The sequence below is a fragment of the Polyodon spathula genome, chromosome 2 (genome assembly GCF_017654505.1).
Source record: "Polyodon spathula isolate WHYD16114869_AA chromosome 2, ASM1765450v1, whole genome shotgun sequence".
In the NCBI taxonomy this organism is placed as follows: domain Eukaryota; kingdom Metazoa; phylum Chordata; class Actinopteri; order Acipenseriformes; family Polyodontidae; genus Polyodon; species Polyodon spathula.
The window spans coordinates 21,345,516-21,489,694 of NC_054535.1; the positions used below are offsets into that span (position 1 = coordinate 21,345,516).

A 144,179-nucleotide genomic window follows, 5' to 3' on the forward strand; every position below is an offset into this window, starting at 1 on the left:
CCCTTTTTGTGGATTGGTATTACGTTTGCAATTTTCCAGTCTGTCGGTACAACCTATGTCAAGAGACTGTTGCATGATATTGGTTAGCGGTTTGTAAATAACTTCTTTCAATTCTTTTAGTACTATTGGGAGGATCTAATCTGGCCAATGGGAAATGTTTATTTTAAGAGCTCCTAGTCCCTTTAACACTTCTGCCTCGGTTATGCTAAAGTTATGCGACCTATCCCGACTACACAAATATCAACAATTAAGTGAGGTATGCATGAATGGTTAGTTTACCATTGCTAAAAACTGTTTCATGATTTTGTCCTGTCTATATATATTTATATATAATATATATATATCTATATATATATATATATATATATATATCTATATATATATATTATAATATATATATATATATATATATATATATATATATATATTATATCTATATATATATATATATATATATATATATATATATATATATATATATATATATATATATATATATATATATATATATATATATATATATATATATATATATATATATATATATATATATATATATATATATATATATATATCCACGAGAAAGTCAATCATCTCATGCCTGGTTGATGGAGGTGGAAAACGCTGTCTCAGGCGTTGTTCCAGAATATCCCATAAATGCTCAATTGGATTCAGATCTGGTGACTGAGAAGGCCATGACATATGGATAACATTAGTGTCATGCTCATCAAACCATTGGGCAACCATACATGCTCTGTGGATGGGGGCATTGTCATCCTAGAATACCCCCCCGGGCAGGAAAGAAATGCTGCAACATATCACTTTCTCCACTCCACTTGGTAGTCCATTGCCTGTGCTGTTTGCACCACTGGACTCACAAACGTGCATTGCCAGGTGTGATGAGCAGTCTATGGGCTATGTTGAGTTCTCGATGGACCGCTTTTGATGAAACTGCCTGCTGTCGCTCCAGTTTGAAATTTGCAGTCAATTGATCTGCAGTTGCTCATCTATTTTGCCTTACACTTCGAATTAATGCACGGATATCATGATCCTGGAGTATGCACTTCCACTGACTGTTGCCCTTTGCTGATGATGACTTTCCCTCAGAGTTCCTTGCCAACATCACTTTAGACACTGTTGCTCATGAAATATAAAAAAGTTGAGCTGTCTTGATCACTGAAGCTCCTGCCAAACGAGCCCCAACAATCACCCCTCTTTCAAAGTCAGTGAGGTCTCCTCTTGCAGCCATGTTAGCCATAACTATAGGCAGCCAGGCTTGTCCAGCATTTTTATACATGACCCTAAGCATACTGGGATGTTATTTGCTTAATTAACGCATGAGCAACACCTGTGTGGAAGACCCTACTTTCAATATACTTGCTGTCCCTCATTTACCCAGGTGTTTCCATTTATTTGTCCACTAACTATATATATATATATATATATATATATATATATATATATATATATATATATATATATATATATATATATATATATACACACATACAGTACTGTGCAAAAATTTTAGGCAGGTGTGAAAAAATGCTGTAAAGTAAGAATGCTTTCAAAAATAGACATGTTAATAGATTATATTTATCAATTAACTAAATGCAAAGTGAGTGAACAGAAGAAAAATCTACATCAAATGACTATTTGCTGTGACCACCCTTTGCCTTCAAAACAGCATCAGTTCTTCTAGTTACACTTGCACAAAGTCATACACCATGGCAAGACTGAGCACAGCAACAAGACACAAGGTAGTTATACTGCATCAGCAAGGTCTCTCCCAGGCAGAAATTTCAAGACAGACAGGGGTTTCCAGATGTGCTGTCCAAGCTCTTTTGAAGAAGCACAAAGAAATGGGCAATGTTAAGGACCATTGACGCAGTGGTCGGCCAAGGAAACTTACTGCAGCAGATGAAAGACACATCATGCTTACTTCCCTTCACAATCGGAAGATGTCCAGCAATGCCATCAGCTCAGAATTGGCAGAAAACAGTGGGACCCTGGTACATCCATCTACTGTCCGGAGAAGTCTGGTCAGAAGTGGCCTTCATGGAAGACTTGTGGCCAAAAAGCCATACCTCCGACGCGGAAACAAGGCCAAGCGACTCAACTATGCACGAAAGCACAGGAACTGGGGTGCAGAAAAATGGCAGCAGGTGCTCTGGACTGATAAGTCAATATTTGAAATATCTGGCTGTAGTAGAAGGCAGTTTGTTCACCGAAGGGCTGGACAGTGGTACATGAATGAATGTCTGCAGGCAACAGTGAAGCATAGTGAAGGTTCCTTGCAAGTTTGTGGCTGCATTTCTACAAATGGAGTTGGGGATTTAGTCAGAATTAATGGTCTCCTCAATGCTGAGAAGTACAGGCAGATACTTGTCCATCATGCAATACCATCAGGTAGGTATTTGATTGGCCCCAAATTTATTCTGCAGCATGACAACGACCTCAAACATACAGCGAAAGTCATTAAGAACCATCTTCAGCGTAAAGAAGAACAAGGAGTCCTGGAAGTGATGGTATGGCCTCCACAGAGCCCTGATCTCAACATTATCAAGTCTGTCTGGGATTACATGAAGAGAGAGAAGCAACTGAGGCTGCCTAAATCCACAGAAGAACTGTGGTTAGTTCTCCAAGATGTTTGGGCCAACCTACCTGCCGAGTTCCTTCAAAAACTGAGTGCAAGTGTACCTAGAAGAATTGATGCTGTTTTGAAGGGAAAGAGTGGTCACACCAAATTTTGATTTGATGTAGATTTTTCTTCTGTTCACTCACTTTGCATTTTGTTAATTCATAAATATAAACTATTAACATGTCTATTTTTGAAAGCATTCTTACTTTACAGCATTTTTTCACACCTGCCTAAAACTTTTGCACAGCACTGTATATATATATATATATATATATATATATATATATATATATATATATATATATATATAGAAGACTCCAATACCAGGGCTAAAGCATCTAATGCAAGGTGTTTTTTTAAAAAGTAAAACAAACTGAATTACTTAAACCTAAAACATATTGAATATGCAAATACTTACTATATAAAAATAAGAAAGTTTTATATTCAGATTTAATATGGTGAACTAGCCAACTGCATTTGGTAACATGATCTGAAAATGCCTGAGTTAGAAGAGTCAAAAATCGGCAACTAACAATTTTTAACGCCATTTAGTCTGCAAGCATTTTCTCTAATGAGGACAGTAAAAGAATACTGCCATACACAAGCAACGCTAAATAAATACTTCAAATAAATATTTAATTTTGTTTTATTTCTGTAACTGCTGCAGCACACACATATTATTTTGATAAACATTGGTGCATAACTTCCTTAATAAATGTTTTTTTAAACTGATTTTCTAGCTCAGTAAGAAATATTGAAATATTTTAGTTTGAATAAATTTGCTAAATTAATTTATATGGAAATTAATATAATATATGATAATCCCATTATTATTATTATTATTATTATTATTATTATTATTATTATTATTTATTATTATTATTATTATTATTAGTTCATCATCATAGTAGTGTGTGTGTGTGTGTGTGTGTGTGTGTGTGTGTGTGTGTGTGTGTGTGTGTGTGTGTGTGTGTGTGTGTGTGTGTGTGTAAGAATAGTATATGAGAATAAACACTGATGATGGGCTATTTGAGGCTTTTCTGTAGAATACATGGTATTTGTACATAGAACATACCGGGATTAGGGCTATGTTCTTGCTCATTGATCAATCGGTCCTTGTGTCTTCCATAGAAATGTTGTCCAAATTACCATCTTGTGGAGGGCTACAGACTGTAACATTGGTGTGGTTTAGTAGAATGCAGCTGCATCACTAAAGCAAGCAGACAACCAGCATCAAATACCATGCCTGATTTTGGCAGTATCTTCGATTTATTACTTGTGTCTCTCAGCTTGAGCCCTATCTCAATATGTCATATTTTATTAAACCAAGAAGTTCTCAATCTATATAAGCTCAATCTTCTTGTGTATAGGTTTGACCCACACAAGGTTTGCACAAGGCATTCCTTCGGTTAAAATTCTAACATAGCATAAGCTGCCAGATATCATTACCTTTTTCTAATCTGTAGCCCCGCAAGACAACCATGTGCATGAAACAAGAAAATCCATATTTCACATTTAGAGTAATTACTCACAAAGAGCAAAGTAAGTAATAGCACGGACCCTTTCATACAGTAAATGCACGTCAAACAATGGTAATGCATTTGCAAAATTACAAAAGCTTTGCAACGCTAAAGGTTTCCACAAGAATGTTGTATTTGATGTTCAAGTACTAAGCCTTTGATTCGCTGTAATTGTTAACATTTTTTTTACTAGCATGTTGATAAATGAGCATAATGATTTTTTTTCTTCTTCGATAATTACCTTAAAGAGTAACTTAATTCCACAAGCACTAATGATCATTCTGCAGCCACAATACTGTTAGCTTACATTCGTCATAGTGAGGAATTTATTTAGAAAACTTTGCTGTCCACATTCCAACCTACACCAAATTTGACAGATCAGCTCAGTGGCATCCACATCATTTTGCATTGTTTTAAAATCCCCACCTTAACTTTAGGAATGCCCATGTGTCAGAGCCTGCATATGTCAAAGCCTTGGACTCCAGATATATTTTTGATGTAACTTGAGATATGCTGAGGCTGGTTCCTTCACCATCGGCATCAGTTAAAATAAAGACTTATTTTAAGGGGTGTAACTGAATAAGGTATAAACAAACAATGTATCCACATTCAGAGTGTCCAAAATGTTAGTTTTTGCTTTCATGCTTGATCTCCACCCTGTTGTTGAGAACTTGATGACATGAGTTTGGAAGTTTAGTCACCAGATTATTAGTTGTTTTTTCAAGGAATATTTACATGCCTTCACTGTCTATATGCTGCCACTATACAGCTTGTTTTTATGAACTTTGCCCACAATTAATGTATACCAGTAGACTGGTCTCCCTCAAAAGATCTTAAGAGAGGGGCTCCCAAGTGGCGCATCCGGTAAAGGCACTCCACATGGAGTGCAGAATGCGCCCTCTAGCATGGAGGTCTCCAGTACAAATTCAGTCACAATGTCACTGATGACCGTGGCCGGTAGTTACCAGGGGTCGGCGCACAATTGGCCAAGCGCTGCCCGGACAGGGAGGGCTTAAGTCGGCTGGGGAACCATTGGCTCACCATGTATCAGAGACCCATGTGGTTCCCCAGGCGCCTGCAGGCTTGTCTGTGTGCAACTCAGAACTGTGTGGTTCTCCAGCGCTGTAGTTCTGTAGTGGCTTCACAGTGAGCTTGCAGTGCGAAAAAAAAAGTGGGTGGCTGACAGAACATATTTTGAAAGACACGAGTGCTCATCCTCGTCTCTTCTGAGTTAACGTGGGGGTTGCAGCGGTGGACCAGGTTAAATAATTGGGCATTCCAAATTTGTGGAAAAATAATTGGCTATTCCATATTAAAAAAATAAAAAAATCTCAAGAGAAGTAGCGCAACTCATACAATCCTGTTGCATCCTGTTTTGTTCACATGCACACTTTGGTTGGATATGGTAGTAGAGGTACCTGTCTGGTATTGAAAAGATATGTGAAATGTCAAACCTGTGATTGCAAAACCAATGTGTTACACATCAGACTAAAAGAGCTGCTCTGTTGATTTGAGAGGTATTACAGTTTTTTATCATGGAGAGGTCTCACTTCCACCCCACATTAAAAGAGCATCCTGTCTCCAGATAGATACAAAAGCAGTCAAGCGTCACAGGTTGTTCAGAGGCCTTTTTTTAAATTATTAAATTTGGCTCCACAGTGCTCCTGAGAGACTGACAGTCACTGATTTGGCATAAAGAAGGTACCACTTAGGTACTGTTTAGTTTGATACCTGTCTATTCCATTGCTCCACTGCACTTCAAATACCCACCCCCACCTTGTTCTCATATTTGGGCTGGTTACTTTCTGTCCAAGTGTTATGTACCACCTATTGTCCACAAATGCCAAACTGGAAAGAAATGTATTCATAGTATTCATTGCAAACAGGGAATTAATTGTGGTATAAGTACTGATCTCTATAAAGAGAAACAACAATTGACCAAGGAGGATTTCACTAGATCCTGTAGTTCAATACATAGTTTTATACATCGACAGCTTTGAACAGGTTGCCAACTAACTTTGCTGCAAGCTTTTGTAATTTAAATAGGTAACAATAGGTTGGTTGCCTAACTGGCTACCAGTAAAAAAAAAAAAAGCAGCAAAGTTGTTACTGCAGACAATGATCAACTATTGCATGCTAGTTGAGATACTGAAACGAGATGAAAGGAAGCCTACATGTTGGAAAAATAAGAAGATAAAATGCCATTATTGACACAGCAATGGCAATAGGGGCCCTGTTTGAAAACCATCAAAGATATTAAAACTTACAAAGACAGAAAAAATGCTGACAACAACGTAAACCTGGTAGGCATCAAAGGAAGTCTAGTTCTCCTTCTGCACTTTGATGTGCACTTATCGCAGTTTGGGCTACAGTAATTGGGCTAAGAAAGACCTCATACAGGAGGCACAGTAAGTCATGAAATGAGCCTGCATCTCACTTAAATGTGGCTGTCTTGAGCATGAAGATAAGATAAAGTGTGGGATCACTGAAAATGAATTACACTAATAAAGGAATAAAACACACATCTCTCTCTCTCTCTCTCTCTCTCTCTCTCTCTCTCTCTCTCTCTCTCTCTCTCTCTCTCTCTCTCTCTCTCTCTCTCTCTATATATATATATATATATATATATATATATATATATATATATATATATATATATATATATATACTCACCCATTATTGAATACATCGAATAAAAGCCATAAAATTGATGCTATAATTATTAATCAGTGAACTAAAAAGGGAACTTAACACAAGAGAAAACAAACCATGTAGTTAAAGATATTTTGGACACTGAAGCTAAAAGTATGTTGTGTGTAAGAAGAGTGTACAAAGAGCAAATCTAAGTAACAGGCTACACAGAAAAACACCCTTTAGCAGCCTAGAGTTTTTAAATCAAACACGATTTCAGTAAATTCCTGGATTTCTGTTTAAAAGGGGTGCTTTAAATTAGTGGTTTTCAACCCCAGTACTCAGGGACCCCGTGTCTTCTGGTTTTCATTTCAACTGAGCTCTCAATTACTTAACTAAGCCCTTAATTGGGCTAATAATTAGCTTAATTGGACATTTTTAATTGTTTTCACTGCCTAAAAAGTTGCAGATTTCAAGTTATTTATAACATTTTACAGTTAAGTTGAAATCTTCAACTGTTTAAGAGCTGAAAACATTTACAAAAGGCCTAATTAAGCAAATTATTACTTCAATTAAAGGTTTAGTTAAGTAATTGAGAGCTCAGCTGGAATGAAAACCAGAAGCACAGGGCTCCTCGAGGACCGGGGTTGAAAACCATTGCTTTAAATCATTGTACTTCTATGTGGAAAATAATGATCTAGGTAGAAAAAACAACAGAGAATAATACCGAAGAACATTTAAATTATGTAAAGCATGAAGTTTTATCATTGGTCTACAGTGTCACAGAAATGCACATACACACTCAAATTCCAATTGTGTATCTTAATTCCAATGTAACTGCAGTGGCTTACAAAGTACAAAGTATTATACTTGTTTTTGGTATAGAATCTTGCTTAATTTCTTCTATGTCTGATCTGAAAGTGTTTATAGCAAATTAAAGGATCCCCTAATGGCATGCAGCTGTCTTCCCTTTAATGTCTTCATCACCAGTGCCTCATGAATCCACTAGACCTATATACACTGAAAATGTGTGCCTCTATTCAATGACAAACATGGGTTAACAAATGATCTCAGTGACTTCACAAGGGGAGAGACGTTGGGTACTCATGCAACCTTGAATTTCCACTTGCAATCCTAACAATTATATGAACAATAGTGAACAATTTTACTTAGTTCTAAGTAACCACTAAAAATAATAATAATATTAATAATAATATATTTTATATAGAACCTTTCATAGTGGACCACCGTTCAAGCACTTTACATGGGTAGGTTGTGAACTGTGCATTATATGCAGAGCCACTTACAATAGGACATTGATTTAACATCTCATCCACAGGATGGAACACAAGGAGATTAAGTGACTTGCTCAAGGTCACACAGCAAGTCAGTCAGTGGCGGGATTTGAACCACTGACCTGCTGGCTACCAGCCCCTGGATTTTAACCACTGGACCACACTGCCTCCTTGTCTAGTAAGATGTCCAGTCCAGTGTTGAAGTGGTGCTGAATCTGCAAGTTAGTCTCATTCTGTGCAGCTCTCCAGGGTGCTGACCCAGACATGTGGCGTGCACGTGATCCTGTTTTCAATCTCCCATGACGTCATCTGAAAGGGTGAATCTCTGGATCACAGAAGCCAAGTTTTACTTTATGGAAATTACCGACTATAACGCCTTGTGGGTTACACTTTACATTAAGTGTCTCTATATACTGTGTATGTACATAGTAATTACAATATTACTATGCATAGTTACAATGTACTTAATGTGTAAATCTTTTTGCATGATAAATGTAAGTACACACTTGTATAATAAAAAAAGTTAGGGTTAGGGAAAGGGTTAGGGTTTATATCTCGCAAAAAGCTTTACAGATTAATTACATTGTAACTATGTGTCATAACATTGTAATTATGTGTAAGTACACATGCATTTACTAAGTAACTACAATGTAATTACAAAGTAATTAGAGACACTTAATATAAAATGTTACCACATTTTGTTTGTGAGCAGTTTGGTTTTGACTACTGAAACTGTGTTCTACTTGCACCTGCATGCTGAATAAATGCCACCAAGAGTGGTTTCAGTCTCACCTTCTATCACATGTACTCACGCCATAACAATCCACAAGACATGGCTGAGGTATAAAGATTTGATTACATATTTGCTATCACTTTTCAAAACTACACAAGTGAGACCTCCATACTAGTGAATGGAAGTACATAACTGGGCAGATAAGAATTATACAATATATATTTATTAGCAATTCATTCATTTGCACAAGCCATAGACATTGGCTAAGCATACAAATGGTTCAGTGGTTGGTGCTGTGACTCTCATTTCCTAGATTTGTTTAATGTTTGAAGAGTCTAGCAAGAATGGATTTTGTGATGCACTCCTGTTAAGCATTCTTACTCCTGTATGTGAGGTTTTGCACAGTGGTTAAGATGATTTATTGTAAAGTTAATTATCAACATCGGCCTACTGAAAATGCATCTCCCACAAGAGGCAATAAAAAGTACAGGAAAAGCAGACTTACACAAATTCATTCCATTATTCAGCATTGTTGATTACTGACCAAAAGTTTCCTACCATCACAAAAGAAAATGACTACCCAAGATGTTGAAATTCTCTGGCCCATGTCACAAACATTGCAGGACAAGTCTTGTGGTGATTTAGGTCCAAAATATAAACAGTCTGAAGGAATGCAAAATTGTAATGTATTAGATAGCTATTCAGGGAATATGTGAATTGGCTAACAAACAACCATCAGGTAGTGTGGGGAAGATTGGTACTTCTCCTGACCTGAAATAATTGTCTACTGCACTACTAACCTATGTGGCAGAATGCCTTTGGCTTGGAATTAATAGAACAATGGACACCTGTCTGTAGTTAAGCAGGCAGGTATTTAAGCAGGTCTAATGTGTTTGTGAAGTTGTCTGTGAGAAGGCAAAGATCTGAGTAGAGACATGTGTGGTCAGACCTGAAAGAAAGGTACTGTGTGCATTGTGTGTAACATGTGTGTTCTGTGTGTAACCTGTGTGTACTGTGTGTAACCTGTGTGTACTGTGTGAAACATGTGTGAAACATGTGTGTATTGTGTGCAACCTGTGTGTACTGTGTGAAACATGTGTGAAACATATGTGTACTGTGTGTAACATGTTTGTACTGTGTGAAACCTGTGTGTACTGTGTGTAGCCTGTGTGTTTTGTGTGCACTGTGTGTAACCTGTGTGTACTGTGTGAAACCTGTGTGTTCTGTGTGTACTGTGTGTAACCTGTGTGTACTGTGTGAAACATGTGTGAAACATGTGTGTACTGTGTGTAACATGCGTGTACTGTGTGAAACCTGTGCGTACTGTGTGTAACCTGTGTATTTTGTGTGCACTGTGTGTAACCTGTGTGTACTGTGTGAAACCTGTGTGTTCTGTGTGTACTGTGTGAAATCTGTTTGTTCTGTGTGTACTGTGTGTAACATGTGTGTATTTTGTGCACTGTGTGTAACCTGTGTGTACTGTGTGAGACTTGTTTAGTAAACAGCTTAGCCGTCTGGTTTTTATAGTTTAGGAATTGTAAAAGTTTAGTTAGCACTCCTTGGAGGAATTAGGCTTTTGTTTTGCTCCTGTGTTTTGTTTATTTGTTTGGATCTGTGTGAATAAAAGTGTTAAAGCTGCAGTTCGTGTATCTGGGAAAGATATTTCAAGGGAGCAGACCAACCTTGGCCGGGACACTACGTCACACCTAGCACCTTTCACAAGTAGCAGTTTGTGATGTATGGCTACATGTATAGTAGCACCAAACATGTACACATTTATATTTGACACACTTAATGTGACGTACCATTATATGAAGAAACATTTACATATATTTGCACCGAATGTATTATTTGAGCAAATTAACTTAGACTTCTAGATTTGCCTTTAACATCTCTTTATGATTTCATATTGATTTAAAAAAAAAAAAAAAAAAAAAACAAACAAAAAAAAACTTTATACTTGAAGGGACCACCTGAGTTTGTTTTCTTGCAGGCAGATTAGTGAATGAGATCAGGACTGTGATTTCACAGTAGTATGAAATGGAATTTGGCAAACTTTAAGAGGAATAATTGTACCAGTATAATGTAAAGAACAATATGGTGTAGTGTAGACACACATAGATGCATATCTTTCTAAAGCTACATTCAGAACATAAAGACAAGCAGAGAAAACCTAGCAAAGATGAGATACGCTTTCTGAGTCCAGGGTGAAGGACTGCCAAATGCAGTGAAGAAATTACAGTTAAGCCAGCGAATTAATTTGAAGTAATGATATAAACATACTGTATACCAGACATTAAAGCACTGTTCCCCTTTATTTTTCTTGTATTTGGGACTCCCTGCTTGAGCTTTAGATACATTGAAAGTTGAAGTACCTCTCTGGAAATGGGTCTGACTTGAAAACAAAAACTGTAATACAATGATCCCATGTAACAGAACTGCTGTTTAGTTTATAACTGAAAACAATTTATACAAAAATGTATAAAGTTACATATTAACAATGCCATTGTAATGTATTTAAAATGTGTGCCTAACATTCACCATATAATAATAGTAATATTAAAAATATAGTTACTTTTAATATGATTAATACAGAATACATTGCTTAAGTTGTACTGTGGCATAGCTGGAGGTATAGCTTCTTATTTATTTTAACACATAGCAATGATGATAAAAGGCAGGTGTTTAATGACTGGAATACCTCACTTAATTATTGCTATAACTAGACTTGCTTCCCAGACTTATATATATCACTTTCACAGAAATAACTGTTAACAAAGTGTTTTCAAGATTCAGATTATGTTTTTATTTATTTATTTAGTGTGCCCAATTATTTTACCCCGATTTTCTCTTCAATTTGGAATGTCCTATCATTTTTCCCTCCTCAACACAGCAATTCCCCACACAGCTCAGATGACCTGAAGTTTCAGTGGGTATCCTCCTATCCCAGGACCGAGCCAGCTTTGTCTTTTACCCAGGAACTTCAGAGCAGATTTCAGCGAGCTACTGACCTCTGGAGGACAAAGGCCAGCCCTGCAGTTGTCCATTTTGAGCTCACTGGGCTCCTAACCAGCAAGGTTTGCTGTAGCATGATGAGGAGAAACAGTCCCTGGCGATTTGTCCTCCCTATCCCACAGAATGCCAGAGCCAAAGTGACGCTACCTTCGGAATCCCTAGTGAAGACCGGTGACCGCACAGCCCATAAGTGAACATGCACTGTATGACACACCACAAGGGGACCCCAAGGCAAATTCTTGATCATTTAGATGAACAGCAAGCTATCAACATATATAATATTCTCAGCATAATAAAAATGGGGACAGTAGTGATTTTGATAAAGCTGGTAAGAACATAGATTTAAAAGCACTCCTTTAAAGCACAACCTTTTTATATGAACTTTACATAAAAATTCTAAATAATGAGATATTCAAACCTTAAATGAGTTTCTTTCAAACTTTACAGTGCCAGTGCTTCAGCACCTACTTTTCACCTCTCTAAATGCTCCCCAATTGGTTCTTCCCTTCCTGAGGGCCAGGAAACTCAGCTTCATGTAAACAAACACAGAAGTTCCAGATGAAAAAATGAGTTCACTGCTGCATTTCTCCAGGGCACATCAGGGACAAAGGGCACCTTTATCACCCTTGCCAAAGCGCTTTGTTTTTGTCTGTTAGATTAACATGCCCATGGGACAAATCTATGACATTTTTCATGGCATTAAGTAAGGGACAAAGGGATAGACAAAGAACACTGAATTTTGTTTAGCCATTAAGCACTGGACAAGCTCTATAGCCTGAACAATTCTTCAAAGGCCTCTTTGGTTATCTCAAGGCTACCATTTGACAGAATCATGAAATGGTTCATCATTAGTTTGTCACTCAGTGGCTAATTGCTGAAACAGAGATAATAAAAGCTTTGCCTTCCAGCTACATGCTCTAATTGTTTTGTAAATGTCGTTACAAATGCAACATTTTCTTAAATTAGGGCTTCCTTTTTTGTGACGAAATTCCTTTATGGCAGATTATTATTATTATTATTATTATTATTATTATTTATTTATTTGTTCATTTATTTTTTTTTTATCAATAATAAATTATTTACTATGATTTACTAAAATTACATGATATATATTATATATCTATATATATATATATAAAATTTATATATATATATATATATATATATATATATAGTGATTATTAATGATCAATGTAAGAATGAGAATCATACAATATATTCATGAAACACATTTCCAATATTTTGTAAATCTATTGTATTTTACTTTCCGGTAGAAGAATCAGGCCTGGGATTATGGGAAGATTTGTGTTTACACATTAAAATAAAAACATTTAGCACATTAAAAAGGGCTAGGTGACAGAATGGGTCAACAAAAGAACCTTTCACCTCTTGTGCAATCCAGTGGCACTTCTCTTTTAGCCACTGGCCAGTATGTTTAACACCCACTCAGACATACTTGATTGTTAACAATAAGGTATTCAGCTGTAATGCAGCTGACCATAGTGAGTGCATCTACAAATGTGTCTGTCTGCTTCACTGCCCAAGCCTGCCTCTTAGCGTTAGCTTCCAAACAGGCTCCTTTGCAAACCCGATAGACGTGTCTCTATATTACTTCATGCAGTCTTCCCCTGGAATGAGTTCATGGCGAGTAGATTACATTAACTACACTCACCTTTATTGTGTTGAATGCCATCTCGTTCTCTTCTCTGTGCCTTTATTTTTTTAAATTTATTTTTTCATGCTTGCTTTGATTGCCTTAGATAACAGGTATTTTGTTCTGATTAAAATGTTCTGGAGCCTTTGCTGGCAAATGTGGAAAAAGCCCTATATTGTCTTCATTCCTCCTGAGGTAATGGGAATATATGAAAGGCTTTGTGTGTTCTTTTTTTATCTTCTCTTTACTTAGGTATTGTGTCACATAAACATCTCTGCATCTAATACCCAGGGGTTGTTCAGCTACTTTATATTGTTAGAGTCTTGTCAATCAGATACCCGATGTCCTTGTGTTCTGCACAGGTAAGAGACTTTATAGTAGAAATTAGGAAATTGAGCCCCAAATTGGCCATGTGTCTTTTCATTTGTATTGAAAGGAATACAATGGTAAGTGAAATGTTTTCTCAGTGTGAGAGAACAAAAAATGCAGTATATTGCAATACAGGTATGGTTTACATACAGTGATGTTATCTAAAAAGGACAAGTTATGTTTTATAAAGTTTATGTTTAAGATTATCTTAAGGGCATATTTTATTTTCCCCAGCTGCACCAGTGGTTAGTGTTATGTTTTTTTTTTTTTTTTTTTTTAATATTTATATTTGAATAACCTTAGCAACTGAAGGACCACCAACTTCAGTCCAAACCCTTTCTTTTAAAATGTATTTTTATAGTATTATTTGTTGATGTTGATGATCTTAATTCTTATGATATCACTAGCTGTTCTCAAAAGCATTGTAGGCTAGGGTTTTTAATTCAAATCCAAAATACACCTGCACAATTTGAAGAATGGAAAAGCTGAAAGAACTAAGGTTAATCATTAAAACTCTCAGTGCAATTATGAGATAAGTCACACTTTTAAAACTTTTGGACAGGCTTAACCAGTTCTTACACTGACTTAAATACCATAATATTTGCAGAGGTGTTTGATGCCTTGACACATGCATGGAACATCAGTCCGAAGCCTTAACTCTTGGACACTTGCAAACTAAGACAAGGTAGCTTGTGATGACATGTTTTTAAATTTGGTGTTTGTGAATGTATTGCTTGTAATGGAAGAGGCGATAGTGCTTATTAAATATAAGGGTGTTGCCATTTTATCAGGTGACAGTGTTTCTATAAAACATGTCACACATTGATACTTGGCTTAACTTTCTTTACGCTGCAGTATATCTGAGTAATTATGCTTACTGATGCCTTTTGGATGTTAAAATCCTCTGCCATGTGCTCCCCTAGACCAGGTATTTGTTTTAACCATGTGCTTAATTAGATCATTTTACTTGTTTTCAGCTCTTAAACAGATGCAGATTTAAAGTTAGCTATAACATGTTATAACTAACTTGAACGCTGTAACTTTTTAGGAGCTGAGAACAATTAAAAAGGTCTAATTAAGCAAAGTATTAGTTTAAGTAAGGGTCTAGTTAAGTAACTGAGAGCTCAGCTGGAAAACCAGAAGACACCAGAAGACACAGATGAAAACCAGAAGACACATGGGGTCCCCAGGACCAAGTTTGGGAAATCCTGTGCATTACTGCTAGTGTCTTAAAATATTTGCTTTTACATCTATCATTTGTTACCAGCAGGTGTCACTGTGGACTTAAAAATTGCATCTGTCCTCAAACAATACATTTACAACTGCAGTTTGTAGTATATGCTGTAATAGAGGAATTATTTTCCAAGAGCAGCCTTAAGTCATGCAATTCACAGACATGATTTTAACCTGCATAGGATAATCTGTTCTTCAAGTTTTAAAGAGTCACATAACTCAAATAACCCTTTTGTGATTAATGCAATGTGCAGAGGGGTTAGGTTCTTTGCGAAATTAAAAAGAAAAATGCTCTACACAATCTACAGATTGTATGTGGGGCAGGTTTTAGAAAGACACAAAGTACAGTACTAGGGTTGCAACTCATTGTAAAGTGTGTTGATTGGTGGGCTCATATGGGGCACAGTAACCCCCACCCATATATAATTTATTTTACTTCTTGTAGATTTCTGAGTTTAAGAACATGGCATAGTAAGACGACCATTATGGGAGCTCATTATCCTGACTCAGCCGAGAAGGTGTGTTCATAGTTACGGCACTATAAATATGAGAGGGGCTAGCTGTGATGTTGCAATTCTGAAATCAGTCAAATAATTGCAGACACTCAACACGTGGCCTGATGTTTGCTTTATTTCATATTATTCAGGTATGTGTAACTTAATGAGTTCTAATGAAAGCGTGTAGCTACTAGAAGGGTAATGAACTCTGTAAAAGTCATATTTTGTGTAATAAAATTGATTTTGTTGTACTTGGATGCAAACTGTAAAAGTACTGGGAAGGCCTCAAGGCATTCCACTTGTAGCGGTAATGCACACCTCGTGCCTATGTAACATTCTGTATGTTGAACATTTTTGTTTGAGCTTTGGATCCTTTTGAAGTGGCAATTCTGAACTCAGTAAAATAACTGCAGCCATGCAACTGCATGGCTGGGTGTGTGCTTTATTCCAGATTATTGAGGCCGTAACACTTATCTGAGCAGTCGATAAGGATACATAAGTCAAACAGCCCTGGAATTAAATATTTTGGTATTTTTCATATCATCGCCTATGTATGTTTATGTTGACAATTCTTATAATAGCATTTCTGTAACAGGTCATATATACCTGGTGTGCCATCCACTGTTCAAGTCTATACTGCCATCTATTGTGATAATATTGGAATTACAATTAAGGGATTTGGATGGGCAATGGACAGTCCTAGAAAAACAAAAAAAAAAAAACATAAAGTACACTCTCTCTATCCTTGATAAACGACATTGTTCAGATATGGAACTTAGTGATTTATGAATTTACACAGTGCACAGTAACCCTCAAATATGGAACTTAGTGATTTATGAATTTACACAGTGCACAATGAAATGACCCTCAAATGGCAAACTGAAAACTTTAAACTACAGCTGAAGCTTTGAAATTGATGGATTATATAAATCAATTATCTCTACAATACCAGAGAGATAGATGACTTGTTTGATGGGAGAATGCAAAGAGAACAAGCTCAGATATAAGAAGTGATCAAACAATGAATCAATTAAGCAATCAATCTTTATTTGATATAGTGCCTTTCATAGTGGACCATCACAAAGTGTTTTACAAGATGCAGTAACAATACTTTATATACAGAGGTTGGTAAGACGGCTAAATGTAACGTTATTAAGTTAGTATAATTTTAGCTTGTTTAAAAAAAAAAAATAACAACAAAAAACAAACAAAAAAACAAACAAACTATACATTAAGCTACTGATGTCAGGGACCAAGAAACTCTACTTGGGGAATCATTTAATTCAGTATTTATTTTGTGTTTCTTCACCAGAAATGTGACCCACTTAAGCATGTAAAAATAGCAGCTTATACAAAAACATAAAAATAATGAGTTAGTTTTAGTGCAATACAAGGCAGTCAGTTTAACTTAACTATTTGTATAGGTTAATTTCAGCAGCTTTTCCATCTGTCCCCCAATATTAGAGTACACACCTGATGCAGTAATACTAAAAGATAATAAAAAACAAAAGTGAAATGTATTACTGTAGATTAATTTTGATGCTACTATATATTTCATGACTGAGTGTCATGAAAGAAAGTTGTGCACTTAATTAGCAGAGTATGTTTATTATTAAGGTTTTGTTTCTGCTTTTTCTAATTGAACCCATAATTCACAATAAGAACAAAAGTGTATTGTCTAGTCTGATCCGATGATGCAGGCTCTGGAGATCAACCCACTTCAAAATGAACAATATATTACAGTTCTGAGAAAAGCTCCCTCTCCAGGTTTTCTAATTTTATGCATGACATGCAAAGCGCAGTACAGTGTGCACATTGGGCCCTGTGCAGTTTTGCTCCACGAATCCACCATTTCATTCAGATTGGTAACTTTGCAGTCGTGAACTCGCTCTTTGGAGGACAAGAGGGGGTATTTCATCAACACTCTATAACAATAAGACCCCCAATGTTCAAATACAAACATTGTTTTGTAATATTGAGACCATAGACATTGGAAATTATATCACGATTGAGAAATGAAATGAAAAGAAAAAAAAAATTGTAGAAACAGTTCTTTATTACCGGGCTCTGCTTTCTCCTATCTGCCTGAGATCACCCATAGTACATTTATAGTACTGCTGCAATGTGAGGGGGATATTTCCATGTCATTAAAAAAGTGAGGGGCATATATCCCCCACATCCCCCTTGTAAATTACTTGTGAAAGCAAGAGCCATAAGAACAGGGTTGGAGTCAAAAGGAATTCCTTTGAAGGACACTGGATTTGGAATTGGGTAAAATAGAAATGGGATTGGAATTGGGTAAAATAGAATGGGGATTGGAATTGGAATTGGGTAAAATAGAATTTGGAATTGGAAGTTTGTTTTGAAAAGGAATTTGAAATGGAATTGGAATTGACTCCAACCCTATGTTAGAGCCCCTTCACAGCTCAAGCACACTGGAACACCTTACAACTGAGTTATCACATTTTACCTGAAAATTAGCTTCCTAAGGCACCCAGCTATTTGAATCAATTTAAAATATTTACCATGATAATGCCCTTGCAATTGAGCATCTTCCTCATAAAGATACCTTAAATCTAAATAGGGGTGAATCTAAATAGCAATAGAATACATTTATAGTAAGTGATTTTTCAGAACTATAGTGCAAGTAAGTTTCTTCAGTGAATTTTATGTTTTCCTACTTTAAGGACTCAAACAGCTACAATAATTATATCTGACTTGAAAATAGGTCCGGTTGCAATATGTGGAGCTGGAGTTATTAATTTTACAGTTAATTATAGTACTATTTTTTTAGATTTATATAGTTAGCTTCTCAGTTTCAGAGAAATTTATATTTTTTTTCCTGTTAGTCATGGTGTTAAAAAACAGATCTCAATTCAGATAAATACGGTAATTTCAAATATTAGTCTTTTAAAATCTGAAAGAAAATAACTGAAAAAGGCACATCATTTATTATCACTTTAAATTTCCTGTTCAAGTCCCACTTCAGTCCAACTTCAAGTTCAACTAGTTTAAGGCTTTTATATTGCAACTGTTTCTCAAGCCAGACACCCTAGTCCAACTTCATACCAAAGTCTGACTTTTAAGTCCAGTTACTATATAACACTCTATGCAGTGTCTCTTAGTTGTGAGTCCAGGTCCTTAAATCTTCCTGTTGTGGCAGATAATGCCATCCTTGCCAGCTCAGGGTACAGGCAGTGTCAGTATACTGGCCTCCTTATTTTAAGAATCTGACAAGGCAACACACTGGCAAAAACTATCAAGGCAACTGCAGAGCCATAGCCAGCCAAAAATCAGAGGTCCTTGCCATGCACTGCTGTGGCGACACTGTAGAAGGACCTATATATAAGGCATATTTATGTATGGTAAGTCAATGTCTATCGGCAGCAAGCCCCAAAACAAATACCTAAAATGATGTAATAATATTGACAACCTCGGTCCTCTAAACTATTGTATTGTATATCCATCCATCATTAACTGCTTAATCCTTTATAGGGTCGTGGAGAGCTAGAGCTTAACCTGGCAGACACAGGGCGCAAGGCAGGACTACACGCTGGATGGGATGCCAGTCCATCACAGGGCACCACACATACACAGGGCAATTTAGAGTGACCAATCAACCTGAACAGCATGTCTTTGGACTGTGGGAGGAAACCGGAGTACCCAGAGAAAACCCACGCAAACATGGGGAGAACATGCAAACTCCACACAGACAGACCCCTAGGCCGGAATCGAACCCAGGACCCTAGCGCTAACAACCATGCCACTGTGCCGCCCTATTGTATTGTAAACTACAGTTTACAAGCTGCTTACACTAGTGGTTTAGAATTGGAATATTAATAACCTGGGTTCGCTAAACTGCACACTACCATGGGAATGTATTATTCCTAATTATTAGGTCGGTATGTACTTCTTTCTAATCAACATTATTACTTTGCCTCACCTTATAAAGAAGTTGCTAATATTAAGCCATGGCCGTTCAGAAGCCATTTGAACACGTTAAAGGTTATGGTGGTATGAACTGAGATGTATGGTGTCGCTGTAGTCTGCAATGACAGTAAAAGATTTTGAAGAGCAGAGGATATATTAGCGGGACTTGGGAATTAATGTATGCACACAACAAAGGATGAAATGCATTTTATTTTGGAGCAAAGCAACTAAAGAGCCTAAATACATAATTAGTATGATTTTAACCGAGGCCCGTGCCTCATAGCTGGCTATGACCTTGAAGTGTATTGTAATTTAACCCCCAGTTACATCATTGTTAATCCAGAATGGTACTGTTTTTAACTGTTTATTAGATAGTTTGAGTGTCATTGTGTTAAACCTTGCCTACAGGGTTATAACTATTATGTTAAACTATAACATAAAAACATTATTAATCACTGTATTAAAACAGTAAATAACTGTTTCGTGAATAACTTTTCCAAATTACTACTGTCTGTGACACGCTTGTAGAATGCGTTTTTAACACGGGACTTTTCAGCAATGCACGTGTAACTTCAATCAATGCATGGAATAAATATTGCAAAAAAAAAAAAAAAAAAAAAAAAAAAGCCCATAATGTCGTTAAGAAAGTAATTCCATTAAAGTTGCTTTACACCATGAACCGAATCCTCAGAGAAAACTGAAACTTTACTCGATTTGCTTCCTTTTTCCCTCGGTCGCTGGTAATGGTTGTTATGACAACACAGTTCTAATCCGGAAGTGAGGCAAAGTGCCCAAGATGGCGGCGCAGGGACCAATGGCGATTGCTATGCGCCTGAGAAATCAGCTGCAGTCGGTGTACAAGCTTGACCCGTTACGGAATGAGGTTAGTACCAAGCAGTATTGGGTTTCTCGCCAAGTGGTCAATCCAGTTCAGAATTAAGAGCGTTAAAGGAGGGAGTCATTGGGTTTGTTGAATGTGTCGCGGCAGCCATGGACAGGAAAGCTGTGTTGCTTTGTTGCGCATGCGTGAGTGGGAGAGTTTCTGGTGTAGTGCGTAATAGATGCTCTTGTAGTGCTATTACCAACTGTGTTATTTGTTTAAGTTCAAGTACTGTGATTTATTTTCAATACATGAATACTAATTAAAACATTATAGCTCTCAGGAGGCAATGCATTTAAATTAGATGGGCATTTTATAATACGTCACTGTAACTCACTCGAACAAAAAAAAAAAAAAAAAACAGTTCTCCCGTTTTGACATGCTGTAAGGGTAGCCGTACGGTACTGCACAATACATAGCTAAATATAGAAATAATATTGTAATATTAAAATGTAATAACATTTATTTGATTATAATAAAAGTATAAAAAAAGACTAACTGTATTATTCCCGTTATGTAGTCTTGAAAGAAAATAACGGAGATACTCGTCGTCTCACTGGATGAGCAGGATTGTCTTGGGCTGCTAACCCACCCACTCACTGAGATCGTCTAACCAAAGGTCGAAGCATCTTTAGAAACGTAAACGAAACTCAAATTCATCTAATATCGCCATGAAGTTGCTAAACTACTACTGTCCAAGCAAATGGTCTGATTTTAAATGCTTACATTTGTCGAACAGGCTACGTAAGCGTTGTAAAGGGTTGCACAGCAGTAGCATGGCCCACTGTGTCCTGCTTGTATGTGTTGTATTTACTTCTTTAGACTAACTTTTTTATGTGAAATGCGTCTGCTCATATAGTTTAAACAGTTCCAGCTAAGGGCTTAGTTAATGTAATGCATTATTATTGTTGGCAGTGATTAGCACACTGCTCGTGTCTAAATTGATACAAATCTAGCAGCCAACTGGATACCGTATAATGAAACAGTATATGGCACTTTTTTTCACTAAATTGGTTTAATGATCTTAACACACAGTTTAAGAATATTTTACTAAAAGTGATATACCGGTACGCAAACGGAACGCTTTATTTATGTTATGTTTAATGTTTTTAGTCGGGGAGTATAAAGCACATTTCTAAACAGTAAATTACTACCTGAAAACCAGTTTTGAAAAAACGTTGCCATCTGTGCGCACTATACAATGTGTCCTTTTCAATTTCTAAAGCATGTTGTCTTACCCATTAAAAGTAACACTGTAAGTATTAGGATGTAATTGTCAAAAATCACCTGTACCATGTTCAACAAAAGAGAACTGCAGTATAGCATTTTGTTCTCATTTTCTAATGACCTTCGAAGTTCTTGGAACTGCAGCATATCACCTCAAACTCTGCAGAAATAGAATATGTCCAGCAGTCACAGTATGCTCAGTTGTGAAATATAGTTCTCCTTTTGTTTTTATTATGTGTGCACAGTCTTTTGCAGTCTGCTTTACTGGAAAACTGGCCTCTATTGACACAAAATAGGCCTACAAAGGTTTATTCTCGGTGGTATAAGTATAAGTTTCTACAGCTGTAAATGTTAAGAAATGAGTATTGTAGATGATGATAGTGAGACCAGCTAAACATGTCTGTGATTAGGTGTCATGTGCAGAAAAGCCAGGTACAAGGTGCTGCAGTAGAAGGTTTTATTGCCTGACCAAGTTTCCATTCTATTGGTGGTTAACAAAATAAAAACACTAAGAAATGCATTTATTTACCTTTTTATATTATATGAGTGTAATATTCATTTATGGGTGCTTTAAAACACATGGTTTTAATCTAAACCACACTTGTAACTATTTTGTCATTTAAATTGACACTATATTAACTTCATACAGTGTCTGTAATAGCGATTCCAATTAACAATCTCAAAGCACATCTCAAATCAGCATAGTTTAGATATTTCATTTCTTTATCTGAAGCCCTAAGAAGTGGACTTCAGTTGAATTTAAACAGGTTCCCCTTGGAATACTGTATTTCATTTTTAAATCTAGCTTTTTATTTTTGAGCGATTTAATTCAAAATTAGTGGTCTGCAAGACCAATAATTGCAAGTACATTCCTTCCCTGTTTGAGCATTTATTTCTACTCTGAATTATTGCATAGGCCTGTAGTTTTCTAGAGCAAATTAATTGTGGAGTACCAGGGTAAAATATTCTTTTCATTGCAGGAAGAAGTAAAAGTGAAAATCAAAGACCTGAATGAACATATTGTGTGCTACCTGTGTGCTGGCTACTTCATTGATGCCACAACCATAACAGAGTGTTTGCACACATGTAAGTATTGTCTTTGGGGGAGAAGTCATGTATGCAGCATGACTAATATATTTAATAGGAATCATTGTCAGCCTAGTACTCCAAAGTTCTTAGACCATAAATTAAATATATGTTCATGCATTTTTCTAGTTTACAAATTAACACTTTGGAGATTAATAAATAAATGAAAATCAACACTTTGTAATCATTAATCTTTTTTTTTTTTTTCTTCTTGGGGATGCATATCTTATGTAATTTCTTCATGATATTTAATCATTTTTACTAACTTTGCTGTAACTGTAGGGGGGAAAAGAAATCACACCAATAAAGAAACATATGTAAAAACTATAGTGATGTTAATTGTTAAAATGTAGTATCACTTAATGTCAGGTATTTTCTGACACCCACAAATACTGTATTTTAATGTCTATTGTACAGTTTATGCACCTAATTTAATTGTATTGTAATACCATTTTTTTTTTTCCTCAAATGTGTCAATTTGTTAAATGATACTGAAATATGAGACATGCAAAGGGAAACAATTAATTTTTTTCTCACAGATCAATAAATAGTATTGTTACATGGAGGGCTTAATTTTTTTTTTAACCTGCTTTCTGAAATGCACATTCCTGCATTAAGATAGAGTGCAAGGAAGAGGGGACTGTAACGTGTGCAGTAGCTCCCATTTTTTATTTCTTAAATATAAACTAAAAGCTCATGGAAGCAAAACATTGTATTGTTGCAAAATTCATAAAATACTTTAAGTAATCTGAAAGGTCTTCTCTACAAAAGACGTTCTATACTCAGTAAATTCTTAAAAAACAAGCAATTGTATGTATAATGATCTTACTAGTTTAATATTACAACTCTGATAAGCCTTTGCATTTGGAATTGAAAGAAGAAATTGGGGTTTATTTAGTTGCATCCGATAACGATGAACAAATAAACCATCATTAATGTGTGTGTTTTTTTTTTTTGTTTTTTTTTTCAGTCTGTAAGAGCTGTATAGTGAAATACCTTCAGACCAGCAAGTATTGCCCAATGTGCAACATCAAAATCCATGAAACCCAGCCACTTCTGAACCTGAAACTGGACAGGGTGATGCAAGATATTGTCTACAAATTGGTGCCAGGATTGCAGGAGAGTATGTATTCCGATAATGTCTTTCTTTTATGTTGTTTTGATCAACTTCTTTAGTAAGTAGATCAGTCGATGTGGCGCACCACATTACAGGTCTGGCTGATACTGGCAGTGATCAGTTTTGCACCCTCTGCAGTACTGTAGGCAAAGCCACAAAATCCAGTAAAGATAATATTAACCATGCACAGGCAGTGAAGACATACACTAGCCAGTACAATTAAGTTGGTCCAAGACGACTGATTTACTAAAACATTTTAGGAGCTTGTATATTTTTATTGAACAGGTGAGGAAAAAAGGATTCGAGAGTTCTACCAGTCACGTGGTTTAGACAGAGTTATTCAGCCAACAAATGAAGGTATGTAATTTGGATGTTTGGATTGCTTGTCATAATCGTATAATTTACTTGTTATAAATGTGACAGTGCAAAAGAATAATCTCTTCATATTCTCAATTCACTTTCCTAGATTCTGTACCAGACCCAGCAGGGTTGCCGTACACCGGCTTTGATCACTCAAAAGCTCATTACTACAGATATGATGAACAAATTTCCCTTTGTTTAGAAAGACAAAGGTAAGTGGAGTCCCTTTCTACCATGGTTCTTGTTCTTTGTTATTAAGGACCAGTAGAGTTTGTATTTATTTATGTATGTATGTATTTATTTAAATAGTCCATTCAATAAAGGTATAGGGTTTTTCCAGCTCAAGTGGACCAAGGGGGTTTATTCGACCCCTTAAATCAATACATTATATTGTTTTATTTGAAAGTCCTTTAAAAAGTCTTTAATGATACAAAATACTTGTCTAGGTCTGTGATGCACAATCTGGCGCTAAAGCTCCACTTCATTTTTGTATTCCTCCCAGCTCCTCAAACTGTTAAATGAACCTTTTTGTACCAGGTCCTGCTGTCGCAGGAAATAAAATGTGAGGGAAAAAAAACAAAAGCTTGTGGAAGAGTATTTCCTAAAAGAAACTGTTGACTGTCAATTTCTGGTCATCTTTTTGTACAAATGTGGCATCGAGAAACTGGGTAAAAGTAAATGTTCAACTGAGAAATTTGCATTGTTATTCAATTTATACTTTGTGATGACCAGTTAGATTTACTGCATTACATTTTAAGAAGGCAGTACAAGGTCATATATAGCTAGAAACTATTGTTTTGAATTTTCTCAAATTTTCTACTGTTTAGTGGTTCTTTCTGATTGGAATAAAGGTGTAGATTGACTAGACCATCATGTTAACAAACCAGTATGAGAGATGCCATCCCTTTTACCCAGTGTCACCAGGAATGCTTTTGTTTTTGTTCACAAACAAAAAATCATCTTATTTGTATTTATTTTTAATATAGTAATACCTCCAGTCTTTTACCAACAAAAAAAATGTAACCGGTTATATCAAGGAATTCTGGAAGAGGCACTAACTATGCTTCACTGACTCTTACAAGCTGTCCACAATGATTACTTTCTTGATTACCTTGAACCGCACTGAAAATAAGCCTGGACAATCAATAGCTGTTACAGAAAACAGAATAAGATTAGCTATTGACTTTCTTGTCGCAGACTAAACTCATCTCTCAATCCAGCATGTGTGAGTCAGCTGTGTTGTGCGGCGGTCGATAATTTTTAAAAACAATCAGTTTGGATTTGTTACATTCTCAAAACAATGTCAAAACTGCAGGTTGAACTTTACAAAGGAACAACACGACTCAGTTAAGTGGTTGAGCTAAAAGGTCATTTAATGCTCAGGTTATTCTGTAATGACTTTATTTTTTTTAAGTAGTTATAACACCTATCGTACAATACACTGATCTTGGCAGGTACTTTATGGTGTGTAATCTGGAATGCCTAAAGATCAGGTCCTTGTTCAGAGGCTCATTCCCCGAAAGCAACTTTAACCTAACCAGTCATAACTCCAATCACTCCTGAACTGCTATTTGAGTTCACGAATGATTGATGGAGGTTGTAATGCATAGTGGGAACGTAAAGACTAGGGGTGATTCTTAATATTTGAGTATTCTAAATACTTTTTTTACTTTGAATACATTAGATGCCTTAGATGTTTCTTTGCTGTTACTGTTGATGTATTTATCTATGTTGCCCTATGTGTGGTTGTTGCAAATATGTTCTAAGGACCTGTCACTGTTATGAGTAATTAGAGGTTGAGTATTTAGGTATTCTAAACTTTTATTCTTGGTTTATTTGACTTATCTTATTTTTCAGCATTCCCCCACCTAGTAAAGACAGAGCTTAGCAAGGGCTGCTATCAGAGGGTAGTTGCTTAGAATTGTCAACAGCACCTCATACGCCCTTGTAGTCGCCTCGTTACAATAAATGTTCACATAACTGAAATCCTGCCATTGTTTGATGCCTTTACTTCCATTGCAATTCCATTTTCTCACTTTTGTGTTTGATTCGTTACGTTATTTTTTAGTTTACAGAATATGTCCTTGTTTATTTTCTCATAAGCAGTGCATTATTTGTTTGCTTTACAAGAAAACTGTCATTTATGTATAGGCTACTCCATAAATTAGTTTCAAATGTGTTTCCCGACAAAGCCCTGAAGAAGCTATTCAAAGGTGAATGATGCACGTGAACGTTACGGGAACGAGCAGCATTTTCACTTGGGGTTTTGGAAAATGCACGTCGAGAGAGACTTGAAGCAGCCGCACGTTCATCACAATGATTGTGAGCTCCAAGTACTTCTGTTATCAGGAAACCAGCCCCTGACCTGTTTTCTGTTTAACTTTATTAATGGGCATTTTAATGGACTTTTCCAAAATCCATTTCAGTCTTTAAAAGCATGTCATTCAGAGCTGAGTGATACACTTCCCACTACTACTGTGGATTTCCAGGTAGAGCAACAATTAATTGTATAGTAAACTAGTTACTACTTTGTTTGATTAACAGTTAAAAAGTTACAGAACCTAAATAATTTGTTATTAGCCTGTTTTAAATGCTTAAATATGAACAATTACTAAATATAAAGTTCAATATAGAGAAATGCAGACAATACAGTAATTATGCTTCGCAACAAGGGCAGCTTGTATGGGTTTCCAGATAAGCTTTTGCAACTGCTAATACCCTATAAACCATTTAATCTTGCAACTTCATGTTTTTAGTGTTATGAAAATCCATTGCTGGAGTTGTACAGTGGAAATTAACCCCTTCACTACCACACTGTTTTGACCTTTGGTCATATTTATGATACAGGCCACAAGTTTTGACATGTTTCTCTTATAGTTGGTACAAGATGTATTCTGTAATTCTCTCAAAGTACCATTCAACAAGATGGCTCTTTTTCCACATAATAATTTTGTTATGTTTATAACCCATTTCATTTGATAAGACATTTCCCTTAGATTATTCCCCTGTGGATGGTTTGTTTGTTAAAAACTTCAATTTCTAGTTTGCTGTTATACAGGAAGTTAGTTGCTAATTGTTTTTTTGTTTGTTTTTTTTGTAGCTCATCAGGTGGGAAAGACAAAAACAAGTTTACTCTTCAGGTAAAACTATTATTTATTTAGTTATTTATTTATTATTATTTTTTACTATTTTTCAAAGTTTACTTTGGTTTCCTTTTGTAGTTGTTGCCTGCTAAATCCACATTAAGCAATTGTATCTTCTGGGACACTAACATAGAATCCCATTTCATTTATTGGTGTCAAACACCTGTATATACTTTTGTGTCATTGGTGACTTTCACATTAGTGGGGCAACAAAAAGACAGTCTTCTGTATTTTGTCAATGTCCAGTTAATCACTAGCTGAAATTGTTGCTACAATGTACTGTACACTGCCCATTACAAAATTGACTGTTATTCATTTAAAAATAAAATCTTGTAGTCAAATGTTGAGTTTCTAAAAGGGGAAAAAATAGAGGCTGTTGATGTTTGCGGTATCTGGCAGTGTTTACATAAAGCTAAAAGGTCTCAGTTCCTGCCACCAGAGGTCACAGTGAACACCTCTGTATATCCACAATTCTCATTATGATTGTATGAAAAATGCACTGAAAATGTTTGAAGAAAAGGTTACTGATTTAGATAACTGATTTTTGATAACTACATTTATCTACTTAGTTATGACCCTATTAATTGTTCCACAAGCTCGTGTGTTTAGTATTTGTTTTTACGCTGATGAAGAAATCTAATGTGTCCCAAAATGTATAGGAACTGCTATTTTAAATATATTTTTTATAGCATTCTAAATTTCTATTTTCAATTTAGGTTTCAGTGTCTTCAGTATTAAACAAGCCAACTACTGGTATCAAGTAGTGCTTGTTTAGGTTTTTGCAGTACAATCATAGAAGTTAATTACTTGCATTATTTTTTGTAATATTTTTCCAGTTTTAATAACCACAAAATACACAAACACAACTATTGTCCAATTTAAAAAAAAAAAAAAAAAATGGAAGTGTATATAAACAAAGACACACAAAGCAAAGCCCAGTATTACATGAATATAAAACATTTGCATCAGACTTTATATTGTTGGGCGGGGGTGTGGATGGGAGGCTGGGGGTGAGAATACACTCTGAATTAGCCAACTACTGGAAAATGATTTCCAAATGTGTGTACAGTTTTTTCCTGGTGAAGTATTACAGAAGGCAACTTTTTTTTTTTTTTAATATATAGTCATGGTTCCTTTTTATCCTTAAATGAGTGATGGCTTAAAGTTGACATTTATAATACCAAATATGAAACATGTCACATGCTTTGTAATACAAATTGCAAATTATTATTTTTTGTATTATTTTTATGTTCACGAATTGTGAAAATGTTTCCTGTAATAAAGAAGTTGTCGTGTTTTCTCTTTAAACTTAAATAACAAAAAAACACAAAAAAAAAAAAAAAAAAAACATTTGCCAAGAAAGCAAACGTTTGATGAAAAACCCAAGTGATGTAATTAAGATCCAGGAAAGAAAGGTTTCTCTTGAAGTCAATGTTTCTGTTTGGTTCTTGCGATATTGCAGTGTGCCACAGCACGGTCTCCACTGGACTCTGCTTTTCCCCAGGGAGGTCAGTTCTCATTACCTTCTACACATTTTCATTGACGGGGAACACAGCCATGGAGCACAGAGACCAAACAGGCAGTAAATCAAAAACATTTAACAGCAAATAGATACAAACTCAGCAGTTGATCTAAAGCCAGGGATGGTGGGGAGAGGTCAGGAATTATTGTAGCAGTGGACTCTGACTGATGGGAGTTTATTGATTTTAGTGTTATGCAGCTTGTTGCAGTAAATGTCATCATTCCCATGCTGTCAGGATGCTGCTGCCTTCTCCAGGCAAGGGGGCTGGGGGATAAAAGAGTAAATAACATCAGCACTGATGCATGCTTGCCCACAGTCTACACAGGAGCAGTATGAGCCATTAACAGACTATTTTACTGAGAAGTTACAGTATTGCGACTTGACAAATACTGCTGTAATATAAAGATTTAGGTGTGCGTTTCAAATTTAATAAATTCCTAAGTAAAGTGGTAGCTAGCAAGTAGCTGATTTGCTTACATGTTTGTATACAAAATGATGTTATTTGAAGCTACATTTGTAAAAAGCACAGGGATATTATAAAGTCATGCTTTAGTCACAAAGCACTGAAATTTGGTAGCTGTGATGTGTCCTACATTGACACAACTTCCACTGTGGCCCGTCATTATAAATTGTTGGTGTGCTGTAAGGAAATAGCATATCAGGTGGCAAGTTTGCCTACCAAAAATTATCTTTGATCAAAACCATGACATGTAGTTGGTCTATGCCAGTCAGAAAGTGGTAAAGATGGCTACAAGGACACTGGGGACAAATATAGTTGGTATCAAGGGGATTGATAATCAAAATGAGCAGGCAACAAGTCAATTTCAGATAAAGCTTGAATTAGTATTTTATCATAGCTTTGTTTTTGTTGCACCCAGTTCTATTGATGCAACAGTCTTTATTTCTTACTTAGAATTATATTAATTTACTTTATTATGGGGTGTGCAAACTAAGCTCTCTGATTTGGTTCCTAGTGATCACGTGACTGTATATCTAATTTTGTAAATCACATACGTATTTATCCGCCTTCAGCTTTTCGAATAAACCAGTTTAAAATAATGCATAACTCTAAATCACTGTATACAATAACTGAGCAGATTTGATTTTTTCTGAGGACTTTCTATTGAAAGATGAAGGGGGGAGGGCATAAACCTGAAAACAGTAACAACTGTAGAGTTAAATACGAATTTAAGGGAGTTTTCGGTCAGAAATGTGAAACGAAATACTGCGTTTCCAGTGTCCTTGGGCTAAGAGCAGGGGTAAACAGACATCTGACTAGTGTAGAAGTTGGAAGAAACATAAATGTGATTTTAGAAAGCTACAAAGTTATAATGCTCTCTCTCCTGATCCAGCTGTTGGACTGGTTTGTAAAGTATAGGTTTGGTGTACAATTTTATTTGGTGAGACGTGGTAAAGAATGACCAATATCTTTAATAAGAAATTCATTTGAAATAAAGCACGATGAACATGGCTTACATTATGAGTCTGCATTTTAATGGAGACACACAATCACAACATTTACTGAGCAAAACAAAGAGAGCCATCACAGATTTATATTTTTAAAAATTATCTCGCCAAGACTCCAGCAGACACTACCACTTTTATTTGCGGCTGAAAAAATAAATCCCTAACAACAGTTACAAGAAGATACCTGGTATTGAAGCGAGATTTTGGGTGTAAATTTTCTTGGAGGCATGGTGTTGCGGGGCGTAGGTGTGAAAGCAGCCTGAGAAATTACTGGCCAGCCTCCGTTCCAAATCGGAAACAGTGGTGTGCTGCCTTAGCGGGCAAAAAGGAAAGTGAAACAGCCTACAATGCCACAGCTTTTAACCACAGCACATCTGCGCCACATACAGACCTTACAAGCAAACCCACCGGTCTTTTAATCTTTAGAACTTTACAAATAATGGAAAGGTGCAATATAATGTAAATAAAGTAATGATTGAATGTAATTGGATTAATCTGAACATTTTGAACGTTGCACTTTTTTTTTTATCTGTATTTGTGTTTTCTTTTAAAATTAAAATGACAAAAAATAGAATGAATAAAATGTCTTGTGGGACTACTTTTTTTCTTTGCTGAAAATATTGAAAAAATTTGTATATTTTTTAATCAACACATATATAATTGTGGTGTTTATGTATTTGCCTGTTTTATAATAGAAATAACAGTTTGTGCCTCACAACACACCCAGTGTGTCCGGATATTTATAACTACCATTGTGTGTTATTGCTTACAGTCCTTCCTAGAAAGATGGGGGGGGGGGGAATGCCCAGATGTACGGGGCTACATGTTAAAAGTGACAATTGTGGGTTGTGTGTGCGTGTGTGACATTTTGTGTGTGTGTGTGTGTGTGTCTATATATATATATATATATATATATAATATATATATATATATATATATATATATATATATATAATATATTCTCTTTTGTAGCAAAAATATGTCAGGTGTTCTTCAAGGGCAGAAGTTAGACACCTAAAGCGGGTCCTTTGTCACAAGCTCCATGTAGATCGACATCAGGTATGGGGAGTAGCAGTATCAGTTCTAATGCTACATTGTCTTTTTCAAATCTTACATTTTTTTAAATGTGTAATTTAAAATGGTATAAAATTCAAAAGAAAGCAGTCACGCCTAGCAGGTAATTATGTGATGTATTAATGTACTGCTAACACAGCTTCGTAATCGATGGTGTTGTTTGCACAATATTTAAACTTGTAATGCAGTAAATGTATCCAAATGTATTTTGTGTTGTACATTCAAAATCCCTTGCAGTTAATGTCAATAAATACATTATTTAATCAAATATTCCTTAATGAATCATTTATTTATTTTTATTGTTTTTAACTAAAGTCTTAACCTGGTAGGGAAGTGTTTGTTTGTTTGTTTTACCCCCATCTTATTGTATTTTATGTATTTATTTTTACTTGCAGGTGCAGATATTACTCAATAATGAGTCATTGCCTGATCATATGACTATGAAGCAACTATGGCTTTCACGTTGGTTTGGCAAGGTATGAAGACATGATGTGGCTTAACTTTTGTGTGTGTTTTAATACAGATTGTTGTATTGTGTCTAATATAGGCTCTAATAACGTACAGTAGTGTGACTTTGTGGCGTGAGAGGGACTTGATTCATTAAACATTTTCAGTTACTGTCCAGTTACTGATTCACAACGTGACCATGACTGAGTTGTCTGACCTGCTATTATTTTTCAATCAATATTTCAACTGATAATATATTTTTGTTTGTTTGTTTTTTAGTCACCTCCATTGGTTCTTCATTTCAGCATCAAGGACAAGAGAGGAAGATAGAAATGATTTCCCTGTGTAAAGTTTGTAGGAAAATTTAATACTTAGTGTACATACTCTGTATTTTACAAATTCTATTTGAATTATAGTTCTGTAAATATAAATACTTATTTGTTTTATGTTTGTTTTATTTTTAAATAAATTTGTTAACACTTCCAATCTGCATGTGTTTCATATGAATTTATCAGTGAAGAAAACTTTTAGTGCTATTGTTAGGGCATCATTACCCCACCGACATTCCACAGGTTATTTTGAAGTATTTTAAACGGAGTATAATGGAGAGCTGAGTCTTGTCTGTGGACATTGTTTTGATGCCTCAGCTGCATACTTGAAGGTTGCACTGTGGCAGGGACACTTAATTTATATTATAGCTAATGCTGACTGCATTAATTATGGGTGTAGTTTATTATTACTTAAGTCACATATAAATTAAAGCCTAAAACCATTCTGGGTCATCCATTCAGGATGCACCTTTCTCATATTTCAGGAAGTCTTTCATTATGTGAAACTGGCAAAATGTTCCGAACCTCACTGTGTCTAATAAGGCAACAATGAGTAAAATGTTTTAACCAAGTTTGCCACTGCAAAAAAATCTGTTGGTGAGAATAATGTAGGGGCATTTTAACTTCCATTCTTTTTTTTTCTTGCAAGAGAAACTTGACTCATTCTTCCTCTTGCATAGCTTAACTCATGAAATGGAATGGTGCCCTGTAATTTGTCATTGTATGCAAAAGAACAAGAATTTTCAAAGCTACAGAAAAAAAAAAAAAAAAAAAAAAAAAAAAAAACTACAGAATACCGTTTACAACTGTGGAGTCCTCAAGAACAAAGACTGGCTTAACTTGAAATGTCTTGTTCTTCCCCAAATCTTCAATTTATTGCAGAGATGAAGTGCCAGTTAAGGAGGAAGTCAACGACTGTACCTCTCTGCACAACCAACACGTGTTTTTATACTTGTCCGTCCTTGAAACATTTTTCTCCATTAGAGTAACACTTGCCTGCATTTCTGAAACTTAGAGCCACACCAACACTTTTTCTGTTTTTTTTTTTTTAAAATACGGTCAATTCAGTATTGCTGTATTTAGTATGTTAATTAATGACAATATTATTCTGTGCTGAGATCAAAGTCTACCAATATCCCCTGGAAAGTCTAAATATAATTAGAAGCATTTAGTTTTTCACCCAGTGTTCCTCATTTTGAAACCAATGCCGCTGAACTAGCACCACATAATGAGTCAGTTCTGTATTTTTTGCTAAAGTGATTAGTAATGAGTTTTTGAAGGGTGAGATGACACAGCCCCTGTGGCCTCAGGGCATGACTAAGGGTACATTATGCATGCGCTCCAGTTTCTGCACTCATGTCATGTTGCTTCATAACAGCCTCAGGGATATTACAATGTCAATTTCAAGATCTTGGGTAGACAGCTGTTCTCTGGCCAGAGAAAAGCTTTCTCTTAAATGGAAAAAGAACAGACCATTGTGAAGACTTTAGTGGAGCTCAAGTACATGTTGATTGGTTTCCTTATTCAAAACATAGCATTTAAATATAGCCTACTTATTATGATTCCTTTTTGCTTTGCAACTTAGAAATCCTCTGTGGACCTTTATTATGCTTGCATTATGGCATTTACAAAACCAGGCAGTATTACAAGTCACCTCTGTTATAGCCTATACAGTGTTATGAAAAAGTATCTGCCTGGTCTGATTTTCTGCATTTTTTCATATTTTTAACACTGAGTGTTATCAGATCTTCAACCAAAATCTAATATTAGATAAAAGGGACCCTGAATGAACAAATAATACAAAATTTTGATATTTATTTATTAAAGAAATTTATGCAACACCCAATGCCCCCGTGTGAAAAAGTAATCGCCCTCTTAGACTCAATAACTGTTTAACCACCTTTAGCAGCAATAACTACAACCAAACACTTCCTGTAGTTATTTATCAGTCTCTTAAAGCACTGTGGAGGAATTTTGGCCCACCTTCATGCAGAACTGCTTCAACTCGGTGACATTTGTGAGTTTTTGAGCATAAACTGCTTGTTTCAGGTCCTGCACAACATGTCAGTGGGGTTTAGGTCTAGACTGACTAGGATTGCTGGATTGTAGATGAACATTCTTAGAGAGTATAAAAGGCTTAGGCACTACCAATAAGTGTGGGAAAAGGTAAAGAGCTATCTGAAGATGTTAGGCAGAACATTATTTATTGTCATAAAGCTGGAGAAGGATACAAGAAGATTTCCAAACATTTGAGTATCCTAATTTCATAATGTAGGTGATATGAAGTATCCCTTTTAAAATACACTATATATATATATATATATATATATATATATATATATATATATATATATATATATATATATATATATATATATATATATATATATATATATATATAATTTTTTTTTTTCACCTACTAAGACCAGTTCTAACTTTTCAATGATCCGGGTGGTGAAGAATCCTTTGAATTACGTAAAATTGATAAGAAAACTTACGGTCACAAAACTTTCATTGATCGTGTGGGAAAGTAACTAAACACCGTCCTTATGATTTGTTCGGTAAAGACATTGTTATATGGGATGTGATATACCCTACACATATAATAATATATTCATATAGCACCTTTCATAGTGGACTACCATCACAAAGAGCTTTACAGAGGTAGGCTGTGAACTGCATTATAGGCAGAGTAATTTACAATAGGACATTGATTTAACCAAATACAGTAAAGAGATTTTTTATTGATCTGCCTCTCTTTAGAGCATTAAAATCTTTGTCAAATTGGTTGCTTTTGTGCAGGAGAATCCACTTCTAACCAACACGTCCTAAGCAAGCGCATAACGGCTCTGTTTTATTCTCTCATGTCACTTTTGTTTTGGCCACTCAGTCAATCGCTGGGAAGCTGAAAGATGGGCAGCAGAAAAAAAATATGTGAGTAGTGAGTAGGTTTGATTAAAACACTCACAACCTCCAAACCCTTGGGGAGGGTATGGGTTGTCCGGCTTTTACGGCAGCCATAGTAATGACAGAGCTCTCTAATAAGGATGGATTCAAAATTGGGACCTTGGTCTGAATGAAATCTTTCAGGGCAGCCAAAAGGCTGAATAATCTGGTGCCATAAGATGTATGCCATTATAAGGGCTGTCTTGTGTAGGCACTGCCCAAGCAAATGTAGTAATCAGGTTTGTAATCACTGAAATGTTGTGGTACTGATCTGAGGGTCTACTTAGTGTAAGAGAATCTAGAGCTACAATTCCCAAAGGGGCTGTTGCTTTGATAGAGACAAAAGGAGCCTTACCCTCCAGCCTCGCCTTCCATAGGAGACAGAGTGGACATGCCTCAAGCCAGCAAAAATTCCAGACCACTAAAAAGTCCTTCACAATAGTGACAGGATCTTCTCCAATCTAAGGTGGCCAGAGTGTTCGAATACTGTCCTGTGGGACGACAAGTTGTGTGAACATCTCACCTGTCCCATAGTCCTGCACCTTCAGAGATCACATCCTCCTTTAATTCCAGGTGTCTCCACTGCTGCAATATCTTCAAGACATGTGGGGGTTCATTTTACCTTTCGGCAGCTGTAGGGGTGCTGGCCCTCTTCAAATAGCTCATCAGTGATCGTAGGGTTCCAGCCCCAAGTCTGACATGTCTGTCCTTTGAAGCCGCTCCTACTGCCTCACCCTGATGGCACGTTGGGTCATCTAGTTGTCCTGCTGGTAATGCCTCTCCCTAAGAATGGGGTCCATTGGTTTCTTCTAAGGGAGGTCTGAAAAACACATCTGCATTAGTATTCTCACAGCCTGGTTGATGTTTAATCTCATAATCATAGTTCACATAAAAATCTTTGTTCTACTGCACCCAATTTAGCAGTCTGCAGCTGAACCAAAGGATTATTATCGGTGTGCACAACAAACTTCACACCCCACAGATAATCTTTAAATTCAGCTACAGTCCATTTTAAAGCCAAAAGATCCAATTTAAAAGAACGGTAGTTTGCATCATTACATTCATCTGGGTGCAGACTACAGACTCTAAATAAGCAAGAATAGGTGCTTGTAACAGCTCTTGCTTTAAGCATTGAAAAGCTGCTTCATACTCTGGAGTCCAGTTTATAGAAAGAGACCTCCGTCCCTGCTGGTGGCCTGTGCCCACCAACAACTCATTCAGAGGCCAGGCAATCTTCAAGAACCCATTAAAAAAGAATCTATAGTAGCCTACAAATCCGAGGAATGAGTATACTTGCTGTACAGTTGGGGGCTCCCAATCATGTACTGCCGCCACCTTCTGTGGGTCAGGGGCCACACCTTCTGTGCTGACCAGGTCCCCCAAAAAGTGCTGCATCAGTCATTGGAATGTCACTGGGGCATTACATAGCCCAAATGGTATTCTTTCAAATTCATAGATGCCGAAAGAAGTAGTAAAAGCGGTCTTCTCGCGGTCCCTGGGGTTAACCTCCACCTGCCAGTAGCCGCTGGCCTGATCTAATGTGGAATACCACTCAGCCTGGGTCAAACTGATCAGGGAGGCCTCAATTCTAGGGAGGGAGTAGGCATCCTTATGCGTTACTGAATTCAGCTTTATGTAATCAACACAAAAGCGCCATGCTCAATCCGTCTGTATCACACAATTTGTGCTGCCCATGGAGTACAGCTCTCTCTTATAACACCCCTTCCAACATACCTTGTAACAATGTCCTAATTTCCTTATATAGCGTAGGTGGGACTGGTCGATACCTCTCCTGCATCGGTGTGGCACTGCCCGTAGGGATCTGATGCTGCACAATGCCGGTCCTCCCATCTCCTCCTCTTCTCAACTGTGTGGTTAGGCTGGGAGGCAAAAAATAAAGAGTTATTTCCAACAAGCTGCTATTGTTCATTCCTAAGATCGCCTATTTGGAACCTAGACAATCATCTTTTACAATCACCACCCCATGTGACGGAACCTTCACACCTCCTACTTGGAAGTCAGCTACCAAGTAGCCCACAAATGGAATCTTAAGTCCATTGTCAGCACGTAACACCAGCCATGAGAAGCCTGCAGAATCCCTCATACTTGTACTCTTAAAATACTGATTAAAAAGGCCCTCCCTAAACAAAGTGACCTACGAGCCTGTGTCCAAAAGACAATGCACTTTAACTCCATCCACCCAAACCTCCACTAGGGGGCATGTACCTACAATTGCCTCTTGAAGGGTTTCAATAGGGTTTGCATGAGATTGTCCAGTTACCTGACCCACGGTGACAGGAGAAGCTACTTTAAAGCTGGCCCTGAAGAACTTTGGTGACAATATCTGGATAAATGCCCAGCTGAACCACAAGCATTACAAATTGGATGTCCTTGTGTATCCCACCTATTACTTGACCGAACAGGAAACCAATTTTGGTTAGCTAAACCTCCCTTTGGCCTACTTGCAGGTGTATCTCTCACACAGTTTATTGGGGAGAGCTGCCTAGGAGGTCGCTGAGCCCCACCCCGCAACTCACCAAGCAGGGTTTGTGTCAGTTCAGAGATCTGCCCTTGGACCTCTTGTAACAGCTCTCTTTTAAACTCTTGCTTCCAGTCCAGTTGTGCAGGTGGCCGAGTAGGATTGGGCTTCTGTACAGCAAAGTAGGCTAGTGGAATCCATCGCTCTCCTTCCTGTTCACTCATGAAATAATGCTTCCACCTTTACCTCATCAAAAGACATCCTCTCATTCCACCGAACTTGTCGCCGCAACTCCTGTCTCAGCACCCCATCTCGTAGACTCATGATGAACTGGTTCCTCAATAGCAGGTCAGCTTGCTCCAGGCCTGTGGGGTACTGCCGTCATAATCTGGAGATCAGCTCCCTAAGCCGGAGGGAAAAGGCTCGAAAAGACTCATTAGAGTCTTGTTTACAATTTAAAAAAGTTGTTCTTAATGCTGCAGTGAGTTCTCTATCGCCATATCGCTCTTTTAAAATACCAAAAATCTTTTCAGGTGTATTTTTATTACATTTATCAATAGCAAGTATTTCTCTCTAAAACTCAGAGTACAAACTCAGCTTTTTGTTCTTTGAGTACTATTGGGAGGATCTCATCGGCCTCAGGGGATTTGTTTATTTTAAGAGCACGTAGTGTTTGCAGTTCCAAGTACTCTTTCTGTGTACTTTGTTTTTGGTCCCTTTTAAACGCTCTGTAAAGTGCCTTTTTTCGCTGAACATTTTATTTAAATTGATCTATTAAACCATTTTGGCAATTTTGTTTTAGATTTAGATTTGTCTACTTTTGGGATGTAATTGTTTTGCACCTCTAGTACTACATTTTTAAAAAACAACCATCCTTTTTCTGTGGATGTTTTCTCTATTTTACATATTTAATAGTTTCTCTAGTTTTCTATTATTACATGTCTAAAATTGAAAGCATAAAAACTTTACGCATTTTTTCACATCTGCGAAAAAAGTTGTAGACGGATTTATAAACGTGTCACACATATATATATATATCTATATATAAATATATATATATATATTATATATATATTATATATAATATATTATATAGAGATATAGTATATATATATATATATAGATATATATATATATATTATATATATCATATCATATCATATATATATATAGATATATATATTGACTGTGCAAAAGTTTTAGGCAGGTGTGAAAAAATGCTGTAAAGTAAGAATGCTTTCAAAAATAGACATGTTAATAGATTATATTTACCAATTAACTAAATGCAAAGTGAGTGAACAGAAGAACAATCTAAATCAAATCCATATTTGGTGTGACCACCCTTTCCCTTCAAAACAGCATCAGCTCTTCTAGGTACACTTGCACAAAGTAAGGGATTTTGTAGGCATATAGTCAGATGTATGATTAAACAATTATACCAAACATGTGCTAATGATCATCAATTCAATATGTAGGTTGAAACACTATCATTAACTGAAACAGAAACAGCTGTGTAGGAGGAATAAAACTGGATGAGGAACAACCAAACTCAGCTAACAAGGTGAGGTTGCTGAAGACAGTTTCATATACCATGGCAAGTTTGAGCACAGCAAAAGACACAAGGTAGTTATACTGCATCAGCAAGGTCTCTCCCAGGCAGAAATTTCAAGGCAGACAGGGGTTTCCAGATGTGCTGTCCAAGCTCTTTTGAAGAAGCACAAAGAAACAGGCAACGTTGAGGACCGTAGACGCAGTGGTCGGCCACGGAAACTTACTGCAGCAGATGAAAGACACATCATGCTTATTTGCCTTCGCAATCGGCAGATGTCCAGCAATGCCATCAGCTCAGAATTGGCAGAAAACAGTGGGACCCTGGTACACCCATCTACTGTCCGGAGAAGTCTGTTCAGAAGTGGCCTTCATGGAAGACTTGCGGCCAAAAAGCCATACCTCCGACGTGGAAACAAGGCCAAGCGACTCAACTATGCACGAAAGCACAGGAACTGGGGTGCAGAAAAATGGCAGCAGGTGCTCTGGACTGATGAGTCAAAATTTGAAATATTTGGCTGTAACAGAAGGTAGTTTGTTCGCCGAAGGCCTTGAGAGTGGTACATGAATGATTGTCTGCAGGCAACAATGAAGCAATGTGGAGGTTTCTTGCAAGTTTGGGGCTGCATTTCTGCAAATGGACTTAGGGATTTTGTCAGAATTAATCATCTTCTAAACGCTGAGAAGTACAGGCAGATACTTATCCATCATGCAATACCTTCAAGGAGGCATCTAATTTGCCGCAAACGTATTCTGCAGCATGACAACGACCCCAAACATACAGCGAAAGTCATTAAGAACTATCTTCAGCGTGAAGAAGAACAAGGAGTCCTGGAAGTGATGGTATGGCCGCCACAGAGCCCTGATCTCAACATCATAGAGTCTGTCTGGGATTACATGAAGAGAGAGAAGCAACTGAGGCTGCCTAAATCCACAAAAGAACTGTGGTTAATTCTCCAAGATGTTTGGGCCAACCTACTTGCCAAGTTCCTTCAAAAACTGCGTGCAAGTGTACCAGGAAGAATTGTTGCTGTTTTGAAGGGAAAGAGTGGTCACACCAAATATTGATTTGATGTAGATTTTTCTTCTGTTCACTCACTTTGCATTTTGTTAATTGATCAATATAAACTATTAACATGTCTAATTTTGAAAGCATTCTTATTTTACAGTATTTTTTCTACACCTGCCTAAAACTTTTGCACAGTACTGTGTGTATATATATATATATATATATATATATATATATATATATATATATATATATATATATATAGATAGATAGATAGATAGATAGATAGACACACACACACACACACACACATACACACACAATATCTCAATATCCCTGTGCCGAGAAGGGTAAGATAAATAATGGTCAGTAACAAAATGCAGATATGTTTTAACAGAGTAATATCATATGAAGCATGTTTATTGTTGCAATAAATTGTATCGAATCTTAACCCTTACCATTACCCCTCAATAAATGCACATAGTTTTAAATAGGTAACTGTCTACACCTATTGGTCAATTTCACCCAAAAAGTTTTGTTTAAGGAATTTACCACTTGTGCTTTCTACAAAAATACATCACTTAGGGTTTATTTATTTATTTTATTTTTTTAGTTAGGTAGTTTTTTAAACAGATGCAATAAAACACTAGAGAGAACAACACAGAGAAATACAATATAGAATTGAAGGTGGAAGAAAAGGAAACCCAAGGTGAGTGAAAAGAGAATGTGCATAAAGCCACATTAACTCAAAAGCTTATTGAGGAACAGGGCAGAACATTATTCCAAGTATTCTACTGTACTCTTTGCCCAGTCATTATTTCTTCATAAATGGGTTGGTTGGAGGATAGGTGTACATACTGTTACTATTATTTTATGTTTAAACATGAATTAAGACAGGCTTTTTTTTCCCTTCTTTTTTTTCGTTATTTTTTAAAGATTTCCTTATACATCTATTTATTTATTTATTTATTTATTTATTTTTTACCTTGTTAATACTTTTTCTGTTCCTGCAACATGCATTATCATTGGCTAACTTCCATTCTGGGGCTAGCTGGAATGTCTTTTCCTGTAAGGTTTACATTGTTTGTCTTTTTAAAATGTGTTTTAATCTGTTGTATTCTTTCTTTTATAAATATATCATCAATATGAAGAAGTACACAGAACACCCAAATTTCCTTCCTGTTATTTTAATACCAGTAATATATGTTTAAAGAATATTTTCATTTAACTGATAATAAATTATGGAGAATATATGACTAAAATATGAATGTATTTTTCGAGTCTCTTTGAAAGCTGGTAAATTACACATTCTGGTCTAACAGTGCTAATGAGGCCGAGTGATTCCAGCACTAAGCAATTGAACTACTTATTGCTCTCTAAAACAACTTAAGTTAAAATTGATTTCAGATTGCGACACTAGATGGGAGTAATGTATCAATTTCTAGTCAGCTACATTGTCATTTTTTTAAAGATTTAAAATTAAATGGTATAGATCAGATTTAAAACAAGTACTAGTATGTATAGGAGAGCCTAATGTATACTACTTAACGTTTAAATAGATGTTAAATTAGATGTTTTGTTTAATTCTCAAAAATATACATCGATTGAACACTCGATATGAACATACGATTTTTATAGTCCAGCTATCAGGATAGATGACTAAAATGGCAGCGTATATTAAACCAACATTTTGATAGGATTGAAAAAAAAAATAGTTAGCTACAACAGTTATTATTATTATTATTATTATTATTATTATTATTATTATTATTATTATTATTATTATTATTATTATTATTATTGTTGTTGTTGTATAACAGTTAAAAAAGACGATGCCATTACTACGGTAATTTGTTTTCAAAAGTTTCAAACGCAAGTTTTGCGTAACATTAATAATTAGATATATTAAAGTTCTCAGAGTTTCTAAAAATTCTTTAATGAAATACTATATATATATATATATATATATATATATATATATATATATATATATATATATATATATATATATATATAGATAGACATCTATCAAAGTTGTTGTTCCACAAGGTTGCCTTTTAGTTAGTTGAACTAACATATGAACTAGTGTTCGGTGCACGTCGCTGCGGTTATACAAATTTACTTCAAGAGCACTCGTGTGTATAATATATTAACACACACACACACACACACACACACACACACACACACACACACACACGCGCGCGCGCGCGCGCGCGCGCGCACGTTTGGACATTTACCACACATTTATAAACAGAGGTGCTGTTGTATTTAAAAATAAATAAATAAATAAATAATTATAAAGGACTTTGATTAATATGCAGTGCAAGTGTAGTGGGAAAGAGAAGTGGAGCTTTAAAGGAGGATAATTAATCACTAGTTAAACCAAATTAATACCAACAGGAGAGAGTGTCAGGAAGCAACCGCAGAGTTAATCATCCAGAAAATGTAAGAGAATAGGAGGAGCTAGTGTTATATTTATCTGGTCTTATACTGCATGCGGCTTCTGCAGGCGTTCCAAAGAATAGAACTGCACGCATTAAGAGTGGAACTATTAAGTGTAGTCATGTTGTAAGCAAATACACACTGCACTTAATTAACACGACCATGTCTCTTACAGTAAAAGACATGCATTACTGCTCTAATTTGTAGCGGTTTAAAACGACCAAGAAGCAACTTAGTTTGAGGAAGAAGCAGTTAAATTATTGTTATGAAAACGGCATTCCTGGAGTTTCTTGTTAACCTTATATTGGTTCATACTGCTACAATTACTGTATTCCTCATTTAGAATTTAATTGTGCTCTTGATAATAGGTCCACGTAATAACAGGTATGGTCCTGAAGACATTAGCGGATAACAATTGCCAAGAAGTGTTTCTTGTGTAATTGTCAATGGTTTGTCTAGTTTATGGTGGACACACACACACACACACACACACACACACACACACACACACACACACACACACACACACACACAACTTTAACAAGTGAATGTAATTGTGTGCAGTGTCGGCTCATCCTGCTTTGTGTTGACTGGCTGATTTGAGTATTTGTAATCTCCTTGCTTTACAAAGCAAAATTACACTGACGAACAGTTCTGTGCAACGATGCAAATGGATTGTTTAACTGAGGTAAAAATAAGGTGACACACAGGGAACCATCTGAGTCTTTAAGATGCAATATCACCGACAGTGACTTGCACTGGAATAGAACCGAATTTCGCAAAAGTTCACCATACAAGAAGCATATCAAAATTGTATGTTACAAAACAGAAAATAAAATGAAATTAACAGACTCAGAACTTCTCATTTTATAGTAGGACAATCATCATCATCATCATCATCATCATCATCATCATCATCATCATCATCATCATCATCATCATCATCATCAAGACACGCGGTGTTTATATAAAAATGCAAAGATGCTAGTCAGAAAGTTAATACACGCGTGCTTGTTTGCTTTAGTTCAGCTTATCCAAGTCTTACAACGCATGATATAGAGAACATTGACAATTTAAAAGAAAAACAAAAGGAACGGGTAACCATTGAAGTAAAGTTACTAGGGTCACTTCTATGTTATGCATGCAGGGGCAGAATTGTCAAGACTAAAGCCTTTAAAATGATTCGATATCTTGGCGCTGTATCCTCTTGCTTGTAATTTCTTACTTACAGCTATTAATACGGGTAATTAAAGGCAAAAGATTCATAATACACATTTAAAATAAACTAGACTTTTAACATTTTAACAGTTATTTATTCATAAATAAATAAATAAATAATATTAATTCTGCGATTTGGATTGACTAAAGGGGGATTTTATTAATCTTGTTTTTAATTAATCCTTTATTAGCAACATAAAATAAACAAATATAAGATACAAATGTACTTCAAAGACTTTTTTTTTTTTTTTTAGATTTTCAAGTTTGGTAATGATTCATTTTAATTGTTTAAAATTAATATGTGTTTGTGTGTGTGTTCCTTATAGCAACCATTTTTTTTTTAAAATATAACGAAATCATTAGGTAAATTATAAACAGATAGGACCTACATGCCGTTAGACTATACAATTTGGGTGTAATAGGCTTTAAACTGATTTCCTTTCTAAATTAGATGTTGCACCTATAAGCGTTTATCCCGATGACAAACAATAGATCTATAAACAAATATATATATATATATAATGGTCAAGGGAGCAGAATTATAACCTATTGTCTTGATTTCAATTTATCTAAGAATCAATTAAGGGTACGATGATTCTATTTCCATGATAGAAAGTGAATTATAATAATATAATAATGTATTATAATAATTATTATATTCTAAAATAATAATAATAATAATAATATAATATTATTATTATTATTATTATTATTATTATTATTATTATTATTATTATTATTATTATTAGTGGTGTCAAGTGTGTTAATGGTTACCAAAGAGACACACACACACACACACACACACACACACACACACACCACACACACACATATATATATATGAGAATAGTCTTATCATAAAATCCCATTTTAGGGCTATATATATATATAGGGTAATATATATATATATATATATATATATATATATATATATATATATTATATATATCGGGATATTTACCGTGCGTACTATTCCATATCGGTATGATAAAAGTGTCTAATTTATTAGCTGTGTACTTTTCGATGTGATTAGGGTACACTTTCCAGACATGTCTGTCGATCTATTAGTTGATGTCGATCGGTAGTTGTCAGAGTTGTCGTCAATAAATAGAACTTTGTGCTGCACATGCGAAAGATGTTTACAGTGATGCGTGAGAAACCAGGTGATGCACTTTGCGGTTTTTTTAAACCAGGTGATGCACTAAGCATTTAATTAATCTGCATTATGAAACATATCTATCTATCTATCTATCTATCTATCTATCTATCTATCTATCTATCTATCTATCTATCTATCTATCTATCTATCTATCTATCTATCTATCTATCTATCTATCTATCTATCTATCTATCTATCTATCTATCTATCTATCTATCTATCTATCTATATCTATCTATCTATCTATCTATCTATCTACAGCTATGGCCAAACGTTTAGCATCACCTGTCTTTATTTTTCACTGTAAGTAAGAGGTAGAAATAGGTTAACAGATTTTAATTTTAATGTTAAACAAAAAGCAAATTGATTAAATACAATACACGTCTCTGTGCCTCGTTTTCTTTTAGACTGTTTAGTAACTGTATCGAATATAAATGGGCAACTCTTAGGCAATAGAAGGCAGGTCAATATTTATGTAACGTCATATATTTGTGTTCTCTTCTTCATAGAGGTCTGTATCTATAGCTTAAGAATGCGAGGGGAAGTAAAACTATGAAACATGAGTGGCTGAATTTCACATGACAGGAACATAAATTACACAAGATAAAACGAAAAATGATGAAGATTCACAAATAAAGAAAAATATCCAAAGACCAATTGCCTTCTCGCTGTTTTTTTTTTTTTTTTTGTAGAATGGTATGCATGTACAAGCATCTATATTGAAAAAAAAAAAAAAAAAAAAAAAAAAAAAAAAAACACGTTAGTTTTAAGTGTAATTGTTTTCGACCTTGATTTAGGCAAATAATTAAAAACACAATTGTTACAAAAATAAACACTACAGTGCCAGATATATAAAAACAAAGTATCTTGTATAACATTCTGTTTAATTCTAATTCCTAAACATTCCCACTGCAATAAGAGAAACAACCCCTCGGAATACAGGAACTATTTCCAGAGATCTGGTGGAGCGAAAAGAACTCTAGTTGACATCTTAGCTTCTTGACAAACCAGACAACTTCGTTTTCTTGCGCCACAAGTGTGAGCACTTCCAACACAATTCCTCTGGGACAGCAAAAAGCAAACAAACAAATAAATATATAAATGAATGAATAAAATAAATAAATAAATAAACAAATAAATAAATAAATAAGAGATAAAGAAAAGACAGTAAAAACCAAAAAGAACAAACCAGGAAACGACCACGTAGGCTATTAGCGGTGATTAGTTTTTATAGACACTATTATTTCGTTTTATGAGCTGCTTCCGTTTGGTTTTGTTGTTAATTTGTTACGCTCTGAAATGATTTTTTTTTTTTTTTAATTTCGACGCTTTTACTTTACATCCTTTTTTTCAGAAGTTTTCAGAAGACATAAGAAGTGACTTGGACATCTGGCTGGTAACAAAAAAAAAAAAAAAAAAAAAAAAGAAAAGTGCAAATATGAATTCTTATTATTACATTCTTAATGTAGGCCAGCGCAGCTTTTGGGATTTTATACATTGACAATACCCTATTATACATTAAGTCACACATTGGTAGCCTGTTTGTTACCAGATAATGGCACGAGTCTGTCACCAACTCCCTTAAAGACGTATTTAGTATTTAATCATACATTTGTTATATGTGCAATATTGTTTATTTAGTTATTAAAAAAAAAAAAAAAAAAAAAATAAATAAATAAACAATAGCGGTAAATTAAATAATAGTAAAGTCTTTTTAACAAAATAAGAAAGAAAGAAAGAAAGAAAGAAAGAAAGAAAGAAAGAAAGAAAGAAAGAAAGATGAGAATAACCTTTATAACACAATGGGGTATATAACATTTAATGATTAATAACTTTAAACTTTAAGATTATTTTATGTTTCTGGATAGTTCCTTGTGATTGTTTTCTGAAGCAGAAAAAATGTCTACTTGACTTTTCAACCCCGTAACAAGTCTTTCTGAAAGCGCCAATTGTGCACTGGAGCTCCGTCTCTCCCTTGCTCCAAAGGAGCTCCCCTTGATCTGGTTAAGTGTTACAAATGGACTGGAACAAAGTGCCAGCAGACTGCAGCTAGGAAAGCAACAGCGGGGAGAAAGAGGCAGCAGGCCCCCGAATCTCACTGCCCTCCTATTGAGATGTATTCATTAGGAACCCCTTGCTAATCAATTGCTATTCATGGGTGTTTTTTAACACGCACAGTAAAAGAGGCACAGATGTGTCGCATTGTTGCTGCTGGCTGAGAGAAGCTGTGTAAGTACGGAGAGGCGGGTAAACTAATCAATCTTGCTGACTAGTTTGTGTTGGAGAAAATTCATAAACCATATGGCATCGGGATGCTCGCAACCATTTTACACCAGCAGCAATTCAAAGCCCCTGTGACAGTTGTTCATTCAGAGAAGGGAAGAGAGGGAAAGTATACAATTGGGTCCAATTGAATAAACCTGGCGAACAAGACGCCAGCCACTTAACAAAAAAGTAAAAGTGACCCTCCAGCCTCTGCTTGTCGCTGCCTAGAACAATTTGTTCAGAAGTTCAACATATAACTAGTTTATACATCGTGGTTAATCATTATAATAAAAACAATGAGTAGTAGTAAAAACAAAACAAATGTAGGCCCAACTGTATGTATCAGAATGTATACAAATACGCTTAATCGATATCACCTACATGACTCTGTTATACACTTGCATGACGATCTTGGCATCTGCTATATATAGCCCAAGACGTTTTAACCGGATAGTGCTAGTGTTAATATCATATACTCCCAATGTAGGCTACTACATATTTTTAGTTCACTGTCATCCATAATGTTTGTCAATAAGGTGCTAGAATGATGAGTGTAAATATCGACTCAACTGTTAAACATAATAGAAACAGACTTTAAACACTTCTTGGTGTTTATTGTTTTACTGTGTGTAAACACTGTACAAGCACACACACATTTTATAAATATCGCGGTGTAAATAATGTGTTTAAAAATCTGTTGCTTAAGATATTTGGTTTAGACAACCTCTGTATGCAACATTCAGCAGGGATACCTAATGCCTGCAATAGTGTAGCTACTTGACTTATCATTGCAACTTGTATTTAGGGTACACACACCTTTCTCTGGGTAGGCCTATACAAAATCATAACTCCTACAAAATTAAACAACACGGTGCAATACAATTAGTATAATAAGATGTCTCAGTTTTATTCAAAATATATACACAACCGATATTTACCGTAATGTGGCGATAGTGTGTTTGTTTACATTATGTACTGTTTAAAGAGTGATATTTGCCTTGATACGCCATTCCAAAGGGAAACAACATTTTATTAACATTTACGAAAAATGTAATTATAAACACCATGTATTTGTATCTGTAAACGCACATCATTATAATTATTTTACAAAGACAAACTAGATACCCGAATCCCCCACCCCCCACAAACATACATTATTTCACCTACATCTATCATTGTAATATGCATAGCAGCTACAATTAAAGTCTGTGGCTTCACAATTTTCCAAATACAAAAGAAAAAATAACCAAATTGCACTGTTTCCCCAAAGAGAACAGACCAAAGAAAGAAAATACATAACATACATACACAATTTGCAGTAGCTGTGTTCAGTCTCATTGTTTAGCCACTTATAGCTTTAACTTTCAAAAGCTGCCCTTTATAGAAATGTCAATTCCCTTCCCATTCCTTGGTTTGTTTTGGTTTACAGTTAAAGCATGTTGTGATTGGAACAACTTACTTGTTAATTGTTTGTTTCGTGTTACGCGGTGCCTAAAATGTGCCAAAATCATGTTTATTGAGTGTTTATCCTTTAATAAATAACGAGGTTCACTATCTTAGTGACTCTTGTTCCCAAAAGTTTGTGCAGAAAGTTTTTTTTTTTTTTTTTTAATTAATCGTCGACTTCGATTTCTTCGTCCTCTTCTGAAAACTCGTCTGTGGTTTGGTCCCTGGAGGATGACTGGGGTGACTGTGGAAAGACCGCGAGTCGATGTGACGATGGGGAGATGCTGGGGGAGACTGTCCCACAGCTGCGTTGGGGTTCATCGAGGTCTTCCATGTTCACTAGCTTTTCCAAGGCCTGGGATGGGATTTTCTTCAGGGATTCAACGTCTGCTTTCATCTCCTCCAGGTCTCTCTTGAGTTTGGCTCGCCTGTTCTGAAACCAGGTGATAACCTGGGCATTGGTAAGACCCAGCTGCTGAGCGATCTGGTCTCTATCTGCGGGCGACAGGTATTTCTGGTACAAAAACCTTTTCTCCAGCTCGTAAATCTGGTGGTTCGTGAAGGCTGTGCGAGACTTTCTTCTCTTTTTTGTGGCCTGCCTCTGTCCAAATGCGTTCATATGCTCGCGACCTTAAATATAAACAAACAACAGGACATTTAGATAATAATAATAATAATAATAATAATAATAATAATAATAATAATAATAATAATAATAATAATAATAAACTAATGTAGAGATTATTTGACAATTATTGTTAATAATTTATCAGTACAATCACTTTCAATGAAAGTTATTTGTATATAAAAATATTTTTTTAGGTCGATTGAAATGGATATCAGGTACAATGGCACCGAATATCTTATAGGATATATAATTTGGTGTTGTCCATTATTATTATTATTATTATTATTATATATTGGTATTATTATATTATTATTATTATTATTATTTATTATTATTATATCTGGTCTTATCACAGTTTATATCTGGTCAGAAGGTGTCAGTATATATTTGTATATATATATATATATATATATATATCTATATATATATATATATATATTAATATATATATATATATATATATTATAGGATTTTCCTAAAATTAGGTCAGCCAGTGAAATTAATTTTATGACTATTCTATTCCAATATTGCAAGATATGAGAGAGTTGCAAATATTTCAGTGACATTTATTTTAAAACTGACATTTGTTTACAGATGAGTCAAAGTGCATATCGGACAACCTGCGAATGCTTACTCTAAACATAGATTTTATGTTTGTAATATCTGCCACATAATATTTTTTTACAAAATATATGCCAGTTTGAAAGGTCGTGAATGTATTATTTCCAAAAAATAATCAAAACCGTTGCAGCTGTAAATATGCAACGCTTTTACAACGTGTTTTTAAAGTGAACATTATGTTACGTTAATGTATTTAAACGACACAAGCCTGTACAGTAAAGACACCCAGTCAATCTTGTTCTAAAGCTCCTATAGAAAAAGAAAACAAAACCTTGCACTAAGTGGTCGTTGTTTACTAAAATGCATAGCGAGTCACAATCCTAATACAACAACACTAATGTGAACAGTTTTGTTTTCTAGATAACATCTAGCTTACTGTTGTCCGTTCTGTACGTCACGGGTAAAATGGCTTGATGTGTGTAACTCGAATATGTTGCTGTCAGGTTGTTTTGCAAGTTATTTGTATTTGCTACAGCATAACAATACAAAAAAAGTTGTGTACAGTTCTCCAAATTGAGCCCTAGCTTATACACACATTTAATTACTCCTGCAAAAAAAAAAAAAAAAGGAAAAACAGCTTGCTACTTTAAGTTCTTAAATGCACTGAGCACATTATATAGCAAAATAACACTAGAACAATACCTTCTGCTGCTTGTATTACGTTGACCTCCAGACCTTTGAACGTTTTGCTGGCTAGTTCCTCCAGGGCACAGAGCGGCGAGGAAGGAGTGGTCACGCCGTTCCTGGGCGTCCCAGAGACGGTCACTTTTTCCTGAACCGTCGGCGGACAGCGGCTGACCGTGGATTTCTTGATTGAGGGTTTGTTAAGAATATCCTCAATGCTGAAGGGGGTCAGTGGCTTGTTGGAATTGGCCGGGGGTGGCAGCTGATCTAAGAGACCCATTCTCCTGTCTTCCCTGCTAGATTGCAAAACCGAGCCTGCCTTCATTTCTTTAGTAGAGGTCATCGCAGTATCCCAGAAAGAAAAGAAAAAAACAAACCCACACAAGCTTTTCTTAACGATTGTTATTTTTCTTCCACAAACTACTCGGACACAGTTTTTTCGGCCTTTATGTGCTATAAAATCGAGTCTTCAGAACTGTCTTCTACTACTTTCCAAAAGAAATCATGCTTCAACGTGGGCTGAAGCATTAAAAACACAGTAATTGTATTCCCTTTAAGTAAGCGACGGTTCTTCTGAAGCGTTCTCCATGAAGCGCTTCAGCAAGTATGACGGTCCTGTCCAGGGGCTGATTTGCTACAGCGGAATACGAGGTCTTAAGGAACAAGAAAAGCAAGCGCTTGCTAACGAGTTATTGTTGATTGGGTGAAGATCAATTAGAGAAAAGCTACACCACTTACTGACCCAGTGCTGAGAGTCTTAAAGGGCCACGCCACATTAATTAAGCACATGAATGGGAGGAGTTTTTGAGTGCTACCAAACTTTGGAGAGCCCACTGGTGGGGTTTATGCTTGTTCAATTCTTTTTCCCATTAGGACAACCACGTGTTAGTAATATAGATTTTGTTGTAAGGGGTAAACCCGCCTTTGACAATGTATCCCAGGCATGACGTCACTGCAGGGAGCTAATAGCTATACTACGGGCTTTATTAGCAAACTTTTTAATCTTACACCAAACGGACTGGCGTGAAGAGAGTGAGAGAGAGAGAGAGAGAGAGAGAGAGAGAGAGAGAGAGAGAGAGAGAGAGAGAGAGAGAGAGAGAGATGTCGATAAATCATCTATTTAAATTAGACCGAGATAAACGGAGGTGTCATAAATAGCATCACATAGTTTAGTGTTTCATATTACTAGGTTTTTATATTAAGTACCGAAATAGATGATCACAATTATCATACAGAGAGAAAAATATCGTCTGCATGGCATTACGAAGAACACACATGCAGCTGTATAATAATAATAATAATAATAATAATAATAATAATAATAATAATAATAATAATAATAAATAATAATAATAATAATCACGGTTCATTAAGCTTGGATTATTAATATATTTATAAAAATTAACCTCTGTAATTAGATATTATTATTATTATAGTGCCATTATTATATATTATATATATTATTATTCATTATTACATACATGGACCTGCAGAAAGAGGGATCAAACACATACATTCCAGATTCGTTCAGGGTCAAGTTGTGTCATTCTTATAGCCCATCCATATGTTTTCTTTAAAACATGCTACATTTGTATTTTACGTGCCCATAAAGACGTCCACAATTGAGAACCAGTTTTTCAAACAGAAATCTTAATTTGCACTCTCTTTTGATGTAAGCTTAGAATAAAAACCTTTTAATTTACCCTTTTCTTTTTCTCTTGTACGCAGGAGAACATGAAAAATGAAGGGGGACAATTTCAAACAGATGAAACTTTTATTTATTTATTTATTTTTATCCACCTCAGGTTCGTTGAATTTATTAGCCTGTTCCTTTTGCTTAATGCACCATAAAACGTCAAAGAAGCAGCCTGGAAACGATTAGGGGAGAAAGGGGAGATTTGGTGGGGTTTTGAGTTACATTGAATTCAAGCGCTATAACATCTCTAACAAATAGCTCTCTGATAGCGCAATCTCGCGATAAATGCCTCTCCTTTCCTATTACCTTCACAATCTACCCAACATCTCAAGATAAAACATAAACAAAGGACGTTGCTTTCTGTAGCCGCTTTGTCATTAAGACACTGCTGATGACAAATAAATCCAAAGGTTGCACTGTCGCGATGTCTCTGTGTGACAGGGAATGAGTGGCTGGGAAAGTCAAGTTGGATACAGGCAAGCAGGTAAGTAAAACCATAACGTATTGCTTTATTTAACACAGCAACACACACGCCTATACCTAACAAATCAATAATAATAGGTACAACGTTTATGAAATTAAATTATGGGCATTAAACATTTTATCAAATGTTAAATAATTGTTTACTTTCCTTTTTTGTTGCTTATATTAATATATCGAATATATAACTTCTGTAATTGTGATGCTACACAGAGTCCATTTGTTTAATTTGTTCAGCTTGTCTGTATTTGCCCAGTATTACAATTGTTCATAAAAAGTTCGTAGCACGTATTTTTATAAACTAGATATACTAATAATATAACATATATATTATATATATATTCGTTCTTATATATATATATATATATATATATATATATATATATATATATATATATGTATTAAATCTGTTATAGGACAATTAGATGTTTTTACTACCCATTTGTTGACTAGAGTAGGAAATCTGTTTCACTAATACAATAACATTGTTTGGACTGATTGATTTTTGCATATTCTTTCTTGTTGTTTGTATTAAAGAATGATAACACAGTAGAATACAGGTGTTACAGCAAAAATCGAAAACTAAATTAACAACTAGAGCCATTTCATTATAATTGATTACTATTTATGTATTCATTAAAAGATACAATTACCCAACAGGCCAATGTTATTTCAACATCCCCCGATGTGATAAAGACGTGATTTTGTTTTGTACACCCGCTCAAAGCAAATTCTCATTTGAATCACCAATACATCTGTGCAAAGGTTTAAAAAAATAAATAAATAAATAAATAAATACATATTTTTATTGTCATATTTCAGTTTGTTTACAAATCTATACACTTCTGCCTCAAATAGTTGAGTATTGGACTTTGCGGTTATGGTTTATGTATTTTTAACTATTTGACATTATATTGTTTTTCATAAAATATGTAATTGGTTTAACTTATTTTCCCTTTCATTCACAGCGTACATCTTTGTCTGGGGCAACCTACAAATCTTGCTTTTTATCATGAATAATTTACAACATAAATCCATCTAATTCTCTTTTCTTCTGACACGTGATATAAAGAATTTGAAATTAAGGATGACATTTTTTTTTATACCCTGCGACTTTGTTGCATGTGTCAACAAAGTGGATTGTTTTGAATTGTAAATCAGACGACGTTGAATGTGGAAATAAAACGTAGACGGATGTCTGGATTTGATGTATTTTCCTGTGTTAATAATCGATCGGAATGATAGATGTCCTTTTTACACGAACCATTACAGATGAATAGACTCCTTAAAGCAGCATCACATGGTCTCTGCCAAAAACACCATATGGTGACATTCATGTTGAGGCAATAAGGGGCCAAATAGCGCTGGAGTTATTTAAACAGGACGAGATTCTATTACACTACACGGGGACGAGCAGGGATTATGAGCAAGAAGAGAGAGAGAGAGAGAGAGAGAGAGAGAGAGAGAGAGAGAGAGAGAGAGAGAGAGAGAGAGAGAGAGAGAGAGAGAGAGAAGGTAGTTATCAATCGCATATTTATATTTAGAAAATATATAATATAAAGTTTAGAAGCAAACAAAACAAACAAGCTATAGCCAGTAATAGGGGCTTTATTGTTATTGTTATTGTGAAGCATAGTTGTAGACACGTGTCTGTTATTCGTGTGTGTGCGTTTGTAGTAGTCGTAGTAATCTTCATTATCATCATCATTTCTGTTAACACATTAGACAGGATTTAAAGAGTGGGAAGTCGATGAATGGATCAGTTTGCAAGTCAAAGATAATTGGTTTTCCAAATAAAATAAATACTTGATGTATTACATGAAAAGGGAAGATTTTGCGACACATTCACAGGGATATTCCTAAACAGATATTTATGTTATAATAATCCTGATCAAAGTTTAACATAGAATTGAAAACATAAACATATTATAGTTTTATTTGTTAATTTATTTATATTTGTATTTATAAGGTAGAAACAATACCATTAAGTATATTATAATTGATATCAGAACCAGATCGATAAAGACAGTGTTGAGCTGAATGTATTTATTAAAAAGGAAACACCAATACAATTTATACAAGAAATCAATAGGTTGCTTTGTTGGTATGTCTTTAACAAACCATTTAATGCGATAAGGATTTTTTCAAATCTGTATGAAATGCATTGTTTCCGTGAATAAAACGATTTAGTCAAAAAGTGTTAACGAATTCTGTACCAAATAAAACAGAAATAGGAAGTGTGTCAGATTTTGGAGTAAGAAATTTCTAAATTTCAAAAAAAAATTATTCTTTTTTTTTAGTAAACATAAATATTATTCAATATATCTTAAACATGTATTTGGTATTTATATGTCTTTTGTTTTTGGTTTTGTTTGTGAATATATTCTTAATCAATAAAAATAAATATAAGTGTGTTTTAATATCTGTAACACACCATGTCGAATTCCTGTACAGCGTCAGACTGCACATCTAAGTGAAACATTGCTCTCCCCTGGGACCTTCGTGCAAAATATTTTACTTCATCGAACCCCAGACCAGACCAAACAGTGATGCAGACATAAACAGATCATAAAACATAGTAAGTTGCATTATTAGGGTTACGATATAAAAAAAAAAATTAAAAAAAAAAAAAAAAAAAAAAAAAAAAAAAAAAAAAATAATAATAATAATAATATATTTATAACAATCTTAGAATCTTCAAATTTTTCAAAAGAGTAAAATGCACAATACAGCTAAGCAAAATAAACTGTACCTTTTATATATAATATATATATATATATTATATATTAATATATAATATATATATATATATATATATATATATATATATATATATATATATTTCATTAAAGCGTTAACCCAAAGCCATATCTTGAGTAAAACAAACTGCAACATAGTAAGCATTTTGCCAAGGCAGGCCTTTATAGCTTGCATGTTTATTAACACAATTTGCAGAAGTATTTGTTGTATTTGAAGAAATTGCAGCTCACATTTATTAACAAAATAAAACATGTACCTACTCATGTACACCACGTGTGGTTCTATGGCTCGAGTCACTTACAATTGAAAATCTGCTCTGATTTTTTATCCAACCCTTGGTTTACTTACGTTACGTGTAAGCTATGTATAGCTAGCAGTTTTATTTTGTACATTCTAAAAACAGACGTTGAAATATATTATATATTTCGATAGATTTGTCGTACGTTAAGTCTTTATGGTTATCGAATATTTCACGGGAGGCTAGTCATTATAATTATGCTATATAAAAAACATTTCACATTGTACTGTTCTGTACATCTTGTGATGTTACTATGTGATGTAATCATTTAAAGACACATACGTACTTTATTAAATAAATAAGTATACACAGATAAATAACACGTCTTGCATTTTAATAATGCAGATTTGCAATCTGGATTCCCCTTCTGCTGTACACTTACTATTTGCACACCCAATTAACAAAGACTCTTTCACAGAATGGAGGCTGTCAAAAATCGTTTGCATTTTTGAGAGCATACCAGTTTAGCCTGCCGGTGTTTTATTGCTCTGTATAACGTTATACGGATACGATCAAAGATAACGTATTTGATATTAAACATATTAATTAAATTGTAAATAGGAGTCACCACTGGTAATAGAAGTAGTATAATTAATAGCAATATAATATTATTCAACATGTTTATGATTATGGCCTGAACATGGAAATGAGAAACGCCAAATAATAATAATAATAATAATAATAATAATAATAATAATAATAATAATAATAATTTCAGAAGCTATTTCTTCGACCATCGAACACTTTGTCCTAATTGATCTTTTCTGTTTTCTAGTGTAGAAGTGTTAATCTAAAAGGTATGTTTTGGACTAATTTAAACATTAATTAATTACAGAGCACCTGACATCATCAATCACCAAATCACTGGTCTTGAAGGGACAGACCTTTCCCTCCACAATAGACAGCGTCCTGTTCCTCTTCAAAGAACTGTCCTTTCTCCCAAAGTAGGCAGCACAAGTCTTACTAAGGATGGGAGAGAGAGACGCTGGCTGAGCTGCATGCACAGGCTGGTTCCAGAACCGAACAGAATTTCCATGTTTATTCATTGGCTATTGGAGAAGAAAGATGCGGGCCAATGCATTATTCACATTGACCACGTGCTTCACATGATGACCACGTGCAGTATTATCATACTTCTGTAGGATATATATATAAGGTTATATACATCTATATCGTATATATATATATATATATATATATATATATATATATATATATATTATAAGAGAAACGGAGATTCCATAAACGCTTGCACGTTAATTATATATAAACAGGAGTCAGAGTGAGAAAATAAAATTGTACTTCTGAAAACTGACAAATAGAGCATTGTGTGTTTCACAGGAAAAATGTATAATATAAGACTACATATATGTATGATCTTACAGGCAAAACTGATACAATCGACAGTGATGCAATTGTCATGATTTTATTTTTTTTTTCTTTAAGTGGGGAGAGCTATAGAAGTAAGTATGCTACACAGCTTTAAACAGCATTTTAAAAGGTCGGCACGGTCGAGAGCGATGGAACATTGGAAAATGTTGTTGAGATGTAAAATAAAAATCACATTACTCATTTAAGAAGTACTGATTTCATATCTAATGTTACCTAGTCAAATAACATAGTCTAAAATAAGTGTTAAATGGAATCTGAAACCAACCATTTAACTTATTACGGACACAACAACAACAACAATAATAATAATAATAATAATAATAATAATAATAATAATAATAATAATAATAATAATAATAATAATTGTATTTTGATAAACGTTACGTTGCAATGAAAAGGTAATGTCACTCGTAGTAATGAAATGAGCATATTTGGTAGTATAAATTAATCATATAAAAACTTTCAGTAACATTGTACTCACTGGGTTTGTTAATTAAAACAATACCTATTTTGTTAATGGATCTTGTTATTTTCCGATAATAAGTGTTATCTTTAGCAAAGAAAATGGTTTCTGTGTTGAGCTAATATATAATATATATTCGGTTGATATATATATCCACATAAGATATATATATTTGTCAGGCTAAAATTTATTGTTCTTCTAGCAAGATTTTAGAATAACAAATATTATTTTGTATTTGCGTCACATATAAAAGTATAGCCTCCAAGAGGTGAACTTGAGACCAAATAGGCTTTGGGGTCTAAGTGAGTTTAAATTGCCATCATTATACAAAAATCTAACGAGGGGGTATCAGAGCGCGAGGATCAAACCACATTTCTTAAATGACAGATTTGTTTTTACTTATTTATTTAACACCCCCCCCCCCCCCTTTAAAAAATGTCCGAAAAATAAAGTAACTAAAAAAGAAGCAATCAGTAACCAGAATATAAATAAAAGCTATGTATGTATGTATGTATGTATGTATGTATGTATGTATGTATGTATATATGTATGTAAGCAGGAGGCTGTGTGGTTCGGTTGCTAAAGTAAAAGTAAAGGGGGTGTGGTCACAAGATGATTACAATGTAATAGGAAATTGCTTGCATTCCCAATCACATAGAACATCAAATGATGAGCTTCACACGAGTTTGAGCCAATTAAGGTACCACTGACATAAAAGACCCCTTGCCCAACGAAGCACCTCTAATCCATCATAGTTTGTAATTATACTGTCAATTCAATACCTAGTTTCAATCCCTGGTAAAGAAACAGGACGCAAATTAGCTCCTTAACCTATTGGGTTTAATCAACCTGCAGTATCAAAATATTTAGCAACTGCAATGTTTAAATACCTGAATGTATTTACAATCTGAAGCATGTATTTTTAATTGTTTAATATTTGGTTTTACCACATATTTGCTGGATGAAACGATATGTAGCCCTAATCTATGTCACATACATACATACATACATACATACATACATACATACATACATACATACACACACACATACATGAATGCTTGTTGCTGCACATATTTCTTATTTTACAGTCTCTAATACCCAATAGTCAATTCCTTATTTTTCTTAAGTAGCTGAGAGTAGCACAAAGAGATGGCAGTACATTTAAAAAAGCTTCATTATTTGAAGATTTCCAAGCACGGAAGTGGTAGTTTGTTTCTCATACCACTGGTGCAGCAGAAGGTTCGTCATGTGTGCTTTCCCTGCTACATTTCGTATTACATTTGGCAGCGCGCTGTGCCGAGGTGTTTCGTACCTCTTGTGATGCTTCTCTTATCGATAACAAATGTTTGGTTTCTCAGCGGGTGGCTCTCTCAGCTCCGAACTAGACCAAACGGTTCTTTAACCGTGCATTTCAACACTTCAGAGACACAGTGAGCGGTGTCTTCTAGTCTTAATGCTCTTCGGGGGTCCTGTTAAGATCACAAGGAAAGATAGGACATGGAGTGAAAGAGAGGTAGGGGTATGCTCATTACAATGGTTTGAAATGGCTACATAATTAGTGAGGATTGCAAAATCTTCCCACGCAATAAGTACAGAAATGAACACAGTGAAGCGCTTCAGAACTACACTCTTACTAATTCCTCGGTATTCTTCAATACTCTTGTACAAAAAGCGTGTTCCCATTTCTGTAATTCACTTGTCAAAAATAAATAAATAAATAAAAACGGTTTAAGGAAAACATAAACAATTATCTTTCAAAAGCATGGTTTCAACAACAACAATAATAATAATAATAATAATAATAATAATAATAATAATAATAATAATAATAATAGCCAATACATAGCCATACTGACGAATGTGTGTTAAGTGTTCACAAGAAATTGATTTCTTTATTTAGCTTTCTTTAAATAAACATCATGTTTAAACCAGCTGTCACCCACACACAATAACATAAAGCTACATTCTGACGCTGATAGTCGCTCCACTCGGGGTATTGCAAAACTATAGATTATCTTATATGAACAAATAAATATTATTTGGCTTCAAAGCTTATGGTTGGGAGGCCTATTGTTAGTAATTTTTCCCCTCCCTTGTTTTATTGAAATGTCTCTAAATTCAACGCCATTGCATGAAAATGCACGTAACTTGGTAGGGTAGTAGAAGCCTTTGGGATGGTCATAGATCACATAGTTTGGCAGCCATATTGGATTTTTCAAGAATTTTGGACAATTAAAAAAAAAAAAAAACAATAAAAACATCTTCTCCAAAATTACTTATGGCAGAGATGTGAAACTTGGGGCACAGAATACCCTTATGCCCTACATTTAGATTTCTTCAAGAGGTCGATTGGTCACATGGCCATATTTGATTTGTCAAAAATATCCTAATATTCTTCTCTGAAACCATTATGCTGATTGAAGCGGAACTTTGCATACATAGCCTTGGCATGGTTGTCTATTACATTTGTTAAAAACAAGCTGCTACATAAAAACAAAACAAAAAATGGCTGTAGCGAGCCAATCAAATTTCAGCTATTGTCAATTTGCACATATTTACATATATTTCAGTTTTGTCTAAGGTAGAATGTTGTAGACTCATGAATCACAGAGGCCTATGCGAATTAGTGCATGCTCTGTTACAAAAAATAAAAACAAACAAAAAGTACATTGATCTTGACATTTGACCTCTCATTAAGGTCAAATGCAAAACTGCCTTTATAACTCCTTAGAGAGTGCAGATATGGTCATGTTTACTGTGGAACACATATAGGAAACCACATATGCTCTATCAAAAAATGTCCTTGCCCATGACCTCTGACCTCTCCTAAAGGTCAAATGCAAAAAAAACTAACTTATAACTCTCTAGAGAGTGCAGATATGGCCATGGTTACTATGGAACACATATAGGAAACCATATATGCTCTAATAAAAAAAGTACCTTGATTGTGTCCTTTGACCTCTACTTAAAGTGAAATGTAAAACTAGCTCATAATTCCTTACAGAGTGCATATAGGGTCATGGTTACTATGGAACACACATAGGAACCCATATATGCTTTACTCAGCCAAACAAAATGCTTAAATTTCACTATAACTCCTTGGAAGCCCGTAAAGTTGCTTGCAACTTCTAGTTGTAAACGTTTTTGCTTATTTACATTTTGATACATACAAGTAAAACATGATTCAGACAGTTACAGGCAATTATAGTTTTTAGATATTTTATGTGTCTAAAACAGTTTTCCCTCTAAAGTACCTTACACTGTTAAAACAAAATGTTTTAGATGGAGCCCATTTTAGACATGAGAATAACAATACGTTTTGAAAATGACTAGCATACATTATACAGTATTTTATTCAAATTGTGCAATTGCTATGCTTTTATTTAGTAGTTTATTTTACAATCAAATATAGATTTCACAGAAGTTACTGCTTTTGCCTAAAAATTTACATTTAAGGAAATTCAAGTCGTTTCCAGCAGTACAGTTTTAATAAATCTGGACCATCCAACTCTTTTTAAATGTGTTAAATTAGACACCATTTCTATTTATTTGTTTGCCTTTAATAATGTTTTAGCTATTGATCTCCTGCTTTGGCATTAAGTGTAATGAGGTGGATGTACTGTATTTTTAAGGTCTATAATAAGGCGTGAATAAATAATAGCAGGATTAATATAGTGTATTAATTAGTTGAAAGGCAGTAATATTTAGATCTGTCACTGTTTAGGTCATAAAACCAAGCATATCATTTTCATAATGGTTCTAAACAGAACTATATGGAAGTTTCAGGTGTGTTATGGAACCCCTTCCATTCCCATATGTTACAGCTGTTTGGTGTTGCTAATACATATCTGAGTTATCTCAACTGAGGTATTCTTCTTGTTTAGATTTACTTTGTATAATGCTCTGTTTCAAAGCTCTGCTGTGACCTCGACAGAGGTCTCAGAATCAAGACAATCCTCCAAGTTATTTTGAACACCTGAATGTAACCTTTAACCTGTCCCCTGCAAAACTCTGCCCCTCTCCCTGTAAAGCAGTGGTGCACAACTCGGTCCTGGAGGTCCTCTGTCACTGTAGGTTTTTATTCCAACTTCACCCTTAATCACTTTATTGGACCTTACTAGAAGCTTAATTGGTCCAATAACTAATTTAGTTAACTAATTTAACTAATTTAGGCTATGGCTAGTACAAAAACCAGTAAGGTCAGTGGCCCTCCATGACTTGTGTTGTGCACCACTGCTATAAAGGGAATTGTTCTTAAAAACAAAACAAAAACAAAAACAAATGACAGACAACGATAGGTTGCAGATGTAACCCCAGTTCCCTGAAAGAGAAAATAACCATCAAGGTATGGGACATTGCTGTCTGGCAGTAGGGATTGGCTGAGATTTATAGCAAAGCTGCCGATAGGCCTCTGCGCAAGCTGACGTGTAAGCCCACCCCCCTGGAAGCTTACTATACACAGCGTGCAGAGACTCTCTTCCTCTTTTGCTCTTCAGGCCGTGAAGGCTTCCGGATCGACCTCGCGGCTTGATGGTTATTTTCTCTTTCAGGGAACCAGGGTTGCATCTGCAACCTATCGTTCCCTTTCAAGTTGAAAATAGCCATCAAGGTATGGGAACAGTGTACCCAAGCCATCGCGAGGGAGGATTCTCGGCAGTAGGACAGACTTACATCACAATGACACAGCGTATGCAATACATCTATGCATATGTGGAGCTGCGCCTCAGCATCTATGCTCGCAATGACACCTGACCTGATGTGGAATAGTCAACACCATATTGGCATTCTGAGGTGACATAGAGTGTAGTACAGATGCTCCAAATAGTGGAGCAGAGGAATCCAGTATGTTTAACCTGTAAAACCTCATAAAAGTATGCGTTGTAGCCCAACTGGCTGCCGCGCAAATGTCAGACACCGGCACTCCCTTGAAGAGGGCCCAGGATGTCGCCATACCCCTAGTGGAATGCGCCTTCAACCGCCCCGGTGGCAGAAAGCCTGCAGATTCATAAGCTAATTTAATAGCATCCACTATCCAATGGGAAAGGCGTTCTTTAAGCAACGGCTTACCCAAAGTCTTAGAACCATGGCATATGAACAATTGTTCTGTTTGCCTCACAGTCGTCATACGGTCAATATAACACCTCAATGCCCGCACTGGGCAGAGCATGTGTAACCATTCTTCCTCTGGGGAAGAAAAAGGAGGAGGATGGAATGCCATCAACTCAACTGGTTGGTTCATATGAAACAGGGATATGACCTTGGGTAAAAAGGCTGGATTTGGGCGCATGCAGAACCATCTCCTGCGAAACAAGATAGATGCACTGACAGTGCATGTAACTTACTGATGCATTTGGCTGATACTGCTGACAACAAAAACGCAGTGTTTAAAGACATGAGCTTCATATCCACGGTGTGGAGAAGCTCGAATGGTGCCTTGGTAAGGTCTTCCAGCACCACATCAAGGCTCCATGACGGTAAATTGGTTGTTCTTGGAAGTCACAAATGTCTTGCACCCTTCAGGAACTGAGATGCCAGAAAATGGCAACCTTGTGATAACCCATCAATGCGTACATGACAAACTGATATGGTGGCTAAATACACTTTAAGTGTAGAGGGAGATTTCCCTTCATCTAACAGTTTTTGTAGAAACTGTAATATCACTGCCACAGGGCAAGATATTGAGTAGTGGCCCCCTGCCAGACACCAATCTTGGAACAACTGTCACTTATTCGTGTACTGTGACCTAGTAGAGGGTGCTCCAGCACTGTGAATGGTCGAAATCACCACCGTTGAGAGTCCTGACAGGAGCTCCCGTTCAGGGGCCAAGCCCATAGTTGCATGAGCTTGGGGTTCGGATACCAAAGCCATCCTTGGGCCTGGGATAATAGGTCTGCTCATAGGGGAAGCTCCCGCGGTTGATCATGCAGCAACTGCACCAGGCTCGGAAACCATATCCTCCGAGGCCACTGAGGAGCGACCAGGATCACTGTCGCTTGCTCTACCCTGACCATCTCTAGGAAGGCAGGGAGCATCAGAATCGGTGGAAATGCATATAGGAGCCCTGGCGGCCATTCATGAGCCAGTGCATCAACTCCTAGGGGGCTGTCGAGGTCCCTCACCAAGAACCATAGGGGGCAGTGCGTGGTCTCTCGCGAAGCGAAGAGATCTACTTGTGCTATGCCGAATCATTCCCAAACGCGCCCTATCACCTGAGGGTGGAGACACCATTCCCCTGCAAGAGGGCCTCCTCTGGATAGGAGATCTGCTGCAAAATGGACTCTGTCCAGTAGGTGAACTGTGTGCAGAGAGGTCAAACGCGGCTGTGTCCATAGCAACAGCCGTGTTATCATCCAGTGAAGGCGAGGGGACTGTAGGCCGCCCTGGCGGTTGATATACGCCAAAACCGTGGTGTTGTCTAACCGCATCAACACGTGCTTGCCTAGAAGCACTGGCAAGAAGCGTCGAAGGGCGAGGTCCACTGTTTTGAGTTCCAGAGCATTGATGTGGGCTGACCTCCATGATCCTGACCACACTCTGCGGATCCCTGAGCCATTCCAGACTGCTCCCCAACCTTGGTTGGAAGCGTCGGTCATGACAACCACCCTTCAGAAGTTGGGACCAAAGCGCACGTGCTGGCAGATGTTTGAAGGAACTTTCCACCAGCACAGTGCTCCCCAGCAGGTTCGAGATACCGTCAACCTGCAGTGTATGTCTCTCCGAAGGCAATGAACCAGGCCTGTAGAGGTCTCTGGTGTAATAAGCTCAAGGGAAGAGCTTCCGAGGAGGCAGCCATCAGCCCCAGCATGCTTTGACACAGCTCCATGCTAATTGTTAAAAGTCCAGATGCAGACCCAAGAATTTGGTCTGTTGGCTTGTCACGAGGCGGCTCTTGTCTGAATTGACCTTCAGACCTAGCCGCTGAAGATGGTCTGTAACCATCACTGTGTGCTGTGCCAACTGCTCCTTCGACTGTGCGCAGACGAGCCAGTCATCCAGATAATTCAGCAGTCGGACGCCTTGAGCCTGTAAGGGAGCTAGAATGGCACCCATACATTTGGAAAAGGTTCAAGGAGCTAGTGACAGGCCGAATGGGAGGACACAAAACTCGTACACCCTGCTCTGAAATGCGAAACGTAGATACTTCCTGTGACCCGGGCAGACAGGAACGTGAAAGTACGCATCTGTCTGATCCACAGTGCTGAACCAGTCGCCGTGTCGGACTGACTGGATGATGTTCCTGTGAGTAAGCATCTTGAACGATAATCTCTGCAGGTATTTGTTCAGTACTCGCAGATCTAAAATAGGGCGGAACCCTCCGTCCTTTTTGGGCACCAGGAAGTATTTGGAATAGAACCCCTGGTCGAACAGAGCAGGGTCTACTTGTTGAATGGCATGCTTCCTGAGCAATGCCTGTATTTTCACATTCAGAGTTGAGGACTGAACCGAGTCCTTCACTGCAGTTTCTACCACTCCCCGGAAGGGAGTGGTTTTAACCGGAACTGAAGGGTGTACCCGGTGAGTATAGTTTTGCGCACCCAGGTGTTGTTGGTGCATTGTTGCCAGAACTGGAGCTGTAGAACAGTGTAGGGGTGGGCTAACAGCTGCCTGGAGGTTTCAGGGCTGTTTTGGCTGAGCTCGATCACGAGGGGCCTGGCCAGAGACACGAGGAAGTGGCCTGCCACCTTCTCTAGGACGCCACTCTGCGCCGTTGCGATCTTGCCAACACGGGTTAGCCGCGCGCTGATGGACCTATGGGGGAGGTCCTACTGCCCCGTGGTTGTGCCTGCTGCTGTGGCGGTGTCCTGCACCATGGGTGTTCAAGAGGCCGTTTTGGCTGGAACGGCTTATTTGGCCACATCTTAGCCATTTGCTGCGACGTCTCCCGCGCCTTTACGTAGCGTTGCAGCATCTCCTCCACTGCTGGACCAAATGCTGGGGCATCCAGCAATGGGGCCTTGTCAGGCTCCTGCACTCTCGCCTGCAAGAGCCAAAGCTGTCTTCTGGCCACCACCAGAGACGCGATGCTCCTGCCCTGAGCCAGCACGTTGAGCTGGGCCAGCTTCACCATCAGCGGACTGACCATGCCCAACTCACTTCTGAGGGCCGCAGAAGGGCACTGAGGTAGGTCTCGAATGAGTGCCGCCTGGTAAACTGTCAGCAAGCTGGCTACATTAGACAGTCTGACCGCCTCTGTGGCTGCAGAGTACCCCTTCTTCAGGTGTACCTCTGTGGTCCTGCACTGCTTATTGGGGCATGTAGGGTCTTTTTTAAGCCCCGATAATGTTGGCGTCTTCACCAACGCGGCGAACGCAGCGTCCACCGGTGGGAAGGACGCTAACCCAGCTTCACTTGCCCCCTGCATAGTAAAGGCCAAAGCCTTGCGAGAAGTCGCAGGAGCAGAGGCCGGGGCCCTCCAAGTAGACTGCACCTCCTTAACAAAGTCTGGGAATGCCGGAAGCATCCTGGACTGATGGAACTGGGCTGAAGGCGACTCAAACAGTGATCGCCGGGGAAGTTCTGTCCTAGGCCATTCGATGCCCAAGTGGCAGGTTGCCCTCTCCACCACAGACCACATAGGGTCATCGGTATCCAGCAACTCGAGCTCAGTGTCCTGCTCAGAGTGCTGGGAGGCTACCTCAGCCTCTGTACTGTCCCTTTCCAGGATGTCAGATGCATCTCTGGAAACCGCATCGATATCCCACTCCTTTTGAGATTGCAGTGGAAGGGGAACGATCGGTGCAGGTTGTGGAGGAGCCCCTGGCTGGCTAGAGACGGACAGTTGGTTGTTCTGGGGCTCGGGGCATCGCATTGGCTAGGGACATGAGGATGGACTGCTGCCCCATCATAAACTCCATAAACTAAGACATCTTGGAGGTTAGCTCCACCACCCCCGACCTTTCTCTGTATCACCAGTCGCAACGAGGGGATCGAGAGCGTCCTCTGAGTCTCGACGATCTGGAGTGCGACCTAGACTCACGACAAGGGCATACCCTAGAAGGGGAGGGGTTGCGTTCCCAAGCGCGTCTGGTAGGGGACCTCTGACCAGCTGTAAGTTGGGAACACGGGCTCCTGGAGAGCTGCAGCCGCCCTGGCGGCATCGCTGTAGATGACGGTGGGGCAGAAATGGTGTGGGATGATCCAGACGAAGGAGAGTGCCAACCCACTGATTTCTTCACCCTTTGGCAAAGAGTGCGTGCCTGGAAGCCAGCACAGAGATGGCAAAAAGCCCTATCTGTCAACGCGGATGCGGCGTATTCTGGTCCGAGACATGCCGCACAATCATCGTGCGGATCGCTGGCAAGCAGCTTTGCCTGACGGGTTGTGTAGTGATGAAAGCCCGACATCTCCGTCGAGTGTTGCTCAACGAACATGAAAGGTGCGTCGAGCATCGAGTGCCGAAGCGCCGAGCGTGGTGCATCTAGCTTTGAAGTGGCGAGCACTGAGCGTTGAGCGTCGACGCGCCGAGCGTCGAGGTGCATGCGTCGAGCGCCGAAGCGCTGGTACAGTGTCTTATTGGTGAATACTTACCTTGGTGATTAAGGGAGTATGTGTTTGGTGGTTGTCTTCTTAATGGTGAAAAAAGGGATTTTTTTTTTTTTGGGACGCTGCAGCAAGTGCTTAGTGACTATAGGGCAGGCCGTACAGCTACCACGTGGTGGGGAAACACACAGCAGTGGATATATATATATATATATATATATATATATATATATATATATATATATATATATATATATATATATATATATATATATATATATATATAGCAGACTCCACACACAAGCGGTCTAGCCAGAGGCAACAACGCGCATCCTAAACAAATACATATATAACATATAACAAATATAATATATAGAGAACCCAAAAAACACACAATAAATATTTAGAATAATTGTATTTTGTACAAAAACGCAATGCCGAAGCAAAGCGTGAAGGAATATATAATGTAATATAAATATATATATATACACAATTATATAAACCAAAAATACAAATAATGCAACTGAAATAAACTCGGAGAAAGGGCAAAAAAAACAGCTTCTGAAGCCTAAGCTTAATGAGTACAATCAATGCCAAGCTCTAATAACCTACCGCTACCAATGCTGAAGACAAAAGAGGAAGAGAGTCTCCGTGAGCTGCGTATAGTAAGCTCCCAGGGGGGGCGGGCTTATACATCAGCTCGCACAGAAGACTTTCGCCAGCTTTGCTATAAAGCTCAGTCAATCATTACTGCCTGACGGCAATGTCCCATACCTTGATGGTTATTTTCGACTTCAACTGTAGTAATTCTTACATCCACTAGGGACCAAGTGTTGCTTTGAGGAAAGGTTCATGTTTACTGGGAAGAAACATTTGGAAGAAACAGAAAATGATACAAAGTTAATATAATCTGATCTAATGTAAAGAAGAAGAATGTATTAGTTGGTAGTGGCTCTTTATGTCATCTGGATGTAAAGACACTAAATAGGCAGCAATAAAACATTAATTACAAAGCTGGGGTACAATTACAATTGCAAAGCTATTCTGTTCAATTACAATTACAGTTATGATTATGCTGCAGTAACTGCAAATTCAGTCACACTAAAAAGTAACATAAACAGCTTCACACATTAACATGCTTACTCTGTTTATTCTACCAAGCAGTAATCACAGGCACAAATACAGAAACACACTATAGAATGTTCTCTCAAACAAATGGGCCACTAGAAGTGGCAGAAAATATAAGAAGAATGTTCGCTCAATGTAAAACACAACATAGAACTGTGAATAATTAAGCTTGGAAAGGTGTGTAATTGAACTGTAATTGATAAAGTATATGATAATTACAATTTTAATTATGAATACAATTTCACAGGTGTTCCACGCTTCATTTATAGTTACAATGACACTGCAATTGCAATTCATTACACATTATACAATTACAACTGTAATTTACCCCAGACCTGGCTTATTGTCAAATAGACTTTTTATTTTTTTATGGAGGATGCCATAATGAATAATGCATTTTCTAATACTGTATGCACTGCAGTCTATCTTGATCACATCCTTCACATCCCAATCATTTCTCAGATAAGGACAAGCACCATGCTCCATGTACAGAAATGGGTAACACTTTACATGAAGTGTCTCTAATAACTGTATATTTGTATAGTAGTTACTTAGAAAATACATGTGTACTTACACATAATTAAAATGTCATTATGAATAGTTACAATGTACTTAATGTGTAAGTCTTTTTGTACACCATTGTATTGGAAAAAGGTTAGGGTTAGGATTCGGGTTAATGTTAGGGTTAGGGGGGCTAGGGTAGGGTTGGGGATAAGGTTAGGGTTATACCGCGCAAAAAGATTGTACATTGTAACTACGCATAATAACATTGTACTTATGTGTATGTACAAATGTATTTATTACACAACTACTATGTAAATACATAGTAATTAGAGACACTTAATGTAAAGTGTAACCCAGTGAAGTAGTGTTATTGTTGGAAACAGGCTGCAACAATGAAAGCACTAAGATTACAGTGTAGGTAGGTCACTGTAAACACGGTGTACTAAAAACTATACACAATACTGTATCATTATTTTTTGTGTTGGTTTATAGGGTGATGTGAAGCACAACTGTACCATTCTGATTATAATAGTTATCATTATTAGCAATTAATAATCATAAACATGAACTGCATTTTTTCCAAAGTTTATATGTTAGACTGTTGTTGTTTTTATTAATTTTTTCAATACCCCATGAGCTCAGTAGTTATTAAAACATGAGACCTACTTTGAACTGGCATACATACAATCCAAGTTATAATGTTTTAAATCCTATATATAGAAGAAGAAGAAGAAGAAGAAGAAGAAGAAGAAGAAGAAGAAGAAGAAGAAGAAGAAGAAGAAGAAGAAGGTCATGTTATAATTGCAGAAAGGTGCTCCAGAGTTTGCAATGCTATTAACTACTATTAATATCTCAAGTGGCAGGCAATGTAGCCTACAGTCTTTGACTATTGCTTAAGTAAACACAGTTTTAGTTTGACAAAATCTAGCTCTCTATATTTTTTGGAGGATAAACTATGTTTTGGTTTGGAACTTGTGTTCATTAATCCACCCGGTGAGTGTTCCTCTCAGCAACCCACTGGGGAATTTCCAAACAGAGACGTTTTAGTTATGATGAATGTGATGCTTCTTACTAAACCCCACTTCATATAAAGCTGGGCGAGGAATGAATCTTAGGATAGAGTTTCAAATGAATTAGTGCTAAATTCTCCAGGCACACATTGAGCTCATCAAGTTAGCTTTGAATATATTTTAATTCATACTTACACCCCGTTACCAAACATCACAAAGAAACAAGTATTATAAAGTGTCACCTAATAAATAATAAGATATAAAAGTTAAAAATAACATATACGTTATAAATGACCTTTTTATACTTATACAACCATAAATTAAAGCACTGAAATCCTGAAAATAAATCATAAATATTACAAATATAGAAACATAAACATTTGCAAAGATGAATGGTGGTTGTGCTTACACACACACACACTCGCGCACGCACACACACACACACACACACACACACACACACACACACACACACACATTTATTCTAATTATCATATTAGCTTGTATTACCAGCAAATTCTTTAAAATGATTTACTTACTATAAACAGCACATCATCAAGGGCCTGATAGAAATTTCAATTTCAAATAAATTCCCCCCCTGGTTTTGCTGAAATTTGAAAAAAAAACACCACCATGACAAAACTTTATCACACATTATCACTCATCCTCCACAGTATGTTAATAATACCACACACTAGATTAACAGTTGCCATTGCTTCCTGTATTCGGATCAGGTGAGTTCACTCCACCTGAAGGAAGTGATTAAGTGCTTGGAAACAGCATTTAAACCTTCAATCTATAATATTGTATATGCAAAATCTACATCTTGAAAACACAGGCAAAGAATAAAACTGGAATTTGGCCAGTAATGAAGTGCAAATAGATGTTGAAGAAACTCAACCTTGAATTTTCTTATATATGTCACATTTTTATTAACCAAGCTGATTTCTCCCAAAACAAAACCAGTGAAGAGATCCAAAAATTGCAAGCATACTTTGTAAACAATTGATACAATTTTGTCATGAAAAACAAACAAACACACCAAAAAAGCAAACCAAAGAGTCAGGGATCCTCTTGTCACTTTGTAATAACTCAGGAATTAATGTTTTATTTTAGGTTTTACTGTGGTAACACTTTAAATTAAGTATCTCTAATTACAGGGTGTCCACATAATAGTTGCTAGTGAACATAATGTGTAAATCTTTTTGCACCATATAACACTAACCCTAGCCCTAACTCCAACTCCCTGAACCCTAACATTTTCCTTCTTTTTTGGAGACTTTGGTGTGTCCAATCATAATTTTCCCCCTGATTTTCCCCAAATTTGGAATGCCCAATTTCTTTTCTCCTCACTGCAGCAATTCCCCACATGGCTCAAGAGACCCAAAAATTCAGTTGGTTTCCTCTGATCCCATGACCAGGCCAGCTTCCTTTTTCACCAAGAAACACAAGAGCAGAGAGTCAGTGAGCTACCAACCTCTGGAGGACAAGGGCCAATCCTGCAATCCAATGCAATGCTCCCTTTGGGGTCCAAAGTGAAGTCTGGCCTACTTTACCCAGCCAGGACGTGAACCTGAGCTGTATGACACCCTTTGTACCATGTGGCTACACTTCTACCAGGTGAGCCACTCGGGTACCCCCAATTTAACTCTTTTCTGATACAATTGTACACTTACATATATCGTGCACAAAGATTTACACGAAGTACATTGTAACTGCATAAAAAACTTTACAAATATATGTAAGTACAAATGTTTTTACTAAGTAACTACTATGTACATACACAGTAATTAGAGACACCAGGTAAAGTGTTACTTTGCATTTCAGTCAAATATTCATTTTTTTTTTTTACACCAAAGCTGTTTTCACCTTTTTTCTAATATATTTTACACAATTGACATCCTTTCCATGCCGATTAGAGGTTATTATCCACTGCAGATGTCACGGACCACAAATCAAGCAACAGAAAGAAAAGATTCCAAGCTCAAACAGAAAATAAGTATGTACAGTTTGAAAGACTTAATGGATTAATGCAATGCAGAACATAATCATACTGTACAAATTCTACTGCACGTCATGGCCCATGTTAATCAGATTGATATTGTAGATGTACAACTAGAACAAAAGAGGGGAACTGCAAAGACCAAGGCCAAAAGAACACAAGGTGAACCATTGACGGATAGCTCTCCTGAAACCAGGATCATTAGGCTTGGCTAAGAGAAGGACTTGGTGAAACATTTGATTGATCAAAGAACATAACCGCAGTATCCCCAACAATCTCAAACTGATTGATCATGGGAAATTACCATTTCATATTGGACTGAAAACAAAGAATAAAATTAAGAAGACACAATAAAAAATGAGAACTGGAGCTCTTAGGAATAAACATGCTCTCTATGGACCCTTGTCATGTTCCATTGCTCAGTTTACCCCTCATACTCTTCACCAGATACAGTAATAGGCTAGGGGTCTTCAGGAGCTGCAAAAGTGGTGTTGTTGACTCTTTTCGGAGAATCTGTTGTCACAGAACTGTGTTGAATGAGCATCATCCGTATGAGATATTAAATCATTGTCTTGTCTACTGTGTGGCTCCCTTTGACATATTTTGAAGAAGAGCATGGGGTGTTAAGGCCAGTGTCATGGATAAGTGCAAAAGCAGCCCTTACCGTGGTATTTTTGCTTTTTATCTTTTTCACTTTTACCATGCTTTGCCAGTGCTTATACTATGCATTTACTATTGTTTACCCTGGTTTGCCATTTTTTTTAAATATACTTTTCTTTAATACACTTTACCATACCTCTCTGTGTTTTATGTTTTATTACACTTTGTTAAGTTTTTACTATGGGAAACTTTATAAGAGAGGGGCAGGAAATCTCTAGAATAGGTTGTCCCGTCAGTGGATCTGTTTTATTTTGTGGATTCACTAACAGGAACCCCAGTATAATTCTATTTCATGTAAATCCAGGTTCAGAATTCCGGAACACAGATTGCAGTGATCCTAATTCTTAGAACATTCTATTTGGTCATCTCCGCAAACTTCATGAAACTGGCCCTAAATGTCAAACACAAGGTGTATCTGAAATACAGCAATGCCAAAGGTTTTGCATCACCTTACAGAATTAACAAATTTTGCTTTATAAAATGAAATGAAACCTGCTGAATAATGTTATGTTAACATACTGAATTGCGATGGCATTAAGACCATTAAATTGCCCCTGTGTATCATGACACGTTTGGCAAGTTAAGGTCCTCTTAGCACCGTCAAAATGCGCTCTGCCATGCCATGCACTCCGCCGCTCATTAGCCATGCACTTTAAGGCATGTCAAGCCTTAATTGTATGCATGGGCAAATTGTAGGTGGGGCTCATGTGTAAATTAAGACTATGATATTAAAATGAGATTTATGAAGCGCTGCACAGCTGCATCGCACTCAAAGTGTCCACAAATAAGTCTGATTTCAAATTGTTCTTATTTGGGTGCAAAGAAAAAGTCAGAAAGCAGCTGAGAGGAAAGAGCATTATGGCAGCAGTCATAATGTATTTCTTAAAGAGAATTCAGACTCCTACCCTTCCTGAAAAACCCAGGAACAAAGGGAGAGTACTGAGAGGAAGGGAGTATTTAGGGTCTGCATTAGCCTTTTTGATCTCCCTGAGGATTAAATTATAGCTCGATACCGACATATTTCATTAATCATATAATAAACTTGGTTCATTAAGTTATCCTTTTCATTATATTTGTTTTTATCAGTTGTATAAAAATAATATAATATAAAGACAAGACACTTAGTCAACAAGGATCATTTCTGCCTCTCCAGATGAGCTACCCGGGCTTTAGTGGGTTAAAACATGTACATTTTATTTAAAACACGGGTTAGGTCATTTTGATCTGTCATTTCTGCCACTCCAAATGACCTACGTATTGTTCAGTTGAGGTAGCCCATGGGAAGGAACTATTTTTCTGATTAGTCTGTTATTCTATGCTGCTATTAAAATGTACATTTAAATGTGCAGCTTACACTGTGCCTCATTCATTTTGGGCCAATTAAAACATTCAGGGTGGGGAAAAATGTGTGCCGCGGAAGAACGATAATTTACACTCCACCAATTGAGCACTGCATCTGTATATCTTGATGAATGTCCCTCTTTGTAGTTTATTTGATTACATGATGTGAAATAAAAGATCTAAATTATGTTCATATATACAGTAATACGTCGTGTATCCGCCCATCACATATCCACCCTAAACATTTATCCGCCATGATCAACCATTTCAGCAACGCTGGTTTATTATTGAACAGAGAAGATTAGTTCAGAGATTGCAGATCCCACCAAAATTTCCGTACAGTGTGTAGTAAGTGCTCCGTGCAGTACCATTGCTGATAGTGTCACGTGAGCTGTTCAGAGTGTTGATATGTAAATAAATCCTGTTTGCCTGAGGGTATATCAACTTCAAGCTTCATCTTGATCTCCTGCTTTTTACTCAGCAGCAAATGCGTGCACCAACATGGCAGATGGCTACTCTGTCACAAGGGGTACTCCCTAATAAAAGCTGAATTTCAAAACAATAATTATGTATATTTAATAATTGTTGCAGCTGTGTACAATGGTATTTAAAACAGGATTCATTTACCCGACTTTTTACATATCCGTCATTACTCTGGTCCCAAAGCAGTGAGATATGCGATGGATTACTGTATAATATATATATATATATATATATATATATATATATATATATATATATATATATATATAATATTTAATTATGTCTCAATCCTAATTTTGTATGTGATGAAAAACTTTTGGCCATAGATGTAGAATACCTTTCATCAACAAGATTTAATGAAGTTGTGATCAGTGATTGCCCTCTCTCCCTCTCTCCCTGACTTTGCTTTAAATAAAATGAGGAAATAGCTTGTCTGGCCACTGACAGACTCTATGTTTGCAGTAAAGATAAATGACAAAAATAATTAGTTAAAGTTTAACACTTTGACAACACCCACCTGATCCGGAGATTAATGCAATGAAAAATCCATCTGCAGAGGACTCAAAGGAGAGTAATAGTAATACTGCAGGAAGGTTAAGCAGTACTTAAGATAAATATATATCAAGGGCCAGAGTTAGAACTTCCCCAAGCTGTGACAATATATTTGAAACTGGCACCAAAAGTCTAAATTCATAACCCCCAGCAAAAAACACCAATACATTTGTTTTAAAAAAACACTAATAATCTTTTAATAATTGCAATGTAATGTTAAGATCAGCCATTAATATTTAGAAGTTTTTTTTTGTACTGTTTTTATAAAACTTGTATAGAGTTTACAGTATTATTTTATTTTAATTGTGGGATGTTTACTTGCCATGTTACTTGTGCTGTGACCCACTGTGGCGAGACTCGATTGCTAATCAATCATTCAATTGACGTCTCGGTACAACTGCACGTGAATTAATAAAAGTGCACTTCCCTGTGCTCACATATTATTTTACCTCCACGTGAAGTGCTGTGCAATCCTCATGCCTAAATACAAATACACATTTTAAGCACTTGTGCTCGTAACCCATATGTATATCTCGTGTATTTTATACATAAACACCAACATTAACACACTACAGACAACTGAAAACACAATAAACATAAAGGGGTGGGACATTCCACCACACCCATTAGTTTGGACTTAGGAAAATGAAGCACCATGGGTTAAATGTGTGTGTTACGATTCCCTTCGAAAACATACTAAGGGACGAGACTTGCAAATAAACAACTTTCAATCCCTCCAAACGTAATGAACACGACAAATATTTTCAATATTTTACTAGTTTGCTTTAACATTTACAGTATAAAAAATATTAAGTCAACCGAGACATTCAAATATGTTTATTGAGAGACCAAAGCACAAAGAACAACTCTGTAAATGAATAATGAACAGCTGGTCTAGTACACCTACAAACAAAATAAAAAATACTGCTGGTTCATATGTCTTGTCATACTCACTTGTAGCTGTTCCAGCCCATTCCATTTTAGGACCAACAAGTATTATACGTGTATGACACTAATAGTTTATTGATTTAACAAATAGAAAGTTACGTTATCAATCATTTCTGTTTATGAATGGTGACGCTTTATAATAATTGCTTTTGTTATTTGATATTATTAAGTGATTTTTGTATTACTTATTTTTATTACCCTATGTCACAGAGAATATGACAGGTAATATTTGTTATTAATTACTAGTAATTGTTTCCCACTAATAAAGCATGAAACTGTTGTAACAAAACCCTATAATATATTGCTGTCATATTTTAACAGTTTCCCTACTGTATGCCTATTGTATATTACTATTGCCTTTCAGTGACCCCAATGTTTGTGGGAAATCACAGACATTCGCCATGACAGTAGAACTGATCCTAATAATATTTGGATGTCTGGTACCTTTAAGTCATGCAAATACAGTGGTAAATAAATAAACTTGGTATAAATTTGAGAATACACTAAATTTGTTTGTGACTGTTATTGAGCATGTTGAACAATGAAGGTCTGACCCCAGAACAGCCTTGCACTGTATACTATTAAAATAAGTACAGTATACTCTTTCCACATTGACAATTTATACCATAGAATTCCCATCATTTTAAACACTCAAAAGGGAATCATGCCGTTTATGTTGATGGGGTGAAAATTTGTAATTCTTCATTACTTATATCACATAAAAAACCCAGCTTTGCATTGTCACCAGGGTAACTTCACCTGGACCATATATGGCAAGACATTTCTCTATAAAATCTTTATTTTATAGATTTGTAGATCAGTTCATTATGGGGTTGGGGGCACAGTGGTACATCCCATAGATCTTCCATGTTGGAAGAATTTTCAAAGGCAAAGTATTACTGGTTGATTAAAAACTGCTGTATGTGGTTGATATATGCAAACGTATTAAATTACACAAGGCTACAGTTGAATTGTTGAAAGTCTTTAATTGAAATTTGGGGTTAGGATTACAACTCTCCAAAGGTAATAACTACACACCGACGTATGGAAATATGCAAGACCTAGAATAAAGTATTTTCATTGGCATAAATAGATAATTTATTACAAGACAGTCTTTAAATTAAAACACTTCAGATGTGAGCAAAGGCTAAACCAAGTTTTAAATGGTACTATACCAATACAGAGTTTGCTTAGTTCAGGGAACACAGGACTACCCACCAAGGCCTTGGTAAGCCAGAGATAACAAAGAACCAACTAGGTTAGTAAATGATTGCTGTGGTGCAGAAGGCACAGAGAGGGGCAACATAGCTAGTTTACCAGGTAGAGAGCTCAATTTCTGTTGTCATTCAACACAGTTTTGGGATGGTTTTTATTGCTGCGGTAACAGTTTACACTATCTACTCTATCTAAATAACACTTTATTTCATATTGGTGATTTTCCCCTTTAGGTTTAGCAAAACAGAGTGCAAAGTAACTTCTGACAACAGAACTGGCATAAGGCACAGGTGTTGTTGTCCATCAAATCAACAGTATGAAGATCACTCCTGAAATCAGGACTTAAAGGATGTGTTGCAGTAAGAATACCTCTGTTAAGAAAGGGGAACAAGACTAAAATATGGACAAGAACACAAACGTTGGACTATGGAACAGGTGCTTTGGACTGTTGATGGATGGACAACGACACCTCTGCCTTCTGCCAGTTCTATTGTCAATTCAACACTTGCCTTCTTTCTTTCCTTCTTCCTTCATTCCTTAAGGATATTATCCTCAAGTATTGCTCATCCTTCTAAACAACTTTTTGGGTCTTCCAGTCCTGGGTTTGTCAATTACAGATGATCTTTTTCTGTGTACTTGTTGATTATGCTTCGGACACCACACCTTGAAAATCAATTGATGCAAGCAATTTTCCTCAATGTTTTTTCCTTTGTTGTGCAAGTCAAGGTTGTTATAATAGTAGAACACTGGTGGAGGCTTTGAGTATTGCTGATGCTCATAATGCATCAGAGTAGAAAAATGCAACATGTCTAAGGCTTTTGCACAGCAGTGTATATAATGTATGTTGTTGGTCTTAACTGATGATGGCTGTCTGTGGTTGCTTGTGTTGCCTTGCCCCTTTCACTACTTGTAAAGGGGGTGGGAAGGAATACAGTGTTATGGTTAAAAACCCTAACATCGCATTTCTCTACTTTTGTTATTTTAATATCAACCCTAACTGATGTATTAAGTTTTTTTTTTCAAAGAATTTCCTTCCTTTCTGAGAATGTATTTATAGCTAGAAAGCCAGTATAGTCTATTATAGAGCACAAAAAGAAAAGGTGTCTATATTAGTAAACTTGATTAAACACATCCTATGTTAAACATTGACACAGGTTTATATATAATACACATGACTATTTTTTCTTCACCTTTTCACACAGTCTTTAACGATCTTAGCCCCACCCCCCATAGGCACTACAATTTGTATTTGTATTTAGGCACGAGGATTGCACAGCACTTCATGTGCAGGTAAAATAATATGTGAGCACAGGGAATTGCACTTTTATTAATTCACGTGCAGTTGTATCGAGACTCGATTGCTAATCAATCATTCAATTGGCGTCTCGGTACAACTGCACGTGAATTAATAAAAGTGCAATTCCCTGTGCTCACATATTATTTTACCTGCACGTGAAGTGCTGTGCAATCCTCATGCCTAAATACAAATACACATTTTAAGCACTTGTGCTCGTAACCCATATGTATATCCCGTGTATTTTATACATAAACACCAACATTAACACACTACAGACAACTGAAAACACTTAATAAACATAAAGGGGTGGGACATTCCACCACACCCATTAGTTTGGACTTAGGAAAATGAAGCACCATGGGTTAAATGTGTATTGCCCAAAAAGAAAAGATGTGACATTTAGACAATCCCAAATGCCTTAAATACTACTGTAAAAATATTATGGCTTCCGCTAGACATTTGTGATATCATTATGTAGTTTATTTGATTACATGAATTTAAATAAAACATTTAAAATATGTTAATCTAGTTTTTTTTTTTCCTTTTTAATTGTCTAAATCCAAAAAACGAATGATGTAAAAGTTGTGGCCATTTCTGTACCATCTCTCTCAGCAAAAAAAAAAAAAAAAAAAAAATATATATATAAGAATGTAATAGTTGATAGTTTTCAAGTGAGGACATTTAATTTCATTATAGCCATTAAAAGATGTTATGTATAAAATGTAATACACTGTTAGCATTTTGGATGTTCGCACTCATGAACAAAAACAAATAAATTATATTAGTATAAAAGTGTAATTAATCTAATAAAAATTTAAAGTTTTCACCTGTTTTCAAAATTGTCTTTGCATTTTTTGTTGGCAGATTAGACTTCACCAGTGCATTTGCTAGATGGCAGGTCTTGCACAGCACAAGATAATCACCAGCTCAGTTCTCTCAGTGAATCTAGAGACTCTTAGTCAGACGAACGATTCCTCTGCTTTAATTACAGCTAACAGTAGCAGGAAGAATGTTTTATTGAAAGTACCGCAGTAACAACTATCCAAAGTGATACTTGGGACATTACATTCTCCAGTACCATAGAAATGCAATTAAGTAATAATAATAATAATAATAATAATATGTACATAGGAACAGTGATGAGATAGATAAATTGATAGATTTTTAATTCATTTTAAATCTTGTGTATCATTATACCTTATGGGGTAGATGTACTAAAGTGTTGCAGCTGTCTCAATAGTCACAAACCAGTTGCAAACCAGTTGGAAGTCTAGGGTGAAATGTACTAAACATGTGCAATGCTGTTGGCTGCTTTTTAGGGAATGCTTTGCGGCAGCAGTTTTTCTTTGCGGTTCAGCCTTAGATGAATATTTAATTATGGGTGTTCCTGCATAAATTTGCAACAAGGGGGTGGAGATAGTGCAAATGAGGGTTCTCAAATATTATAATGAGATAAACTAAAGCTACCGGCAAGTGCAACACTTACAATTGCATCAATTTGTTAAGAACTTTTAAAAGAATGTTTTAAACAGTCGCAATTGTTGCTGGCACATGTGCCGCTAACCCCTCCAGCTCATTCTGAACATCTGTATAGGAGTGGGAAACACACCTATTCTGTTAATGTGCAGATGGTTTTTAATTGTACACAATTTAACACTACACCACTGACTAACTTATGAAAACTGATAGTATACATTTAGCTTATAGGCTACTCATGAGAATACAAATTGGTGGTATAATTCAAAATGCTTTGCTGGTCCCTTAAAATTCATATTAACAAGAATTGACTGTCCTCCTGTAAATATCCAAACTTGTCAATGTAACTAAGTAGGCCAAGTTAATAATAATAATTCAAAAAAACGCTAAAATAATTTTGTTTCAATCTTTTATTCACATTATACACCAATGTATACTGAACGCTGTCTCACTGATTCAGTAATTAAATGACAAGACAGTATTCCTGGGAGAGCCAATCAACTCATGGCCCCAGGCTTTTTTTTTCCACACACAAGCCTCAGTGTTGTTTTATTCGTCTTAGGCCTGCTTAAAGATATTATGGTCTCCATGAGTGCATTTTATACACACTTTTATTTTTAATTAACCTTTGAAAGATGCAGTGGTGAAATTCTTTCTGTCTGTGTCAGTTGGGTTAATGATTTCTGTTACCCTCTGCGCAGGGGGAAAAGCCAGATCAATGCCTTTCCATTTTAGATACTTGTGTTCTTTTACAGTCTCTGCACAGATTGAAAAACATGCATCTATTTCTTTTGAAAAAAGCCAGTTCCCCACCTTGTCTAGGGAGAAAGGAGGTCGTAGGAAAATTAAAAACTTGTGTGAGACCCACAGCTACGTTAAAACCCCATTATATCCCCACTCACATAGATAGCGATAGGGCGGTTAGTTATTACATTTTTATTTGCTGTGTACCAACTGCTCTCTGCACATCACGCAATGGAAATATTAAAAATTCAATTTCCCTGTTGCTTTTTCTGCTTATTGAATCAATTATATACACATTTATTTTAAATTTAAGTTTAAGAAAAAATCTGAACACGATCTGTCACAGGGAAATTATGTACTGCCTGGAGGTACTGATATGTAACCACTGGAATCAGCCATTGCTTCACAGCACAGTACTAACTACATTGAGCAACAACCACCACAAAAATCATTAAGACCGGGAAGGAGGTAGATTCCATAACTTTGCACTAAGAAATTAACTTAAAAGTCCAGAATGCCCATTATATTGGAGATGTGCTCTATAGCTCTACCAACTATGATAGATTTATCCAGAAATGGGCATTTGAAAATGCTCTCCAACCTGAATAAATCATTTCATTTTTTTTTTTTCTAATTAATAATCACAGACCTCATAGGTCATCTCAGCTAACATGATCATTATCCAGTGTTAGATTTCTTATAATCTAATGGGTCTTTAAAAGTGACTAGCAGTGACTAAGTTTCAAGTTCATCCTTATAGCTCACAATATTATTCATTATGCAATGGGTATTCTGTTGGCTTTGATGTTCATACATAATTTTATATTGTGTGTTTGCAAAGTAATTAATACAGTTACTGAAGTACAGTACAGTACAGTATTCATTGCTCTTTTTTTTTTAAATGAATATTTATTATGCATCTGAGACCCATGCTATAATATACAGAAATTACTACAATAAAGCAGATTTTTTCCAATGGTATTTTAACAGCAAATTGTCGAATTAATATATATATATATATATATATATATATATATATATATATATATATATATATATATATATATATAAATGAATTATCAAAATTTTGATCTGTTTTACATTTTAGTGTAAATCTAAGGAATTGCTTAATGAAGTTATTTTTGTGCTCTGAGGATATCATGAAGGCTAATTCATCTTGAAGGCTAACATAATCAGTCATTTAGTACTACAGTCCTTGAGGGAAAGTATTTTAGTTACAATAGCCAAGAGCAGTGCTCAGTATTTCTGTTTGTACATTGACACAATCATTTAAATGAATTAAGGCGAAACATAAAATTGTATTGATGTCAACTGAAGGCTGGACAAGGTGACACTTATATATTGATGTAGCTCATAAAGTGAATAGCATGTTTCCGATGTATTGGCTTTGAATTTAATTACAAGTTAAGAAGTTTTTTTTTTTTTTTTACTGTTTCTACAGATTTTACTGAAAAAATGCTTGATGTATTACATTGGAAATACTATAAATTGTTTGATATGGTTATGTTTATTTGATTTATATTTTTATAATTTATTCTTAATACAAATATTAAATAGTATACAAAAGATGCTCCGTGGAACATGTATCTACCTAAAATTTCTGCAGTTTTTTGCATATTTTCCCGCAGATTTGGACTGCCTCTACTATTGTGTCCATTGTGAAGGACTGGTTGGGTGTTATGTTAGCAGAACATATATTATACTCAAGCATATGTTAGGGGCTTACAATACCAGAGTAAATCATCTGTCGAATTGCTGGTTCCTTATTTGTCCCTCTATAAAAAATACGTCCAATGATCGGAAAGGAAAGGATTTGCATTTGACCTTAAACCACTACGTCCCCACTCTGTGCCAGAGTCCGCCTCCTCTTCCCCAGCCTCCACCTGTTTTTTTTGGTTTGTTTAATGGGTGAGGCTAGCAATCCTGCACCCCTGCCCATGGCTCCACAACGGCTAGCTTCTCCACTTATTTGCAAGCTCATTCATGAGCAAGGTGAGGCCAAACTGCAAAGAAAGTATTGTAAAATATGTATATTATAGTAGTATTTCTAGTCTGTAATACAAGTGATCTATGACATTAGTTTAATGTCTGTTGGCAGACGGGTTGTAGACTATAACAGCCAGTGACAGCCCCAATTTTTCTATGGAAAAAAATGAGATTTTGCTCACAGGTACAGTGGCATCTGTGGTATAAGGGATAGGCATGGGACTGGATGTGTCCAAGAATCAAACCAGTATTCACGTTAATTAGTCTGATCAAGAACCTGATAACTGTTAAATAATGGAAGTCTTTTCAGGTAGTCTTTATTGGGGTAAATGGTTTTAATAATGTACAGTCAATGGTTTTCTTTTACCTATTTTTAATGCCTTCATTTTAGTTAAGCAAACTGTATTTGAATCAAATCGAAGTATATGAAGTATCTGTAAATTTGGTTATCTTTTAATATAAAACAAAACAAAAAAACAAAATAATGTTCTCATGAAATCAAAAAAAAAAAATACTGCTAAAATACAAGATAAGAAAATACAAAATATATTATATCGCCATCATTTTAAACCCAAGAGTCATTGATATTCTCTGTAGTTAGATCTGAACACATTAACCAGAGGAGGATATGTTTGTTTCTGTAGCCTTTACACTTCTGGATTTGCCATAAGCATCGAACCATCTTGAGCATTGTTTCATTTTGCCCCCAGCTGAGATCTATCTTGAATCAAACTTGAATTTTGTTGACTCTTCTCTGTTAAAGTTATCCATGCTGAATTTTGTTTCTCTAGGCCTCTGTTTAGAAGTGCATCCAACCGAAATTAATCATGGTTGGCTGGGAAATTACATCCTAATCAACTGGTAATATTATCTAAGCATGGAGACATCAGTTCATCTTTGAGATAAATACCAACGAATTAAGTTGCAACCTTTGTGAGAAACTTGAGTTCAACACACTAAACAGACAGTTTTTTATTATGAACTTCGGTTTAAACTTTGCACAGCCAGATGAATTTCAGTCTGGCAACACAAACGGAAATGACAGTCTTATTGCACTTGTTCACAGCAGGATCGGCATGTATTGAAAAACTTTCCAAACTGCAGTCCAAACCTCCTCTGTTGGAAACTGAAACAACTCTTGGTTCAGTTTCTTGCCAGTTACCTTTTTTTTCCTTTGAAAATTCACAGTGACAGTCTTTTGTTGTTTAGATTCTTTTTGTACATTTTTTTTCTGTTTTAGTCATGACATCTTGGTGACTTGTTTAAAGCACCTCTGTGGCCTCAATAGTACAAGAAAAGGGTTAGGGTTTTATCATGCAGAAAAAATTACACATTGAGTTAATTGTAAATATGCTTAATAACATTGTAATTGTGTAAATACACATGTATTTACTAAGTAACTATTATGTAAATACACAGTAATTAGAGACACTATAGTGTTACTGAAAATGATAGAAAGCGAATCTAATCAACAAGAATATTTGAATAATTAAGAGATCCATCATAGATACCTAGTTACCCTTTTAGATCAATGACTACAGATTAATTGTCAAAAAACTTCCCCAAAACATATGTTCCCCTTTAAATTGACCAACATTTCCTGTGGAAAAAGATATCAGTGCAGTTTTTATATATTTGCTCATTTGTAATGCATAAGTCCCTGTTACTGAAGCGAGTGATGCTCATTATCAAAAACACAGCAGCAAAGTTTTTTGCAGGGCAAGCATCTATTCCTCTGCTCTGCTCTGTCAACAATGGACTGAAGCCAAGGTAATAAATTACTTTTTAAGTATACCACTGATGCTGTTTAGTTTTCTGATTGTGAAGGAAAGAAAAATGGAATGATCCCTGACCCACATACTCTCAACCTTTGTCACTGATCCTCCTCCTCTCCTCCGTGTTCTTTTCTGCAAAAATTGCAATTAAGAAACCCTACATCGTTTCAGAGGGTTACTACAGAGCAGCTCCAGGTTGTCTTTTAATAATTAGGATTATTTACTGCGCCTGGGAAATAAAGGCAAGGATTGATGAGGTGCTCATTAAAACAAAGCTTACAAAATAGTAAGAAAATTATTTCTGTTTTTTTTTTTTCAGATCAGGTGGGAGGATGGAGGAGCATCGAAAGATATGCTGACACTGTTAAGAGGATTTGGATAAAGTGGATGTGTTTGTTTCACTGCGCTGAAGCTTCTGCACAGAACACCACAAGCATAAAGTGGGTACATTTCATATTAAAATAATCATATCAAATCAAACAAAAAGGCTGCTAAACAAATGTGAATTATCTTAAAATGGCTTTATATATATATTTTTTTTATAATACTGATCAAGATAGCAATGTTTTCTTAAAGTATACATGTCTGTCAGTCTGTCAGTCTGTCTGTATGCATGGCTGTAAATAATTACTGGGTACAGAGTACAGTAGAATACTTGGAATAATGTTCTGCCCTGTTCCCCAATAAGCTTTTGAGTTAATGTGGCTTTATGCACGTTCTCTTCTCACTCACCTTGGGTTTCCTTTTCTTCCACCTTCAGTTCTAGATGTTGTTTCTTTGCATTGTTCTTTATAATGTTTTGTTGCCTCTGTTTTTGAAAAAAAAAAAATGTTGTAAAAAAAATGTATTTGAATAAAATAACCTCTCTCTTTTATGTATACCCTGGTGCTGTTGTTACTTCCTGTGTTCCCTTCTGGCGTGCTTCAATGTCTATGTATGTATGTAATATTTATGATAAAAAGAGTTTAAATGAGGTGCAGTAGATTTATCCTAACCAGTTGGGACCAGACCGTGTTTGCATAAGTGAACAATTTGTTATGAATATTTATTGTAACCTGTACCAACTAAAAATGCCTTCTCTAGTTGATTTTGTGTTTTTGATACTGCTGATAGTAGTACATTATTTATTTTTTTGCTAGCTAATGGTGACTTGCAGTATACTATACATGTAGAGGTCAATGACTGTAGTAATATTTGAATTAAGAAAACTTAAAAGAGACTGTATAAATTCAACAACAAATGTTTCGACTAGTCTTTCTATGAAATAATTGAACACACTGAAACATACTTTTGTCTAAATTTCTTATATTATTATAAATTTCTTATAGTATTTCTACATTTACCACTATTGCTTGTTTTATAGTTATGATAACATATTTCAACTCAGCTGTGTAAAAATTCAGTTTCTTCAGCTAAGAACAGAATGTATTTCATTATGATGGCATAGCTAGGATCAAAAGTCAGTTCAGATTAGCAAACTTTACTGTATTACTAAAAAGTGTGTTATAGTACATACTAAAAAGTATTTTACTGTATTACTAAAATTCCATTCCATTCCATTCCACATTCCATTTACAATATCTTGAATTAAAATTAAATTCACACCCATGCTTATATATATATTATATATATATAGATATATATAATATATATATATATATAATATATCCCATGAAATTAATAAAAAAATAGGGAAATTATAAAAATATGGCATTATTTCCAAACCACCTTTGTTTATTCAGCAGTCCCACTGAGCATGTATTAAAATGGATTTACTCTTAATGAAAACATGTTTTTGACTGATTACCATCTATTGATAGTGAAGGGAAAAACATCTTGAGAGTTGGTCTTTAACTATTTATTGATAGTGTGAATTTTAAATGCAGCAGCAGACAGTATTAAATATGTATATTATTCATTCAGTGCAATTATACAAAAAGCAATTTAGAAACTATTGTTGTATTATATTACTAATATGCTAAACATTAGGTTTTTTCACAGAAAATCTTTTTTTAAATTTTTTTAATAAATTTTATCTGGTTAAAGAAACAAATTGACACATACACCATCCTGAGACTTGCATTGATATTTTTACACCACATAGAACTGTTGATGTTACTGAATAGATAACAGTCCTATCTTCAAAGACATGAGACACATTTTTAAACAGCAGTGAGTCTCACGTGTGCAGCTGTAACAGGGCAGAAGAATCTTAACCACTATGCAAAGAGCTAGGCTTCTGTGAATCTGCAGATGTATTTCTTACAAGTGTTGCAGGGGGACAGGTTTATGGTTACACTTTGTACCAGGTGTACTTAGAGGTTACACATGATTCCGGTAGCTCTATTGAGGCCTCTTATGTACTTTAAAAAAAAAGTCAGCAGGAGCTTTTAATCTGTAATGGCAGTGCCTCACACAACACTGCCCATTGCACAGTAATATTATTCAATAACTTCGTACCAAATAGAACTACAGGGTGTAACATTTTTTCTTAAATTTACCCTGCAAAATAAATTAAAAAATTGTTTTATAGTGACAACCAAAACTGTATGAATTACTTACAAATAACATAATTTAAAAGAACAGTTATCAAAAGATAAGGTGGCCTTATGGGACCATTTGGGACAATTCAGGCTTTTCAACTCACAACCTAATGCATTCTGGTATGCTTTACCTGTCTCAGTCACTATTCTTTCCTTTAAGAGAAACAGGACTACGCTTACAAGAATGCATTGGGTTACGAGTTGAAAAGCTTGAACTGTCTCAAACTGTCCTGCTGAAAAAAATCAAAAGAATGTCGTGATGTTGTTACATAACATTCTAGGACTCTATAATCTATATAACATGTAACCAGACACATATTTAGCATTATGAAATGTTCAGAAATGTCTTGTTTTTGTATGATTATTTTCTTTTTATTTTCTCAATTCTAGAGCATATTTACAGAAAACAACATCAGCGTATATAGTGCTATATCATGAGACTGTAAGGTGCTTAATGAAAGAAGCTAAAATAAAAATATAAAGATAAAGGAGAGCCACACTTTTTGAGTTTTGAGCTTAGACATTCGAGTCATAGAAGGTGCATATCTGATGATTTGGGGCAGGCAACTGCCAAAGAGCTAAATAATAACACTGCAAAACAAACAAACAATTTCTCTTTATCAGCTGCTAAGCATTAACTGCAGTCACATCAGCTGCAGCAGCGTTTTCATTTTTACCAATTAGATCCAAACTATCCCTAAACCAATTACAGACTTTATTGAAATGTTGACATGTTTTAGCTATTTGTTCTGAACTAATTATCCTGGCTCTTAATAAAACTGTTACTGATTTCTTTTTTAATCTAAGTCTCCTGAATAATTAATCATCTGTCCCTCCCAGACAGTGTTTGCCTTTGCCTTCCTCGGGCATGGCAGCTCGTCATGGTAAATTGAAATGAGCAGAAACCAGGAATTAGATGGAGCTGGTTGTGTTGTAGGAGACTTCAGACAAAGGGGACCTGAGCTCATGTAGTACCATGCACCCACAGGGAAAAGTAAATTAAATCCCCTGAAAGTATTGAGGAGCTATTATACTTCGGGGGGCGAGAACAGCGAATATCTTTTAAAGCTATACCAAATGTCACAGGCTATATGACCCAGAGATATTGTTAAAGACAAGATTTTTCAAGTAGTGTACATTTTTGTTACTTTATTTAAAGAGCTGTCTATGGCCACCACTTCAAAATAATACTCACCAATATATAAAAACCTTTCTGACTTGTTATGGAAAGTTACCATTATTGGAGTAAATTGAAAGTCTTGCTTCCATTCAAAATATGAGAACATGTGAGGCTATAACACAGGCCGGCATCTAAAGCACATTATTTTACATAAAGATATGTAGCTCTCACATCTAATATTTCTAGCCTGTCCTGACTTATTCTCCAGTGTTGGCGAAAGGATATCTCTGAAAATACTATGTTACATGTCAGTATGAACATCTCAACACAACTTACATCTATACAAAATAATGGGGTTCAGATTTTAAACCCGTTTTCGATTTGAACAGTGTACACTATGTCAACAAAAATGGACTATTACATAACCATCAGGTATTTAAGGAGGCCTGTTTTTTTTCCGATAGAGTAAATGGAAATGCCTTTGGAGCGCTAATGCATTATTTGTCTTCTTCTGAGAAAAAATTCTTCTATTTGAAAATTGTAAAAGTTCAAATCAATAAAGCATGTTTTCAACAGGCAAAATGAATTAGCGGCTGGCCGAAACTCCTCGGTGCCATTGTTTTTAATATTTTAAGTTTTGTTTTTTTTTTCCCTCCTAAATGTCAGGAGAACTGTAACTATAGAAGGTCAATGTAGTTGTAACAGCCAGATCAGTTTTCATTATAGGCTCTCTGTTGTACAGGGTATAAAGTTTTAATATTTTGGTACGTATTTGGTTTGTTTTTACACCATGTAGCTACTGGTAGAGATATATATTTCAATAAAGGTCAAAATTATGGTTATAAACCTAGCCTTGTTTATTTTGCTACTTATTGCCAGTAGTTAGCTGTATAGATTTGTGATATAGTAATATGGGTAATACTTTACATTGAGTGTCTCTAATTACTGTGCATTTACATAGTAGTTACTTAGTAAATATTTGTGTACCGATACATAATTACAATGAAAAAGGCTGGGGTTAGGGGGTTAGGGTTAGCGTTAGGTTTAGAGTTAGGGTTAAGGTTAGGGATGGAGTTAGGGTTATATCATGCACAAAAAATTACACATTATGTACATTTAAGTACATTGTAACTATGCATAATGGCATTGTAATTATGTGTAAGTACACTTGTATTTACTAATACCTGCTATGTCCATAATCCATTATAGTTATCCTGTAGAGTTTGTATGTGTTTATGGACACAGCAGCAAAGTTATTCTAACAAAGCTGAATTTGTGTGTGGATCCCTGTCATATAATAACAAACAGTTAGACCTTGTCATTGATGGAATACTTAGTTATTAAGATCTCTTTTGCAATGCTACTGAAAGCAAGCAACGATGACATAAATGCATTATTTAATAATACAACAGCAAACAATACAAATTGAAAAAAGTGTGATTTTAATTATTTAATATCATTTGTATAATTTAGAGTGATAAATTATCATAGTTGCAGTTTGATAAATTAATGTAACCCACTGCAAGGCAAGTTAATCAATTTAAGATCATTATGTGCATTGTCAATTTGAGGGAACCCAGCTGGGGAGGGCAATGACAATGAAGGAAGCCACAGGATTGACTCAGTTGTAACTCCTTCCAGGTCAGAGGTTAATGAATGATTATTTCTCCCTGTGTACTGCTGCAGGGTGCCAGTCTCAAATGGAGGAGTCGTTCTCTTGTGATCTGAGCTGTGATAGAAACTCAATTTACGAAGACAAATTTACATCTCACCACAGAAAATTGGATCACACATTAACTTTAAATTGAAAGCTGCAAGTTTATTGCATAATAAATGTAGGATTATAGTACATCAGTTCAGCAATGTAAATGTGCTGAATTTTATTCACAGACACATATGTTTTTATTCATATATATATATATATATATATATATATATATATATATATATATATATATATATATATATATATATATATTTGAAAAAAACCTTGTTAATGCATCAGTTATGGTTGATATTAAAACAACAAAAGTAGGGATATGCGATCTTAGGGTTTTTAACTCTAACTCTGCATTCCCTCCCATCTCCTGACAAGCAGTGGAAGGGGCAAGGCAACTCAAGCAACCATAGACAGCCATCATCAGTTAAGATGTACAACATACAACTCTCTGCAGATAACACGAGAGACATCCATCTGCACTGCATAAGGATGGATATTTACAGAATGCATGTGTGCGCTATCTGCCAACATTGTTCTAAAACACTGGAGAATACAGAACATACTGGTATTACAGCACAACATACACAGTCCAACTGTGATGGTGAGGCCATCCTTACCATTAATGTATTCTGACCATCCAGTATGACAGTGAAAAACTCTTGGTTGATCAGTGTTGTTGTCGCTGCCCTCTCAAACTGATATGAAAGCACATTACACTCGCCCATGTAAACACAGTTTCATAACAGTGTACCTCATATACTGCTTCCATTTTTCCATGTGACATTTAAAAAAAAAAATTTAATTTTTTTTTTTTTTTGCCAGAGTACTTCTGTATTTGCCAGAACAGCTGCTTTTTTTGAGAGAAGAATTCCTTTTTAGTGAGATAGTGAGATAAAATATTTTAAAAGATAAATAAACACATTTCCTTCTCATTAAATGAAAAGGCGTCTCAATTATATACAGACATGTTATCGTTTATTAAGATATATGATTTTCAGGCAATTAAATTTTTTTTTTTTTAATGGAAAACAAAATGTCCTCCTCACAAACAAAAGAAGATTGACCCTTGTGAAAAAGGATATTTTGTCATGAGGCCAATTCCTTTTTCGAGATCAAACATCTAACTGCAGGAGTTGTACTGAACATGTTCAGAACCAAAATGTGTGCTTTGGATCATTGTCCAATTGCGTTTCAAAACAAGTTTTGTAGTGGAGGGATTCAGATGATTGGCCAAGCTTTTGGTATGCTATGGAATCATTTTACCATGTATTGATACTAAATTTCCTGAAACAAAAATCGAGCTATTTGATCACACTGATAGTCATTACATTTGGAGAAAGTCTGGTGAGGCGTACAAAGAAAAGAACACCATACCTACTGTCAAACATGGAGGTGGTAATATCCTGTTTTTCCTCTAATGTTAATATCTTAACAAGCAGTGCTTCTTGCGACTATTTATTTTGTTTGCGTGGGAATTTAAAATCAAATTTGTGTTAATTGTCATAATTTATCAGGAGTTAATTTGCACTTGGCAAAGGAGGGTTTTAATTAATGGAAGAGTAAATAACTCACCTTGAAACAGACATTTAACAGACTGCATCTGTGACACTGACAATACAGAGAATGTACACGACCAGGGTTCATTTCTTACAGACTACCTTGATAATTCAATATTTGTAGTTATGAAAATATTTTAGCCTTTCCTATACTTGTGGTTATCAATGAGATTTATTCACTTATTTTAACAATTTGTAACCTTACGGAACATTTGTTGTATTGCTAAAATGATATACCATTATTTGCCCCCAGTGTAATGTTACTACCAAGAAATTATACAAATAAAAACCTAAGAGTAAATAATGAACTCTTGGTATAGAAAACGGCATATTAGATATTACAATAAGGTTTTCTTAAGTGATTGTAGATTTGCAATGTGTCTTTGGAGTTGTATTATAATTTTAAAAGCTTAACAAATATATCCTGAAGTATATCCTTATACTGTAAATACAGTACAATCGGAAATCTCGAAAAACTACTCACTTCAAAATCTTTTGTAGTCATTTTTGTATTACTTTAGTATAAATAAATCTTGTTTTTTTCTGACTTTATGTGAACGAAAAGACACACATTTGCCCGTTTTCCCATTGGAAATAGTGATATTTTGAAATATCACTGTCCTGGTCACAAAAGCAAAGTTTGTGGGGAATAATAGCCATTGTCTTTACTTTTGAGGCATAAGCAATTAGGAAATAACACTTACTACCCAGGAACAAAAAAAAAAAGAAAAACAATTGTGACACAGTGCTATTTGTCAATTTGACCGTATTTTTCACTAGCTGTATTCTGCTATTTGAAAAAAAAAAGAGAGACAGGGAAGATATCTGCGTTGATCCTCCATTGCCGTGTCCCCTCTGTAGACCTAGTCTGCCCGTTGCTCACTTTTACTTTGCTGCCAAAAAAAAAATATATATTTTATTATTGCTGTCTTGTCCATTGTACAGTACTCTTTACTGTTACCAGCATGTGTCAACCTAGTTCGTCTACCCTGTTGTGTGTGTTTTTTTGTAAATGCGTAGCAGTTTAAAAAAAAAAAAAAAAAAAAAGACAGCACTACACAGCTGTGCTTCCTCCCGGGTCTCGCTCTTAAGCAGCCCCGCTGTTGAATCAACCTCGCTTGCTGCCTCGGTGCTTCGGGTCTAATTACTGTTGCACAGGCACTTTCGCCCACCGCGGTTTACAAGCCTGTGTGTCTCCTTGGCATAAGCTGTGTGCTGTCAACTGTTAGATCACACGTGGCCTGCCTGTGCAGGGGGTACTTAGGTGACTTGGTGCGTTCGGTGCTTGGTGCTCCCAGTGCTCTCGGTACTTAGATACCTCAGTGCAGATGGTGACCTTCGTGTACACAGTGCCACGGCACCTCGGTGCATGCAGTGACCTCAGTACGCCCAGTGCCCTCGGTGGTTAGGCACCTCAGTGCGCATTGTAACCCGGAGCTCCTGTGCATGCACAGAGCGCTTGCAGTGACCGCAGTGCTTCGGTACCCCAGTCCACGCAGTGACCTGAGTGTACACATTGCCCTTGGTGCTTAGGCACCTCGGTGCACATGGTACTCAGCGCCAATAGTGAGCAAGGTTCCATCAGTGCTTCAGTACCTTGGTGCACTTGGTACCACAGTACACAAGACCTCCCGGTGCCCTTGGTCTTAGGTACCTAGGTGCACACAGTGATCCCCGTGCTCTTGGTGCTCAGCTACCCTGGTAGCATAAAGTGTACTACAGCAGCCTTGCTGCATTGGAAATATATACCACCTGAACCTCCCCAGCTCAATTAATACGTGCAACGCCCTTGATGCTTCAGCTTGGTGCTTGGCACAATGTGCTTTCATGCGTGCACGTCCTGTGAGGCTAAGTTACCTCCAGAGGATAGTCATCAATGGTGTACAAGCTGTTTGGGAGTAGAACACACCACTCTGGCATTAGGGGACGAGACCTTCTGTAAGGTCTCTGCAGCTTTTTAGCCTCGTACCCTGCGTAAGAGGCTTGAAAGAGCATCCGGGTTGCCCCACATCAAGCCAGGCCATCAGTAGCTCTGGGAGGCCCCCTCCTCCAGCTGTCACAGAGCCTGTCCATGCCCTGCACTCAGCCACAGAGGCCACACCAGTTCAGCCGCTATTCCTCTCCAAAGCAAGGCTCAAGGCGAGTGAAGCACTCGCGCCAGGCGAGAGACATCATGGACCTAATGGCCCAGATGGCTCACGTCTTGGAGCTGTTGACCAGGCAGCAGACCCCTAACTATGCTCTGGATGTGGCGCCTCAGGCAGTGCCCTGCACTAGACACAGCCCCTCCTCTCCCTATGGAGACGCAGGGTAAGCCAGAACCAGTGCTGAATTTAGCCAAGGAAGATGAGGACACTGGTTCATTGGCACCCTCATGCGATGGTGACTTCTTCACTGAGGAAAGGGACATTATGGACCTGAGCTCCGAGATATTCTCGGACGCTGGCTTGCCCCAAATCTCGAGCTCAACTTTTGCACTCGTAGAGAGAACTTCAGCCTTCCTGTGCATGCCCTGGAAGGCAGTAGCAATCAATCAGACTGCGGAGTCTGTATCATCTGATCCAAAACTGCCGAACTCCACATCTTCATTTCCTAAACCTTCATTGATGATGCAAACAATTGTCTGAATCTGTGAAATCTCCACAAAAATGCCAGCACCATAAAAGAAGAACTCGTAATAAGGTTACAACTCCTAATAGGTTTGAAATGTGAAGGCTTGGTTAAAACAAAGTCTTACACTATAAGAATTACAAATGAGTAACACTGTTTTGCTGGAATTAATTACCTATAGAATGGGGCATAACATGGATCCATCTGGGCAAATGACTTTACCTCTTGGTTTTTCATTTTAATCCAGCTGTTAGATTATGAAACCAGGTTAAACAGTTTTTTTTTTAAATGAAAACTAAATGTGATTTAGGAGATTAAACGTCAGACTTCTATATTCCAAGACTGCAAGACCATTGACCATTCATTAAGGGTTTGCTGTGAGACTCAAGATGGCAATATGCACAGGATGGTTGTTTGGTAAACTTCCTACCAGTGCAGTTAATTATTGCTATACTGAAGAAAAAAATCAGCATCATAATTAGGGCTGTAGTAAGGTGACTACCCATTAAAACAATGCCATAGTGTATAATAATGACATAAATCATACCATGCCTAAAATATAGCATTTTCGCCGTCCTGGTATATATTATATATATATATATAGATATATATAATATATATATATATATATATATATATATATATATATATATATATATAATGCCTGTTTTTTGTACTATAAAAGTAACTACAAATTGCAGATCTTCATAATCCTCATTTTAGTTCATAAAAAAAGGAATGCCGGAAGGAATTCCCTCTGTACCCGCAGACATTAAAAACATGAGTACTGTACAAGAATCTGCAAATTACAATTAATATAATGAGGATAATGACTTTGATTTTCCCAGGGTATCTTTCTTTCTTTCTTTCTTTTTCTTTCTTTCTTTCTTTCTTTCTTTCTTTCTTTCTGTTGAAGTACAAAATAAACATATAAAACAAAAATAAATCATTAAATAAGGTTAACAAACATACTGTATATTCTTGAAATAAACATTATTTTAAATAAAGAACATGTCAACCCTACATTAGAACATAACAAAATAGAATAAATATATTCATGAATAATAATTTATTACACTATGTAACACAATTTTTGTTCCTGGGTAGTAAGTGTTATTTCCTAATTGCTTATGCCTCAAAATTATAGAAAATGGCTATTATTCCCCACAAACTTTGTGACCAGGACAGTGATATTTCAAAATATCACTATTTCCAATGGGAAAACGGTCAAATGTGTGTCTTTTCGTTCACATAAAGTCAGAAAAAAACAACATATGAATCCAAATTAACATGTATTTATACTAAAGTAATAAAAAAATGACTACAAAAGATTTAGAAGTGAGTAGTTTTTCGAGATTTACGATTATACTGTAAATCACTTTCACGAATCAGCCCCCAAATGTAGTCTCCCATCATGTTCTTGTTATACTATCCTTGGTAGCGGCGTTCAAAGTCCAGTATATCCTGGTGAAAGCGCTCGCCTTGCTCCTCCGAGTACGCTACCATGTTCTCCTTGAATTTAGCAAGATAAGCATCAAGGATATGGACTTTGAGGGACATCCTACAGCCTATTGTGCTGTAGTTCTTCACCAGAGTCTCAACCAGCTCCACATAGTTTTCGGCCTTGTGATTGCCCAGGAAGCCCCGAATCACTGCGACAAAGCTGTTCCAAGCCGCTTTCTCCTTACTAGTGAGCTTCTTGGGGAATTCAATGCACTCCAGGATCTTCTTTATCTGTGGTCCGATGAAGACACCGGCTTTGACCTTTGCCTCAGACAGCTTAGGGAAGAAGTCTTGAAGGTACTTGAAGGCTGCCGACTCCTTATCTAGAGCTCTGACAAATTGTTTCAAAAGGCCCAATTTTATGTGCAGTGGTGGCATCAGCACCTTCCGGGGGTCCACCAGTGGCTCCCACTTGACGTTGTTCCTTCTGCAGAGAACTCGGTCCGCTGTAGCCAGTCCCGCCTGTGGTAGTCCACCTCGGTGTCCCTGCTGTCCCAAAGTCAAAGATAGCAGGGAAACTTGGTGAAACCGCCTTGGAGACCCATCAGGAATGCCACCATTTTGAAGTCTCCTATGACTTCCCAGCCGTACGCATCATACTTCAAGGCGTCCAGCAAGGTCTTGATGCTGTTGTAATCCTCTTTGAGGTGTACCGAGTGAGCCAGGGGAAGAGACGGGTACTTGTTACCATTATGGAGCAGCACGGCTTTGAGGCTCCTGGATGAGCTGTCAATGAAGAGGCGCCACTCATTCTGGTTACAGGTGATTCCGATTGCCTCGAACAGACTGGTCACATTGTGGCAGAAGCAGAGCCCATCTTGACGAGTGAAGAAGCTGGAAAAAGGTTGGTGACGCTTCCTCTGATCTGCGATTTGCACACTTTCATCCAACAAGTTCCACTGCTTGAGCCTAGACATCAAAAGCTCGGCATTGGACTTGGCGAGACCAAGATCTCTAATCAAGTCATTGAGGTCTTTTTGGTTGGGGTAGTATGGGTTTCTCTCCTCAGCTCCACCTCTGAAATTGTCATCTGGATCTACAACGTCTTCCTCGCTCTCTGACTTGCTGCTCTCTTCTAAAGACGGCTGCTCTCTCTCGGAGGAGTGGGTACGGGGAGCTCATGGCAGTGTGGCACCGGGGCGATGGATGAAGGAAGGTCCGGATACGTGATAGCAGGTGCATTCTTGCCAGTCCGACGTTTGGAAGGGTCCACCATGCAGAAGTAGCAGTTGCTTGAGTGGTCAGTGGGTTCCTGCCAAATTCTTGGGATAGCGAACTTCATGGCTCTCTTTTCCCCTCTGTACCATCCTACAAAAATACATTTATTTCACCCATGACTAATGTGTAAGAGATTCTCGCAACATTTTTCATATATGATATATTTTTTCAATAACATTGAAAATTGTAAAACATTTTAAAATTAAAAACTTTTACAATTTTAAAAATTTTAACAAATTTTATAACATAAAATTCCGAGCAACAATTGTCCATCTTACCTTCCAGAGTTTTTTTTTTTTGCAGTGCTCGCAGGTGAAATGAGGTGCCCAGGGTTTGTCTTGATCCCCGACAGGCATGCCGAAATATGCCTTGTAGGCCTCACACATCTTAGCAGATGCTTCCACGGAGTACTTTTTCACTCTTGTCTTGATAAATTGGCCGCAGACGTAGCAAAATGCGTCTGCTGGATGCTTGCAGCCTCTTGATGCCATCTCAGAAAAATGCAGATATGTATCCACTTAGGCAGCTGGAACTAAACTGAACTGGTGGGCTTAAGGCCCCTGTATTTATACTACTATTTATATTACTGGAAAGTTCTAGAAAGTTCTAGAAGTTACTTCAAGTTTACTCAGCACTGAATCTATCTGGAATGTTCTGGAAAATAGGTAAATTTCAAAATATCACTGTCCTGGTCACAAAAGCAAAGTTTGTGGGGAATAATAGCCATTTTCTATACTTTTGAGGCATAAGCAATTAGGAAATAACACTTACTACCCAGGAACCAAAAAAAAAAAAAAAAAAATTGTCACACGGTGTTATCATTCAACATTTTCTTATGTGTAGTGTAAAAAAAAGAAAAGATTATAGTAAATCAATTCAGCAATGCAATTTGTGTAGTGTAAAAAAAAAGAAAAGATTATAGTAAATCAATTCAGCATATATATATATATATATATATATTATATATATCTATATATATATATCTATATATATATATATATATATATTTCTATAATTTTTTTGTTTTAGTTTCATTCCATATCATATATACTGGACTGAACCCAGGGCATGGTTTTCATTTCTCACTAACTTACTAGACAGTTATCCTGTGGGTTAATTACACACAGAAGGCTTGAACTCCTTGAGAAGAAAGAAAAGCCCTTGTTTCCTCATTAATCATTATTGTTTTCTTTAGCGTGATCTTTTCACCTCGATTGGAAGTCTTTAAGTACCTGTCTGTTGGCTCGGACCATGTCATAGACACAGGAGACCAGTTACGCTCTGTCATTGCCTTGTATCCTCCTCTCCAAGGCCTCACTAGACCTGAAAACCAGTCAGAGAGTTTAATGGATTTTGCAATGGCGAATTATACTGTTTCATGTGAAACAGTATATGTTTCATTAATCTGAGGTAAATCGGGCAGGACTCAGACTTTAAGGTAACCCGAGATGGCTAACGTTGCACTGAAAAATGCAGACAGTTGCCCCAGTGACCACAACAGTGCAGACATATAAACTCTCAAACATGACATTTAGCTAGGATATTCATGTGCCTTTGGGCTATTTGACCAAAAAAAAAAAACATTTTCATTTGTAAAATTAACAAATTGTTTTGTCAGAATTTTCAGCACTATCATAATTCCTGTGCTAATAGCCTCTCGCTGTCTCTGATGGCCTCTGATTTTCTTTCAGGATGAATATGGAACAGTAAGAATGTTTGTGGAGAGGGGGCTGTTCATTTAACCCTAGAAATGTTGGATATCATACAATGGGAGGAAAAGAAAAGAAAGATGCTGTACAGTAGGCTCTCTATATGTTTGTGTGTACAATATATGTGTTATGCATTATGAATCATTCAGCTCAATTTGAAATGTGGCACTAATCCATGAGATTTTGTATATTCAATAAACCACATCTGAAATGCTTTAATTTATGTTATTAAAAAAAGATAGGTTGATAAGGTCTGTTTTTATCAATAAAATAAAGTTTCGATATCGGTGGAAATTACATGGACTGTTATAAAGCCAGGAACAGTCTAGAAAAGATTCCATGATATCAGAATCTGATGTCATTGTAACAATGTAACTATCTGTACACATAACATGCAGTTATAAAGGGCATAAAAGCTAAAGGGCATAAAAGCATTGAATTGTTTGTGTATCCACAAACTAGCACCCCATTAAGCTATTTGTATTCCTGCTTCACCATTTTGTAGTGTTATGTTGCTGCTTCACCATTTTGTAGACATGTTGTGTTGCTGCTTCACTATTTTGTAGACATGTTGTGTTGCTGCTTCACCATTTTGTAGATATGTTGTCTTGTAGACATGTTGTCATGTTGGTTTCCATAACATAATATCTCCTCCTTCACTGTGGGGCCTAAGAGGGGGAATGGTCAACCCAGGTTCTACAACAGTGGTTTTCAACCTGTGGTACATTTACCAGCAGTGGTAGGTGACAGGCTTGCAACTTCATGACAGTCTGGTTCCTCAACTAAATACTCCCTGAATCACACCATCGTAATGTATCAATCTGTCTGTACCACTGACTCACAGAGGAATTAGAAATTATGATGCAGGGCTCCAGACTGCGACTACAATATTTGTAAATGCGACATAGTTTTGACAACTGTTTTTTTGCGGTTAGGTACAAAAGTGCTGATTTTAAAAGCATGTGTCAACATTTATGAATACGACTGACATTGGTCTGTATTATATATAACCACTCCCTCCACCCCCCATATCATACGTTTTAATAAACTGAAGGACGGTAATTTGATTGAATACAAATGCTTGTAAGTGTAGAGAGGTACTGCGTTAACACCAGCAGAATATGGGAACAGGAACCCCACGGTTTCTTGAAACAGTTGTGATAGTGACCAAACGTGAGTACTGTTGTGTAAAAATGTAGTTTAAAACAAACAGTTGCATTTAAAAATCTAGAGCAAAAACAGCAAAAATCTAAAACTAAAATGACACTTAAGGTTTGTGTGTTGCACACCTGCCATTAACTGAATGTCCAGGAAACTTAAAATAAAAAAAAAAATGTTAAAGGGCTGTAATGGAGCAAAAAGCTAAAAAAATTACACACCAAATAAAGTAAAAAGGTTACCATACCAAGCTGAAAAAAAGTCATGTTTGCAAAGTCCAATATTATCTTCCAACCGTCAAGTAGAAGTTAAATAAATGATTTTTTCTTCTCTTGCATCTTTCATCCCAGATATAATAGATTAGTTACATTGTTTAACATCAGGAGTTTAAGGATGATTAAATTGTGCAGCAGATTGCACAGTTAGCTGATGAGCTGATAATATCTCTTCAGCCAAAGAAGAAGGCATACTGTTACCATAATGAAAAACAGTTATGTTGCGTACTGTGTTTTGTACTAAAGCAGGGTCAACTGTTGCAAGGAAATCAAAATGTATTTCTCAAACTGATCATTTTAAGAAATGTGAAAGCAGAGCACACAGAAACATTTGGAACTGTAATTAGGAAGTGTACTGCTGAGAAAAAAAAATCAAATGAAAAAAATCAAGGGAATTAAATGAAATGAAATATACTGCAACTTACTTGATTCCAGTAACACAAAAAACGCCATTCACTAAATGTAGTGAATCCATGGTCCATGGATCCATGGTCTCCTCTGCCTTCCCAGACTGCCCCCCAACCCAAGTTGGAGGTGTCCGTCGTCACCACTTGCCGGCTTAATACCACACCCATCCACGCATCTTTGCGCAAGTGAGAGGTCGTCCTCCACCAGCACAGGACTGCCGAGCACGTGTGAGCCACTGTCAGCCAACAGTGTCTGTCGCGCTTGGGGTGTAATCGAAACGCATTGAGACACATTTGCAGCGGGTGCATATGGAGGATGATTACTCTGATTCCTTGCAACTGCAAGGGGGCCAGGATAGCATCTACACACTTTGAAAACGTACGAGGCACTAATGAGAGACCGAACGGTAGCATGGAGAACTCGTAAACTTTTCCCTGAAAGGAAAAAAGGAGGTACTTCCTGTTCTCTGGATGAAAATACGAATCCCGTAAGTCAATGGTGGTGAACCAGTCGCCTGGCCAGACTGACTAGACAATGTGAACCAGCATCTGGAACCTCCTTTCTTTAAAGAACCTGTTGAAGAACCACAGGTCTAGAATGGGGCGAAACCTCCATCTTTCTTGGACACCAAAGTGTGTCTCCATAACCCTGCATTGATGATTTGGGTACACAAGGTCTTTGGGCAATCCCCCCACTGGTGGGGCCTTGACCAAGAGTGTGATAGTGGAGTCTATTGGGGGAAATCCCACCATGCCCAGTATCTCCTTGCCGCATGCGTGTTTAACCCTGTGAGCAATGAGGCAGCGCGCAGCATACACCAGGGAGACACAAGGGCCGAAGCTGCAGCAAGTGAGCTGAAAGGCAAAATCTATTTTTAACGTTCATGGAAACCTGCATTTTTCTACTACAGCAGGAATCCACAAGCGGAACTCTGCTAATCCTTGACTTCCACAGAAACGTGAAAGCAAAATGAACGTAATAGGAGGCCAACCCTAGCCACTCGTATCTCATCTATATTAACTGCTTTACTGTTGATCCCTAGGGTCCTCATAAAACTTTACACAGAGGTTTGAGTTGGTGTCCTTTCGAAAGGAATTAAAGAAATGGGTTGCTTTACAGTTAGCCTTCAGGATTTTACAGCATGTTTTACTAAGGTTCCCTTTTCACCGACCCTGGTTCCAATTATCTTTGCAGCAGCATATAGACCAACCCTAAACCTTTCCTACAGAGACAAAGGCAAAAACAATTGGTTGTGGTGTTCACATGGTGATAGGCTTGCTGCAGGGCAGGAGTTTAAATGAATTTTGATCCAGTGAATTCAGGAATAAGAACATATGATTACAAAACATCTTATAAAATAAATACTGAATTTAAATCTTACTACATGGTGCACATTGAACTCTCTCCTTATGGACAGCCCAATATGAAGACAAGATCACTATAACTATATTAAGATTAGTCACTAATGCTGTAATTTCCTTTCAATGTGAAGATAGCCCACTGACAGGACCAGCATGCCATTTACAGCTACCCTCTGTGTTACCAGCTAGAAACTAAAATTCAATCACAGATATTTTGACCATTCTTGTTCAATGTATTTTTAGTTGGAATGCTTGTCATTGAATTTTTGTTTATTTTAGTATTTCTAAACAATAACATTATACCTTAATTTAACCAATTACAGCTCTATTCAGATATTAATCGATTTTTTTTTTTTTTTTTTTTTTAATTGATAAGATCTAAAACTTGATTTGGAATGGCCTTCCAGAACCAGACTTGTGCACCCCTGGTATACTTATGTAGACTGCTTTCAGAGTATGCATCTTACGTCATTCATACATATTCCTTTAATAGATTGTAAGTCATTCAAGCACTAATGAATTAAAAACATATTAGTCTGACAGGTGAGAACCATTGAGGAAACAGGAGTTTTTAACACTGGTTTAGGAAGAAGGAGCAGGGTACACAGTTAGAAGCATTTTCCTTAATCTAATATATAAACCCCAGTATTTGTGTTGAAGAAAAAGTTGAGGCAATTTCCTCAAGCTTTCCTCAACTAAATCTGTAGAATAAACTATGAAAACTGACATATACAAAGTATACGTTCCATAGAGGGCAATAGAGTGAAACTACTGCTTGAGGCTCAGGGATATTACTGAGGTTTCATTCTGTAGCAGTTCATTAATAATGCCTATAACCAATAGTCATGTTGAGCCTTGCCCGTGACATACATTATTAATGAGCTTCTTTTCCTCTTCACCCAGGCTATGGAGGCTAGGTGGAGTCAGTGCCAAGCTCCACCTTCTTTGTAAGATTTCAGTAAACAATTTATGACTGGAGGGCTGAGACCATTCTTATTAATTAGTTGACTGCCAAAATATATTAGACTGAGAACTTGAAAATGCCTAGGGAGATTACCAGTGTTTAATTCCAAAGTGGAACACACATACTGTACAGTTACCAAGAGTGCTGAAGTAAACTGGGAATTTAACCCTTTGTTCTTGTCTTTATACAGGGACATATGTAAGGCGTAAATGTATGATAGACAATTCCACAGAGATGTACAGTTTAGCAATTTGCACACTTTTATTGTTTGAGGACACAAAATAAACAAACTGAACAAGGCCTCAGGCATAAATTTGAGTGGCAGATGTTATTTTAAAACAGCAGTTTTATCAGCCATCGAGTAAACTAGTCAGTGCTGTGCCAGCTTATGACTCAAACATATTTAGATACTGTCCTCGCTGGGTCTTCTGTTTATGTCCTTCTATCCATTACTGTAACCTTATGTGTAGTTCAGGGGCAGAAGCTAGGGCTCCTCACTCGTTCTGTCATGCCAATAGTACCTGCCAATCTCCCTATTTAAACCCCAAGTCAAGCCCTTATTCTCTGTCTTGTGCTTTTCGTTTCCCATCCTCCTCCACTATGCTGCGCCACCTCTAACAATAGTCTCCTTCTGGGGGTAAGTGAAGCTGACTTTCCAGCCTAAGAGGCCCAGCTGCACTGGTCTCATCCTCCACCAGGAAGGTTCTCCGTGAGCCAGAGGGGACTCCTAGCCAAATCTATCCGGACTCTCTTCCATTTTCCCATTCTCTACCTTCTAGGTTCCCCTTGGGAGAAGTAACGGTTGCTTCCCAGCCTCGAAGGCTGTTTGGTTCGATCTCACCTCGATGTGAGTCAAGAGGAAACCCTGTACTCTTTCCCGAGGCACAAAGCACTTCTCTCCTATTTTCAGCTCAAGATGTTCTTCTTTGAATAAGCTGGTCCTTTTTTTTTCAATGTAAAAAACACAATCTCATAGTCTTTAATTAATAACAGGCTTGGGGTCTACAGATATATTTCTGGTCATTTCTGTATGTCTATTATTTATTGTGTCACTCAAACTTTGATCAAAATGCACTAGATCTGATTTGACAAGTTGTTATTGATGCTTTAATTCGGGAACTGTCTATGATTTCAAAATTAACATGTTCCCATGTTCCATGAAATGCAGAAGAGTAGTTTTCTAACCCAGCTATTAAACATATGAATTATGAAACAGCCCTTTAGCCAGTACTTTCTAGACACTTTGGTCAATAGCTTTCATTGGTCTACAAGTAAAGGACAAAGAAGTGATGTTTTATGAGAAACTGTCTCAAACATTATGATAATGTGGCAAACAATCAGAAAACAACATATAACAACAGTTTATTTTTTCAAAAGAGCATCATATGTAATTGTGAATGGCAAAAATTACAGAAAGACAGCAGCAACCAGAATCTAAGCAACATCCATTATGGGAAATCTGCACCCAATAATGCTAGATCTATAATTGCTTCTATCACCAACAAACTGCAATTTGCACACTGGTAAATCATGCCATTTTGCACTAGCAGTCTTTTCCTTTAAATATCTGCTCTCAGCAGGGCTGTGTAAACGTTTCTCTTTCACAGCTGTGAGTAAACAGCAATAACCGCTGTGCTTCCTTGAGCTGCAATTCAATTACTGGTAGGCCAGGGCGTTTATCAGACCCTGAAAAAATGAAACGCAGGGAGAACAAATCTAACTTGATTTAAACAGAGCAGAAAAACCAAGTGAGGTCACCTACTATGGAGAAGCAGGGTTTTTTTTGTCATCTCCCTTTAAGAACTCAATAGTAATTTCCAAGGTATTACTTTTTATGCTTACTCTTAAATTCTTATAATAGTCCCCAACATACCAGTTATTACATATTCAATTTAAATTCAGTATCTTAATTTTATATATGATATATATAATGCAGCTTTGTGCTGAATTGTATTTTCTTTTTTTTTTAATAATTATACAAATGGGGTTTTGAGAACCCAAGTGTTAAATATTTCCTGTTAGTTATATATGTATCTGAGATTGGGTTATAGTACGCATTGACTCAAGCAAGGGAATTATTTTTTATTTTTTCTTCAGAAGTAAACAATCACTAGATTTTATTAGATTTTATTATAGCTTTAAAATGACTGAAGCAGTTTGTTACCTTTTGAGACGTAAATGTTTCAAAGCTTTCCAGATTTCCGCATTTCTTTATTCAATTTTTTTTTTTATTTATTTATGGAAATATATGTTTTTTAGAAACCAAAGTGAAAAATATTTCTCCCGCAGGATCTATTAAATTATTTTGATGTACAGTTTGGGGAAAGCATCTAATAGATTTACTTTTTTCAAGGGTCTTTTGCAAGAGAAAGTATCTGAAACTACCAGACTGTAATGCTGTATTATCTTTTTTATACCCTCCTCAAGTATAGCTGTGGCCAAATGTTTGCATCACCTAGAATTTAGGTATTGAGACATAACTGAAAAAACAAAAACTATATGAACATAATTCAACTATATTCAACATAATTTATTTAACATAGTGCAGTCAAAGTAACTACTCAATTATATCAAAAAAGTCTACCAGAAGCTATAATAGCAGTATAGAATTTTATATTAGATTTTAACACTTTTTATCAGTGTTTATATGGAAAACTACAAAGTGGTATGTATTTCAATATGTTAACATAACATTATTCAACAGGTTTCATTTGACTTTATGAAGCAATATTAGTTAATTCGGTAACACTTTACATTAAGGTGCTGCTTATTATATATCATTTATAAACATGCAATAACCATGGATGGAATTACGTTTAAACATCCCAAAGTACAATAGCTGGCTAACGTAATTCTGTCTATGGCCATTGCATGGTTATAAACCATCTATAATGCTTTATTAACCCTTTGCGGTCTTAGGTTGGACCAGGTTCGACATTACAGGTCCCTAGTTGTTTTTTCTCCGGGAAAAGCTGATAAAAGCCATCAATAGAAGACGAAAAAAAGAAGGTGGAACTGAGCAATACACATAGTCCCTTCACCAGAGACATAACAAGGACATAAACAAACAAGAGAGCTGTTTCCGCATCCAGCCCTCAAACAATATCACAGACATTCGCCAAGCTTTTTGAGATGTTATAGTAATAAAATAATGACTTGGATAGCATTATTGAGGAGTTTGGTGATAAAACGAATAATCATGAGATGATTTATCAACACACACTACTATGAAGAGATATGTGATAAATACAGCGAACAGGGAGTGGGGCAGGGCTGGAGATGCAGTGTCCTGCTGATATGAAGTCCCTTTTAAGCCTGTTTTACTATGAATAAAATTACTTTTAAACAGCACGTGTAAAATAAACAGCTTGTGTGAAAATAAATTGGACCGATGGCCCTGACAGGCACTGAATAAATGGACTGCAAAGGGTAACATAGTTATTAAGCATCTATTATATATTATATAACATTTATAAAACATTAATAAGCAGCGCCTAAATATAAAGTGTTACTGTTACTTCTATAAGGTGATGCAAAACTTTTGGCCATAGCTGTAGGTTGCACTTTTATCCCCCAGCTGATGTACCCGGAACCCATACAACTCTAACAGTGACTCAAACAAGATATAACATGTACATTTAAAAAATGGTTTCACACACAAAAGTAGCTGTATCTCAGGACACTATCACCACCGTCAATTAACTGGCAGGTGTACTTGCTGCATCCTGTACTAATGTTCCAAATAATCACAAAACCATGATCACGTTTTCACTACAGTTAAAACATAATGAACAGTACTGGTAGTCTAAATACATTGTGAGACTTAAACCATCCATCCAAATATTTGAAAACGGAATTGGGACAATTTTCAGCAACCAGTTCAACAAACATGTTTTATTTTATCCTATATACTACATGAAGAGGGTATTATTTTTTATTTGCATTCAATACCTTCACCATTACCTTTATCAAGACAAATGCAGTTCTAAATATAAGAGCACTCTCCAGAGAGAGAGCTAGAGAGACAGGGGGAAATGGCGAGCATCAGAGACAGAGTAAGCAAGAGAATGTGAGCCTTCGAGCCTTCAGTTTATTATATCTAATATGCCTCCATACCCAGTGCGGGTGCAGGCACACACTGAGAGATATAATTATATCCCCTCTTTCTGTGCCGTCTCCCTGCATTAACTTCTCCTTTATTTCACCGGCTGCGACAGAGATAAATGAGAGAGTTTTTCCAGCGAATCATTCTCATCCGTTACTGCCAGTTCCAAGCAATAGATTATCTGAGATAAGGCGGCAATAGATCACGGAGTAAAGGAGACTATTGCATACCCCATCAGAGTGTGGTTACAGATCAGTGGCCATCTAATGCACATGTGTGTAAGAGTCAAATCCTGTTAGCTGCGTTTCCAGTCCGATTAAGCCTGAATAAATGGCAGTCCCACACTCTCTGGCCACTGGGGTGAATGCTGCTTGGGTTATACAACAGTTTAAGGGCCCTTGTTTCATTTTTAATAGGACTCAGAATGATTAGAGATGTGCGTAGGGAATCCAATAGCGAAGTCATAAAATAATTCCTGCAATTAAGGTTTATAGGACTAGTTTCACACTGGTGTGAGTATTTTGAGTAAACCACCTTTCTCATGGTTCCAACCTTCAAATTAGTTTGATCTTTAATCTTAAAATATTCCGATTTATTAAATTGACCCTTTTCAGAGCTGCGAACTTCCAGTAGTAAAATGATACATTTTTACCAAGGAGTTTTTAACATTTCTCAACAAAATGCAGTGTTTCATAGGACTAACAAACATGTTGTTGAAAAGGTATGGAATTTTAGCTATTTGCTGAAACTGTTTTCATGAAATTGCCAGAGAAAGAGTTAATAAATGTTTTGCCCATACTGAATTCCATTTTACATGATCTCAAATTCTAGCTTAAGAACTGTTACAGATGGATAAAACGGGAATATGTTAAAATATCTAATAGATTAATGCCACTCAGGATCAGCATTATGTTTTTTTTTTTTTATGAACTTGCTTTTACTTATCACAGCCCTCTCAAATACAGTGTCACACACCAGGGCCCCGATATGATCCATATGCTCCAGTCCAGAGACACCGGTCAAGCACAGCTGAAGATGAAGGAGAGGAGAAAGGAGTGAGACTTGAGTGGAGAAAGTTATTGAGTAGTAAATGTCTTATTTGTAGACCAGGTGTCACAATTAGAATTTTACAGAGTACTCCCTTATAAAAGTTTACTATGCTTTACTAAGTTTACTAAGAGCATATCAAAGTGTAATAAAGCTAAGTGAAAACATAGTAAAGCAGAAAGCCAAGAGAGGTATGGTAAAGCATATTAAAAAACATGACAGACCATGGTAAACTAGTAAATGCATAGTATAACCATGGGAAAAGAAAGGAGACAAAATGGCCTTACATTGCACAAAAAAACTACCAGAAGTTTCATTCATTCATTGAAGAACATTAATTTTACATCATTAAGAGAGCAGGGTCACATTGTTAAGCTTTAAGTTGCTGTTTTGTTGTCGCTGTAAGCCTCTGAATGGCACAATGAGTTGCGTCCCTGTCCTCTACTGTGTAGAAGACAATTTTTACCTGGGTTGGGCATTTTTTCCTTCTTTCTTTTTTGGTTTGACTAGGGTGTCACTGGTTAACATCAGGGCTGAAGATTACAGAAAGGGAAATGGACACGGGATATTTAAAAGGACAACATCCCAGAAGCATCCATAAATAACTGTGGAGCATTAATCCAGCCAAAGGAGCATGTTTAACGTTATCGTGGCGTGATCATGTACAGGATTGCAAAGCTGCTACATTTTTGCATTGTCGCATCACAGCAGTATTGCAGAAGATAAATAGCTGGCTGTCGCTACCACAGTCCCAATTACACATGTATCAGTAAAACAGGGCTGTCTTTTCACCATATCTGGTATAAATAGATCTATGCATTGCAGCCAACTGTCACAATGTGTTTCTCAGTACCATGACATATTACAACTCATTTTACAATTTACTTTTTCCCTATCTTACCTATATTTGATATACAAGTGACACAGGCTGACAAAGTGATCATTCCACTGAGGGATCACACTCTTTGGCAGCACTTCTGTTAGGAGGCTATGTCCAGTTCACAGAATGGTACTTAACTTTAACATAGCTGCATGAAGCTGTGTAATAATGGTGGGGTGGGGGGGGTACAAAAAAATTAAAAAAATAAACTATCACATTACTTTATTTGCATTGTTTCCAAAAAAATATCTTATATTATATGAAAAAAATATATAAATAATATATATATATTATGAAAAAAAAAATTAAGTTAGTGAAAATATTGAATAATTCAATATATCATACTATTTCAAAGTATAGTAAAATCATAGGAAATATATAATAAAGGATAGTGAAAGCATGGGAAAGCATAGGTGAGTATTGTAATGCATTGTAATGTCCAGAGAGCTATGGTAAATCATATTTAAAAATATGCCAAACTATGATAAATGCATAGTATAATGGGAAAACTGCAACACCTCTGTGCAAATTTACTATGGTAAAATTGCATTTGAGTTTCCCTACAGCTAGAGCTGCATTTGGAGAATATGAACTTTCCAGTCAATACTGTCTTTAAAAATATGCAATAAAGGTCATTTGTAATTGGCCTAATACTTCCACTAGCCCTTTTGACTTTGGGGTAATTAAACTAGCCTGCATCCTTTAGAGTTGATTCATTGATCGCCAGCACCATGAACACAATTCCCTTTCACTTTTTCTAACCTCACATTGTAAGATATTTTACCTTGACTAACACTTCAGATACCACTTGACAAGAGGAAATGGATGGAATTCAATCACACCTTAATGACCCAATGTTTCTCAGTGAGGGTGTACTCAGTCAGTGTGCCCATCTAAGCTGAAACACATTAGTGTTCCTTTCCAAAACCTTATCTCTGCCATTGACAGAAACAACCAAAACATTTTATTAGAAAACAAAAGAAAAATCCACCTTAGCTGTCTAATTGTTTCAGGTCTTCAGAGAAGAGGGATCTTCAGGAGCAGACCTAGTCTCACTGAGCCCTTCACAGAGAATATCACATGGACCCTAGGAAGCTAATTTCCCTCTGTAAAAATGATGGCGCTGCAGAATCAAAGTGACATTGAAATATGAATTTACCCAGTCTTCACGAGCCAGCATAGAGTGTCAGCCTCTGCTCAACACACATGCACGTCACTGTATTCATAGTAAACAGCCAACCAGCCTCCCTGCTACTCAAAATAACAAAAGGGCAAAAAAAAAAAAAAAAGTGGCATATGGCTGTCATCTCCAAAACGAGATGTCGTGTCAATCTAGGAAAATTAAACAATAACGAGGTACACTTGAGATTAGGCTAATGAGAAAATCAAAACACAATTTAATTCTTGTCAGTGGTGAATCGTCTTTAAATTACCTCTTGCTGCAAGCTGATTAAGAGAAATCTGCCACTCAAGCTGCTTTCCCTATAAATAGCCTCAAGGTCTCTTGGACGATAGTTGCTCACTTTGTTCGGTTAGAGCTAGAAACTGCACTTAGTATTACCAGTGTTACATTTCAGTGCTTGAAATGGTGTCGCAAAAAATGGAAATGTGGGTTTGCTGTGTTGTTTTGAGCTACTAGACCGTGATTGACTGAGAAAAGAGTCTGTTAGAGTCTGTTGGAAAATGAACAGCAGTAACTATTGTTTATTATACTGCAAAATATGAAGATAATGCAAAATTAGAATAATTACTGCATTTATTTTCTATACAGTATATGTATATTATTCATCCACTAATAAGCAGTAACACTTTACATTAAGTGTCTCTAATTTATGTGTACTTACACAGTAAATACATGTGTACTTATACATAATTACAATATTATTATACATAGTTACAATGTACTTAATCTGTAAAAAACTGAACATTCATCAAAGTCTGTTAGAAAATGAACAGCACTCATTTGTGTTTATTATACAACAAAACATGAAGATACTGCAACATTAGAATAATTACTGCATTAATTTTACATACAATATATGCAAGGGGGAAATTCACAACAGAAAAGTCCAGGCACAAAAATTAGACAATTTGAGTGACAATGAATAAATACATTTAAAATGAATACATATCAGTACACAAACATTTATGAATATAAAATAAGCCTTAATAATATCTTTATGTAATGCCTTTCATAGTGGACCACCATCACAAAGCGCTTTATAGAGGTAAGTTGTGAACTGCGCATTATGTGCAGTCACTTACAATAGGACATTGATTAAACATCTCATCCACAGGATGGAGCACAAGGAGGTTAAGTGACTTGCTCAGGGTCACACAGTGAGTAAATGACAGAGATGGGATTTGAACCAGTGACCTTCTGATTACAAACCCTCGATTTTAACCACTGGACCACACTGCGTCCTAAATAACTGATCAAATACAACCAATTCTCCATAAACAAAGAAACTGAAAATACTGAAAGCTTTGTACCCTTTGCATGTATCACTCAGTCATGTACAGTAATGTAACACGCGATAAGTATTAAGAAATATAACCCTATGCAGTAGCTTTCCAGACAAACAATGGTAGTCCTATCTTTAGATTTAATAAAGAAAACAAAAGAAAACAAAGTTCAAAATAAAAGTTTGCCACACAAAATAAGCGCAAGCCTCACTAAATGAAACACCCCACTCCAAGAACCTCCTACTCTACCCAAAACCCACTCTATAATATATGGACTCAATATCCCCTAAACTGACCTATTTCATGGTGAATCCAGCCTCTTCAAACAGCCCTTTCAAACTGCCTCGGCTGGGCAATGCCTTCAGGAGCACTGTCTTGCAGTGGAAGGGTTTCATGTAGTAGTTCTCTCCATGGAGAGGACACTCTCCTCCTCAATGTCAACACAGCAAGCTTTTGCAGTTGCCCATCTGTATGGCTATGATAGCCTTGAGCTGTGGCGCAGACACTTTGAGTTGTGTGCAGCCTTTCCGGGCACTCCCTCTGCCAATCCTGTTCCAGGTCCCAGCTGCACATATAATAATAATAATAATAATAATAATAATAATAATAATAATCTTTATTTTTATATAGCACCTTTCATAGTGGACCACTATCACAAAGCGCTTTATAAGATACATCCGATATATCCGTGCAAGAACAAGCGACAGGGTTCTCTCTGTCACAGGCTTCAGTAAATTAAATGTGTTTAATTGTTTAATTGCGTTGGCGATTCTATCTGGAGAGCAGCATAACAACATTTATTAAAATTATATTACTTGAAATGGTATTAGGTAAACAATAACTATCAAAATAGTGCAATTCCCTACCTAGAATTTTGCATCCACCCGTCCTGCACTTTTTCTTGTTTAACCTTTAAACTCTTGTTTCTATTTATTTAATACTTCTTCCTGCTTCACACATTCCTTCCCCAAACTGACAAATACAGCAAATCTGCAAACTGTAGAGGTCTTGTTGATGGACAGATGTGTGCTTTTGGTAACTAGTAAGCAAAACAATTAAATGACTTTAGCGACAGTTCACACAATTTACACCCACTTTACATGTTCAATAAATCTATCAATTTGCCATTTACAGAGGTGAGTTGAAAAATCTGACTTATCTCAAACTGTCCCAGAATTACGGAGCAAGTTGGCAACCCTAATTACAGTCCTCATAACAGACAATACTAGGATTACAACAAAACAAAACATTGCTCACTATACTTAACATTTACCTTGCAAGTTGGGCCAGTGTTTGCAAAGCGTGAAGCACACCTGCCTCTCTATCCCTGACTCACCAAATCTGAAGCAGCTGATCTTGATCTTCCATCCATCCATCCATTATCATTAATTGCTTAATCCTTTACAGGGTGGTGGTGAGCCAGAGCCCAACCCGGCAGACACAGGGCGCAAGGCAGGCCCACATCCCAGACGGGACACAGTGATCTTGATCTTGTCTTTTTTTTAATATTAATGCCTGCTGTAGTCCCACACATCACTTGCGATGTTTTTGGAAACCTTTGAGCAAAATCTAGCAAGGAAATCTGTATAAGGCAAAATAAGCTGTGATAATTATTTCTAATATTGATCAACTGTGTAATTTATGGTGGACACTGACATGGATTTTTGCCTCCTAATGCATGTGCAGCAATTGTCGTTCGAATATATTCAGATAACTTCTCTGCACTTAAAAAATAATAATTACTCCTTGCCGCTGTTTTCACGTTGCACTGCTAAAGTCTTCTCTTATTGATCAACCAATGAACACTGACACAAAGCGAAATGGGCGGAGATTTGCGACTCATGCCAAAATGAAATTTGATCAGAACGAAAGCTCGGCCAATCAACATGCTATGATTATGCTGACGTTAATGGTGGCCAATAGCAGCTAACAGAAACAGAAGCAGGATGAGGAAGCAGAGTGCAAGCAGGACGAACTGTGCTGAATGAAAGCACATTTGAGAAATGTTGCGCTAGTGGACTGTGAGAGTGGGTGGAATGCATCCGCATTGGATGAAAAGCAGTTTCCTTTTTGTTGTCATAAATATGTCCACAGTGGGAGAAATAACATTTCCTGTTTAACAGTAAATTATTTCTCTTTTATTATATAGCATTTGATGATCTACAAAATAATATTGTATTGTCACCTGACCAAAAAGAATAAGGAAATATTAACAGTCAAAAAGAAAGTTAACACCATGTATGAAAAGTCTCTTAACACATTGTAGTTACATTATATTAATACAGTATTTACTCGTTATTGTGTAGTTACAATATAACTAGCTTAACTACTGCCATGTTTTTATACTGTACACATGTGGTTGTGTATTTACAATGTCATTACTAGTTGACTGTAAGGGATGTACTGCTGTTGTGGATTCTGACCTCTTTCAGTGAAATGAGGTAAGAGCTCTTTAACAGAGTGGCCTGACTTTTTGCAGAGTTGTTAAGATGCTCGTTTGCAGTGTGTGGTCGTCAGTTTCTCATCAAAAGCCAATGCAGAGGTGAAAGGGGGAAGAGGAGAAATGGCAGCCCTCACACTGTTACATAATCACACATACAATTACTGTGTAGTTAGAAACATTTAATGTTGACCACATTTCTAAATGTAATGCTAATCCAATGTTTTTGCTGGAAACAATGTTCAGAAAATGAAAACTGCATTTATTTAACAGAGATAATTGCAAAACCACACTCCAGCTGTATCAAAAAGTCCTTCCTCCACAGCAATATACAATCCTTATGATTTCTGCAGAGGCGCTGTCCTGTGTACCTTCAGATTTAATAATAAATGTCACAGAATTTTGTGGATTTCCCTATTCTCTTTTCCTTAAGATCCAAATGGCCTTGACTGTTCTTCTGGAACAGGTCACGTTATTGCAATGTCGTTGCTAAGAGTCTGATGCCTTCTTGCACGTGGAGATGTGTGCACGGTTTTTAAATTCGTCTGAAGCGATACAAAAAAAAATAATAATAATCTTCAGGGATCTGGCATGAAGTCTGTTCTATAAAGTGGCCTATTCAAAACATCAGTAATTGTGCTGTCTTGGGTAAGGAAACACCTTCTATTGTGTACTATCAGCCCTCTACCAAAGTCTGTTAGATCAATGATGGAAACAGCACTAGAATAGCACAGTGTGACTTTATTATATTTTTATGTCCAGTGCCTGCAAATCTACATGTGTAAACCAGCTGCAATACACACATTTTGTGAAGAGATGTAAGGAATGTTCGCCTACATTGAAAGACACAAGATGAACCCTGTGAGTTTATTTATTTATTTATATTTCAATGGGGCAGATTTCCAGCTCCAGGCACCTGGCAGCTGCAAATAGTTTTCCATTATTGATGTCACAGTGGTAATTAACTGGCAAAATGTAAGTTACAACAATCCACATTTAGACTTCTGCGCTATTCTCAAATAACCTGCTAGCATATGGCACCAAATGTTAAATTTTCCCTACTAGCCCATGAGAGTTGCCATCTTGCCATGAAGCAGCAGGGAAGCTGTGCAAAATCTCAAAAGAATTAGCGATTAGTTTGTCAATTGACCGTTAAAGTAGCAATGCGCAGTCAAACTTTCTGTTATAGACGATTAATTTTTAAAGGGGAAGCGGATGAATTGTACCTCTGCAGATGTCCAAGGCCACTCTGGACAAACACATTTTATTTTAAATACATTTTAAAAGTCTTTAGAGAGTTTGGTAGCATAACCTTTTTTTTTTTTTTTTTTTTTGTATTGCATAGGCTACTAAATAGTGATCAGAATTCTGAAATAAATATTAACCATATGAAAATAGGTCATGTACTCTACTGTACAAGTCAAAGGAATGTGCTTAACTTCGAAAATATTATGTTGATGATATTGTACTCCTTACCAGATCCTTCTCCTGCTGGCCAAGGTGAATAAATAAGGAAATTACACCCTTGGGAGGGTAAAAGAAATAATGTTATTTCCTAATTGCTTATGCCTCAAAAGTATAGCAAATGGCTATTATTCCCCAAAAACTTTGCTTGTGTGACCAGGACAGTGATATTTCAAAATATCACTATTTCCAATGGGAAAACTGGCAAATGTGTGTCTTTTCGTTCACATAAAGTCAGAAAAAAACAACATATGAATCCAAATTAACATGTATTTATACTAAAGTAATACAAAAATGACTACAAAAGATATAGAAGTGAGTAGTTTTTTGAGATTTACGATTATACTGTATTTACAGTATAAATACATGTTAATTTGGATTCATATGTTGTTTTTTTCTGACTTATGTGAACGAAAAGACACACATTTGCCCGTTTTCCCATTGGAAATAGTGATATTTTGAAATATCACTGTCCTGGTCACAAAAGCAAAGTTTGTGGGGAATAATAGCCATTTTTTATACTTTTGAGGCATAAGCAATTAGGAAATAACACTTACTACCCAGGAACAAAAATTGTGTTACATAGTGTAATTAGTTGAATGGAATCCACCTGTGTGTAATTAAGGTGTTTCACATGATTTCAGATTAAATATGCCTGTCTCTGGGAGGTCCCACAGTTGGCTAGTACATTTCATAACAAAAACTACATCATGAAGACAAAGGAAATCCATTCAAATCCATTCAAAGCAAATCTGGAATAAGGTTCTTCAAAAGCACCAATCAGGGGTAGGATATAAAAACATTTCCAAGGCATTGAATATCTCCTGGAGCACAGTAAAGTCCATTATTAAGAAATAGAGAGAATATGGCACAACTGTGAATCTGTCTAGAACAGACAGTCCCCAAAAACTGAGTATCCGGGCGAGAAGGGCACTAGTCAGGGAGGCCACCAAGAGGCTTATGGCAACTCTAAAGGAGTTACAGTCTTCCACGGCTGAGCTGGGAGACACTGTGCATATGGCAACAATAGTATGGGTGCTTCACAAAACTGGCCTTTATAGGAGAGTGGCAAAAATAAAGCTAATGTTGAAAAAAACTCACATCAAATCTCAGCTAGAGTTTGCCAGAAGGCATGTGGAAGACTCTGAGACCAAGTGGAAGAAGATTATATGTCTGATGAGACCAAAATAGAGCTTTTTGGCCTCAACGCTAAGCACTATATTTGGCGCAAGCCTAACACCGCACATCATCCTGAGAACATCATCCCTACCGTGAATCATGGTAGTGGCAGCATCATGCTATGGGGATGCTTCTCTGTGTCAGGGCCTGGAAAGGTCGTGAAGATAGAGGGCAAAATGGATGCAGCAATGTACAGAGAAGTCCTGGAGGAAAATCTGATGAAGTCTGCAAGAGACCTGGGACTTGGGAGAAGATTCATCTCAAACATATAGCCAAAGCCACACTGGAGTGGCTTAAAAACAAAAAGGTAAAAGTCCTGGAGTGACTTAGTCAAAGCCCAGGCCTCAATCCATCTGAGAATATGTGGAAAGAGTTGAAAATTGCTATTCACCAAAGGTCCCCATCCAACATGACGGAGCTTGAGCAATTTTGCAAAGAAGAATGAGCAAAAATTGCAGTGTCCAGATGTGCAAAGCTGGTAGAAACTTATCCAAATAGACTAATAGCTTTAATTGCTGCTAAAGGTGCTTCTACTAAATATTGACTCAAGGGAGTGAATACTTATGCAATCAATTATTTTCTGTTTGTATTTGTAATTAATTTAGAACAATTTGTAGATTTTATTTTTCACTTTGACATTATGTACTTTTTTGTGTTGATCAGTGGCAAAAACTCCTAATTAAATCCATTTTGATTCCATGTTGTAACACAATACAATGTGGAAAAGTCCGGAATACTTTTGAGAGCCACTGTACTTTACATTAGGAGCAACAGCTGCCAATAATATACTGTGATTCAGAACATTTTAGGGTGCATAATACTTTAAACATTGATAGCCACATTGATGAAATCAACTTAATGAAAATTAAATATAAATAGCAGTCTTTGGATTAAAAGCAGTCTTTGGATTGATGGACAGCCTGCTGCCGTTTTCACCATTAAAATAGAAAGGAAATTGTTCAATAAAAGTTAAGATTAAGGTTGTAGATAAAATAATGTTGAAAAAAAAAAAAAAAAAAAATCTTCAAAAACAAAATGCCCTGGTCACTAAATTAACCTTGAGTCTCTGTGCCTGTTATTGTTACTGGAACTTGACAGATTCAGGATCTGCCCCCTTCACTGGCACACTCACACACACTCGCACACTGTCCGCAGGTAGGTGAGATAATCCTTTTGTGTCTGTTGAATGTTTTTAATCATCAAAGACCTTTACAATGTGATACAATTGGTATGTGCACCATATGCAAAGGTGTTAAATACACTTCCCCTGGCTCTCACAAGGTGGCAGTATCAAGTGTTGTTGATCATCCTTGTGAATCTAAGCATAATCTAAGCATAAGTAGTTTGTCAGTCAATGTGCATGTTTCTGACACTTATTACCTGTCTGAACCTGGCACTTATTACCTGAAATGAACTGTTTATTTTTTCATTAACAATAAGAACCAAGTTCACAAAGGAAAATGTTTCTAAACCATAAATGATCACTGCTGGGGCAGGTCAAACCGACCCATGCATGAGTAAAACATTTTGCTATCTTATCTTTTAATTTAGATTACCGGTATGGCACCTAAATCAATGACATGCAGGCCTTTACAATATATCTTGTTGTATTTGTCTTCTCTGTTTTTGTTATTTACAAATATTTGAATAATTTTTGCTAATCAAATGAATAAAATCTAACAAACATTTAAGCATCCCACAGCGTAGTGTTCAGGTATGATCAGCTATCTCACCTCAGGTAGTAGTGTGTGACAGTGCTGGCTGACAGCAAAGGCATGCATAACAGATGAGAGGATGGATTTGGGACAAAGAAGTGATTATGATGATGAAGTTTTACATGGTGAGCCCCCCTTCCTCAAAAGCATCTTCTCATCTCCCTGACACAGTAATTACAGCACATGCTGACTCGAATGATGGATGGTGTCCCAGACTGGGACTGTCTCTCTCTCACACACACATACAAGTACACTCCCTCTCTCTCTCTTCTTTCTTTCTTCCCTAATAGACAGGTCATGAAAAAGACTGTGCTAATCCTGTCAGCTGAATCTATAAAGACATCAGCATTATCCTTGGGATTTCAAGGCAATTGTGACAAAAAGGTCTAAGTTTCACTAAGTGGAGAGGATAAGGTTCTCTTCATACTCTAAGCATACTTTCAGATCACAAGGCTGATAGAAAGTCACAGTTGTTACTGATAAGTATGGAGATTGTCTTTGGAAATCTAGGCTAAAACCTTAACTTAAAATGCTGGCTAGTCTTTTCCTTGTGAACAACAATGAATGCAATTGACTAATAGTTGTAATATTTGTAATATTTAATTTGAATAAATTCATCGTGCATTTGTTTTTCTTGCATTTCAAAGTTTTTAAAGCCAGAAAATTGAGGTTTATAAATGTATCTTTAACTAAAAGCCGACACTTTTAGTTAAGGATACATTTATAAAAAATCTATAAATGTGTTACAAAAGGTATTTTCTGACAACTATAAATGGGAAAAAAACAATTACAAAAACCTGACTAGTGTAAATTTTCATGACATTATAATGTTATTGTAAAAAAAAAAAAGAAAAAAAAAAAAAAACTGACGATAATAATCATCAAACCTTTATTTTGACATCTTATTTTATCTTATCTTAATCTTGACAGGTTTGACACCTTATTTTCAATGTTAATTACCAAATATCATTTCATTTTAATGTTCCAAATCTATATAGTAATTCCAAATCTATAACACTAGTATTCTAGAATAATGTATACAGAATGTAGTCCTGTCATCTACACTTTAAAAAAGTACCATACTGTTGTTTTAAACTGACAAAAAAGTCAAACATCTTCAATGTTTCTGTTAAATACAAGAAAGAGACTTTTACTCGGGTTAAGCTTGCTTAGCAGTGACCAGGGAGGTTTTGAAATCTGAAATAGTTTCTTCTTGTTATATTTATTATATTTACAGGTCAGTCTCACGATCTATAACGTTACCAAATCGTTATCTTTTACCAGATTATAACACATTCTATCCTATGTATCCCATGGAAGTTTTATGAATGGATCCTTCAACTGAAGTGTGACCAGAATCACAGCATCTTCTAGAGGACATTATTACAACGACAATAACATGCGGCAGTTGTTACAGGTTAAGGTCTGAAGCCTTGAAGGATAAAATCGTTTGTTATAAGTGATTAGAGTGCCAGTGGGGATGTTACTAGCCCTGCCAAGACTCTGTCACACAAATACAAGCACACACACACACACACACACACACGGAAAGGGAGAAGGAGAGAGCAGTAACAGACAGGAGAGAGAGAGAGAGAGAGAGAGAGAGAGAGAGAGAGAGAGAGAGAGAGAGAGAGAGAGAGAGATTGGCCAATGCTGGGTCTCAGAGGCAGATGCTCAGAGCTGTTTAATTGAGTTGTTAATCCAGCACAAAAAAAAAATCAGAATTGGATTTGGCAATGATGCCTCGTCCCGGTGCCCATTTCGTTCCGCCAGAACACCTGGTGTGGGCCCAGGGACAATGTTGTCCACAGAGGGTTTGTGTTGAGCTTTGACTGAAAAGGGGGTGGGTGTTTGAAGAGACTGTGTGAGCAGTGATAGCCCGGGGGTGATGAAACACACCAAAGCACCACTGAAGCAACAGCAGCAGAGGCGTCATATTTTAGTTCATTGACAGCCAATGTGACCCCGTCTGACACGTGATAAAGGCAGTGGAAGAGAGGACACAGAAGGACAATTTGTGCAGTCACTCAACTGCTTGCCCTTCAGGACTGTTTACATCTTTCAGATTAAGGGCAGGAAGAAATCTATATATCTATGATATATCTGCTTTATATGGTATTAAGAGAGAGAAGTAAACAGATAATACTATTTAATATTGTAATGTTTAGGTAAAGGGATTGAGGAGTGTTATATTTATGGTGTTTAACTTTTTTACTGTTCTCCAGTCAGAATGCCTAGTGCCCAATGACAAACCACTATTCTGCAGCCATCAGTGTGGGCCCTTGGTAGAATGCAAAGCAGAATGACGACTTGAAATCAGGAAACAAGAGGCATCTGCAAAGACCTGCTGTATAAGGAACTGTCAAAATAAGGTACCAGTAACATTATTTGTATAACTCTGTTTATTATAAATTAATGTTTTATGTGAAAGTTTCTATATATTATATATTTGCTGTATTGTAATGTAAATACAGTAACAGTCAGCTTCTATGCCTAAAATGAGAATTTATTTTTCTGCTTACATACATGATGGTATGTGTCTTCTATGGTTCACAAACCCAATGAAAATTCAAGATGACGAGGAACAGGAAAGCCAAGCAGTCTGAAGTTCTCAGGGAAGCCTGAATCTGAACAGACGATAACTTCACGGTTGAAATCCGAGCGCAGAGTGAGGGGGTATTTGGGTATTTCCAAGACCTCATTCCTTTCTGTATCAATATGAGCTCATTCTTTAATGCTGCTGGTATACTGAACACCAAATAAAAACAGCCACATGCTTTAAAGCTCCTTCCCTGATATGATAATTATTATTTTATTTGAAACAAGAATAACCATGCCCTTTTAAATGATGTTCCAATGATCTTTTTTTTTTTCTTTTTATGTATTCAAATAACTTATGAGCTAGGTTTTTCCATATGTTTACCTATATTTGGAAATAATTATTGAAAGTAAATTATTACATTATTCGTTTATTTATATAAGACTCAGAAAGTGTCCTCAACGTGTATTCATGAAAAGACTAATGGTAGTTAAAAATGCTCCAATATAATTACAGTAGCCTGTCCTCAAATGGGGGCACTAGCACTTGGGTTACATCTTACCTAGTTCCTAATTTGATGTCCACTCAGCACAGGAGAATTGTCTTAAACAAATGGGTATAAGTCTGGTAGAAGCTGAAAAATAATTTGTTTCCATTAAATATTAGTATTTTATTATTTTATTTATGGAAATCTAATACTGTATTTTAGATAACTGCAGAAGACAGAATGGTTAAAGGTAGCACTTATGAATGTTTCAATAAAGCTGTACTAATTTTTTTTCCAGTTTTTGCATATATTTAATATTGCTGTATCGATTTGAGAAACGGAACATTGAAATTCATTAAAAACTCATAAATACTTAATACGCAGATTTAAAACAGTATCAGAGTTGTAACTTTAATAATATGGCTATTAAAAAGCTGAACAGCAAAGTTTTCTTCTGGTAAACTGGTCCAATACCAGAGCATTGATAAAGATTAGATACATTAAGATTTCATGTCTGAATATCTTGTGGGGCACACTGGAGTGACAGAGTGATACACTCAATAAACTAGAAATGGAATCCACCTATATGGAATGGTCATAATAAGGGGAAATGTTATTTTTAAAATTTTCAGAGGCAGAAGAAGAGATCTCTGTGGTCCCAAAAGCTAGTACATTTTATAAATATGTTCAGAAGGTCAACTGCCAAGGTAATGCCCAGTAATCTGTGTTTTATTGCAATTAGGAACTGGTCAACAGTGGCTTTATTGCTATTTTAAACATTTTTTATCTCAATATTGCAGGTTTATTACTGGTTTTAAAAAACAACTTTGCTGTACATCTAATCCAGAGAAGTTGAATAATTGGACTGTCATGTTAGTTTATATTTCTGTATTTTACATTTTTCATATTTGTAATACCTGGTTACATTTTTATTAAAAAAAGTAAACCTAGTAGATATTTTTTTTTATTGATATATTGCTACATTTCAACATTCCTATATTTTTACTTAAATATTCAAGTGAGTGATGAATGCATAGCGTTTAATTAAGCCATAGACATGAATAGGTCACATGCGGAAAAGTGGAGAATAGTTTTTCTTAATCAAGTATTCTTGTTTTTGATCAAGTAAAACTTGTTAAAGTGTAGTCAGAATGGATTCCTAATTACCATGCAAGGGTATCTGTTATCTCTACAATTGGATCAATTACATTTACCCACATGAATACATTTCTCCTTCATAGTGTGATCACTAGTACATTATACCTCATTAACATCGCCCTTCTCAGCGTAAAACTTAACTGCTATATAACTCAGGACTAAAATGAGGGATCACTTCATATATCTCTGTCTCTCTCTCTCTCTCTCTCTCTCTCTCTCTCTCTCTCTCTCTCTCTCTATATATATATATATATATATATATATATATATATATATAGAGAGAGAGAGAGAGAGAGAGAGAGAGAGAGAGAGAGAGATAGAGAAAGAGAAACACAGTGAAGGATTGTGCCACACATCCTCCTGTGGCATGATTTAAAACAATGGGAAAAAAACTAAACAAAAATAAATGCTTAAATTACCAATATCAATCCCTAAAGTAAATTCTCACAGGGCACATCATAGGTGTTTGTCATAATAAGTACGATGCTACACACAACGTTTTGCACGAAGGTGTGTTTACAGTCATGCACCAATGCTATTAAATGGCCATTTTTCGCCCCAGAAACATAAAAGAACTATGAAAAAGGAAGAGATCAGGGAAGGTGTTACTTCCAGAGAGGATGTGGGTGCAGGACGTTGGCACATTGTTAGCCTTGGGCTGTTTACATATATTATATTGTTTTTCTGGATTTTTGTTTATTTGTTGGGGGGTGGGGGGCACCTTTCAAGTTTCCTGCTCCCGAGGCACAGAGCCAAGTTGGGCTGGGGTGACAGCTGTAAAGCGCCTCCTGGTGACGTTAGTCTTGGCTTCCTAATATGTGCTGATTACTGCGGAGGCCACAGTTACACTGCCCTCTTCCTCTACTGATTCACCAAGCTGTGTCTATAGAAGAATTAGTGGAACTAGCCAGCCTCTCTTTGAACTTGAATCCAGAGGAGATTTGTGGGTAGTGAATATTTATGTCCATAACATGTATTTATTTACTGTACATTGAGTATATGTATATACGTGTATAGCATTGATCATGAATCTGTGCATTGCTTTATCAAGTAACATTTATATATACAATACATATATTTGTAATTATATTTTGTTGCTACTTCGAACGTGCTGAATAGGAATGCCATGAATAGTGGTGTAAAGAGGTGTAAGCAAATGCATACAGTCATTGCTTAACTTAATGCTTATCTTCAAATTGTTATGATCCCATCTAAATACAAGTTCCTCCTGGAGAATTGGTGTGGTGAAGAAGAACTGAGCATTGGCAGGAGGCATGAGGCAGCCTTTGCAACGAGTCAGTACGCCAAGTCATTTAATAAGGGTAAGGGGATAGAGCTGAGCACAGCAAGCTTGTCCTGGGCAGAGTAGACATGGAAATACACAAACCTACATTATTTATTCATAGTGGGCTCTATGTACGAATATTACTTACAACTTAATAAATAGTACAAATTCGTAGCCTCCGTCCTTTGTATAAATATGCATGTGATGTACTAAACAGCTCTTTTTCATGAAACAACTACCATACTCACTGCAAGTTGACGCACAGCATAAATTACTGCTTATTATACAGGAGAGGTCTGAATTTGCATCTCATTATAAGAATATTTGCAACACCAAAAGTCAAGATTTAGAACTTCCTTCTGCAAAGATAAATTATTGATAGAGAGAACAGAAATACGACCTGTAGCAGGCAAATATAATAGGACCGAGCTATAGCTTCTGCAGACTCTGACCTTGATGAAACTATGGCACCGGCCAAAAAGAAAAGGAAAACAAATTTCCACAAAGATGAAATTGACCTGTTAGTTAATGAAATAGAAAAAATAAATCAGGAAATATTATTTAACATTAAGAAACAAAACATGGAAAGAAGTAACTAACAAAATGAATTCACTGAGGCACTGTAAGCGACAGTCACTTGACATTAAAAAAATGGCATGGCCTTAGGAGGATTACAAAAAAGAAAGCAGCAGAAAATAAACAAAGAAACAAATAGGAATGTGCTGAGTTAAAAATAACGCAGACCCTGGGCACAGCGAAAACAAACCAAAACGGAGATCTATAAGAAAGGGTCCCCAGAAACGGAAGGTATGAATAAAACTAAGCTTATTTCTATATATGGAAATTTACCATGGTAAATTTGCATAGTAATTCTCCAGTTCACCATGTTTGTACTCAACTGTACCCTAACCATGCTTCCCTATGCTTTCAGTGCTTTCATTTAAGAATATTGCATTTTTTTTTTTTTTTGAGTCAATGTATCTTTTAGTTGTGTAAAGGAAAAATGTACAGTACATATAGTAGGCTATACAAGTAAATGACTGTTCATCTTCTTTCAGTTGTCTATGCATTGTATAATTAACGAATGAAAAGACATTATTTCAGTTTGTGTTTAATTAAAGAACTCTGCAATGATTTGTTTCCGTGTTTCCCTTCAATTATTAATGTGAAGATTAAAATAAAGCACCTTAACCTATTGCTGCTGACGTAGTCCAATTTCGATACCATGATGTCGATTACAAAACACATTATATCTCAGCCCTCCAACCAGCATTTTAATTTTTTTTTTTTTTTTTAGTTATAGCCATGACTACAGTGAACGCCTCCATGTAATTGGTTTAAGGCTGAGGTGTGTGGGACTTTTTTTTTTTTTTTTTTTTTTTTACAAGGATAACTTGCGTCCGCCATTACAGCTAAATTCAATGGGGTACTCACACATTTGAAACGTCTGCATCTACACGCCCTAAAGTGCTGATCTTTATCTCTTCCGAAATATAAGAATTGGGAATAATTAATTGTTTATTTTTCATTATCTCAGGTTTTATTAAAAAAAAAAAAAAAAAAAAAAAAAAACTATATACACTTTGTAAAACAATACTTCCGGAATGCTGTGTGTATGTGTTTGTTTGTTTGTGTGCAGGACAGGAGATGGCGATTGAGACAAAAAAAAAAAAAAAAAAAAAAAAAAAAAACACGGGTCAGACATCTGGAAAACCCCCTTTATTTATTTATTTATTTATTTATGAATCTATTTATTTTTACTGTAATTTTGATTATATCTGTTTATATTTTATTTCATGTCCTGTTTTGAAAACGTTTCTCCGGACGGAGGCGGAACTAATGTAAACGAGTTGTACGCATCTGCTGCCTAAATAACTTTTTTTTATTTTAAAATTTAATTATGTTTTCTTTGTTTCCGAGTGTGTAAAACAATGGATAATTATTTCGATGTAGCTATTACTCTTATTATCATTCAGCTTTTTTATTGGTAGTATGTTTTTGTGTCATTTGTTTGGTCTTTTTCTTTTTTACCAATACAGTTGTAATGACATTTCCAAGTTTTTTTTTTTTTTCTTTTGAATATATAATTATAGATATATATATATTATATATATTATATATATATATATATATTATAGATATATATGAGTTGTAGATACCTCTATACACATAAATCATTTTATTTTATCACAAAAAAAAGATCATATTATGTTTCCAGTTTCATTTCACCCCTGACCTGCATTCACCATTTCGGCTCATTTTTGTTATATACATGCATTACAAAACTTTGTACAGCTCTGCAACTATATAATCAATTTCAGTTCTGATTTCTGATTTGAAATCCTTGAAAAAATAGTACTTTGTATTTTTTACAAATGTTATTTTTTATTATACAGTTTTTTGTGAGGCGTGGCTTATATGTGAAAAAATATAACATCCCACAACCAAGCATATTATATCATTGGAAAGATCTACTTGATGCTTTCTGCTGATATATTGGGTTTTAATTTCTGATTCACTGTTACCAAACTACAAGCGCTAACACAGCGTTCGCATTTAATCACGCCCAAATATGGTCATAGTGCTTAAATATAAAAGAAAGCAAAAAAAAAGGCATTTATTGCCATTGTTATTTAATATAGACTTTATATATACACTGAGTGTACAAAACATTAGGAACACCTTCCTAATATTGAGTTGCACCCCCTTTTGCCCTCAGAACAGCCTCAGTTCGTAGGGGCATGGACTCTACAAGGTGTTGAAAGCGTTCCACAGGGATGCTGGCCCATGTTGACTCCATCCCATCCCACAGATGCTCAATTGGATTGAGATCTGGTGACTGGGCAGGCCACTGCAGTAACCTGAATTCACTGTCATGTTCATGGAACCATTCCTGGACAATCCTAGCCTTGTGGCATGGGGCATTATCCTGCTGAAAAAATCCATTAGCAGATGGATACACTGCTGCCATGAAGGGGTGCACTTGATTGGAAATGATGTTTAGATATCATGTGGCATTCAAACGTTGCTCCACTTTTATCAAGGGGCATAATGTGTGCCATGAAAACACACCCCACACCATCACACCACCACCACCAGCCTGCAATGTTGACACGTGGCATGATGGATGCATGTACTCATGTGGTTTTCTCCATAACCTAGTTCTCCCATCAGCATGAAACAGCAGGAACTGGGATTCATCAGACCAGGCAATATTTTTCCAATCCTCCAGTGTCCAGTGTTTTCTTTCCTTAGCCCACTGCAACTGCAGTTTCTTTTCTGAAAGTCTGTTAGGTCGTCGGCTGCCATACCCCATTCGTGTCAAGGTACGACAAGTTGTGCATTCTTTTATGGATCTTTCGGTACCAATGTTGTACTGGACTGTCAGTTGACTAACTGTAGCCCGACTGTTGCACTGCACAATTCATTTCAGCCTCCTTTGGCCTCTTTTTCATCAATGAGCCGTTTTCGACCACTGGCCTGCCGTTGGCTGGATGTCGTTTGGGTGGTGGACCATCCTTGGTACACATGGGAAACTGTTGGGCCTGAAAATCAGCAGCGTTGCAGTTCTTGACACACCCAAACCTGCGCGCCTGGCACCTACTACCATACCCCGTTCAAAGGCACTTAAACCTGAATGGAGCAATATTGCTCAGTTGTCCGTGTCTCAGTTTGTTGTTGTTGAAAGATGCTGTGCTCCAGACGAGCTGATTTGGCAATTGCAGGTACAGGGCTGGTTGCTTTCTTCTGTGCACAGTGTTGATTGGCTTATTTTGGTGGATAATAAAATACATTGTGCCTTTGTTTAGTATTTTCTGTCCAATAGATGTAAGCTGAGCTTCCAATACAGCAAGACAAAATTAAAACGCTGTCACTTGTGCAGATTGATTTTGTTTTTGGAAGCCCCCTAGAGCTGGAAGATAATTGGCTGGTAGTACTGAATCGTTTTCAGTTTGGTCCAGTGGTTAAAGTCCAGGGCTTGTAACCAGTAGGTTAGTGGTTCAAATCCCACCTCTACTGCTGACTGACTTGCTGTGTGAGCAAGTCACTTAACCTCCTTGTGCTCCATCCTGCTGGTGAGATGTTAAATCAGTGTCCTATTACAAGTGACTGCATATAATACACAGTTCACAACCTACTTCTGTAAAACACTTTGTGGTGGTGGTCCACTATGAAAGGCGATATATGAATATAAAGATATTATTTTTAGTTGAAAAAAAATTAATGAAATAATCAAGCATCATTTAGTAACCTCAGGAATGATTACATCAATGCTAGTATGTAATTATTCACTCAGTTACTGTACATGTGTTGCTGCTTCATTATTCAATATTTACAAACCTCAGACCTTTCATTCACCAATCACCAGTCGAAAACAAGCACAATATTGAAAAGAAAAACAAAAGATTTAAGAAAAGATTTAAAATAACAAGTACTGTTTATCAGTTTTTAATCACAGTAAATGAATATCTTGGTAGTAGAACGTGTCTGTACCTTTCTGACAAGGTTAATTATCAGATGATAATGCCCCCTAATCACTATTCTTTTAATTAAAACTGAAACAAGCTATAACAGGTACATATGGATAACTTGGATATTATGTAAATCTACTTGTGCATCATTAATCTAACTTTATAAGCTTTAATCAGTCAGAAAGGTCCAGATAGCCTGTGTACCTGTTGTTTTTTTTGCATAAAAAATGTGAAATACGCACTAAATTAACATGGTATGCTTAAAAATATCAATATAAGCTGCGCAGCTTGTCTGCCTCCCTTACCACCTTCCCCTAAAACTTCCATTAACAACTACAGCTCCCAGAATACAATGTCTTCAGTTACTAGGAAACTGTACGCAAGAAAAACCAACCCAACAAACATGATTCAATTTCTGACTAACCCTGTTGTCTTTGCAGCCAGTCACAGTAAGAATAAGACAAATTCGGAGCTACACAGGTTGAAGTGTAAACACCCCAGTCCAGCTATAAATATAACTGGAACCATTGTCAGAGACAACCATTAAAAAAGGTGCCTACAATATAAAACAAACTGTTTTATAACGTATTAATATATTTATTTTATGTATCTGTATGGCTTTATATTGAAGTTTTAACATTTCACTGAGTTTAAGAATTTAATGTTAAAATATAAATAACATAATTAATTTGAGTCAGTGTGATACCTCGAAAGAAAATGCAGATAAAAAACCTTGTAGAACACACATGTGGTTCTACAGTAGTTCAAATTAACATTGTATAAAATGGAAGGCTCTTTTCTTAATGCCTGCATCATTACCATTATAGATTGTAGAGTATTTATCGAGATTACTCATGATTTCAAGGTAATGTTGTGTTTTACCTCCTGAAAATACACTTTACTCTCTCAGTGATAAATTAGAGGGTAAGTTACTCACAGACCCAAACCTTATCTGAAGCCCTGCCTGTACTGTATCCTTGTCAAATTTTCATTTTTGGCATAGGTCTGACTGTTATTTGTGAGGCCCACTGGGATGAAGGGCGGTGCTTTGATGTGATGAGTGATTTAGTGTTAAAAGGAAACAAACAAACGGCTCATACTGTGCTATAAAAACACTGGGCAGGAAATCCCATCAACTTCAACAAACCTTCCTTACACAATAAGAGACCTTTTTGTCATGTTGGGAATGGCATTGTGAAAAATTGCACAATATGCCCCAAGAAACTGTTATTCATGTCTTCATAAAATTGTACTTTTTCTTTGTTTGTTCAATGTTAATGTGTTATTTCAGTCACTTTTTGTACCCAGCGTGTTTCTACATATTGGCTTCCTTTTCTTGTGCTAATATGATTTGTAAATGCTCATAGAAATTACTTCTCAGACAATCCATAAAAATAAAATGACATTGATTACATTGTTTTATTGTTTTGCAACTTATTGGGAAGTGTCACTGAACCAACCCACTGGCCAGTCTTATAGTGTTGTAAGTTTCATGATAATAAAATGCTCCATGTTTTATTTCAGTGAACCACAGATAAGCAAAATGAGTCCAGCCCATTGACAGTGATGGGTTTATTTTTCATTCACATCTGTAATGTTGTTCACATACTCCACATTATATTTAGTTTTTGTGAGACATCCTTAAAATTACAATGCTTAATCAATATTCTAAAGTAAAATTTCAAGGTCTAAGATAAAGCATCAGACCAAGTAGATATAAGTTTTGTCTGGTACACTGAAAAAGGCAATTGCTGGACTGCTGGTCTTCTCAAAAATTATTCTTACCTTAATTTGTGCGACCTCATGTTTGCATATAGCTGTGCTGTCTTCAAATCCATGGTGGATGCATCACTGGAAAGAAAAAGTAAGTAAACACAGGGGTATTGATTTAACTTAAAGACCAAATTTGATCCTCAGACACTTTCAAAGGTCGCCAATGTACCAACTGAACAGTTTCTTAACTTCCTTATAACATAGTGTAATGCTTTAATTGCCCATTAAAACAGACAAAGTTACTGAACTGACTAAATTTCATTTTATTTTCTAAAGGATATTAATTGTATCTGTTTAAGGAAAATAAACTTGCATTGGAATACTCAAGTATGGTACAATACTTCCACAGAGTAAACAGCTTGTACAGCCTCCTGTCCTACTGTAGGCCTCGCCTTAAGTCTTTTAGCTAAAAACCAACCAAGCAATCCAAAAAAAAAACACAAAAGAAAAAAAAAAACTGTAACTTTAGATTGAGGGACTTAATAAATATCTAATTTCATTGCAAAAACTGGGTAACTATCAATGGCTCTTATATGGTAACTATTGGTGGAATACATGTAGAATAACATGTAAATGGCATGTACCATAGGAGTTACCATGTCATTGCATTATGTTACAAGATGTAATTACACAGTTGTTACAGTATGAGGTAAGGGACCACTGGTAGATGCCAAATTATTACAATGCAATTACATGGGCTATTCATGCTCTATAACAAAAACATATTCATATTTTATGAAGGAGAGGAGGCCATTTATTGTCGTGGATTGACCTCAAAAGTTTATCGAGTTGGATCTTAATGGATTGTTACTAATTAGTTAAAATAACTTACACATTGCTTAAATCTCCTGAACTAAAACATGGAAATTGATTAACTATTGTTTTAAGTTATTATTCATTATTTTCATTTATTTTATTAATACAAACATGTCTTGATATCAATTTACATTAACTATCTCTAATTGCTGTCTGTTTACATAGTGGTTACTTAGTAAATACATGAGTACTTACACATCATTACAATGTTATTATGCACAGTTACAATGTACATTTCTTTGCATGATACAACCCCAATCCTAACCCTAACCCTAACCCTTAAACCTAACCCTGTTCTGATACCATTGTGTTCTTACATATCTCGTGCAAAAAGATTTAAACATTAAGTACATTGTAACTAGGCAAAATAACATATCATTATGTGTAAGTACACATGCATTTTCCATGTAACTACCATGTAAGTACACAGTAATTAGAGACAGTGTAAAGTGTTACCAATGTGTTTTATTATTTTAAGTACTTGTAATAATTATCATTCTCAGAGGCTCAATGATAATGTTTTGTACCTTATGTTTGCTCTTTCCTTTGTCTGTTTCCTCTGACAAAGATGTTACTCAAATGGACATTGATTATTTTTTGTTCTCACTCAAAACAGAGAAGAAAGATGAATCAATCAGTAGAGCAAAGAACTAGGGAAGCGGGATGTCAGGCAAACATCCTTAAATCACACCATCATTTGTATTTACCTGTGTGGTTAAATGTATCCTGTGAATGTGTGGGTGTGTACTTCAAGCCAAGCACCATCCACAAATAGCTGTTATTGTAAACTGTGAGTAAAAGACAGCATGTTTATGGGGTCCAGTTACAATGGCATACAGCTGTTAGCGGGAATACCATGGTCAGGAATGAGGGAGATAGGAAGGACAGAAAGGAAGTTGAAAATGCTTTTATCCAGCAGTAGGCTGATAACAGCTTATGATCATAATAACCCCTGGAAGCTTCTGCTATTTTTCCGTTTGTAATGTGTTGCTCCAGTAATGTGAAGAAGTGGTATTTCGACCACATTTCGTGATACAACAAGGGGGCTATGTACAGGGTTATTTGGGAGTCATGCAAAGTAAGATACCATTGAGCAAGTGACAGCATAAAGGCATTGGCTAGCAGACTAAAGATTTGTACTAATATTGGGTCCTGTTTGAACGTTTTCGGAATACTCTTTATAAATATACTGATGTGGTTATACACTGATTATAAATAAAGAGAAAAGTGTATTTTCATTTATTTTATTTAGACTCATCCTTTATGCAAAATAACATACTAAATTAGAAAAGAAAAACCCAAATCCCAACCTCTTGTGACCCCAGACATGAGAGCACTGTAATTAAAGTGATAATTATGTTTGATAAAATGTGCTTAAAATAAGGTTCAATCAGAAAGTGTATATTCCCTCAATACACAGCATGTGTTTGGTTTAAATGTAATTAAATAAATCTGATTCCAAGGCTTTATATACCCCTTTTAATTTACTTATACACATTTCTGCTGGGTTGTTTTTTAATTGTTTCCAATGCATGTCATATTGTGGAAGTTTAGTCAACCTTTTGGATTTGTACATACATATGTATATATGGATGGACACGTATTAAGTGGGATAGTTACTAATTGAGAATAAAGGGTCTATTTAAATGGTTTAAACTGTGCCGGATTTAAGTATTTTTGCTCATAAACTCAATATTGTTACAAGAACAACTGCAGTATTTACAAGTAGCACATTACTTTACCTTTGCTGTATCCTGTGTTGTTCGTATCCCTGCAATTCTTTTTCAACATATTCCCGATGTTTGATATTCGCATATAATTGGTAAATATGCTAACTAGGGAATTACTTTTTTCAACTTTTTTTCTTATAAACATTGCAGTGTATCCAGTTAATGCTCCCTCTTGCAACAATGCTGGTGCTCTGATTGAAATGAGTGAACAGCAAACCAGCATTGTTGCAGGAGGGAGCATGATCTGGATACACTGTATCCCAAGTTGATTTGTGAAAGAGTCGGAGTAAGTTTAAAAACACAATGATGTGATGCAGACAGTGCGGATCACATCACAGGTATAGTAATGTGCTTCTTGTAGTCTTTGCAAGGCATTCTGTAACACTTTAATCCTGGTGTTTTCTTTCCTACCAGTCTAACTTCACAGTAGAAATACAGAGGAAAACGCTCCACCACAGTACTCTGGTTGTAGAAACAACAGCTCCAGGTAAGTAATTCAAATATACCCCAAATGGCTGGTAGAGAACAGAAGCTCTACCAGAAAGTACTGCCTCTGTATGCTGGGATGTGGTGATATTTATTTCAGTTTACCTCACAGGCAGCATTGGTGCCTGGGACAGTAGAACATATGCCACCTTCTGAAATACCAGAATTTAGAATGGGCTCTAAAAATAACTGACAATAATAATTTCTGTAGATTATTACTATTCACACAGCTCAATATTGTGAGTACTGTGTTCCTTCAATATGTGTATGTGATGAGAATACCATTCATTTGTTTGTTTATGTATTCATTCTTATACAGGCATGGCAATGAAACACATCATTATAGACTCCTTGGGATCTTTCAGCCAATCAGACTGCATGTTTCACCTTCTGTACACCACACCACAGAGAAACCCTCTTCATGACATCAGCTATGCCACTTTTAGTTTTTACCATGCTGAATTCTCCATGTCAGCACGGTTGACGACACCTGCTTTAAAAAAAAAAATATATATATATACCTGAGGCACCTCTTGGAATTCTGTTCAAATGCAAGGTCAATTCAGAACACTGACATCACAATCAACCACATACCTCAGCCACTTAATAGTATGCTCTTCATCAGCCTTTCCTTCATTTCAATTAAATTGACAATGGGCTACGTAAAGGTTGGTTATGATTAGAAAACAATAGCTAGATTTTTAACTTGTATATTAATAATAAAGCAGTAAATAATAGATGTATAGGACTGTGAACTTTTGTGTATTGCTTATATGGGCTAAACAAAAAAACCTTTACATATCATTTTTAATAGTACATATTACATTATTTATGACAGTCAGGACGTTGCAATAAAACATAATAATCTGATTAGAAACAAATGCATATATTGTTCTGTATAATTTTCCTATGCAATGAAAGACAAAATATATAAATATACATAACATACACAGTATGTTGAAGTGCATATTTGTTTCCTTGATATATGATGCATATGTAATTTTACACCTGGGAATTGCTGAATCCCTTTGGGTCAAACATCCTGGAGCAGTACAAGTGAGAAATAATCATTCATTAACCTCTGACCTGGAATGGGGTTTTTATTGAGTTGCTCCCCAGACATTTTCACTGTCACTTCCCCTCCAGCTGGGTTACCACAATTGACAGTTCATATAATGATCTGAAATTGATTAACTTGGTTACACTGCAGATTTTATTTTTCAATCACACCAGAAGCAGTCCCTTAAACAAGCAGCCCAACCAGCACTGGGAATTCTGCAAAAAAAAAAAAAAAAAAAAAAAACATTATTCACTCTTCAGTGCAGTTATTAGAAATTCTGATTATATTCTGAACTGAGCTAGCAAGCACATGAAATCAATCGGCTAATTTTACATTTAGGCTTTTCCAGGTGCTACACTAACCTCAGACTGTAAAATCTCTCTCTCTCTCTCTCTCTCTCTCTCTCTCTCTCTCTCTATCTATTGAACAGCACCGGTGGACCATGATGTTGGATGTCTCGTGTCATCTGGAAAGAGTTGGATGCTCTATGTCTTACATAATGATGGCAGTCTGCAATTGCTTGTGTTGTCTGGTTCCTTTGGCTGCTTGTGTGGGGGTGGGAATGCCGAATAGATAGATATATATATATATATATATATATATATATATATATATATATATATATATATATATATATATATATAAAAAATTATACAGTGCCTATAGGAAGTATTCACCCCCTTGGATGTTTTCACAGTTTGTTGGTGTTACAACCTGAAACGTTGATGCATTTAAATGTTTTTTTTTTTCATTGATTTACACAACCTACTCAATATTGGGGTGGAGGGGGTGGGGGTGTGGAACAACAACAAATCAATTACAAATAAAAACCTAAAAAGTCTTCATTAGATAAATATTCACCCTTGCTATTACACTCCTAAATAAGCTCAGGTTTCACCAATTGCCTTCAGAATTCATACATTAAGTTAAATGGAGTCCAATTATGTGCAATAAAAGAGGCTCACATGATTTCAAGTTAAATACACCTGTCTCTGTAAGGTCCCACAGTTGGGTAGTGCATGAAGACCAAAGAGCTTTTAAAACAACTCAGGGATAAAGTTGTGTAAAGGCACAGATCAGCAGAGGGGTATAAAAAGATTTCAAAGGCATTGACTACCCCTTGGAAAAGTCAAGTCGATCATTAAAGTTTAATGAATCAGCATATATATTTACTCCTTCTGTTTATTAGTGCCTAATTGGATCGAGTGATTGCAGATCTATTTTGAATCCTAGCTCATAGACAATCCGGGTGGTCAGTTCTCTTTGCAAGCTAACAGCATTAATACTTAAAGCAATATGGTTACATCATACACCTCAGGCAGTCTAAGGCACCCAATTATACTAATGCTTACAATATAACAACATCTTTAAAGCTAATAATATTCCTATCATTAAACATCATGCCTCAATTTAGGTGAGATATAAATTCAAGATTATGCTTACCCTCCACAGAGAAGTATATCTTAAAATATAAAACAGAACAAAAAAGGACAGTCATCCAAACCAGAGGCTTTAAATACAGCACCTGCAGTCAGCTTCAAAAAGAGGTCTTCAAAAGATGGATCAGGCTGTCTGTGTTTCCAAACTTGTTTCTAACTTTTTTCCCACAGGGTGTAATGGTTCTGGACTGACTATTTTTTATATATTTCAATTTGATCATAGAGAGCTATTTTGTTATGTATTCCTTTCATCTGAAATATTAGAGTTGGACATTATTCACTGTTTTTCATACCAGGGTTCCAAAGCCTCATTATCATCTCCATAATCAGTGGGGAACTCCAATGAGAAATCAAGTTGGTTCGATCGAAGGACCAGTTACTTTGGCTGCGTAGGCCTTCCATTCAAAAGGAACCAATACCTTATACAAGAGAGAAGGGGTTTGAGGGTCACTTGTGACAATTTAGTTAAGTCTGCAGTGAAAAGGTTCTTAAACTGAACAACATATGCTGAGTCATCATCTGAGAAAGCCATAACACTAAATAAATGGCACAATGCAGGTAAAAACACGGAGCAGGAAAAATACACTTCTCCTCCAAGGAACTTGTTCCTATACCTGCAGGGCTCTAGTAGAGCTTCCAACTTTTTGTAAAATTCAGCAGGAGTGGGCACTACTAGATTGTGAAGAGCTAACATGGTTGTGATAGCCAATCTATTTCTAAGCAGCTGCTGAACCATCTGCAATGTATAGTTCTATCTAGTTTAAACACCTTGTAGAAGGGATTCCTGTTTCTGTCCATTTGTGGCCTGTTGTATTAGCTGGACTATGTTTGAAATGACCCACAAGCTTTCTGCATTTTACCAGTAAGTTTTGGAATCTGGCATCATTAAGTGCTACAGTGATCGATCTCTGTCGATTGCGAGCGATGCATGGCATGTGTTAAAATGGCAAAAGATTAGCTAGGGCTATCATATTGGCTGCATTACCAGTTCCAATTGTTGTTACCTTGCCTTGTAGACCCCACTCTTTTGCAACATCCAAGAAAAGCTCTGCACATGTTTCAGCATAATGTCTCGTTTTGTAGAGTGTGTGTGTATGCCTGGGAGAAATCAGCTGCGCCACACAGCCGGAGACATGTTGTCAGGATTGGTTGAGGTGCATGCCCGGGGATGCTGTGCAGAGCTCAAAAAGCGACTGCACCACAGTTCGGGGCAACTGCAATACCATGCAACATTGTCATGCAACACACAGATGGGCGTGGAGACTGTGTTTGTTTACATCAAGGAGGAAAGTGTCCACTCTGCAAGAGCTACTACCACGGAACTCTATAACTGCAAGACGTTGCCTGTGAAGGTAATTGCCCAGCCTGGACCGAAGGAACGGCACAGAGTCACTGGGAGGCCAGGAGGTTGCGAGCATCAGAATAGGTCAGCTTAGGGGATGTGGATCCCAAAACAGTATAGAGATGGTAAACATAGAGTAGTAAGTTCCTGGAGCGGGACATTCCTGTTAGTAGGACTAGCGCTCATCATTTTGTGTGGCAAACATTTATTTTTAAATTTGTTTTGTTTGGGTTTCTTTATTAAAATTGACAATAGGGTTACGATGGTTGGTCCCATAGTGTCAATGCAGTGTTGAAATTAAATCTGCGTGCCTGAGCGGCGTATCAACACCAGTGCTCTGTGTAAATCTCTGTGTCAGTACATTGACTACCCACACACATAATACATCCCCTGTTACAGACTCTCTTTGGTATGCTTTACTGTTAGCACAAAAGACCAAGCAGTTTCCAAGCAGCATCAATCAGGTGTGCAGTGATTCCAAAGTAGCTGTGATTGCTCACAGATGTCTAGAAATCACCAGTCAACGCATCAACTGGCACATTCTTCAGTATCATCGACTTTGCAGTCATTTCGATGGTTCCACTAGATGGCAAGGTATAGGACTAATTTGAAGACGCTATTTGAATAAGATCTCTTAGCCTTGTGTCACTTACAATGTTAACAGGTCTGCAGTCAGTATCCACTTTGCAACAGCATTGGTTATATTAGTTAAAAACTGGGTAAAAAATGTATCATCCAAAAAATGAACATGTTAATACAGAAGTTAACTGCAATTAATTGACAGCCCTAGTAAGAACACATGTATTTACTAAGTACTACTATGTAAATACACAGTAATTAGAGACACTTAATGTAAAGTGTTACCTTAAAAAATAGGGGCTCTATGTATCGTTGATTTTTCTTCCATATCTTGACTTTTCGTAGGTTTTTATTGCTTCGTAGAACTACCCATGATGTATTAAAGTAATCTTCACTCCTGTAACTTAGTTTCATCCCTGCTGCGGTAGTTTAGTTACGAATGTTCATTTCAAATTACTTTCGTATGCAAATGATGAATCTCATTATAATATCGAAGTATCACACTTACCCTTGATGTATTATCATTTTATTCTTATTTACCACTTCGGGTTTGTCTGTTGTTTTACACGTGGCTCTCACTGGCGTAGATTCAACTGGATGTTCGGATGTGAGACTTCCTTTTTAAATGTTTCCGGGCTTTTAGTTACTTTAAAATAAAGCATCTTAAAACATAAAATAAACTCCAAAAAAGTATTTATTAATAGCCTATATTAAATAAATGGCAATGCATACATTTTTGTTTTGGTCTTTTATATTTTAAGGTGCTTTATTTTTAACTTTAATTTATAATGGAAGGGAAACACTTAAACAAATAATTGCAGAGTTCTTTAATTAAACACATTCAAACTGAAATCTTTTCTCCTCTAGGTTTACTTGTGTAACCTACTGTATGCACTGTAAGTTTTCTACGATATTCTTAAATTAAAGCACTGAAAATATAGGGAAGCATGGTTAGGGTACAGGTACAAACATGGTAAACTGGAGAAGTACAGTGCAAATGTACCATGGTAAACTTCCATTTATAGAAATAAGCTTAGTTTTATTTATGCTTTCCATTTTTGGGGACCCTTTCTTTTAGATCTATGTTTTGGTTTGTTTTCACTGTGCCCAGGGTGCCCAGGTTTAACACAGCACATTCAGTTTGTTTATTTTCTGCTGCTTTCTTTGTTGTAATTCTCCTAAGGTCATGCCATATTTTAAATGTCAAGTGTCTGTCACTTACAGTGTCCCAGTGCATTTATTTTGTTAATTATTTATTTATATGTTTTTTTTTTCTTAATATTTTATGGCCCTGCAAAGTGTTAAATAATATTTCTTGATTGTGTTCTATTTCACTAACTTTGTGGACATTTGTTTTACTTTTCTTTTTGGCCGGTGCCATAGTTGCATCAAGGTCAGAATCTGCAGCAGCCACAGCTCGCTCCTATTATGTTTGCCTGCTACTTCTTTCTGTTCACTGTACCAATCATTTATCTTCACCAGGAAGATAAGGAAGTTCTAAATCTTGACTTGGCTTTGCAAATCTGTTTATAATGAGATGCCAATTCCTTTATCTCCTCTATAATGAGCAGTCATTTATGCTGTTCATAAACTTGCGCTGATATTGTAGTAGTTGTTCACGAAAAAAAGCTGTTTAGTACATCGCACACAGAAATTTTTCGAAGGACGGAGGCAATGAATTTACAGTATTTATGAACACGTAATATTAGTACATAGAGCCCTAAATCAGCAACTCATTGTTGTTGATATCATTTTGATCAATTTATCTTCTATTTGTTTTGATGTTTTATTTTTAACATCAAGGTCTGATTTTCTTGTTGCTGTTGTTCTTATTTAGTCATGCAAAGTTTGTTTTCTTCGTCTCTATGACATTTAATAAAAGTTGATTCTCCGACAACCACTTGTATGCAGCTGTTACATTAGCTGATGACAGGTGCAGCAAAGAACCAAGTTAATCTGTTTAGCTGTCTCTGAGTGGAGTGCTCTCTTTACACACGTAGCACCAGATGCATTGTAGTCTTCAAGATGGCTTCATGCATAATAAAACAATCACTTGGCCAAATAGAGTTAGCTTATTAAAACGTGAACTGATATCTAATTTAAAATGCCTAAATAAATGTAATTGCTTTTGACGTCTTCTATCTAATGCATTCCTCGTTTAGGCCCTGGGCAGAGACTAAGGCGTGTGCCTCTCCCTCCTCCCACCTGCACACTGAGTGACTACTTTGCTTGGTAAAGGACTTTCACGTAAGACATAAACAAATCACTTTAAAGAATGTGAACTAAAAGATCAGTAGGCTTAATTATCGTTACATACATGTTAAATGGTAATGATTCAATTTTGTATAAAAAAAATGAAGTAACATTAAACAACGTCATGAACTTGAGTATGCCGTTTTAAGGTGACGTATATGTTACTATTATGCATTTTTGCCATTCGTCACTACACTGTAGATAAGACTTAACTTGGGCTGAGCAATTGCCCTGGTTGCAAGTCCCTAAAACCGACTCTGGTTATAAAATTTTTACCCTCATCTCATCTCACTGAGACAGATCAGAATCTGACACAACATTACCTGTCACACACACACACACACACACACACACACACACACACACACACACACACACACACACACACAGGAAGGCTCCTACTTTAATGACAACTGTAGTATCCAGGTCGTATTTTTTTCCCTAGAATACTGGGTCCTGGAAATAAGGAGTTTGAATTAACTAAATAATAATTAATGTTGGTTGTTTTACATACAAAACAAAGTGTTTCAGAATCCAGTGACCTTTTGATGGTACATCCAAATAATGCCTGCTGTATGATATTTATTTTGGGCATCCATTTTGCCTTGCTTTGGGCCCAGACCCTCATCATGATTTCTTCTCAATCGTTACTATTAAAGGGGGGGAATTCCCAGAAGCACAATAGCCCATGGCATTGGTCATTTTCAGATGGTTTATTAAGTAAACATAAAAAGGATAACTAGTTTCTGTCATTTAATTGCATGCTGTATGTTTTTGTTTCTGTACCACATCAATATTTCCAATGTTTATATTTTTAAGAAGTGTGTACAAAATGACATCATAAACATGTTAATTGTGTCATTCTGCAATTACTGAGATACCTGCGTAATATAGAAAAGTGAAATATTTTTATTCAATTGTATATAATTATTTTATTATAAATTCATGTAGAATCTAAAAAAAAAAATAATACTGTATTTCTTCCTTGCTGTTTCACAGATATTTTATGTTTCTGCTTGTGACTATCTACTAATTTGGTTATATTCATTAACATGATAAACTGTGTAATTGTCTGAGCTTTTTAAATGACGCCTAAAGAATTCACATATTGACAATGAATGTTTGAAGAACATGAAAAGGTAAAATACACTTTTATTACATTTACACAGACTATATACTGCAGATAGGTTCCATCATCATTTACCTATACAATGAAACACTAACTAAAGGCTGCATCAAGGAGTGCATAAGGAGATAACAGTGCACAGAAGAGGGAGTTTGCTCTGAATACACTCGATATATCCTCTAGTTATAACTATTAGCAACAAGTGCCTCCTTTTTTAGACCTATAATTTTATTAGGAAGTCGGTTACATGCCACTTTTAATGGAGAGGCTTGTCTATTGTGTTGTTCTACATTGTGACATTTGTTTAATCAAACTGTACTGTCCTATTATTACAGGTGAACATAATTTTGAACAATGGTTCTCAAACAATGTTTTGAGTGGCCTCAGAATGTGGCCACCAACACTTACTGGTGGTCACACTTCTAATTTTTCCTACAAGTATATCATCTGAAAATAAAGAAAATAAATATTTTTTATGCACTTCTAAAGTGTTTAATGTATTTTGTATAATAAAACAAAACATGTCGCTCATTTAAAAATAAAACAGCCCTTCTCAACTGTATTAGATCCTAATTTCCAAGCCCTTCTAATAATAAACTGGAGACATAAATCTGGTGTTTTGCTAGATTTATTTATTTATTTATTTGAACTGACAACAGGTCAAACATAATAGGTTAATCAGTCATGTAAATTCTTATAAATTAATTAGATTAAATTACACGACTAATGTACCGGTATTTAAGTTAAATAAATGCAAAAATGTCCAAAAAACAAAACAAAAATAAAATGAACAATTCCCAGTTACTTCTAACAAAAGTATAATGATTTGCAATGTTGTTATATCATAAAATGGTATGTAAAACTGTAAAATTCCAGAGCTAAAGGCTGTGAAGGCTTTACTTTGCCCCACTGAATTAATTATAAAGCAGAGGACGTCAAACAGCAGTTAACATTATACATTTTGGCCCATATTCATAAAAGATGGCAGTAATTTTCGGCCAGTAAAAAAAAATGACTGGGTTGGTTATTTTATCGGCCCGTAATGGTTTTAAATGTGATTTTCTGTCACAGATAGTTACAGAGATGAATGTAACCGATTGTCAGCAGTGTCCCATAATTAAGATGTCAACGAAATACACGTCATGTTATGACTAAGAAACATGTCTGGAGATGTCTGGTTTACAAATAATAATTGCACACCCTGGACAGCTGGACACAAGGGTAGCTGCAGGATAAGTTTCACACGGGGTGACCAAATGCTGTGACATTTGGCAATGCTGGGCAAATGTATAAAGAAACGTGTGTTAGGTTTCCCATTTCATTGTTTATTTCAGGTACCTGGAGCTGAATATATCTGCATTACTCTACCTTAATTTTTTTTTACTTCCGAACACTTATTGAAATAATGTAGACCTGCATTATATTATCTGGGCTGGTATAAACATCTATTTTTAACAGAGATCCAGGAGCATGAGGGGAGAGTGTGAGAGGAGAACAAGCAAGCGAGCATGAGAGGAGAGCGAGCAAGCGAGTGTGAGAACGAGACAGAAGGGGAGCGAAGCACAATACAATGGAGAACTAAAGGTGAGAGACAGCAGATTTCTGAAGAGAGAGAGGGGGAGTGAAGGAGGATCACTGGTGGGCTGCTTGGACCGGATTCTGAAGTGAAAAGTGTCGAAATTTGAGGACGGCAATAGCACTGGAACATCATCACCCCAGAGAGAGGCTAAATGTCTTTTATTGGTTCCACTCTTTTAGTTTGAGAGTCTTCCCCCTGCCTGTTAGCATTTTAAGATTTAAGTATGTTTGTCAGGATAGTTGTGTTTATGATTTCTTGCTTTGCATTTAGCTTTAGCTAGGGGTCGACCGTAGCTGAGCTAGGGGAATAAGAACTGGACTGAAACTGCACTATCGTGTGAGTCAGGAGAAAGGGAACTGATGTTCAGTGTGGACCCTCCAAAGGCGCCTCCCAGTGAATTTGGAAATGGAACATTTGTATGCATGATTTGTTTGGACACATTTTTTTATGTTGTTTTTTTTTTTTTTTTGGAACGTTGCACTTTGTTATATATATATATATATATATTTGGAATGTTTTGGTACACTTTTTTGATTGGGTACTTCTTGGGATTTTCCTTTTTTTTTATATATTCCTTTTTCTACCTAGATGGACTGTCATCTGGTCCTGGAAGAGCGTCCCCCTCAGCCGAAGACCGTAAACTTCAGGCTAGGAAGTGGAAAAAAGAACATTCTAGTAGTAACTGATCTGTTTTCTAGGTTTGTATTGGCTATCCCTATGAAGGACCAGACTGCACAAACTATGGCACGGGCTTTATGAAATTGTGTTATCCAAACTTTTGGTTGCCCAGAACACTTCCATTCCCATCAGGTGGCAAACTTTGAATCTTTGCTTATCCAGGAACTGTGTAAGTACTATGGTTGTAAGAAAAGCCAAACTACCGAATACCATCCCCAGGGCAATGTGACCTGTGACCGGTTAAACCAGACTCTCCTAGACCGCTTGGCGACCTTGGAACTGGAGAAACAGTTGAGGTGGGTGGAGTATTTACTTGAATTGACCAATGCTTATAATAATTCAGTGCATTCTTAAACTGAGTATGCACCATTCTTTTTAATTTTTGGGAGGCACAAGGGTTACTCCTGGAGTTAGCCATGGGAACCTGGTAGTGGGAGAAGAGTTGTCCCAAGATGAGTGGGTACAGCGACATAACAAATGTCTAGTTTATGCTTTTGAGAAAGCACGGGAGCAGATGGAGCTATGCTAGTCGACGGTATGGGCAGGGCAAGGTGGATGATAAATGGGAGTCCCAGCATTATGCAATAGTGGTCCTGACTGCTCCTATTGGCCCCAACCTATAAAGTGTGACCAGAGGGTAAAGATGGACCACTCTGTCATTCACTGAAATCGTCTTCAGACATGTACATTGGCCCCTATTGTTCCCTACCATGATCCCCTTAGCCTGCCACAACCCTTTGAATCAGAGCCACTTCCCCGAGTCTGGAGGTTTGTTTACAAGCCAGCGGAAATAGAGGTAGGACCTCCAGAAGCCATAGTACAAGAGCCCACAGTAAGAATATCCCAACGTGAGAACCTTGGGATAGTGCCCCAAAGGTACCAAGATTCATAGGATTGTCTAATTAGGTTTGGTTCCCAGGATGTGCACCATTAAAGTAGGGGAGTTTGTCACATGGGATGATCAACTGCTGTGATTTGTTGCAGCAATGGGCAAATATATAAAGAAACATCTGTCAGGTTTCCCATTTCATTGTTTATTCCAGGTACCTGGAGCTGAATAGAGCTGCATTACGTCGCATTAGTCTTATTGGCGATTGCTAACTGAAATAAGGTACACCTGTATTGCATTGTCTGGGCTGGTATAAACACCTGTGTTTAACAAAGATCCAGGAGCATGAGGGGAGAGCACGAGAGGAGAGTGAACAAGCGAGATACAGTGGATTACTGAAGAGAGAAAGAGAGGGGCACTGAAGGAGGATCACTGGTGGGCTGCTGTGGACTGGATTCTGAAGAGAGAGTGAAAGCGACGTGGAGAACTGAAGGGACAGAGGGCCACAGAAACCAATTAGAGGATAGCAATAGCATTGGAACATCATCACCCCAGAGAGAGGCTAAGTATCTTTTATCAGTTCCACTCTTTGAGTTTGAGTGTCTGCCCCCTGCCTGTTAGCATTTTAAGATTTAAGCGTGTTTGTCAGGATAGTTGTGTTTGTGATTTCTTGCTTTGTATTTAGTTTTAGCTAGGGGTCGACCCGGGATGTTAATTGTATTTGTTGTTATTGCGGTTTTATTAAAAGTAATTATTTTTAAGCTGAGGCACATTGGTGGTTGATTTGGAAGGAGAGAGAGACAAGGGGTATGAAACTGCATTCCATTGGGTGACA

At 36.3% G+C, this 144,179-nt stretch overlaps 2 protein-coding genes and 1 long non-coding RNA gene across 3 annotated transcripts; 2 read left to right on the forward strand and 1 right to left on the reverse strand.

Annotated features, from left to right (window-relative positions):
- The first annotated feature begins 20,285 nt into the window (after positions 1–20,285).
- Positions 20,286–32,308, forward strand: LOC121331284 (polycomb group RING finger protein 1-like). Its single transcript, XM_041278576.1, has 9 exons — positions 20,286–20,401; positions 22,606–22,711; positions 23,682–23,834; positions 24,114–24,185; positions 24,295–24,400; positions 27,289–27,328; positions 31,293–31,379; positions 31,790–31,870; positions 32,121–32,308. Exons 1-9 carry the CDS (start codon positions 20,315–20,317, stop codon positions 32,169–32,171), a joined length of 783 nt encoding a protein of 260 aa, XP_041134510.1. The 5' UTR covers positions 20,286–20,314; the 3' UTR covers positions 32,172–32,308.
- Positions 32,309–48,148: 15,840 nt separating this feature from the next.
- On the reverse strand, positions 48,149–51,318 carry LOC121327730 (transcription factor LBX2-like). Its single transcript, XM_041271902.1, has 2 exons — positions 50,577–51,318; positions 48,149–49,315 (listed from the first exon to the last, which is right to left on the reverse strand). Exons 1-2 carry the CDS (start codon positions 50,899–50,901, stop codon positions 48,852–48,854), a joined length of 789 nt encoding a protein of 262 aa, XP_041127836.1. The 5' UTR covers positions 50,902–51,318; the 3' UTR covers positions 48,149–48,851.
- A 68,434-nt stretch (positions 51,319–119,752) lies between these two features.
- On the forward strand, positions 119,753–120,617 carry LOC121327733. The gene is made up of 3 exons (XR_005951607.1): positions 119,753–119,828; positions 119,939–120,085; positions 120,288–120,617. It is a non-coding gene; the product is annotated as an uncharacterized LOC121327733 (long non-coding RNA).
- Positions 120,618–144,179: the final 23,562 nt, after the last annotated feature.

Coding starts and splice junctions, on each gene's coding strand:
- LOC121331284 (XM_041278576.1), top strand. CDS start 20,315: ATGGCGGCGCAGGGACCAATGGCGATTGCTATGCGCCTGAGAAATCAG. Junction 20,402..22,605: donor TTGACCCGTTACGGAATGAG/GTTAGTACCAAG, acceptor TTTTCATTGCAG/GAAGAAGTAAAAGTGAAAAT. Junction 22,712..23,681: donor AACAGAGTGTTTGCACACAT/GTAAGTATTGTC, acceptor TTTTTTTTTCAG/TCTGTAAGAGCTGTATAGTG.
- LOC121327730 (XM_041271902.1), bottom strand. CDS start 50,901: ATGACCTCTACTAAAGAAATGAAGGCAGGCTCGGTTTTGCAATCTAGC. Junction 49,316..50,576: donor CGTAATACAAGCAGCAGAAG/GTATTGTTCTAG, acceptor TTTATATTTAAG/GTCGCGAGCATATGAACGCA.